Genomic DNA, 144179 nt, shown 5'->3' with positions numbered 1-144179 from the left:
CAACACCGACGACACCCTCACAACCGCCGAACACCTGCACTTCCATATCCACACCGACCCCAAGACCACCCTCAGAGGCACCCTCATCTACAGACCACCAGGACCACGCACACAATTCAGCGAAGACATCGCCGACCTCATCAGCCCACACGCCCTCCCCTCCGCTGACTACATCCTCCTCGGGGACCTCAACTTCCACCTGGAGAACAACAACGACCGCAACACCACCACCCTGCTGGACAACCTCGCCAACCTCGGTCTCAAGCAGCTGGTGACCACCCCCACCCACTACGCGGGACACACACTCGACGCCATCTTCTCATCCAGCAAGGACATCGTCATCAGCCACGCCACCGGACTCCACTGGACGGACCACAGTTGCGTCCACTACAGCTTCAGAAGAACCACGATCCACCACCACCAGCAACAGGTTGCACGCAGAAGCTGGAACAAGATCACAGCCGACCAGCTCGCCGCATCCCTGAGCCAGGAGCCACCTTCCAGCTCAGCGAACCCCAGCCAGGCCGCCAATAACCTCACGAAGTGGATCAGCAACTGCGCAGACGACCTCGCCCCACTGAGGACCCCGCCTAGCAGACCCAGCAGCAGGAGAGCATCCTGGTTCACCGACGAACTCAAGAGCTCCAAGAAGAACTGCTGCGCCCTCGAGAAAGCATGGCGCAGAGACCTGACACCAGTCAACATGACCACCCTCAAGCTTGCCACCCAAAAACACCACCAACTGATCCACGCCACCAAGAAAACTGCATTCAAGGCACGACTGGACAACAATGCACACAACAGCAAGGAACTCTTCAACATCGTCAAAGAGCTCTCCAACCCCAACGCCGGAAACAACGACATCACCCCATCTCAAGACCTCTGCAACTCCCTCGCCTCCTACTTCCACAACAAGATCGCAGACATACACAACAGCTTCAGCACACAACCGACGCACCCCACGACCGCACCAACGCCCCCCACCACCACCGTCCGCGCCTGGACCCCGATCACCACCGAAGACACCATCCGTACGATGAACTCCATCCACTCCGGATCTCCAACCGACCCCTGCCCTCACCACGTCTTCAACAAAGCCGACGCTGTCATCGCACCCCAGTTGCGGGACATCATCAACACCTCCTTTGACACCGCCACCTTCCCGGAGAGCTGGAAGCACGCCGAACTCAGCGCTCTACTGAAGAAACCATTAGCGGACCCCACCGAACTCAAAAACTACCGTCCCATCTCGCTCCTCCCGTTTCCGGCCAAAGTCCTCGAGAAGACCGCCAACAAGCAGCTGGCCGCCTTTCTCGAGACGAACGGATCCCTCGGCCTCTCGCAGTCTGGCTTCCGAGCCAACCACAGCACCGAGACCGCCCTCATCGCAGCCACTGACGACATCCGAGCCCTGCTCCACAACGGAGAAACAGCGGCCCTCATCCTCCTGGACCTCTCCGCGGCGTTCGACACTGTCTGCCACCGCACCCTAGTGCAGCGCCTCAGCAACGTCGGAATCCGGGAGAAGGCACTAGAATGGATCATCTCCTTCCTCGCCGGAAGGACACAGAGAGTCCGCCTACCCCCGTTGAGATCAGAAGCCACCGAAGTCATCTGCGGCGTTCCTCAAGGCTCCTCGCTCAGCCCCACCCTCTTCAATGCCTACATGAGCCCCCTTGCGGCCATCGCACACCAACACAACCTCAACATCATCTCCTACGCCGACGACACCCAGCTGATCCTCTCCCTCACCAACGACCCCGCCACCACCAGAGCCAACCTACACGATGGGATGAAAGACGTCGCTGAGTGGATGATGAACAGCCGCCTGAAGCTGAACGCAGACAAGACGGAAGTTCTCATCCTGGGCTCCTCACCCTCCGCCTGGGACGACTCCTGGTGGCCCCCCGCCCTGGGCAGCGCACCCAAACCAACAGACCACGCACGCAACCTGGGCTTCATCTTGGACTCCTCCCTCTCCATGACCAGACAAGTCAACGCCGTCTCCTCGTCGTGCTTCAACATCCTGCGCATGCTACGTAAGATCTTCCGGTGGATCCCCACCGAGACCAGGAAGACGGTCACCCAGGCCCTCGTCACCAGCCGACTGGACTACGGCAACGCCCTCTACGCCGGAACCACAGCCAAGCTCCAGAAGAGACTCCAGCGGATCCAGAACGCCTCAGCAAGACTCATCCTCGACATCCCCCGACACAGCCACATCTCCGGACACCTGAGAGACCTGCACTGGCTCCCGGTCAACAAGAGAATCTTCTTCCGCCTCCTCACCCACGCACACAAAGCCCTACACAACCAAGGCCCAAGATACCTCAACAGCCGCCTCAACTTCTACACTCCCACTCGTCAGCTTCGATCGACCAGCCACGCCCTAGCCGCCGTCCCCCGCATCCGAAGAGCCACCACAGGAGGAAGGTCCTTCTCCTACCTGGCCGCCAAGACTTGGAACTCCCTCCCGACCCACCTCCGCCTGACCCAAGACCATCTCGCCTTCAGGAAGCAGCTCAAGACTTGGCTGTTCGAGCAGTAGCAGACCCCCCCTCCCCAAGCGCCTTGAGACCCTCCGGGTGAGTAGTGCGCTATATAAATGTCTTGATTGATTGATTGATTGACCCCCTTATCTAGCTCTATCAGTGAGCAATATAAACTGCCTTACTAGATCTCAAGATACCACTTCTCATTGGAAGGCTTGTTGTTCAACATGGACGGTATCTTAGTGTGCATTCACGCGCCATAATTAAAACGTTCTTAATGTCTAGAGGCAAACTGAAGAGTGTGCTCTTTAAAAGTATTATTTATTTTTATGCTAAAACAAAAGTTTGGTTGGTTTCCAGTTCAGTTGGATAATATGACCAATGCTTTAACATGAGGCGTTTTTTAAATCTGATTCAGTGCCTAATTTAAAAACACATTCTCAGTGCACATTTATGTCACATACGTGGCATCATTCTACAGTCAACGATACAACTGGGTGCCGATGAAATTATCAGAGGAATTACTAGTACAATGTGCAGGACAGGTCATTGGAATGGAATCTCGTAAATCAACATTCATTTATTTTCTGCACTGCATTGGTTACGCAAATTTCTCATGATTAATATCTGGAAAAATTTGTGTACTGAAAACACCAGGATCGAGCGTAATTTGTACCGGACTCCAAATATGCAACTGGGTGCAAATGTAATTTCTGCTGATTTCAGATGTCTTGAGTCACAATTAAAAAGGCTGATAGCGCTGCTGAACTTTCATTAAATAGTAAAACAAGACGAAAATGGGAAAATCTCACAGCCCAAAACTGTCCGAAGGCACTTTATAATTGGTCCTATTCTGAGTCAATAGTTACCACAAAATGACTACTTCCTTGTGTTGGAGACGGTGACGTTTCCAGGGATGGGGAACCTAGGAATCAAAGTCGCTTATCCTTTGTGCCTCTAAACACCATAGTCTTTGTGATATAGTGACAGAGCACAGTCGTCCTGACCTTTGTTGGAAGTGGTCCTTGCAGTTTGTCATATGGGTTTGCTTTGTATTTCATTTTACAGGCAGAGATAAACCTGTGAGCTATCTCTATAGTTCTAAAACTATAGCTGGTGGTGTTCATCTACCTCCGCTAATAGGCACACGCATGTATTAGCAGTCGAATATAAAAACTAAAATACCACTTGTTTAAAGTTGATGTTACATACTGTGTATGTGGGTGTTTACAGAGGCTATATTGAGTTTAATGTGATTCCGTTTCATAGTGCAATGTTTCAGGGCCCTCTAAATTCCTGGCAAGGGAACGGCGCAGTAATTCAAAGCCGCCAACAGGGAGTCAAGGGGCTCTAAATGAAATCTATCTGTAAATCCGCCTAGAAGCTTCTAATGCATACTCATAGCAGAAACACAGCAAACCACTCCGATGCAACTCCCATGAGAACTTCATAGTACAATATCTCAGTGCACTGCACCCTCATAGAAACTCGTTGCATAGAATCTCAGTTCACTCCTAAATCAAATTCATGGCACAATATACCAGGAGCTTCCTTGCACAATACAATATCTCAGTTCGCTCCATAGCAGAGTGAAGACTGCAGGTACCAATGAGTTGAAAACAAATACATTTTGTTATATTTTGCTTTTCAGCATCTGGCTGACGAACTTTACCTAATTTTTGGGCAAACCTCCTTTGCTGCTCCTGCGCCTCTACAACATAGTCAACAACCCCAGCGTTTAAGGTAAGGAAACTGCTGCTATATTTTACATTGTAGTTAAGGGCTATGTAATTTGTCTACATGGTGGGTGGGGTCTACTTGCACCAAACCTCATACGTTGTACTTTGATTATTGACACGTAACTTTAATATTGGTAAGACACCATGAATACAGTAGAGCAACTACTTGCAAAGCTGTTCATTTGACTGAAACGTGAAGAGAAAATAATTGTAAAACAATTAGGACCTCACCGGCTAGACCTTATTAACATTCTTACTTTCTGAAATGTCCTTGAAAATGCACCATTTGCCTGCTCTTTTTTAAAAAAAATCTCGGGGGGAGACCCCACCCCGAACCCACCGTAGGTTGTTCGGACTCACTCGCTCGCTGGAGTTTAGTATGACAATTGTACGGCACACCACTTTTAAATGTCACCAGCCGCCACTGCTCGCGACTGCCACACGTCATCAAGATTCCACCATTGTCCCCATCCTCTTCAATGTAGATCCTAGATCATTTCTTGAGCTGATCTACTCCTTCAACCTCAACTGCAGCAATGTCCATGAGACACAATTATACTGAAACTTCATTGTCAACCTGAACTTGTGTCCTGTGCCAGTGCCTCTTATTGGTTGACTGTTGGATGCAAATAAATAACCTTAAACCAAACACATCAAAATGTGAGATACTTCACTGTGGTAAATAGAAAGCCCCACCCAGTCACCATCAGGCCATAAGGGCTAGGCCCAGCTCCTAAACCATCAGTCCAAATAAGGAATACAGATGTGGTCACGTGTACAAAAACTCTGATTAATCAGGAGTATCAAATTACAAGGGCACCCTTTTATATGATAAGATGTCCATGTCAAGTTTCCCTTATCTATGTTTTCACAAAAGGGTACAAGCCACTATCAACCTAGTATTAGGAGCATCCCTCCAAGTGACTGATAAATTACATAAAATCCAAAATGCAGCTTCAAGACAATTTATTAACCTTAAAATCAGTTCTTGAGTTTTACCATTTCTACATTGGCTACCTCTGTCACTTGACGGCTCCGGCCCTCTCTTGCATCAGCAAAACGTCTTTACCTACCACCAGTCTAGAGCATTTCAAGTCGAGGCTGACTCCACTCCTGTCTGTGCCTTCCTTCAATAAATCCCATACTTGTGGAAACACTTTCTGATTTCAAATGCTTAAAGCATGAAATTCACTCGCTACTACAAAAAGAATAATTTAGGACCAGCAGAATCCAGCACACGTAGAAAGAGGAAAAGAACCAGTAGAAATAAAAGTATTTCTCCTCGTTGCACCTCCTTATGCCTCCCCTGGGGAAGCGTTGGATTCTGACGCATTCCCAGGTTTACAAAATGTTGTAAATCTGGAAAGGCGTCAAGTTCCATGGATGTTGCACGGGAACACCCACGGCAACACCCATGGAACGCCCCTTTCATGCAGAGTAATGTGTGAAATGGAAACATATTTACATGGTCATGAAAAGTCACGCAGGATGACTGTGCATGGCCTTGTAAATATAGATAAGCCCATTGCACTGCCAGTGAGTCAATAAAAGTGGTGCACAGGCGGCGCAATGGGCTTGTAAATATGCACCTTGTGCCACCGGTACGTCACTTTTCTCATGTTAAAGGTGATTCACTGGGATATATGGATAGAGTAGGAGGAGTTTAGGGCACATTCACAGATAGGGTGCGGTGCTTAGAGCACAAGGGAGAGCACTGTGGCACCACATTCCCACATTAACGCAACTGTCTTGAAGACACTGTACTGTACCACACCCCAGGTTATAGTGACTGTTACCACAAACTACTTAATTGTATCTTTATCCACCATTTCACATAGTTCTATTAGGACTGACTTCGCTCCCTTGAATGATAATCCAAAGGACAAGCAAGTTCGGGAATTAATAAGAAATTTAGATCCCGCTGGCTGCCAACATGTGAAGGAACCAGTTCACCCACACACATCTACACCTCAAACCTAGTTGTTTTGTAGAATAAGGACAATTTTAGGTGAAAAGAAATCATTCCACAAGTGCATGTTAGTGGACTAGCAAATTCTAAAATTAAATGCTTTGGTTTTTATCGAACAGTGATACGTTCCAACATGGATAAAGTGTGCGTATAGACACAAGAGGACTTGTGACTGCAAATGAGCCAAGCCCTGGAAGCATTGGAGAGGCAGGAGGGGCTGCATGAAGAGGAGCTGTTTAGAATGGCCAGGTTCAGAAAGTGCTCAAACAGTATTTCAGTGAGGGTACTGGGGTGGAGAAATGTGTAGTGCCTGAGAACGAGCCAGGTTGCACCTCCTTGTCACAGTGCTGGTAGGAAAACTGTGCGTTCATAACTTCAAAGTAGGAAAGCTCCTAGGAGCACTGGCAGCCCTCACGGGGCAGAAGTACCTGCAGCACGTGCTTTGAATAGTTTAATGCAGGCGCAGTGGCGGCTGGTGACATTTGAAAGTGGGGCGGCGTAAAAGTTTTGGAGGAGTGGTTGATCGGCATCCGAGTGCTTCAGTGCGTTGGAAGACTGGGGTCAGTGTCTATAATGTAGTACTTTATTTTCATTTGTGACGGGAGGAAACAACATTGCTGTAATTGTGTGTGCACATCTCTGCACCTACCGTATAAGGGGAATTTCTTTGGAAAATGAAGTACTTGGCGAAAGTTGCTATATAAACACCTCCTTTAGTTATTGTGTACATGTATGACAGTTTCCTAAACATGCATAACATAGGGGTAAATTTGCATATTTTTTAATTTGCACAGAAAATAGAGTTTTTATTCAAATACCTGATGCCGTGTGCCAGCCAGATGGCAAGGTAAGTGAAGAAACATGTCGCACCAAACAGCATCATTCAAAACATACTTGGTTGCACCGCAGCCCGCATCTGCATATTCACTGCCCAACCTTTGCAATTTGTATTTTTTTTATATTAGCATTCGGATACCTAATTGAATTAGCTTGAGGCCCCTGCCAACCTCTGCATCTCTCTTCATCTCACGTCGAAAGTGTTATACTTCAAAAGTGTAATTAGCGCTTTAATGCTGAGCTCTTCCTGCTCAAACTGGCGTTTTCATGGCGTCCCCTGGCCCATAAAAAAGCTGCTTTCCTCAGCCTACGTTATGGTAATAGATCTTTGCCAACCCCCAAGGCATCCTAGATTCAGATCTCATAGCATTTGAGTTTAAAACGAACGGACAGACCAAATGACCCAACCAAATATTAGGAGCAAAGGTATCAAAACTTAGACAGATGACGGAAGATGACAGCTGAGTGAATCTACAGGATGCTGTAGCTCTCTGCCATCAAATCGAAATAAAGAACTTGTCTTGAAACCGTAATTAGTCCATGCAAAAAACGTTCGAATCAGCTCAGTGTATGAGGGCATGACGAGAATGTGGCCATGGGGGCTTTTATGGATGGGTCATGGCCGTCCACCCAGCACCTGTGTGCCATTCCGGCCCTGATCAAGAGAATACAAATGTATTATCATATTCTGGAGATCCCAGCCGCTGTGCAAAAAGCTCCTGGAAGCACTCATGCAGTTTAATCCATGAATTAGCTCATGTAAATCTGCTAAACTCCATGTATAAGTGCCTGCCTTGCCTTTTTCCACTGTGAATATTCACATTCGCACACTTACGTTTCTTGTACATTTTACTAAGCGCGCTCAATAAGAGGCTTATCGCTGCACCACTTTAACACCCTATAGCAAACTGTATCTAATTTTAATTTCATACTGCAGCATGTGCAAGGGAGTGCGCAATATTTCATTTGCATTTATTTGTTTTAATTACGAGCATCCTCGGCGGTAAAAGGTCTCTCGGATATACACTTTATGGAGATCGAAAATTGCATATTAAAAATGTCGTAGGTGACATCCAAAGTTCCTGAGAGCCCGAGAAAGAATCCTTTTTAAGAACGCCTGACTGTCGCCTTTCTGCCCCCTCCAGATGAGGGCCCTTTTTTCCTGTGTTTGTTCAGTCCGTCTTCAAAGGTCTGCTAGTGTTTCTGCTGATGATTATCACTGCTTATCCTGCAGGGGACAAGGATTCCTCGAGCCAGGAATGTCTTCTCTTAAACTGATGCTGCCCCACTACTTAGTTGGTAACGCACATCGGTTGAACCAGGGACTACCTAATGTAGAAACCACAAAGCTCAAGGAGAATGAGGCGTTACACTCACTAGATCTGGGTAAAAATAGATTCTCATCCGGATTAACGGACCTTGCCGGAGTACATGCCCCATCAGAAAACGAAACGCAGCACATGAAATCGTCAATAAATGAACCTTAGGTCAGGATTAAAGCACGCTTTACATACAGTTGCGGGCGGCATGACGGGTGGGTGGGGGGATCGCGTGGGGGGTTGCGCGTGATGGGGGTAGGGAAGGAGGTGGGAGGGGTTTAAAAAAATAAAATAAAACGTACCTTCCCCCGGGTCCCGCTTTTTTGTTTTCCTGCTGCCACAGCTCTCGAGGCTCTCTTCAGACAGGCGCCCGCGTCTCGGTCTCAGCCAATCCAGACGCTGCTCCAGCAGCACCAGGATTGGCTTGAGCAGTAGTAGTGCGCATGTTCTGTTTAGGGCTTAAAACATTTTGCTACCAGCCCGAACATGCGCACTAGGCTGCTCATTAGAAGAGCGGCATGGAACAACCCTCGCTCTTCTAATGAGAAGCCTGGTGCGCATGTTCGGGCTGGTGCAAAATTCTTTAAACCCTAAATAGAACATGCGCACACTTGCTGTGCTCTCCGCCGACCGGCACCTGATACATATTATCGATGTCATGATGATGACTCATGACAGACACTTGGACTGAACTCCTGCTGCCCCGCCCCCTTCTGAGATGACTGCCTCCGGCGGCCTGGGATTAAAATAAATGCCAGTGAGAGACTGACGTTACAACAATGTAAATGTCTAAACTGGGGTGGTGTAGTGGGCAAAAGAACGATGGATTTAACCCAGATCTCTTGACTGGGGGAGAATGTCTGCATTGTCAGCATTCCGTCCATCATTTGTTTGTTGTAACGCTTTTCGCCCTAAGTGGGATGGGTATTCCCAGACGTGGGACCCGTGCTCACTACGCCACTGGAGTCAAGCTATCCTGGCTGATGACGGCTGATAGCCAGAAACCGGTCCTAGGATGCTTGATTCCGGTCCAGGGAAGACATGGCTTGGCAGTTCGGGCTGGACTGTTCCCATGAGGCACAGGGTCAAGACTGATTTGCATATGGCCATGTCTAAGCTGGGGTGGTGTAGTGGGCAAAAGAACGATGGATTTAACCCAGATCTCTTGACTTGGGGAGAATGTCTGCATTGTCAGCATTCCGTCCATCATTTGTTTGTTGTAACGCTTTTCGCCCTAAGTGGGATGGGTATTCCCTGACGTGGGACCCGTGCTCACTACGCCACTGGAGTCAAGCTATCCTGGCTGATGACGGCTGATAGCCAGAAACCGGTCCTAGGATGCTTGATTCCGGTCCAGGGAAGACATGGCTTGGCAGTTCGGGCTTGACTGTTCCCATGAGGCACAGGGTCAAGACTGATTTGCATATGGCCATGTCTAAACTGGGGTGGTGTAGTGGGCAAAAGAACGATGGATTTAACCCAGATCTCTTGACTGGGGGAGAATGTATGCATTGTCAGCATTCCGTCCATCATTTGTTTGTTGTAACGCTTTTCGCCCTAAGTGGGATGGGTATTCCCAGACGTGGGACCCGTGCTCACTACGCCACTGGAGTCAAGCTATCCTGGCTGATGACGGCTGATAGCCAGAAACCGGTCCTAGGATGCTTGATTCCGGTCCAGGGAAGACATGGCTTGGCAGTTCGGGCTGGACTGTTCCCATGAGGCACAGGGTCAAGACTGATTTGCATATGGCCATGTCTAAACTGGGATGGTGTAGTGGGCAAAAGAACGATGGATTTAACCCAGATCTCTTGACTGGGGGAGAATGTATGCATTGTCAGCATTCCGTCCATCATTTGTTTGTTGTAACGCTTTTCGCCCTAAGTGGGATGGGTATTCCCAGACGTGGGACCCGTGCTCATTACGCCACTGGAGTCAAGCTATCCTGGCTGATGACGGCTGATAGCCAGAAACCGGTCCTAGGATGCTTGATTCCGGTCCAGGGAAGACATGGCGTGGCAGTTCGGGCTGGACTGTTCCCATGAGGCACAGGGTCAAGACTGATTTGCATATGGCCATGTCTAAACTGGGGTGGTGTAGTGGGCAAAAGAACGATGGATTTAACCCAGATCTCTTGACTGGGGGAGAATGTATGCATTGTCAGCATTCCGTCCATCATTTGTTTGTTGTAACGCTTTTCGCCCTAAGTGGGATGGGTATTCCCAGACGTGGGACCCGTGCTCACTACGCCACTGGAGTCAAGCTATCCTGGCTGATGACGGCTGATAGCCAGAAACCGGTCCTAGGATGCTTGATTCCGGTCCAGGGAAGACATGGCTTGGCAGTTCGGGCTGGACTGTTCCCATGAGGCACAGGGTCAAGACTGATTTGCATATGGCCATGTCTAAACTGGGGTGGTGTAGTGGGCAAAAGAACGATGGATTTAACCCAGATCTCTTAACTGGGGGAGAATGTATGCATTGTCAGCATTCCGTCCATCATTTGTTTGTTGTAACGCAGTGAGAGACTGACGGCAACCCTTGTTAGTTGTTTCTCAACTCGAGTGCCTCAAATTAATTGGTGAGGCAATGCCCAAGAGCCCTAATGGACACACCGCCCCTGATGCAGGGTGCATCCCAGTGTCATGTAGACGCTCCATCTAAGTCACACCACACTTCCTTGAATCAAGGGCACCAGCACATTGTTTTTCCTTTCTCAGTGCTGCTTCCTTTGTTCTGATAAATACCATATTTTTTTAGCATACTGGTTCTCCCAGGGGTAGTAACATCAGCCTATTAGCAGCCATATGCTGATGTTTGCGTTTGAAAGGCTATAGGCCTCATTTACTATATTTTGACGCACAGCAACGCAGCAAGTCTTTCTGCTGCGCTGCCGTGTGTCAAAATAAAGTGGCAGGAATGCACCGTATCTACAAGATACGGCACATTTCTGTCCTTCTTCCCTGCGTCGGTGCAGAAACAGCAGATGCGCGCCAACGCAGACACCCTTGCGTCATGTTGCAAGGATGCCTGCGTTGTGGGGATGATTATTTTTGAGCTGGAAGGGACACCTACAATTACTGATTGCATTTTGCAGCATGCATAAAATGAGGAAAAATCGAGGAGAAATAAAATTATTTCTCCTGGTTGCGCCACTCCTATGTGTCCCCTGGGGAAGCGTAGGATTCTGATGCATTCACAGTTTTACAAAATGTTGTAAAGCTGGGAATGTCAGGTTCCATGGATGTTGCGTGGGGACACCCACAGAAACAACCATGGAACGTCCCTTTCACACAGAGTAATGCGTCAAAGGGGTCCATAGTTACAAGGCCACGTAAAGTCACACAGGGTGATTTACATGGCCTTGTAAATATTGGAAAGCCCATTGTGCTGCCGGTGCATCACAAAAAGTGACACAGGCGGCACAATGGGCTTGTAAATGAGGCCCTATCTCTGCATTTTCGTACCTTGAGGTGTTTATTTCATTATCACCTACAAGAACAAGCATTGGCATAGCCAATAAGTCTCGCCTTTGGGATCTTATACGTTTTTTTGCCAGAGCTATTGGCTTTGACAATGTGTTTAAGCTCTGTTGTACCCACATACTGACCTGTCAGACCAGACCTCTGGGTTGTCCTGTAGGCCAAACTGACCCTGCCAACCACTCTCTAAACTGGGATTTTTGAAACCCATTTGCCTAGTGATAAAAAGATAACCGCACTCCACGGTGGGCAAAAAGGTGTCGGATAAAAAAAAAAAAAGTTGGCTGTGTGACACTTGTCAGCTAGCACCACCTGATGCTGATATTGTCCATGGCCACTGCCAGGGAAGTCTGCCCTCTAATCAATTCCCTCCCTTGAGGTCCGGCGGACCAACGGCAAACCATTTTGCTCCACACAACAAAAGAAGCGCCTACGAGAAGCCCAAACGGCTCACGCGCAAAAAGCAAATATGATGCGCAGCGTCAGAAACCGCCTCATACGTAACTTGCCTTACAAAGTTTGTGTGAGCATAAAGTGGTGGTGTTGGGGTGGAGGAGGGGGGATGAATGGGTCACAGGGAAGCAACCCAGCCAGGGCACTTGTTGAAAATGACAGTGTGCAAAAAGTCCCCTTGGGCGCGCACAGCAAGAATGTCTCGCGCCACACATTCGAGCAAACCCCAGCAGAATCACAAAGGGTAAATAAAACCCGGGCAACTGACGTTTGCCTGTCATTCATAACAAGGGACAAGTAAGCAGCGCCCTCATGACCAAAAGGCGGCACTGGGACCCGAGTGTATCCAGTATTGTGCGTTCTGTCTAGGCGCTTGGTTATATGCATTGCGCTGCACCTTAGACTGGGCTCTTTTGCACCCTCGATTGCTCAGGATGATCCATGCAAAATATCATTATCAGGTGATTCTTTGCTCGGTGCAAATGTTTTGCTCTTGTCGCCCTGTGCAGAATTTCTCACTCACGATGTTACCCCACCCCCCTGCACCGGCAGAGTGTAATAAGCTCTGTTTCCAAAAGCATTTTAATAGTCTGACCAACAGATATTTGCTCACAAAAACAAGGTGAATCGTGCGCAATGTCAACATGCACCCGTACACACTTTTCCTCCCTTACGTTCATATAAATTTCATTAAGTCTCTCGAGCGTTGCGCATGGAAAGCTTCCGAGTCCCCGCCATATCTGTACGCATGTGCAGGACCCCTGTTGCAACATGTGTCCTCCTGAGCAGATCGCGCTGTTGCATGGCTCTGTCCCCTGCCTGCCTAGATCGGCCGCTCTAAGAAGCGTGGTAACGCCCTCTGGGTTGGAAATGTGGGGACTTTAACATTGTAGTGGTAACTCTGTACCCCCTTCCCCGTGAGTAAGAACATTGACGCGCTTACAGAAAGCCGCACGCTCCATCGAATGGGGACACTAAGGTTACGTTATACTCACGACATATCCTGAACCTGGTGACAGGATGAATGATTAAGTGACCAGTAAGGCGGTGAACCATATGGAACCCCCATAAATGCCTCTGGTGCTGTGCGTGTAACATGACGCCAGAGAAGAGGAATGCAGTCTCATCGAGCCTACACCAGTGCGAAAAACCTTAGAACATCTCCCAAAAATGGCCTTTGCTAAACTGCACTCAACCAGAAGGATGGACTGAAGTCAGGGTCAGAAAAATGACAGTACAGAGACCTGGTGCTAAGCGCACTTATCTATTGCCCTACTAGCCGAGCGCCAACAAAACTGACACTGATATCAGTTTTTAATCTCTTTTACATATATAAGAATGGACCTTCCAGCCACAGCATGTGAGTCAAATGAAAAATGCATCCTCATATAGAAAGCGGAGAGCAAAGGGGTCGGGGTGGCGAGGGCGGTAACGGATGAAGAAAGCCTGCGAGTGGTGCGCATGCGCTTGGAAGAGCGAGCAGCCCATTTGTTTTAGAATTATCGCGCCTGCGTCTGGGCATGATAATTGAAAACAGATGTGGCCTGTGAGCGTAACCGCAAGCCTTAGGCCGGGGGCAGTTACATTGGCTGGGAAAGGCGGGACATGCGCCCACCTTTACCCACTTGCGTTCTGTCTTTTAAGGAAGATGCACGCAAAGGCCAATGGAATGTCGGGACTTCGAGCACGAGCTTGCTCTCTCTTACGCGAAATGCTGGTCAGCTCCAAGAGGCCATATCCTTAGTGCAGCGCATGCACGCTGCGCTAAGGCTCGACCTAAAAAGGTCAGGAGCTAAATATAATTTTGCATTTCAGAAGTCTGCCAAGTGACACTATGATATATGAGACTATCAGCCATTTCTTGCCTTTCAGCCCTCGGCATGTTACATTGTGAGGCTTAAGTTTTGCTTTTAACACTTTCATTATGGACTTAGAATCCCAGCATGCAGCTACTGTTGGCTAAAATAGCAGAATTCGCTGAAGGTGTTATACATGGCATTGAGCTACTTGTCAGCTATGTTTTGTTTTTTGTGTAGTTGAAAGTTTTATACCGAGTTTTGCAAAACAGTAAAGGTACAACATGGACAGAAGCAGTGCAACCTTCCCTAGCACAATGAATAAGTAAAGGCAAGTGGAAGTAGCAGAAGAAATATCAGAAGATTCACTCACGCATACAGGACAAGTACAACAAAGGTAGATAACGCACTAATGAAAGACTGAGAGGAGCAAACACACATAAACAAACAAAAACACATTCATGTATTTTTATAGGATGATGAACCCTCCTCACCTGCCTAGTGTGATATACTTTGTCAGTGGGTTCCGGATCTAGCTCTAGGAAGCATCCAAGATTACTATTGTTCACTGGTGCTATAATGTTCGTGCTATGGGTTAACTAGTTTTGGTGAGCTTCTGTCCCTTATGTCGACATTAATGTTCTCTCTTATAACCTATAATTGGAGAAGTGTGGCTCAATGATTAGAGCGGCAGACCCTGATGCAGAGGTCTAGCCCGGGACCAGGGTTCAATTCCCCGCCTCGGCAGGTCTTGGGCTCAAAAAAATTCCACGTACCTGATCATTCTCGCCTCGGTGCCATTCCAATCATGGAGTCCCACTCTGCAACTCTGGGCAATAGCTTGCTTAATCTCCACAATGGCCCCCACAACGCTAAGGATGCCTGGCCTCCACCTTGGGGGTGCCCAGGAGTGGATGCCTTACAGGGAAAGCCAGGATGGGTTCCACAGCGGTATTCGTACAAGCGCCTTGAGACCCTTGCGGGTGAGTAGTGTGCTATACAAGTATCAATTTATAATAAACTTGTATGCGAGTGAGCTAAAATTCTTCTGGTATCTCTCTACCACAAGATTAAAAGAAAGAGGGCCAAGCAACAGGCCCTGCTTCTTTTTTCCATCAACATGTTTCAACACTAAAATATTGCCCCGACGGGGTCAGGTGTCTTCCCTAGGTTTACAGGTATCTCGCATCAAATATTGTGAAATGATCCCAATTTCAGAGGGCATGTTTACCAGAGTCAGAAAGGGAGCAGATAGGGCAAATTTTCAAAGACCCCACTCCTTGAAGAGCTCCTCAACATGCTACTAACAAGGCTGGCAGTGCGTGTTGCATGTTTCTGATGGCATTTGCAGTTTAATTATATACTGCACTATTGGATAGGCCATGCCCACACTGGTAAACCATGCTTACTGCTGATTGTTTGTAGGTGGTGGATTTGTATGGGCCAATAGAGTACAAACCATGTTTTCACCACCCAAGCACCTCTTAAAATGCTACCGGTGCCACTATGGCAGTCGTAGTGAGGTGGTGACAGCTAGGTCCCATAATTCTCCATGGTCCCACTTGCGCTGTGTTGCGTGGATCTCCAGCCCTGCTGTAAGTAACACTGACTGCCTCTTTATTCATAACTGAGGTACACATTTTTCAATTTAAAAAAAGTTTATTTTGGATTGTTTGACTTAAGCACATTAGGTTATATCAGTGCACGGAGTGGTCTTTACCAAATTAAGGGAATCACACCCCATCTGCCCTGATGATTTTAATAAAGACTCAAGAGACAAATCAGTTAACTTGTTTCTCCTATGTAAACCTTTATTGTTATTGATAGAGTAACATTATGGTCTACTAAATCACATACAAGAGGTTTTTGTTCTGTGCACACCCTCAACTAAATTATTTCATAATGCTCTCAAATGTGTTGGTCATGGAAAAAGAGGCACAGAGAAGAAAAATAATTGCATAGGGTCATAAACTTTGGTCAAACTAAGAAACCAGGATTGCAACCAGGTTCCAGATTAGACATTGTACAGTTCAGCTCCTGGATATGTATCGCATTGGATATGTATTGCATTCATTAACCCTTCAACCTTGATGAGAATTTTATTTGTTATCGGCCAATTTCTCGGCTTCCGTTGCCCGCAAAAATCATTGAAAACGCCATGAACATTCAACTTAGCACCTTTTGCAATAACAATAATGTCTTTGATAAGACTCAATATGGCTTTAGAGCTGATCACAGTACGGAACTGGCCCTAATTAAAATCATGCGAAAGGATAAGGGGAGCTCTGGACTGTGGTGGGAAGGCTGTGTTGATAATGTTGGATTTGTCGGCAGCCTTTGACACGGTCCACCACAAGGTGTTGTTGGATCGGTTGTCTGGGGTTGGGGTTCATGGGGTTGCTTGGAAACTCCTTCAATCTTTCCTATCTGATAGAACCCAAACTGTTGACCTGGATAAACATTAATCAAAGTCTTTTAGCCTTCCTTGTGGGGTTCCCCAGGGGTCTTCGCTGAGCCCCACCCTTTTTAATATCTATATGATATCGTTGGCAGTACTGATCAGATCCTTCGGTTTCCAGCTAACCTCGTACGCTGACGATACACAAATTGTTCTATCCCTTAAAAACGGTCAGGAGAAAGAAACCGGAGCTTGTTTTCATGACTGTATGCTAGCCATAGCAGGATGGATGTCAATGAACTGTTGAAAATTAAACTCAAGTAAGACCGAGGTGATTGTATTTGGAAACAATCCTCATATCTGGACCCCGGACTGGTGGCCTACAGAGTTGGGAAATCATCCTACACCAACTTTGAAAGTAAAAAATGTAGGGGTCATAGTGGACAAAAAAGATTGACCTTCATTGACCACATAAGTTCAGTAGTATCTTCCTGCATCCTGACTTTGCGAATTTTGAGGAAAGTTAAACCCTACCTCTCAGAAATGGATTTTAGGATGGTAGTTACAGTATACGTTATGTCACGCTTGGACTACTGTAATAGCATTTATCTGAATGCCCAAAATCAACATGCTAATAGGCTTCAGAGAGCTCAGAATGCAGCCGCGAGGCTATTGACAGGCACACCGAAATTTGTCTCGGTAAAAAGAGAGTTAATTCGGCTACTTTGGCTCCCGGCGAAACAAAGGGTTTGTTTTAAGGCCTTGTGCATAGCCTTTAAGGCTCTCAATGGTATTGGCCCTGACCATTTGAGGCAAAGGTTCAAATGGTATGCCCCCGCCAGGACCCTGTCATCCAAAGGAGCAAAAACTGTCTAAATCCCCACCTCTAAAAAAAACAGTTGGGGAGGCAGGAGCTTCATTACCTGCACGTCCAAGGCATGGAATGAGCTTCCGTTCTATTTGAGAAATGCCGTAGACCTTCTTTCCTTCAGAAAGGGTTCGAAAACCTGGCTTTTTTCTCATTGAGCCACTCCGACTATCGTCACACAGCTTGGTGAAGTGGGAAAGCTGGGAAAGAAACAAGGGTCTTGAGGTCAGGGCCCTGCAACTAATTCTTGACCAGCTCCCACAAAAGCTGCTGGCTGGCCTGGGAAAGTTTTGCACATGCATTCAAAATATTCTTTGTTTTTTGCATGAAATGGGACAACAGCAGTGGAAACACTCTTCTTCATAGAACAGGTATACCTATCGCAGCGACAGTGCAAGCTTCCCTCCTTCAGAGGGCAGGTACGTCTTCGGCAGCAGCGGCACAAGCTTTCCTTTCTTACAGAACAGGTGCAGCATGGCAGTAGCAAAGCAAGTTTCCCTCTCTGACTGAAGGCACCAAGTGCAATGAACCCTGCCCTGTAATTCAGATCCGGCAGGGCAGACTAGCACAAGCTTTCATTGCCCTCAGATGAGAACAAGTAAGGTATGAGTGACATAGGTTACAGATAGATCTCTGGCATGGGTGCTTAGGTCACTGACAGGAATGGATGAATGAGTGAGTGAATATGCATTTTCTAACACCATTCTCACTAATGGGGATATTCCACATCAACATCCTGAAAGTCCTACTGCATTCACTTGCAGTCCCATTTTTTGTGTTGATTCTTTGGTTTTCCACGTTTGAGATGTAGCTGGTGCCTAGTAGGTCATTGTTTTTTGGTGCAGCCGAGCCACAGTCAAAGTAACTAAGTGGCATATTTATGAAAAAGTCATGCAGCGCAGCAAGTCACCTTGCTACTCTGCGTTGCGTGACTGGGAAAGGGCAGGAATGCATTGTATTTAAAAGAATCCGGGGTATTCCTGTCCCTACGCTGGCACCATTTCAGCTGCCTAGCGCCAATGCATGCACCCTTGCACCATGGTGAAAGGGTGCCTGATTTGCATGCAGGATTGGTTTTGTGTAGGAAGGGACACCTTCCTGCACAAAAACAATCCTGAGAGGCATAATCCTTTTTCTATGTGTGCTGCGGAAGTAACGAGGAGAAATAAAGATATTTCTCATCATTGCCCCTCTCCTGGGAAGACTTATTTTTTTGTCACATTCCCAAGTTTAACAGTTCTGGTAAATCTGTGAATGAGTCAAAAATCATTGGAGTTGTGTGGGAACGCCCATGCAATGCTCATGGAACACCTTCCCAGGGCAGAGTAAAGCAACACAGTGATTTGCGCTGCGTTGCATTACTCCAGATTTATGTGGACACATAAAGTGACTATAAGTTGCTTCATAAATCTCATTTTTGGGTTGCTTCGCGCTTCCACCACACTGCATGGTGCAATCATGACGTAACTGGGCTCATACATATGCCCCAAAGTTCTAGACATGCATGCAGTTTTTTTTTAACACAAACTCAGTTTTTTTTAACACAGACTTCATAGACATGAACACAGTTGCTAACCTCTTTGAAAAAGTTTTGAATGGATGGCCGCCAGGCTGTTTGCATTCCCAGCCTTGGTACTGAACCTGATCAAAATGTTGAGGACCGCCACTTTTCTAGCCAGTTCCTAGATGCTTCCAGGGGTTGAGGACAGGTGAAGCTATAGGCAGATTCCTAAGGCTTCATGTGTGAGTGACGCTGGATTCTGCCAGTTGCCAACAACACAGACTAAGCTATTCACTTTCTCTGCAAAACAAAATTCTACGGACCAACCAAATTTCACCATCAAGTAGTCATCTGCAACCTCTTGCATTAGGTAAAATCCTAAATCTCCAGAAAGCGTAATCATTGTGAAGCCCCACTGATCACCAAATAAACTTGGTAATAGCTTCTACGTAAACAACACCACAGTCTCTGATGAGAGAAAAAAGCATGAATCTGACAGGAAAGCATCCGCCCAACTGTTTAATCATGAAAGACACACGGTCAAAAGAGAATTTTGAATGAAGGGGCCACAAATCCCACTCAGAAGGAGGCAAAACACAGTGTAAAGTCCACACGAAAAGCCAGCACAGAGTAGCCAGGATAGCCAAGAGATCCCACGTCACATACAGGCACATGCATCAAAGGAAAAAACGGTCGCAAACGGGCAGATTCTCAGAATCTGCCCCTTTGAGACCGGTATTTTTGCATTTGGGATGCATCATCCCAAATGCAAAAATCGCAATTTAAGGAATCTCTAAATTGCGATTACTTAAATTGCGATTGCATTTAAGGAATCCCAAATTGAGATTCCTTAAATGCAATGCATTAAAGTAAAAAATATTAGCGATAAATAATAGGGGGGGCAAATTACCACGAAGTTGAACTTCATGGTAATTTGCAAAAACTTTGAAAAATGCACTTTTGTGCATATTTCAAAGATCCATGTTGCGCACACACATGCCCTTAGAGCATGTGTGTGTGCAACATATGTGCACAGATCAATTTCAGGGTTGCAATAGGGTGTCATTTTGACACCCTTGCACCCTTGAAATTGCATGAGCAATTTGCGAGTACCTACTGGTACTCGCAAATTGCTCATGCAATCTCCTATTCATTCCTATGGGCCTGGAGGCCATAGGAATGAATGGGACGGCATTCCTTAATTGCGACTCGCAATTTGCGAGTCGCAATTAAGGAATGTGTAGGAATCGCTATTTGTTTTCCGATTCCTACATGCATAGGCTTTTGCAATTCCTTAATTGCGATTCCTTAATAATCGCAATTAAGGAATCGCAAAAGCCTACGTTGATGCATGTGCCAGATAGTGTATTTTTAAGGCAGGCGTCCAACTTAGTAAACCATTCAAGATTTTTCCTGAACAGACCAGCACGGGAGTCCCTACCACGTCATGCAAGCTCTGGTATAATATTCTTCAATTAAAAACAAGAAATAGTCAAAAGTGGCATAACCAGCCATATGGACGTCTTACCTTACCTCCTTTGTTTTGCACTCGAGTTTTAACAATAGTTCGATCTCCCATCTTTGAGCTACATCGAGATTCCAAAGATGGCAGAAGGCTGAAACATTCGAATAAACAGTGAAGCACTGATCAGCACAGTGCACCAAGGACTTGATCAACGTCTCAAGTTCACCGTTCTGCACTGACAAATGTCTCTTGAAAAACACTTCTGACGTCAGGAAACGAGCCAGATGATGACTCACGTCTAACTTCACATTCAGCAACAAAATCACGGACCTTGAACAAGTGGACTTCAGGCCTGTGAAGAAATGCGAGAGGCGTGGAGACGTGCCTGAAGGATCACATTATTTATTTATTTAGCAACAGCACCAATAACAGTTCAAAGAAAAACTTTGCACAAAAGTAACAGTAAAAACAGAACATAGTTTGCTAGTTGAACGGGTAGGATGCTTTACATCAACCAATGTTACCAGTTTTGGTACTCACAGTAGACGCCATTGTATGCATGTTTACTGTCAGGACAGATGGCCATCTAAGTACGAATCTACAACTGAAAGTGATTGCCTGAGTGCTTCATCTGGCCAGGCAGCAGCAAAACAGGAAAGATTCGTAATAAAAGGTGCCTAGTCCAGACATTTGTGTGCCTGAGAGGCAGTCACTTCTGTGTCTTCATTTGTGTCAAGATGGATCATTTGTGCAAATGTTATTGGAGAAAAATCTGGCACCTGTATGAGGACTTTGGGATGAAGGAAAGAAGCTGGTTGGACAACAGGTGGTTTGTTATAGGTGTTTGTAAGTGTTTAAAGGATATTGCATTCCCTTGTCCTTCTTGGGCAACCATTTGTAGGCACCTCTTCTCCTCATTACATATCACCTAATCTTGTAGCCCAAGCCTGATTCACCTTTATGATTCTCGGTTGGCCAGCACGGGGTACCCTTATCCACAGATGAGATTTAGGAGACTCACACGCACAACTCTGAGCTTCGAGGTGGGATATGTTTTGGGTCCCAAAACTGTTTGATATACCACAATCTTTGTGAGCTCACCGAAACATCAGACATTCATAGTGGAATTAGCAGAAAGCAAAAAAGGACTAGTCTTGTTATAGTTAGTAACAATGGCATCCATATTGGAGTGCATGTATATATATATATATATATATATACTCATATTTTTGTAATTGTCTGTCAAGAGTGGCATCCATATTGGAATGGTGAAAAGAAAAGTTTTAACCAATGTGTACTCATGAAACCTATTTGTTTCTACAGTCCGTATTTTACTGATATATAACAGCATTTGATACAAACTAGGAGTAAAAATCCATATATCCGACAAAGTGCCAGTTGCTAGTAGATACCCCTTGATTTGATAAATAGGTCTGCTTTTTGGCATAGTACCCTGAGAGAAATGGGTTATACCAGCACAGTACTTTCCTTACACAAAGTATTCTAATCAGGAGAATCAAAGGTTAACCCCTTCAGTGCCCATGACGAGCTGGACTCGTCATGGGCCGCGGTTGCGCTGTGCCCATGACGAGTCCAGCTCGTCATAGACCCCGCCCGCTAATGCAACGGCCGGCACAGGGCGGGGAAAGGGGCGGGCACTGAAGGGGTTAAATGCAGTAATTTGTGTGTACAAAGTTTTGCTTTCCAAATATGTAACACAGTATGTTGTTGTCCCCTGTCATCAGCCAAATGTTTAACACAAAAAAGAAACCAGGGTACTGTTTTTAACCACCACCACTTACACATCTAGAAAGATCTAACAATTATTAAAGAAATTAAAGAGAAACTCTGCTATGTAATTAAGGACAAAAGGATTCTCTTATCTGTCTACTGCTGTCCTTCACCACTCTTTTTCGTGATGTTGAAGAAAAGGGTAGGGGAAGAGATCGACGGGTCCACTTCTAGAGTCGGCCCCTTCCTTTCCTCCTGTGATTTAAAAGAAAAAACATATATTGTTATTATGGTTAGGGTTAAAAACAACAGATATCAATTATACAACAAACCACAGACATCTTAATTATATTGCAAAAATAGGAAAGACCTAGTTCTCCAACTCAGTCTATGAGGATTCCTGGGAGCAGATCTCTCTCTCATGTTCTAGCGCTTGAGTGAATTAATGCTCATGGAGGTGTATACTTAGTTCTTCGTCTTGATTGTGGCCCCCAGGAGTTTTGGTCTGCAGGTTAATGACGTGCCGGGACTCCTTCTGTCTAAGGTGGAGTACTCTGTTCCCACCCCTGATATTTTGTTCGATTTGCTCAATTGCAAAGTACGTGACCAATGAACTGTTTGATAGGTGATATTCTGCAAAGTGCCTCTTTATGTTAATGGCCCTCATGTGTTCCAAAACTCTTTTCTTCACTGCCAGGGTGGTACTACCTTCATAGCGTAGTTTGCAGGGACACTCTAGAATGTATAAGACAAAAGTGGACCCACATGTAAGAAATTGGTTTATTGTTTTTGTCTGATGTTGAAGTGTGATATTGTTTACACATACAGCTGTTGCGGCATGCCTTGCAATGCCCGCAAGGAAAGAATCCCTTCAGATTCAAATGTGTATTCAAACGTTTATTGGTTAGGCCTCCTTTCACCAATATGTCTTTGAGATTCTTGCCCTTCCTGTATGTAATTTGGGGGCGTTTAGGTATAGTCTCAGCTAAAGTAGGCTCACTTGCTAAAATATTCCAGTTTTGATTTAGGATTTTAGAATTTGTTTTTGACTGTGAGTTCTATGTCAGGATAACTCTCAAACTGTTTCCTTCAACTATAGTCGGTTTCTCCTATAGTGTTTGGTCATCTTGGATAGCCTCTCTCTTTGAATCTTGTGATCATACTTTCTTGTTCCGCCATTAAATCTTCCTGATTGTTACTGTTCCTTCTTGCCCCCAGAAGTTCTCCAAAGGGGATGCTCCACTTCAGGGTCTCTAGGTGGCTGCTGAATGCATGAAGGAGACTGTTACCTGCTGTTATCTTTCTATGCAGTTTGGTACAGATATGGTTATCTCTCACTTTCACCACCACATCCAGAAATTCAATGGATTCTCTGCTTGTGCTGTATGTCAGTTTGAGATTACACAATTGTTAACACTGAGTTTGTTAATAAATCTCTTGGCACTGTTCTCGCTTCCTTTCCATATGATGAATAAGTCATCTATGTATCGGAGCCACTTGATAACTCTTCCTTCTGTGTTATGTGTTTCCAGTTCTTTTAAAACGTCTTCTTCCCAGGCCCCTAGAAAGAGGTTGGCAATAGTAGGGGCAAAGCATGTGCCCATGTCTGCGCCAAGGACTTGCTTGTACAGTGTGCCATTAAACAGAAATATGTTATTGTACAAGCAGAACTTAATAATTTCTAATAACATTGCTGTATGTTCCATATAACAGATTTTCCTTTTCTTCAGAAAATGATGGCAGCATTGTATGCCCGGAGTATGGTCAATAATTGAGTATAGGGAGTTAACGTCCATGGTTACAAGCAGGAAGTCTTCCTCCCAGATAACGTTCTTTATTTTGCCCAGGAAATCTTTTGTGTCTTTAGTGTATGATGGTAATGTCATCACATACTCGCGGAGGAAGTAGTCCACGTATTTTGAGATGTGTTCAGAAACACATACTATCGATGAGACAATAGGTCTCCCTGGTGGTGTTGTGGGATTCTTGCGTACTTTTGGCAGGAGGTAAAAACTGGGTAATCTAGTATAGTCTTTCTTTAGATAAAAGATTCTTCCCACTGCAAAATCCCACAGTCTTTCCAGCTGTTCAGCATGTTCCAGATTGTAACAATGCTTTCGTTGTATTCTTGCATGTTAGTCTCTACATAGTATTTGGGATCATCTAATTGTATGTGTGCTATAAACATGCTTCTATTACAAAGTACAATGATCCCTCCCTTATCTGAAGGGCGAATTACCATACTTTCGACTTTTGACAATGATTTGAAAATTTCCCATTGTGCTTTTGAGAAGTTAGAGGATGCATTGATTTTTTTCCTCTGACGAAATTGCATAAGGTCTTTCATCATGGTGTCATGGAAGGCATCAATGTTATTGTGAGGTATATTTGGGTAAAAGATGGATTTTGGTTTGAAATTAGTCTTGGCTGGTCGATCAGTAGTCATCTCACAGATTTCCCCAGTTATTTGAGAGTCTGTTTCATTGAACAGATCTTACAAGGTTCCGTGAGTGTCAATATCCCCTATATTGAGAAAGGTATCTGTATCTGTGTATTCTCCATTGCACTGATGGTGGTAGTATTTTCTAGGTCCGGCGGTTGTGCTCTTTCTATTTGATGCAATTTTTTGTGTTTTAACTTCCTCACAAATTAGTAGAGATCTATTCTAGTTTCAGGGTAGTTAAAATCATTAACAGGGCAAAAGGAAAGGCATAGACAGAGTGTCCTTTTTTCCATCATAGATAAAGGTCGATGTGAAAGATTGATCATCGTTTTATTTACCATGCTGTCATCCATTAAGTCTACTTCTTTGGGCCAGTTGCTTTGGTTCCCATTGGCCCCTTTCCTGTTCCTCTTCCTTTTCTGGTCCCTCTGTCTGTGTCGCTGTTTTCTCAGCCAGTTCCTTCCAGGCTTCTTCCTCTTCCTCTGCCCCGCTGGCCTCGTCCTCTCCCTCGTGTCTTCAGTGGTTGTCAGGTTCCTGCCACTTTCATAGTCTCTACAGTTGCGATGTAATTTGCACTGTTTGCGTGCTTAGATATCATCTTCGTGTAGTTTCAATCTTACTTTTAGTTCTTCCACAATTTTTTTTATGACTTCCTGTTCTTTATGGTTCTTCAGATTCTCTTTAAGTTACTTGAGCTCTCGCAGAATTCCTTCTCTGTCTTCCCATGCGTATTTCACTAGAATGGTGAGCATTTGCTTGGAGCTTTTGGCGGAATTCTCCGCCCATTCTTCCAACATTTGTGGGATGGGGATTCATATGAGGGAGTTGTGTAGATACGTAGGCCACGTAGCACCATCACTTCATCACCATTTGGATGTCTCTGATGCAAATTGGAATCTACACTAGGGATCAAGAACTTTGTCCACACCATTTCGGTGATACCAACAAGAACGTGAAAAACAGATTACTGCACGCATAGTGCAGAGGGAATAACTGCAGCAGGATCCCCCACATTGTATAGGAGGGGGGGGGGGTAACAGCCTTTTTTCAGCCATTAGTGCATCCCACTATGTTAGAGACAAAGCCACAGACAAACCGAATACATCATACAGTAGAATTAGGTAAGAGGACGTGACTATCATGAATGAAGAAACAGAGAGAAGGGCGGCTGCCCAGAGCCTTTTTGCCTGAGCACCCAACAAAGGCTAACCGTGAAAAGAAACCAGTACCAGAGACATCACTCTACAAGAGAAATTGAAAAGATTAGAAAAACAGAAAAAATGTGAGATCACCAAGTGGTGGGAGGCAGTATCCTTGCAAGATTACATTGATAAAGAGATGGTGCCACGTGGCCTACGTATCTACACAACTCCCTCATATGTATCAGATAATCAAGTACCATGCACCTTATGACTTGGTTTCCATGGGAGCGGAAGAGCTAGTCCCAAATCCAAGACTCCCCTGCCAGCGAATAAATTCACTCGCAGTAAAGGGGGGGAAAGGGGAATGGGAATAAAAAGAGATAGGATTGTCACGAACACCTGTCAAAAATACAAGAACAGTGTTACTTCTTCTACACTACGCCATTTCTGAAAACCCAACCAACCTCCTCCTCCCACTAAACTGAATTACCTTTTAGACACTGTGGTTTAGCTGCTCTCCTTAGCCTTACTTGTGGTTATAAGGCATGCTTATAGTAAGGTCTTTCTTTACATACGCTCTGCCACTTCTGCACAGTCTTTTTGATGAGATAGCTGTTGCCTTTATTTTTCTTGTGAGGCATTTTTTAACTCTTGTCTCTTTCTTTTTCTCTAACAGTTGGATGAATGCTGACAGAGATGGTAAGTACAAATATATGTATATATTTCTATTTACTGTAGAGATGATGAGGTGGAATGATGACTGAATCTCCCTGTGCTGTTAGCTCTATCTGGCAATACATATATATTCTGCTCCAATATGTTCTAGAGATAGCTCATTCTAGCTGTGTGGCTATCTAACTTCCTGAATGAGACTGCCTTGTAGTAGAAAGTTCAAATGGCCTGAAAACTGCACTGATAGCTCTCTTCCAAAATATTCTGATGTCTCACTAAATTCCCTCTGTCTCTTTGCAAGTCCAGCAATAACTTTTCTTTTGAGGCAGAGTGACGAGAAAAGTTCTATCTCCACACAGGAAAATAAACTGGGACATACTTGTAGTTCAAGTGGGGTCTACTCTTCGGATGAAAATACTTGGAACTCTCTTCCCCTTCAGAAAACTCACCCGGTTATGGGCAAATTCAGGCTCTCAAGTATTCCTGATGACGGGACACTGAACAGATAATGATGCCCAAACTCTAAAGATGGTCAGGCAGAGCAGCAAAATTGCAAAACGCTACTCCCCTGAGGAACTCATCAGAATGACTCATGTGTGAAGCCAGAAATGCTCCTCACCACATGAATCCGACGGTTGAAGTGCGCAGCGTGCATAGAGCGCGCGCGCGAAGTACACTACTCAACAACCTCAGGGCAAACACTAGAGCGCTGACTTGGAGTAGAACAGATGGCAGCCGCCATCTTGGAATTCTGCTGTAATCTGGGATCAGAACTCCTAGAAGACGATTGAAAGGACCTCCCAGATGCTAAACGGTGTCTCCAGCTGAATAAGCTACCAAACTCTCTCTTCTTCCTTTGACCAGAGTGGCTGTTTAACCACTAATCGAGTCAAATTGGCCAGTCCTGACAATATGAATACCCCAACCCAAAAATGTTGGAAGAATGGGTGGAAAATTCCGCCAAAAGCTCCAAGCAAATGCTCACGATTCTAGTGAAATACACATGGCAAGACAGGGAAGGAATTCTACTAGAGCACGAAGCTGAGGTGCCCGCATGAGCGGTTGATATATGACGACCGCGGTCATCAGTGGGATGCACGACTAAAGGTGCGGGATCCTCATAATGGTGTGTTGCAGGTACGAGAGATGACAGCAACCACTTGGTTCGGTGTGATGTACTAGTGAGGTGAAGACTGGTCCCCCTAGCCCTGATGAGGTTGCCGTAAATAAATTGGCAACAAAACATGTTGGCCTTTCGTCTTTGAAATGGCCAAATACATGCCATTCTTATAATTTGAGGGTACTCATGGCACCAAATAAAATAAGTCTTTTCACAAGTGAGCTATACCTCATTTTAATTCAGAGAAGTTAACCTCTCTTCACATTGGGGCCCCGCGGGTACTGAAAGACACAAGCACTTGTAGCACATCTGTACACATATCACTGCTTTTCTTTCTTTGCTTTTCTTCACCTCTTGAAAATTTGGACATGTTTTTTTCTTTATGGTCATGAAAGTCACCAATGATGATAACGTGAGCAAACTGGTGAGTACCAACCAGCAGCTCCCTTGGTGATGCTTACGTGAGGTACTTTCTGACCTCTCACTCAACTTTTTCCTTTTTCTTCTTGATACTTGCCAGATGAAATGCAATGTGGTGTATTGACGAATATTGAAAATTTTACATTTGGATCGGAAGGTGAATGGCATTGAGCCCGTCCCGTGAGCAGAGTTAATGTTCTAAACTGCTCCCGTTCTCCAAAAGACAAATGTTCATAATTAATCAGGTTTTGTGGGTTTATAAGTTATTGAGTAGGGCAACCTGATTAATAACCCCCTTATGCTCCTTTTTTGTGGATGACACATGCATTATAAACAAATATTTCTGCCTGTATATTTCACCACTCCAATATGGATGCCATTGTTACTAACTTTAACAAGACAAGTCCTTTTTTGCTTTCTGTAAATTCCACTATGAATGCCAGCTTCTACCACAATTCAGTGTGTGAGCAAGCTTGCTGTGTCAGGCGAAACGCGTAACTGAAAAATAAATCAACTGCTGGTGAGACAACTCCCTGAATGATCCCTTTATTGGAGTATTTGGGGAATTTGACGTCCGGTGCGCTCCGCAGGCAACTAGCGATCCAACTGCCTCGGGCGAGGGGTGACTGAAGGAGCAAAAACAAATTGGTATATATATATATATATATCCTCTCGTGACAATCCAAATAGGTGTGCTCTCAAGATAAGTAGACACACAATCCAGTATACCGGTGAAAACCAAGTTTATTCCACTACGCGTTTCAACTGCATCCGCAGCCTTGATCACGTGATATATAAGCACTCACAGGAATTCAAAAAGGTGATAGTTTAATGTGCAGAACCTCCCCCACACTAACAGACGTGTTTCGGCCTTTTCCGCCTTTTTCAATGTCAGTGAGTACTTTGAAAGAACACCATAATAAAGCGTTTTAGTGATGACGTACAAAACATTTCATTAACAGCGAAGATGGCCAAGCAAGTTCATACTACCATAATGTGTTTCTACAACGGCGGCCATCTTATAGCATGTTTCCGGCAACAATGCATAATACAATTTGAATCTCAATACATTTTATATACATTTTTGGAAGGCAGGTGAGAGCATGATAATACAGCGAAAGATAAATACAACGCAGAAGACATCTATATAGACGTTTGTTACCTTTGTCACCAAATATTTGTAGTTGCTTCTGTACAGAAAATAATTTTTCTTACATGTGGTACAATGCCTTCTAATTTACAAAGAATTAATAAAGCCCTGAATGGGCAAACCATGAATCTGGTGCATGAGCAATAAGAGGCTGCAAGATGGCGGAGAGTTTAAACAGCCTAGTGTGCTAACAGGCAAGTTTCACCAATTAAGGAGAAGAGATAGAGCCCTTAGTGGGCATGCAACTAATAGCTTCTTATAATCAGCAGTTTTTATTACATATCAAGAAAGGAATTAGGATGGTCAAAGGACATACAGCAGTAGTAATTAGATGGTGACATGATATTAATCTGGATGAACCCATAATTCCTCTTCATTATTTAGGCCTGTCGGTGCCATAGTATTCAGATCTATGATATATTTGGATTCCATTATTCGTAAAGTTCTAACTCTATTCCCACCGCTCTAATTTTTGGGGACCTGGTCAATGCAGAAAAACTTAACTAGGTCTTGGTTACTGTTGTGAGCAATTTCGAAGTGACGTGCTACAGGGTATGTAGCGTCTTTCTTCGAGATTGCACGCATGTGTTCTAAGATGTATTTTTACACAGGGTGATGTACATATATTAGGGTGGGTATGGGTTTTTGGGTGGCAGGGGTAATTTTAGAGTTTAGGGTAGGAAGGGGTTTTTGGGTGGCAAGGGTAATATTGGGGTTCAGGTGTCTTCTTTTGAGTGGATAGGGGATTTTTAGGGTTTAGGGTGAGTACGGCTGTTTGGGTGGCAAGAGAATATTTCGTGTTTAGGCTCGGTATGGGTTTTTGTGTGACTAGGGAATTTTAGTGTTTATGATGGGTAAGGATAATTGGGTGACAAGAGTATTTCAAGGTTTAGGGGTTGTGGGTTACTAGATTTATATTTATAACTCACAGCCCCTAAACTCTGAAATACCCTTGCCACCCAATTACCATTACCCATCCTAAACCCTAAAAATGCCCTTGCCACCCAAAAACCTATACCCACCCTAAATCCTAAAACTTCCCTTACCACACAAAAACCCATACACTATATATAGGGTTAACACTTACCTAATATTTTTCTACCACAAATACGCCTTTGCCACGCATGCCTTTGAATTAAAATTTAAGAAATGTAAGTATTTTAAAGGTATGTATAAATTCATTGTGTGTGTGTGTGTGTGTGTGTGCGTGTGCGTGTGTGTGTGTGTGTATATATATATATATATATTCACTGAAAAAACCATAGGTTTCAGGGGTGTTATAGTTAGCTGGACTTTTCACTTGTACAAAACCATTGAAATTCCCCCGTTATAGTTAGTTCAGCTAACTCTAACTCGCGCGCCCGCAATGCACTGCTGATGACGTCACATATTACATCACTCATGACATGGTCAGTGACATCACTAATGACATCTCAAATGACATCACTGATGGCATCACTGATGACATCATCCAGTGAATGTGTGTTTTTCTGAAAATTAAATATGTTTTATATATGTATATCTCAAGGTCGATGGAAGAATAAATGGGTATATAAGTGTCTAAATGGATGATTTGTTTTTGGAAAATTGATTGTGTAACTGACTGATTAAGTGTATCATAGTGAATACATGGCTTAGTGAGTAATGTTTAAATATGTAAATATCTGTATCAGTCTCTCACTTTGTGTATAAGTGGCTGCATGGGTTGGTGAGTAGCTACATGGGTGTCTATATAGGTTATTAGTTGGTTTTTTGAGTATCAGTCTGAGTGTCTGCATGGTTCGGTGGGGGGTATTACGTAGTGCATAGGTGCATGAATGAGTGACTCACTGTTTGTATGTGTTGAAGACAGCATGTGTGCAGGACTGTATGGGTGGATGAGTGTGTGTATGGGTGTGTTAGTGAGTGAATGACTGTCTCAATAGTGTCTTTATGAGTAACTTCATATGTTTTAAACTAATATATGTGACTATTGGTGTATATAAGTGAGTATATGTGAGAGTGAGAGATTGAAAGAGTTCCTGTATGAATAAGTGATTGTTTAAAAGACTAAGTATGTGTAAATTTCCGTAGAAGTAAGTGTGGTGGTGTGTGTATAACTGTATATGCAAGTAAATGTATGTTTGATTCTTTATTAGCATGAGTGACTATGTGTGTGAGTAACTCTATGGATGAGTGGCATTGTGTAACAGGATGTATAGGTGTATGAGTACATATGATGAGTGAGTACATGTATGAGTGACTGTATAGGACTGTTGGTGAATGAGTGGATGTGTATGTGGATCTTAGAATTACTGAAGAGGTTGTTGTAACTGGTAATGGTATGTCCATTGTTTTGAAAATTGTAGTCTCTATTTTTGAATGTGTGTATCAAAGGTTATATTAGGGTGAGAGGAGGTCTGCCACTCTATCACAAGAATGATGTCATCAGTGATGTCATCAGTGATGTCATTTGAGATGTCATCAGTGATGTCATGAGTGATGTCACTGACCATGTCATGAGTGATGTAACATGTGACGTCATCAGCTGTGCATTGCGGGCGCGCGAGTTATAGTTAGCTGAACTAACTATAACGGGGGAATTTCAATGGTTTTGTACAAGTGAAAAGTCCAGCTAACTATAACACCCCTGAAACCTATGGTTTTTTCAGTGAATTTCTGAGGTTTTTTAAATGCTAATTCCTAACTATAACGTGCTTGAAACCTATGTTTTTTTCTGTGAATTTCAAAGGTTTTTTAAATGCTAATTTCTAAGTATGCCTACAGAGATAGGACATGTGAAGAAAGAAGAAAAAATGCACAGAAAGAAAAAAAAGAAGTACAGAAAGAAGCAACAGAAGTCCTCAAAGACGAAGAAAAGTGCAGGAAGAAGGATAACGTGCAGAAAGAACAAAAAGAAGAGCAGAAAGAAGCCTTGTTGCAAAATCATCCTGTACCCTCAACTTTTTCAGACGGATACTGGTGGTAACTGAGTCTGACTAACCAGTCCTAGAGCCAGTGCTATGTTAAAAGACACTTAGAATACAGTGAAAACACCTACATACACTAGGGAACATTATGCGTTGGGGTCCCCCTGTGATTAGCATGACCTCCTCTGTAAGCCCCTAGTATATAATAGGGCAGGGGGATTAAAACTACCTCTTAAAACAGGCCACAGGGCGTTTTTGCACACGTTAACTCAGGCCCCGTCCCCTCCCTTCACCACTGTGTAAACACGCCCTGTGTCCGTTTTTAGTTGGGAGATTAAGTTCATTTGAATCCTGAGGGTCCCTAGGGTCCAACTAGCCCACTAGGTACCTCCAGTAAGTGCCACAGAGCTGCGTTGCAGAGAGGTGTAAAAATTGGCACGGCCTGGACCACCTCTCTGTAATGCAGCTCAGTGGCGCTTACTGGAAGCACTTGGTGGGCTAGTTAGCCCCCAGGGGCCCTCAGTATTGAAGGGAAATTATATCCCCAATTTAAAACGTGCCATAGTGCGTGTTTGCACACGTCACCTCAGGCCCCGTCCCCTCCCTTCACCACTGTGTAAACGCGCCCTGTGGCTGTTCTAAGTTGAGAGATTAAGTCCCCTTGAATCCTAAGGGTCCCTAGGGTCAAACTAGACCACTAGGTACCTCCAGTAAGCGCCACAGAGCTGCGTTGCAGAGAGGTGTAAAAAGGGGCTTGGCCTCAGAACACCTGTCTGCAGCGCAGCTCCCTGGTGCATACTGGAGATGCCTGTTGGGCTAGTTGGCCCTCAGGGACCCTCAGTATTGAAGAGGAATTAATTCCCCAACTTACAATTCGCCAGGGGGCGCGTTTGCAGAGTGCTGCAAGGAGGGGGCGTGGCCTCCAGCACGATGCCAGTCTTTTATTTATATTAATTTTTTAAGAAGGGGGGCTGTGTGGTTCCCCTTCTTATTCTAATTTATTGGCCCTGATGACCCCATCCCCCAGGGCCTGTCTCCTAATTATATTTTTTTGACCCCAATCCCCAGGGCCGGCCACTGTTTTTTATTATTTTAAAAAAATATATATTTATAGACACACCTAGGACATACTGGACAAACCGTACGTACCTATCACCATGACGATTTGCGTGATATTCATTAAAAGGCGACTATGCATACAATGAATCCACGTGGAATGTATTTACACCACTAGTGAAGCTCTGACATGTCTGATGCCCTACCGTGCCTAATCCCGGTAGACACCCTTGTCGTTTATTTATACAAACATGGGTAGCTATTGACGGGCACATTTAATACACATGCACACCAAGCCATTCAAAGGGGATTCGACAAAAATTCGACCAAAACTATGCAAGAAACCCCCCTCACGGTTAATAACACACACATCCACTGCCGGATGTGTAATACTTTTTATTTTACTCTCTGGAAAGGGGACGAACATCACTTGAGAGTCACAGCGCGTTCCTGGCAGAGCCCAATGCTGTGTTACACCCACCATTGCCTGCTGAGTGCCACACACCTCTGTGTTGTATTCCACTAGCTAGTGCATATGCTATGACACTCTCTAGCCCATGTGCACTGTAACACCACCCCGTGAATATGTCATGCCACACTTGTCTTCGCACGGGTTATATTGCCCCATCTAACGTGCCTTCCTCGATGCCTATGTTATAACGCACAGTGCTATTCCATACATATTACAATCTGGGATCCATATCTTTGTCACAGTGCATATGCAACGTTACACTCCCCAGCACATATTTTATATTACAACTTTAGAGACTAGTTAGGTTACACAACACTGCCCTCTGCATATTACACTCCAAGGCGCCTATCGCATAGCACGCGCTAGTGCCTGTGCTATCTCGCGCTCTCCAATGAATCTGTAATTGCGCACAATGTATTGCATATTATATTTCACGCCCGGTTCATCTTATATCACACTTTTTGGTGCATAGTTTATACCATACACTATATCTAGTTTTCATTTTCAATCGTGCTCTCAGGACTATGTTCTATATAACACTGTGTTCACCTACCCTTTTCACGGGCATTACATTTTGTGATAGGGGGTGGAGGGTCAGGGGGTGTTTCTGCCAAGTGAGCCCGGAGTCACAGTCACAAACGTCCTCTTCTTCCTGAATAAAAGTGAGATTATGCTGCATACTTGTTCATATTTTAAGTAGTTCGCACAGACACACGTTTTAAAAACAATAAAGTTCCTAATACCCGCCTTCTCTGAACAGTTAGCTTGCTGCCCCATCCCCCTCCTCCCTATCCTCTGTTGTATGAATCCATGGACTAGCCTCCTCCCTCCTGCCATGCATGGTCTGATGTGCTGCCACTACCCTCAATTTAGTATGATGTACCAGTCCACTCCACCTGCCCTCCATTGCCCAATTCTATGCCCCATCATTGACCTCCTGCTTAAACTCTGTACTTAGCTTGCTGCCCCTATTCTCCTTCCCCCTGCCCTCCGATGTCTTTGTGTATGCCCCTGCTCCATCCTTTTTGCCCACCATGTTCCATGGACCTGCCACTCCTATCTACTCTGAGTGTTCTGTTGAGCTGCCACTCCCCTCCCACCTGCCTAGCATTGTCAGATGACTGTAACCTGTCCCTGCCACCTCCACCCTACCTGTCCACATGCCATGCCCCTATCCTCTTCCTCCTGTCCTACATGGTCCATTGTACTGCCACACCCTTCTGCCCTCCCTGGTCTGTTGTGCTGCAACTGCTCCTCCTGCCTGCCCCGTGCGGTCTGTTGTGAGGCCCCTTCCCCTGAACTTTCTTGTCTGTGCACAGGTCCTGACCCTCCCTTCTATCCTCCATCGTCCTTTGTGCATGCCCCTGCACCCTCCTTCTTGCCCATCATAGCCATTGTGCTGCCACTAACCCTCCCACTTGCCATGCATGGACTTCTGTGCTGCCATGGCCCCTCCCACCTTCCCTGTGTGGTCAGTTAGCTGCCCCTGACCCCCTCCCACCTTCCCTCCATGGTTTGTGTGTATGCCATCACAGTCTCAGTGTTGCTCTTCATGGTGTGTCTTGCTTCTAGTGCCCATCCTGCCTGACCTCCATGGCTATCTTGCTGCTCCTGCCCTGCCCCCTTGCCCCCAGCCCTCTGTTTACATGTGCAGACCCCTACTCCCTCCCTCCTGGCTTGTCTGTTCCATTGTAATGCCCCTGATCCGTCCCCCCTGCCCTTTATGGTCTGTTATGCTGCAGCTTTCTCTCCTGTCTGTCCATTATGGTCAGCTAGCTACCATTGCCTCTTGCTCCTCTGTTCTCTGTTGTCCATGTGCATGGTCCTGTCCCCTCCCTCTTGCTTTCTATGGATTGTTGTGCTGCACTCCCGTCCCGCATGCCCTGTGTGGTGTATTGTGCTGCTGCAAACCCTGATGCCTGCCCTGCAGGGTCAGTTTGGTGCACCTCTCCATGTCCCTCCTGTCCTCTGTTATCCAAGTCCATGTCCCTACCCCATTTCCTTCCATGATCCAATGTACCATACTTGCGAACATTTTGAACTTGGTAAGAGGGAGATTTTGAAAAAAAACTGGGGTATTGATTTTCCCCTTTGAGTTACATTGAAAAAGAGGAGATTGTAGACAGGAGACAGATCAAATAAAGCCCATTTGAGCTTAAAAACATTGGACGTTTCCTGGCTGAATCGGGTCTGTTGGCATGTATGGTTGTACTACCATTGCCTCTTCCTTCTGCCCACAATGGTCTATTACATTGCCACAGCCTCTCTTGCAAGTCTTGTATTGTTGGTTTGTTGCCCCTGCCCCCCTTTCCACTGCCCTCCATAGTCTGTTGTGCTGCCACGGCCCTTCCTGCCTGCTCAGTGTGGTTAAATTGTTGCCTTTGCACCCTCCTACCTGCCTTCAATTTTCAGAGTCCGTGCCCCTGGCCTCTGCCTCTCAACAGTATCCTAATGAACAACTAGATTGCTAACATTCTATATTTATTACAAAAGTGTGGAACGCCTGACGTCATCTTGATGTAATCAAAACTGTAATACCTAGAGCATTTCCTTTAGAAATTACATATATGAGAGGGTCTTATTGGCATCAAAATTATGGTTAGTGCTCTAAAAGACTAAAATAAGGACATATTTTCTGTGTTTTCAAATAGCGACAAAGCACTTTTAAATTATTTGTTATCTTTATGTTTTTTTATCCAGTTGACCACTTGATTACATGTTGCACTTAGGGGAGAGGATGTGGTGTTACTTCCAGAACTGCAGACTTTGCAACTGGGGAACCAGGTTGGAGTTTCTGCTTCAGCTCGACATTCTGTGATTCTGGTCAAATCACTTAGTCTCCCCATGTCTACAACCAAAATGAATTTGTTCTTGTGTGATGTAACCAATGCTCATGTAAAGCACTCCAATACCTGACAAGTCTGCACTATATAACACTGCAAAAACACAAAATAATAAGTGTTTTGCACACTTCTGTCATTGGGCTATATTTGGGCTACATCTGGGTGATTTTGGGCTACATTTGGGCTCTTTTGTCTCCGGTGGCCATCTTGGGAGATTTATTTGTTATGAAGTTTCCTAATTTCCTCATGTACTGCAGTCTCCTCAGTAGGAAATGCTTTCAGTTTTTTACTTTGATTCCATCATGAAGGTATTCAGATATGTCACACATTTGCCATAAATTCTGAATGTTAGCACTCTAGTTGCTCAATAGATCACTGTAGTAAAACTACTGTTCACCATGGAAGTCTGCTCCTGGTATTAAAAGTGCATGTTTCAGTCTGCATGTCAGAATTTTTTAATGAAATAGAAGAGGATTTGAGAAGTCACTCAAAATGTGCCCTCATTTTCTTTCTTCAGCATTAATCATAATTTATATGGCAAAATGAACCCCCTCATTGTGTTCCTTTTTAAATTAAATGTTTTAAGTGTTACCAGTTTTTTTCCAATCAAGATGGCTTCAGGTGTGCCATACTTTTGTCATAATGAAGACAGTAAGCGATCTAGTTGTTTTTAAGAACACTCTGGGACATTCTGTCATTGGGCTATACTTGGGCTACATCTGGGTGATATTTGGGCTACATTTGGGCTCTTTTGTCTCTGGTGGCCATCTTGGGAGACTTATTTGTTATGAAGTTTCCTAATTTCCTCATTTACTGCAGTCTCCTCAGTAGGAAATACTTTCAGTTTTTTACTTTGATTCCATCAAGAAGGCATTCAGATGTGTCACACATTTGCCATAAATTCAGAATGTTAGCACTCTTTTTGCTCATTAGATCAATGTAGTAAAGCTACTGCTCACCAGGGAAAACTGCTGCTGGTATTGAAAGTGCATGTTTCAGTCTGCATGTCAGAATTTTTTAATGAAATAGAAGAGGATTTGAGAAGTCACTCAAAATGTGCCCTAATTTTTTTTTCTGCAGTACTAATCATACTTTTTATGGAAAAATGAACCCCCTCATTTTGTTCCTTTTTAAATTAAATGTTTTAAGAGTTACCACTTTAATCCAAGCAAGATGGCTTCAGGTGTGCCATTAAGTAGGACTGTTAGCGCTCTAGTTGTTCTTTGGAACACTCTGGGAAGCTGCAGTAGAACACAAAGGAATCAACTGACAGTCTCTGCCCTTGTTGGATGTACATGTTTTACTGAGAATGTCAGACTTCATTCTCACATGACTGAGAAAGATAATGTGAATTTACAGAAAATAAGCTCTCAGTTTAGCTTATAGATCACCTTCCAAACCTCTGTGGGAAAAGCATGAGAAAATATTTTTCTCTCAATCATGATATCCCAGAAGAAGGCTTTTTCACATGGTGAAATCACCATAGAACATACCACAATTCCTAAAATGAGTATGGTACCATCAACAAATGATTTATAATGTAACTAAAGTCTTAAAACCTTCTATTAACTGCAATGCTTTTTAATGAGGTGCTATCATGTATATTGGTCCCAAGATGGCTGCCAACACTTCTTGGATGAAGTGCTGACAGCCAATCAGATCTCAGGATGAGATGTGTGGTTAGGCTCCGCCCACATATATATATGATTTTACTTTTGATTTTCTCAGGAACTACTGAACAGATTGACACCAGACCTGCAAAAGGCACTTCCCTGACCTGAGGACTACCTCTCTGCCAAATTTCAAGTAATTCTGTTCAGCCGTTCGGGCTGTACCTTGGACTAAAGGTCCCTATGGAAAATTGCATGGGGAAAACGCGTTTTGGGACCCCCCTTTTTTCCCAACCCTCGCTTGACGAATCCCCCCGAGACTTTCAGGGTAGGAGCGGAGCGCCCCACCTATTTTGAAAATTTCACGAGGATTCGTCAACCGGCGCCAAAGTTATTCCAAATAGAATGTTGCGGATTTCCTATGGAAACACGGTCCTAACTATAACTATCTACTGGCGACCGCCAGTAGATAATATATATATATATATATATATATATATATATATATATATATATATATATATATATATATATATATATATATATATATATATATACAGATGTTAATACTTACTTATAAAATACTCACATTTTCGTGGTAAAGACATATTCATTGTAAAAAAAAGTAGTAGTAAGGACTTTCATTGTAACGACACCTTCATTGTTCCACTGTCATTGTAATGGCATTCTTTGAAAATGCTATCGGGATTTAGTCATACATCCATATAGGAATGGATAGATGACTTGTACTTCATCTGACATTTGCACATGATTATATTTCAACCATACTTAGGGTACTCGACCAATAAAAGGAAAAACCTGAGGGATAGACCCTGAGGTATTTTTAAATATCACATCTGGATCCTTCTCTCTATCCAGTACAATTTTATACTGACTTTGAGGATAACGGTCGGTTTATCTACCTACCTTGGTGTGGATAGGCACCAATGATGAAGCATGCCACAAAGTGTGTGAAATGACCAATCCATATCCCCAGGGAGACCTTTAATAGATGTAGAGGAATAGCAATATATATCCTCTAGTTGACCCTAGCACATTAAAGTCACTATGCATGGCATACCATAATGTAAGTAGGTAACATCCTCAGAGGATCAATCTTTTCATAAAATCATAGTCACAGCCATGACCATGGTTAGATGCTACATGGTGCAGGGGTACAATGACCGATTCTTGCTGGTAAGTAGACTCATGCACTGTGATATTACATTGTGAGTTTCTAGAGTGGGAAATAACATGCGGACCTAGAATTCCCAGGTCTTTTTCTGCATTTGGATTCACTATTCGGTGGACAACTCTTTTCCCATTTACCACCTGCTCTGAACAAGAGGTAAATTGTAGCAGAGGATGTAGTTATTCATACATGTGGTAGTGGGGAGGGTGTCTGTATGCAGGTTGTGGGCATGCAGAGGAAAGCATGCCCAAGCCATACGAGGAAGTTGTGAATGGTTTGATCTGAACTTGTGCCCTTGAACCCTGCAGGAACATTATGCACTTTTACGGGCTGGCTTTGTCCAACCAATAAAATAAATCAAGCCTAGTGTACCCCCAACCAGTAAATCCTGGTACAGGAACCCCGGGCGGGCCCTGTGAGTATATACATTAATAATAATCTCATTGCTCAAGCCGATCATTTCATGGTGCGATAATAATACTCCGAATATTTATCGAACTGAAGATTGAGTTTACATCAGTGACCAAGGATTCTCTAATCAATTGCATTGTATTGTAATGGTGTATATTTAGTGCATCCTACCTTCCTACCCCTGATGAGGCATTAAAGGACTTAAAGTGTGTGTCTGTGTACTGAAGCCATTAGGATGCATTTTGGATGCCCCTGGTTTAGCATTGCACAAGATGGACAGTGGAAGTCTTTATTGCTGTGGCTGGAGGGCGTAGATGAACACACTTAAGTGAGGAAGATGGAGACAGGGCTACTTTTAGAAAGTTTATGAACACTTTGTTAGGAAGAGGTTGGTGATTAGTCCTTCCTGAGGACTGCCGTTTGGTAGATGGTAGGAGTGAGGGGTAAGTCTGCAGTTTCTGTTGTACAGGGTGAGGAGGCTTCTAGGCTAGGCCTGCCCTTAAATGCTGTTGACAGCCATGTGGTGAGATCTCACCCTTCATTGTGCCAATGTTGCGACTACTCATGTTTGCAGTGAGTCTCAGCTGTACCTGCTGTGAGAAGGTTCACTTGACACCAAGGGCGGCACCTCACCCAAGGCGTCCCCATTAAGTGTAAAAAGAAAATGATAATAATGCAATGTTAATAATGTTACATTATTATCATTTTATTCTTTGGTTAGGAGCCAGCCAGGTTGGGGCGGGGTGGGGCTGGGCTTGTCACAGCCGGGGAGAGAGGGGAGGAGTGGTTGCTGCTGCACCTTTGGTGCGCATGACGGTTTGGCCAGCCGTTTTGGGCCAGCCAAACCATCATGCGCACTTTGTATGTTCTCCACCAGCTGTACTGTACAGCCTGGGTGGAGAACATGCACAGCCTCCCAGTTCCCGTCTGAGCGCCGAACTGCAGCACTCAGACTGATCACAACGCTGTAACAAGGCAGATTCGTGATTGGCTAGGGCATCTGGGAGCTTCCTGTTCCTTCGTAAGAGGAGAGGCGGTGGCTGGCGAAAGGCGGTGACAAGGTAAGTCTTTTTTTTGCGAAAACCCCTCTCCCTGCCACCGTTCCCAACCAGCCGCCATTTCTTTTCACAGAGGCTGTGTCAGGAGAGCAGCCTGGGAAGGACACATGAAAGAGATCCAACCCAAAGTAACAAAGAGAAAGAATGAGCAAAACTTGAACGTAATACAGTTCAAAAGCCCATACAAAACTCTTACTAATAGCAGTGGTGCTATAATGCTGCTTTAGAAAATATGCTTGACTGATGAAAATTGATGAAACTACAGTATGGCAGAATAATAATGTTCGTCTCTGAAAAAAGAAGAATTAGAAAGTGATTAGAACTCAGGGCACAACGATTAGTCTACACATTCACACAACCTTAATTTTGTCGCAATAACACAATAAAAGAATGGAAAATCATATTGTAAACTGCAAACAGTGCAAGGTATAAAAGCTAAATAAAAATATGACTTCAAAACAAGCATAAAAGTATAATGGCCTTACCAGATTTGACTTTCTCTTGCTGTTCTTTAAAAATATCAACCTTCTGCGTAAATGGTAGAAACCAACACAAATGGCTTTAAACCTCACTGTCTGCCCTACTAAAATATGGCCAATAAGTGTAAACTAAAGGATAAAACTATTGCCGGGGTTAGATATAGCGAAGCACAAAAGTAAAGTTGTAGGAGAACTGGTAATGTCAATAGGTCTGGCTTATGAAGGAAAGTGCCTTTTGTGTCACTGATGGGTTAAGCCACTCAATAAATCATCATACATGAACTCTGACACCCATGCATCTATTCATTCATCCCCTGACTCACTCCAATATTCACCCTGTGACAAAAAGGCATTAATAATATAATATAATATCCACATTTGTAAAGCGCGAACACTCACCCGTAAGGGTCTCTAGGTGCTGGGGGCCCTCGGGAAGATTAAACAAGCTATTGCCCAGAGTCACATGGTGCTGGGCTAATCTGCCACCGGCACCGGGGTTCGAACTGTGATCCCCAGATTCCGGAGTCAGTCGCGCTGGCCGCGACACCACACCTCTTCCTTATTAAAACACACTTACACTCAACAACATATGAAAAATAAATTGAAATATTGCAATTAGAAAAAAGAAAACATTCTTCCTTCTAAACATGACAGGCATGTGTCTATTGTTGTTTTAAAGTTCCAGCAAGGCCACCACAGCACCACAGTTAGAAGCAATGTGTTGCCCATCTTGGAATGGCAGAAATATAATACACTGTGAACAACACTATTCCATAATGGTCTCCTGGTTCGAGGAAGTGGCCATGTGGGAAGTGGCACACTGCAGATTATTTAAGCGATAGGCAAGCAAGTGAGCGGTTAGCACAGCCAAGAGAACTGCAGTACCCCTTTTAGGATACCAAAGGGGAACTATAAAAGGAGAGCAATGAAAACTAAAAGACTGTCCAACCAGCCCTGAGACTGAAGCACAATCCTTTTCAGGTGGATGTACACATGTGATATAAAAAATGCTGTCATTCAAAGTGCAAGAGAGCCACTGATTGATGTAGACAGAAACATTACCCCATGCAGTACACTGTCATGGATGGAAGCAGATAGTAAATGACACTCAGAAAGACTAGTAGCAGAACAGAGCTCACCCAAAGGCCCTCTATTTGTCTATATGGATATTTAGTTTTAAATGTATGTATAATTTAAGGATTTTGTTATCACAAGATCCTGCCAGGCAGCGAAGAAGACATCCTAGCCTGAATTATTATAGTGCAAATCTTCTACCCATAGGGTTTGTCAGACAATTCATTTCTTTGTAAGGTAATCTGTGAGATTACATGTAACAAAAAAATGTCTGTAAACTTTAATTCAGAGTCATATTTAATACCCCCTTAAATGCCTATTACCTTTAACATTTGCTTTTCAGAATCAATATGCCAGATTTACTGCCTTTATCATAATTTGTCATCATAAATAATCTGACCTATAGCTTTTATCTTTGATTTTGTCACCATAGCCTAACCAAATGACTGTACTGAGCACAAGCATCAGCTTTCCAAAAAGAACCTTAAGGCATACAGTCATAAAAATACAAATGCATACAAAATTACAGTTGGCAAAGCAAAATACTATTTCTCCTACGAGAACCTAAAAAGGATTATTGTAGTGCATATCTTCTATCCCCACTGTTTGTTTAGGTGGATCACCAACACCAAAACCCTTGCCTACTACGGTAACCTGTGAGAGTCCATGTAACAAAACACTTGCCTTCAGGCTTTAGCACAGTAAAAGAGCAATTCATCCTTAACAGCCTAATGCCTTGAACACGTGCTTTTCACAATAAGTAAGTAAAGCCGACTGGCTTTGTCATAAAGTTTCATAAAAAGCAGACCAGACCAATTTATTTTATTTTATTTAGGCAACTTATAAAGCTCGCAAATACCCCTGGGTGTCTCGGCGCTCCGGAGTAGGCAGAGGGAAGGCTGACGCGGATGGTTATTGGTTGAAAAGCCAGGTCTTTAGCTGTTTTCGAAAAGAGAGCAGGGTGGGACTGGTCTTGATATGGAGGGGGATCGTGTTCCATAGTATGGTGGTAGCGACCGTAAATGTTCTGTCACCCCAGGAGGCTTTTTTGGTTCGGGGAACAGTGAGTTGCTGCTGATGAATGTAAGGGTCTGTTGGGCTTGTAGGGGCAGAGAATTTTCCTGAGAAACTCTGGTACGATGTCATGGATTGCCTTGTAGGCAACGCATAGCACCTTGAACTTGGTTCTGCTCCTGATGGGTAGCCAGTGGAGCTGTCGTACCACCCTGGATATTGGTTTGAATTTGGGGGTGGCTGTCAGAAGTCTGGCGGCTGCGTTCTGCACTAATTGCAACTTATTTAGGACTTTTTCTTGGGCATTGATGAGTAAACCGTTGCAATAGTCAACCTTGGACATGACTAATAAAATTAGAAAGATATACGAAATTAAAGTTGGCTAAGCAAAATACTATCTCTTCAAGAGGGCCTAACAAGGATTCTCACTAAGCCAACCTTCAATATCCATAGTTTGTCACACAGGGTAGCCAACACACAAACCCTTGCCTACTGTTGTAGTCTATGAGATTCCATGTAACAAAAACCTATCTGTAGGCTTTAAAATAGAGTAATACCAATTCATCCTAAATGCCTATTAACTTTACCATATGCTTTTCACAATAAATATGTCAAACCTAGTGCCTTTATCATATAATTTCATATTAAATAGATTAAGAGGTAAGAGGTAAAAATTCTTTATGTGCATGATTACTTAAAACCATCGCACAACGAAACTGCTGTGTTAAATTTTCTCCAGACTCGTAAAACCATAATTTAACTCTAAAAGGGGCCCTTGTGTATAAAAACAACAATATACAAATTGTCTATATTAAAACCTTTAGTCATATGCCAGAGGTTGCAGTTGATGTTGTACTTTGTGTATGTAAACCAGCAATATCCGAATTGTCCATATTAAAACATTTAGTCATATGCCAGTATTTTTACTAGATCATTTTGGCGGAAGCAGAGACCAAGGATGTATGTCCAATGAGCCAGCTAGGAGCTAGTGTTTAGCTTTGTTCCTTCAGCGCCCGAGATTGCAGTTCATTTTGTACTTTGTGTATGTAAACAAGCAATATCCAAATTGTCCGTGTTAAAACCTTTAGTCATATGCCAGCATTTGTAGTGCATTTTGGCAGACGCAGAGACCGAGGATTTATGTCCAATGAGTCAGCTAAGTGCTGGTGTTTAGCTTTGTTCCTACTGCTCCCATGAATCGAGCCAGGCAACATGCTAGCTGGATATCTCCTTATTCAAAGCATGCTTTCACTGCATATCTGCATGTTCTTATCTGTATTTTCTTCAGAGCAGGTCTTAGTGTGAGTCTTCGTTCCATGTCTAACCCCTTGCATGTGCAGAATAAGTGTAGCACGTCTTTTTTTGCTTCTCCACATAATCTACACTGTGTTGTTGACTGTGGCTGTTTCTATGGGGGCAGATCCAGCATTGATGGCAGAATTCCCAGCCTCAGATGCAGGTATTTTTCTTTCTGTCCTCTATTGAAGCCTGCACCTAGATATGGTTGGGGTAGCCTCTGGAGAAGCTCTGCAAGACAAACCAGCCGCGTTCCTTCTACTTTAAAGCGGCTGTGTCCTCCGAAAGGGACATCCTTTTTACAAATATTTACCGGTTATTTGAAACTTTTGTGGGACCCAGCAGTCTCCCAAGGGTCCTGTAAGCCCCTACAGTCTATTGAAACTTGTAAATAGGTCATAGCCGCGCTGTCTTTTTTCTGAATAAGCTCGTTCCATAGGTACGCATTAAGAGTCCCTGAATTTGCTCCCTTTATTTTGGGCCAGCATTTAACGTAGGCACCCTTGCCTGCTATTTGTTGCTTTTGTAGACCAAACTCTAATCTTATTTGTGCTGGTGAGGTATACTGCGGGAGGTTAAATATTATTCTCATTGTCCTGGACACCGTGCTGTCCAGAATGCGTGCATCTCTTCATCTTAGGCACTTGCTTCCGCAGGTGATAGTGGGAAGGAGCCTCGCTCTAATCACCTGTAGTAAAGGGGTGAGGCTTGGGCCAGTTATTTTATGTTTAAGGTTTTTTAATGCAACAGCCAAAGCAGTCCCTCTTCCTTCTATGGCTCTTTTTTTATGGGAAAACATGCATTTACTGTCCAGTTTAATGCCCAGGTACTTAAATTCTTCAACAGTATTGAGTCAGAGCCCCCACATTTTCCACCTATGCCAGTGTGCTGTTTTTTTCTGGTTTATTACCATCACTTTAGATTTGTAAAAATGTATATTTATTTTATTTTATTTATTTATTTTGAGAGTTTTATATAGCGCTGGCTAGACCCAGAGGTATCAGAGCGCTTTACATAAGGTTCCACAGAAATTACAAAATTACATCAGTTACACGTTACATCAGTTACTAGAAAAACATTTCAAGAGAGTAGAAGACGAAATAAATGGAGCTTAGAAGGGTAAGCACGAGTGACTGAGCAAAAAGGTTCTAGATCTGTTACCATGACCCCTTGTGGGGCTAGAGGTGTCGTGTTCTGAAGTTGCCCAAACCATTTACTACCTATCTAGGTTTAGGACTACTTATGGTGGCACTAAGAGCTAGCAGGTCTATGGGCCAACATATCTTGAGGGAGTGCATGAAATCAGTCTGGCACCATCCAAACGTTTATGTTGTTCAACAAATGAACAGTTCCTACTGAAAGGTGAAAGCCATACCATGGATTCATTGTGTGAGATACTGAGGTGGAGAATAAACCTGCCACACTCTTCCTGTGTCCTGTCGTTCCTACACCAGCGTCTACTAATTTTGATATACATATCTTTGACATGCATCTAGTTCATGTCTTAAAAGGCATGTTTCATTCGGGTATAAGATTTATCAGAGCTAGCCATTTTCCTTCATCTCTAGTGTTTCTGGGTGCTTGTCTCCCTCTTTCTACTCCACGTCCAACCATCCCTTGGTGCATGAGTCATCGGAGCTCTCCCTCTCTACCCCACTTGCACTCTTCCCGTGGTGCCTGGCTCAACAGAGTTCTTCCTCTCCCCCCACCTTCACCCTTCCAGGGTTGCTTGGCTAACTTGCAGTCTCCCTCATTCCTCCACCTCTACCCTTCCGTTTCTTGTGGGCCTGGCTCACCACTGACTTCTACCCCACATCCATCTTTCCCTGTCCACCTGGCTATCCAGTGGTCCTCTTCTCTGCCCTCTATCTATGGGTTTGCCATTTATGTGCAAGGGTGGAAGGCCGACTTGAGGAGTGTATGCTGTTGTTAACTTCCTTTAAAATTTCCAAGTGACTCCTGTCATCCTTTGAGGAAACCAAAATGTCATCTTGGAATGTCCATTGACGAGAACTGAGACCCATTGTCACTCACAATACAATGAGGTATACCTTCCCTGGCAAAGGTAGTTTTAAAGAAACTTTATAACATTGCTTGTAGTAAGATTATCCATGAACTCTAAATCAATCCATTTACTGTAATAATCAATACACACATGGGCAAATGTAATTTCATTTGGCAATTTGTACATTGGACCAATGAAATCAATCCCGATTTTATGCCATGGTCCTTCAGGTAAAGGTACAGGGGTTAAAGGACATGACTGTGTGCACATAGTTTTATCAACATCTTGACAAACATAACAATTCTGCACCAATCTCTCACAATGTCAAGGTCCATATACGGCCATCAGTAGTCAGACCTTAATCTCTTTTTTGTTTCTGTCATTCCCATATGACCCTCATGGGTAAATATGAGAAGTCTGTCGTTGACATTTGAAGGAAGTACCAGTTTATCATTTCTCATTATGATAGTTCCTATAAGTGTTAATTGGTCTTTAACTTTTCATTATAGTCTCAAAGCCACTTCCATCTTTTCTTTAGGCCATCCTTTAACAATGTAATAAGACACAAGATGATATTCAACACTATCACACAGCTTCTAGTGACTGCATTCATACTTTCCAATTCATCTGACAAGTAAGCAACAGCCAAGTCTTCACTCATCTCATTCATGTCATCTTCATCACTTTCATCACAAGGCAAATGAGACAAGTAGTCAGCTAAAACATTAGACTTTCCTGTTAGAAACTCAACATCAAATACATATTCATGCAGCTTACATGCCAACTTGGTAATACGTGGAGATACCTGATCAGTATGAATTAGGAAACATGGTCAGTAATTCACTCTCAATTACAGGATATCTTGTTTCTGATTCTTTCAGTTTTTGTGAGGCAAAGGCAATCAATTGACTACACTGTTGTTACTGTAGGCTCAAAACAGCTCCAGTCCAACTTCACTTGCATTTACAGTTACTATTGAGCCAAGAGATTTATCAAATGATTTTAATGATGAAGCCTTTTGAATTTCTTCCTTTAACTTGCACATACACCTTTCACATTCATCATCCACCCTGAAGACAAAGAAATCAACCCATTTTGGGGCCCCCACGGACCTCCTGCCCCCACCACATCTACCACAGAGCCGCAGACATCATCGCCCCAAGCATCGGAGAATCATCAACCGCTTTTTCAAGATCGCCTCCTTTCCCGACGACTGGAAACATGCCAAGACCTCTCCTGAAAAAAACATCTGCGGACCCCACTGACTTCAAGAACTTCAGACTGATCTCCTTACTCCCGTACCCGGCGAAAGTCATTGAAAAAGCTGTCAACAGTCAACTCGCCTCCTTCATTGAAGAAAACAACATCCTCGACTCCTCCCAATCAGGTTTCAGGAGGAACCACAGCACCGAAACCTCCCTTCTCGCCACAACAGACAACATCCGCTGCCGCCTCGACAAAGGAGAGACTGTGGCCCTCATCCTCCTGGACCTCTCCACAGCCTTCGACACAGTCTCACACCACACCCTGGCCCGCAGACTCCACAACGCAGGAATCTGGAACAAAGTCCTAGACTGGATCTGCTCATTCCTGTCCGGCAGAACGCAGTGAATCAGACTCTCTCCCTTCCTCTTGAATCTCACACCGATCACCTGCGGAGTCCCCCAAGGATCCTCCATCAGCCTCACCCTGTTCAACGTCTATATGGCCCTGCTCGCATCCATCGTCAGATCACACGGACTCAACGTAGTATCGTACGCAGATGACACCCAACTCATCCTCTCCCAATCCAATGAACCCAACATCTTCAAACTCAACTTTCAAGAAGGAATGGAGGCTGTCGCCAGATGGACGAAAAATAGCTGCCTACAACAAAACATGGACTCATCTTAGGTCCACACCCAGAGGCCTGGAACGACACCTGATGGGCCACGACACCTGGTGGCCCCCTGCCCTTGGAAACCCTTTCTCCCCCACCGACCAAGCATGCAACCTCAGAATCATCCTGGACTCCGAACTCAAAATGGACTGCCAAATCAACGCTGTCACCTCCTCCTGTTTCCACACCCTGTGTCTCCTACGAAAAGACCTTTAACTGGATTCCCCTCGAACACAGAAAAACCGCCACCCACGCCCTCATCAGCAGCAGACTGGACTACGGCAAAGCACTCTACACCGGGGTCAACAAGAAACTCACCCGCAATTTACAGAACGTCCAGAACGCCGCCGCCAGACTAGTCTTCAACCTACCGCGCCACTGCCACATCACCCAAAACACCTGTGGACACTACACTGGCTCCCCGTCGAGAAGAGAATCACCTTCAAACTTCTCACCCACGCCCACAAAGCCCTCCACAACACCGGACCTGCCTACATGAACCACCGCCTCTAGTTCCACGCACCCCAAAGATCCTTTCTCTCAGCCCAACTCTACCTGGCAACGGTACCATACATCAAGAAGACCAGAGCAGGAGGTCGCTCCTTCTCCTTCCTCCTGTCCAGGGCATGGAACACCCTCCCTCTCCACCTCCAACAGACACCAACACTCTCAAAATTCCTGAAGGACCTCAAAATCTGGCTCTTCGATGAATCACCAGGAATATCCAGGAGCTGCGCGTACCCCACCATTGTGCCCCTTAAAGCCTTGAGACACTTCCGGGTGAGTAGTTGTGCTCTACAAACCACTGGTTGATTGATTGATCATTCCAGTAAAAGTCTACTTCTTTTTTACTAAGCCTGCTGGAGTTCATGGAGTTCTGCCACGCGGAACTCCGCGAAGTGCAACAAAAACTCTGCAGCGCTATGTGGAACTCCGCAAGCAGCTGAGTGCATTGGATAAATGCTGTTTGCGGTGATTTTCAGTGCCAGATGGTTGTCTGCACTGTGCAATCCTCGTGAACAGCACCATGCACAGCGCAAACAGGCGCTGCTTCCTTTCTGCCGCTTGCGTAGATTTTTAAATGAGCTGCAGCTTTATCAAAGGAAGCGGACAATTTCTCAGTGCGAGCGGTCACGAGCATACGCGACCACTCACAATAAGAAATTTGACTGCCTGTGTTGAGAAATCTCACCGGGATGTTGATTTTCCATGCTTGCACTTGCCAACTAGATGTTGACGATCGCGAACAAAGAAAAATCTCGCCGGGAGGGGGATTTTCCTCGCTGGTACTCGCCAACTTGATGTTGACGGACGGGAGCGAGGGAAAAAACTCTGCTCCTAACTCTGCGAGCTCCGTGTAACGCTGAGTGCGGGAATCTTCGCAAACTCCACGAGCGGAGCGGAGCGGAGTTCACAGCCCAGACTTATTTTTTACTACATTTTTGCATTGGTTCAATTTTGTCAGAGTAGTTCTGAATGAACTTTGCATAGAATTCGCATAGACCTAAGAATGATCTTAACCCATCCTTGTTTGTAGCCTTTGGAGTATGGACAATTGATGCAACAAGTCTTAGTTTGACACCTTCAACACTTATAGTATGACCCAAATAGGTCACCTCACTTTTGAACAACTTACACTTGTCTTTACGAAGAGTTAGACCACTCGTTTGTATGCTATTGTGCACTTCTTTTAGAATTTCCAAGGGACTCCTGTCATCCTTTGAGGAAACCAAAATGTCATCTTGGAATGCCCTTACCCCTGACATTCCATCAAGCAATGTATTCATTATCTTTTGGAACTGAGCAAATGCTGTACATAATCCAAAGGGCATACGGCGAAACTTAAATGATCCCATTGGTGTCATGAATGAAGTGAGATTACGAGAGTTTGGATGTAATAACACCTGGTGGTATGTCGTTGTGAAGTCTAATGTGGAGAATACTTTAACATCGTCAAGAGTTGCCATTAATTCATAATATTAGGTTATGGTTGGGTTTCCATGACCACTTGCAGTTTCAATTGTCTTAAATAGATGCACAACCTAATTTTATCAGATTTTTTCTTGTCAATGACAACTGGAGACAACCAAGATGATGCATTCACAGGTTCAATTATCTCTTCCTTCTGCCACTTATCTAGACTGACTTTTATTTCTTCTCTAACAGACAGTGCTATGTTGCGTACCTTTTGCTTTACAGGAATAGCACTGTCTTTCAGTTTAATTATGTGCTGGAAACCCTTTTAAATATCCCAATTTCTCACTGAAAACTGACTCGAACTCCTGTAACAATTCTTCTGGATCTACTTCTGTTAATGCAAATACATATGGTGCTTTAAATGGGTTAATCATCATGCGCAACTGTTTTTGTACATACCAACCAAGAATGTTCACTCCTTGATTTACCACATATACTTTTGGTCTAGTTATTCTTCCCTGGAAGTTGTATCTAGCCTAAAATACTCCTTCTAGTTGACTTGTATGTCCTCCCTATGCTCCAGGTACAATTTTACAAGGTTGTAAAGATGTCTTACTTTGTATTTGGTCATAGTCCTTTCTTTATATAATTGTTATTTGTGACCCGGTATCCACAACAATTTCTAACGTATAACCATCTATTAGAGCCATGCATCTCGGCTGATCCTGGTGATCGAACTCATTGATTTGATTCACCATCAGTATCAAGTCATCTAGATGTTTATCCAAATCGTTGAACTCAATATTTACTTCTTGTACTGTCAGCACGTTCTTGAAGTGTGACACCGCCTGACACACTTTGGGGAAAATAATCCTTTCTGTCACACGTTCTACATTCTTTGCCAAGGGCAGGGCAATTCCTATATGAAGCCACAGGGTTATTAGATCCACAGCGGTAACGATCAGCTTTTATGTGTTCATTGAATATTTGCACAGTTGTGTTCATTTTACTTTTTATTCATAGAGTCTTGTCTCCTTCAGGCGTTTGTGCTAAATTGAATTCACTAGACACATCATCTGGTTTGCGTAACATTTTAATCCCTTTTGATGAATGTCATAACTCTTAATTCGCTAATCACTGTATCCAATGTGGGATTTTTATGGCACAACAGGTTTTCCTGTGCCTTGGTGCATGTAGTGCGTGTTACCAATTGATCTCGGATCATTTCATCAGAAATTTTGGATAGCACAATGTGCTGCAAGCATGCATAATGTAGCTGCATGAGCTTCCACTGATTCTCATATGCCTGGTATCTATAATAGAAATTAAGCTTTTCCATTATGATGCTTACACAATAGTTACACATTCTTCTATTTGCTTCTATGTATGTAGCATAGTCTTCTTCTCCTTTAGGCTTTACTGCAGGTCTTGCATTATCAAAAATACAACTGCCCTCCCTTGTATGCTAAGGCACTTTTGTGCTCTGAGCTAAATTCTAGCCAATTAATAGCTACCAAATGCATTTCAAAACTTTTTATCCACTGTCCCCACCAATCTCTGGGTACTCCAGGCACATCCCAAAACTTTCCTGCCGTTGAAATGGCATTCATCATTCCAGTCACTATGATTTGCACAAGCCACTATTTAGCTGGTTCTGACATCATATAGAAGATATAAATATTGCCATACAGAAATATTGGGTCAAAAATATAATTTTTCTATACAAAAATATAGAAAAATATATATTATTTTACATTAACATTGAAAAATATATACAAAAATATTGTTTTTTAATATATAGTTTAAATAAGTAAATCTTAAATATTTTAACATATAAAATTACTATAATGTAAATTAAATGTTTAAATAATATTTAAAAACACATATAAATATATACATATTTAAACAAACAATACACATATATATGTACGTGGGCATGTTTATAGACACATATATTATAAAACTATTATAAAAAATATTAATTTAAATTTAAATTATAATTTTCTTTAAATCTTGCAATATAAAAAGTGTATATATATGTTTATATTTACATACACATGAACAAATAAAAAATGTAACAAACTGAAAAATATTTAAAATATTTCCAATTTAATTAAACATTTAAAGTAAACAATAGATAAAAAATACGTTTTACTAAAAATATCTTTAAAATTATATGAATTAATATATATAAAAAATATAAAATAAAATATACAAACACATCATATTAATATATATTTAAACAATAGTAACAAAACTATAAGACTCTAGGAATAATAAATATACTATTTCCACTCAAAACTATGCAACAGTAGGGAAAGTGTTGAATTCAGGAAGGGGTAAAATTTACTATTCCCACTCCAGTTTGTCCAACAGTAGGGAAAGCATCAATGCTTTCCCTACTGTTTGAGGCCCCCCCTTCGACCCCAAACCAGAGGCCGCGGAAGAAGGGGGGCACTGCCAAGGGTCCCCAAAGTCGCTTTACGATAGGCTTTCAATGCCGGAAAGCTCGACATGGAAAGCTTGTCGGAAACTGGCAGGATAATCCCGACGGCAGGAACACCATCCACACGGGATTATGTGGCGGTTCTGATTGAAAGACAGCTGGATTGGCTGGCCAGTTTAAAATCCGACCACTGTCATTTTAAGACGGTGGATTTTAAACCATGGATGTCGGTCAGAGGCTATCCGACCGACAACCAAATTAGGCCCTGTGTGTCATAATAATAATACCAGTGAATCTTATAAAACAAAGTGGAGCAATTTCAACTGACCCAGAGACTGTCAAGTGTATAAAGCCAAATTCACAGGACAGAAAAAGCTCAACATAAACAGGGTGGCACGGCTTTCCTTGTCATGCAAGGACCTTCGTCTGAATAGTGGTTTTTTGCATGTTGTATGTTTTGTATTGCTCTGCAACATTTGTATTGTGCTTCATATGCCTGATGAGCCATAGATGCACTCTCCTTTCCATCGATTCCTAAGTGCCTTTTTCAGATAGTAAGGTTTGAAAGGAGTTGGATGAAGTTCTCAGCTTCATGTTGAGCAGCTCTTTTGCTCTTGATGTTCCCTGTGGGCTGCTTCAGGCTTTCCTTTTCCCCATACCCAGATAGAGTGGCAGTTCGGGTCAGGGAAAACAAGGATGCCCTCAGGTTGTTTATTCCCTCTTTCTTGCTTGTCTTATTACTCTGAGTCTGACAAACCTGAGGTCTCAGCCTCTATAGTGATTTTGCAGATGGACAATGCAGGTAATAGAGGAAAGAGGGTCTTACCACAAGAGCTTGATGGTGATCCGGGTCTGCCTCCTGGGGCCTTGAGATCACTGGTTGTTGTAGTCCCCAATTAGGGCAGATTACTGCAGTCAAGTGTCCCATGCCGTGGGAGAATTAAATGAGCTTTATAGTGCTTGATGAGCACAGGTGGTGAAATGATCAGGGTCTGCCTCCTGGGGCCCTGGGATCACTGGTTGTTGTAGTTTTCAATTAGGGCAGATTACTACCGTCAAGCGTCCATTTCTGAAGTAATAACAGCAGAACTACAAGAATGTTGCAGTCAAGACGAGACAGCACCATTGTAGTGGTAGCATGGACCTCTTATGGGAACCCAAAATTTGTCAAAGGCATCCTGTCATGGGTAAGCTTTGTTAAGCCACTTGATTTACTTGTAGTCGAAGGGTAAGAGTGAGGTCCATGATTACCTCGAGGTTCTTCACTTGAGCTGAGTGTGGTGGTGATGTTCCTAGTTCATACAGCCAAATGGTTGAAGGCTGATGTTTCTTCCACTTGTCATGTGGAAGAAACACCATGTTTGCATGCTTGAGGGATTTATCAAAAATCCTTGGATCGCTTGCTTGTAAGCCTTTCCCCATGTAACCCGAGTCAGGGTCAGAAGTGCTTTCAATCTTTAAATGATTTACGTATCATCAGTGTTGGACCAGGCACTTTCTACAGGGTCATCCCCAAACATTTTGTGTTCCTCCTTCATTTTTACTGACCTCGTTGCTGGCCTTCACAGGGTCAGACTGATTTGCATATGGCCATGTCTGAACTGGGGTGGCAGAGTGGGCTAAAGAACGGTGATGGATTAAACCCAGATCAGTTGACTGGGGGTGAGTGCTTGCAATGTTCAACACTCCGTCCATCATTTTCTTTGGTTTTGCTTTGTTTGCCATAACTTGGCAGGGTATGCTCAGACGTGAGTCCCTTGCACACTTTGCCACTGGATTCAAGCAAGCCTGGCTGAAGACGGCTGAAATGCCAGAAACCAGTCCTAGGAAGCTTGTTTCCGGTCCAGGGAAGGCATGGCTTGGCAGTTCGGGCTGGACTGTTCCCATGAGGCACAGGGTCAGACTGATTTGCATATGGCCATGTCTGAACTGGGGTGGCAGAGTGGGCTAAAGAACGGTGATGGATTAAACCCAGATCAGTTGACTGGGGGTGAGTGCTTGCAATGTTCAACACTCCGTCCATCATTTCCTTTGGTTTTGCTTTGTTTGCCATAACTTGGCAGGGTATGCTCAGACGTGAGTCCCTTGCTCACTTTGCCACTGGATTCAAGCAAGCCTGGCTGAAGACGGCTGAAATGCCAGAAACCGGTCCTAGGAAGCTTGTTTCCGGTCCAGGGAAGGCATGGCTTGGCAGTTCGGGCTGGACTGTTTCCATGAGGCACAGGGTCAGACTGATTTGCATATGGCCATGTCTGAACTGGGGTGGCAGAGTGGGCTAAAGAACGGTGATGGATTAAACCCAGATCAGTTGACTGGGGGTGAGTGCTTGCAATGTTCAACACTCCGTCCATCATTTCCTTTGGTTTTGCTTTGTTTGCCATAAATTGGCAGGGTATGCTCAGACGTGAGTCCCTTGCTCACTTTGCCACTGGATTCAAGCAAGCCTGGCTGAAGACGGCTGAAATGCCAGAAACCGGTCCTAGGAAGCTTGTTTCCGGTCCAGGGAAGGCATGGCTTGGCAGTTCGGGCTGGACTGTTCCCATGAGGCACAGAGTCAGACTGATTTGCATATGGCCATGTCTGAACTGGGGTGGCAGAGTGGGCTAAGAACGGTGATGGATTAAACCCAGATCAGTTGACTGGGGGTGAGTGCTTGCAATGTTCAACACTCCGTCCATCATTTCCTTTGGTTTTGCTTTGTTTGCCATAAGTTGGCAGGGTATGCTCAGACGTGAGTCCCTTGCTCACTTTGCCACTGGATTCAAGCAAGCCTGGCTGAAGACGGCTGAATGCCAGAAACCGGTCCTAGGAAGCTTGTTTCCGGTCCAGGGAAGGCATGGCTTGGCAGTTCGGGCTGGACTGTTCCCATGAGGCACAGGGTCAGACTGATTTGCATATGGCCATGTCTGAACTGGGGTGAGAGAGTGGGCTAAAGAACGGTGATGGATTAAACCCAGATCAGTTGACTAGGGGTGAGTGCTTGCAATGTTCAACACTCCGTCCATCATTTCCTTTGGTTTTGCTTTGTTTGCCATAAGTTGGCAGGGTATGCTCAGACGTGAGTCCCTTGCTCACTTTGCCACTGGATTCAAGCAAGCCTGGCTGAAGACGGCTGAAATGCCAGAATCCGGTCCTAGGAAGCTTGTTTCCGGTCCAGGGAAGGCATGGCTTGGCAGTTCGGGCTGGACTGTTCCCATGAGGCACAGGGTCAGACTGATTTGCATATGGCCATGTCTGAACTGGGGTGGCAGAGTGGGCTAAAGAATAGTGATGGATTAAACCCAGATCAGTTGACTGGGGGTGAGTGCTTGCAATGTTCAACAGTCCGTCCATCATTTCCTTTGGTTTTGCTTTGTTTGCCATAAGTTGGCAGGGTATGCTCAGACGTGAGTCCCTTGCTCACTTTGCCACTGGATTCAAGCAAGCCTGGCTGAAGACTGCTGAAATGCCAGAAACCGGTCCTAGGAAGCTTGTTTCCGGTCCAGGGAAGGCATGGCTTGGCAGTTCGGGCTGGACTGTTCCCATGAGGCACAGGGTCAGACTGATTTGCATATGGCCATGTCTGAACTGGGGTGGCAGAGTGGGCTAAAGAACGGTGATGGATTAAACCCAGATCCATAAGTTGGCAGGGTATGCTCAGACGTGAGTCCCTTGCTCACTTTGCCACTGGATTCAAGCAAGCCTGGCTGAAGACGGCAGAAATGCCAGAAACCGGTCCCAGGAAGCTTGTTTCCGGTCCAGGGAAGGCATGGCTTGGCAGTTCGGGCTTGACTGTTCCCATGAGGCACAGGGTCAGACTGATTTGCATATGGCCATGTCTGAACTGGGGTGGCAGAGTGGGCTAAAGAACGGTGATGGATTAAACCCAGATCAGTTGACTGGGGGTGAGTGCTTGCAATGTTCAACACTCCGTCCATCATTTCCTTTGGTTTTGCTTTGTTTGCCATAAGTTGGCAGGATATGCCCAGACGTGAGTCCCTTGCTCACTTTGCCACTGGATTCAAGCAAGCCTGGCTGAAGACGGCAGAAATGCCAGAAACCGGTCCTAGGAAGCTTGTTTCCGTTCCAGGGAAGGCATGGTTTGGCAGTTCGGGCTGGACTGGTCCCATGAGGCACAGGGTCAGACTGATTTGCATATGGCCATGTCTGAACTGGGGTGGCAGAGTGGGCTAAAGAACGGTGATGGATTAAACCCAGATAAGTTGACTGGGGGTGAGTGCTTGCAATGTTCAACACTCCGTCCATCATTTCCTTTGGTTTTGCTTAAAGAAATTGCTGCCCTACTGTGCTGACCTATTGCCTGCTACCCTCTTGTCTGAGGAAGAAGAATCGGACTTGCAACTTCATCTTGAACCCAGGACCCCAGAGTGACTCTAAGGGCTAGTCTGCTGGCCTCCTGATCTGAGCCTCAGGGACATAAAAGGCTCTCCACCCAGCTTTTGCACCCAGCTGCATCGTGTTTCTGACTCCCAAGTGGTGCCTGTCAGGTCCAGGATCCTTGGTGTGGCTCAGAAAGCTTAAATCAAGCTTCTGGGCTCTTTGCAACCACAAATGGGACCGGGGACACACCACTGGCACCACAAATCAGCTCAATTCGGCTGCCGGCCCGTCTCTTCTCACAGCAGCATCGACCACCTATAGGGGACTGCTAACACGAAGCTCCAGCCTGCCCATCTGCAACGCCCGCCCTGCTCTTCATGCCATGCCGACAGCCTCCTGCAACGCTCTCCTTGCTCCTCGTGGCCCTCCCCAACGAAAATGGGACTCTTGGCACAAAACTTGAGAAGGTAAACCATCAGCAAGACTAATTTGGGACTGTATCTGACTCACGCTCCATTGCGCTCAGCCTGAACTTTTGACTTTGACCTGGACCAGCATAGCCAGATAGACGCGGTTGACGCTTTATGTTTTTATGTAATAATCAAAGAAGAGGGAAAGAGAAGCTATGGTCCATCCGGCTTCCAATGGTTAGTTATAAATCAAGGGGGGAGAGAGAATGGACCACTTTTCCTGTGTGACCAGGGTCTTTCGGTAGTGTCCGTCATTAAAAAACCCTCATACAAGTACACAGGTCGATGGCGGTATATTTTCATTCTCCGCCTTTTGTGTACTGTTTCAGCGTCATCATTGGGTCTTTTTCTTTGTAAAATGCTGACCTCCGCCTGGAGGGAGACCCGCTGGTACTGTCAGTAGTGGTCAGAAATAGAGGTGAAGATGTGCTCGTGCTCTTGTGAAATGATTAAAATCCCTATGTCACTTGTAACCGCAATAATTTATTCGGGAGGCAGTGAATTGGGAGATTAAAACGAGGTGTTGTGCGTTTCTTAGAACGAGTTACTTATCTTACGCACTGTTTAGGGTCAACATGTTTCAGCCCTCTGTGTCTTCTAGGGGCTTTCGTCAGGACCGAAGTTAAATAGGCAGAGCCCCTTAGGCTCTGCAGAGAGAGGTGTACTCACCACTCTAGAGTTATCAGGTCAGACCAGTAGTATCTGTACCTTGTAGGCGTTTCATTGAAAAGCTTCATGGAGTCACCGGTGGGCCTCAGAATACCGATTATTTTCAGTTACCACACAGTGATTCACTTGTGCTGGCTAATCTCCCAATTCACTGCCTCCCGAATAAATTATTGAGGTTACAAGTGACATAGGGATTTTAATCCTCTCACAAGAGCACAAGCACATCTTCACCTCTATTTCTGACCACTACTGACAGTACCAGCGGCTCTCCCTCCAGGCGGAGGTCAGCATTTTACAAAGAAAAAGACCCAATGATGACGCTGAAACAGTACACAAAAGGCGGAGAATTAAAATATACCGCCATCGACCTGTGTACTTGTATGAGGGTTTGTTAATGACGGACACTACCGAAAGACCCTGGTCACACAGGACAAGTGGTCCATTCTCTCTCCCCCCTTGATTTATAGCTTTATGTTTTTAGTCACTATTGTACACTTTATTCTTTAAAAATGTCAGAACTCGGGTTCTACTGATTGGATTTTTGCCATTTTAGTCTTGTTTTTCTGTAGTATTTTCACTGTTTTATTGTTTGAAGTGTTGCACAAATACTTTGCACACTGCCTCTAAGTTAGGCCTGACTGCTCATGCCAAGCCTCCAGGGGCTTGAGCAAAGGTTAATTTGGGGTTTGTTTGTGCCTTACCTTGACAAGGCTTTGTGGCTGCTGCTTGACCAGGGCTCACACCCCAGTCGACCGGCAATAACCCAGTGTCTTACAATCAGCATAGTTATAGCAGCTGAGGTGAAAGAACGATGCTACAACAGGTAGTGGGTTGAGGTAGATGCTGAAAAGGAGGGGAGCAATGGTTGAGCCATGAGGTAAGCCCACTGAGGAGCATAATGGTTGACAAGTGCAGGGGTAAATTGATATGGTAAGCATTCTATTTGCGAGGTAAATTGGATTCATTTGAGTACAGTTCTTTGCATCCATAAGTCATGAAGCTTCTGTAGGACTACAGGGTGATGATAGATTGAGTAAGAGGACGGCAGCTACTCCGTGTGAGTAAATAGTTGCTTTGATTAATTCCATATCAGTAATGCCTCAACAGGCACATCATAGACATAAATGACTTTGGTAGTCAAGAAGCAGGTTTTTTTAAAAATTGAGTATACATTTCTATTGGCATTTGTATACAACAACCGTCCCACATCAGTATACAGTTTGTGGGAAAAAATAAACAACAAAAAAGAACCATATCCCCCTTCCCTCCCCATTGTGCTCTGTGACAGCACTCATAAAGGACAATATATTTGAACAAATGATACAGGTTTACAAGAGCCCGTCTGTGTAAAGGCCCCTTGACTTCCGCAACAAATACAGTCCTCACCAAGCACAAACTTTCAATTCAATTCCATCATTCTGCCTACCCACCCACCAATGTAACTCACTTCTCACGGGGGCAGGGCATCCGAGGGCTCCATACGCTTGACAATCATTGCCGCAGAGGCCTGAAGATCGTCTGGCAGCATGTTATCTCCAAGTGTTTTCCGCATATGGCACTCCCCTGCTACTGCCCATTCGGTCATATCTTGCCGCCAGTCAGTTACACTCTGGACAGAAGGGGACAACCACCTAATGGCCATCCTACTCTTAGCGAGCAACAAGCCCAAAAGGCGAAATTTTCTACTAAGCCTCTTTTTCCTTCAAGCAGTTATCAGTCGCAACAGACAGTGTCCAACTTAACTTCCCTGGGAATGGACCATCCTGTAACTGCGTTCGAGGCCTCCAAGCCTGTCAGCCAGTAGGTATCAAGCTCTGGCACCCCCAAAACTTGTGTATACATTCTCCACCAATCCTGGACCAGCATGGAAAAGAGGAAAAATGCCCTGGATTAATAGCATGCAGCATGGATGGGGTGAGGCATACCTGGTGGACTACGTTGCACTGAAGCAGTTTGAATCTCGCATTTGTGGAGCTCGTCTTTGCCCCTTTGTGCACACTCTCCAAGTCCTTATCTGAGAGGGGGGTCACCCAATATTTTGTGCCACCTAGAATGCACCCGCAGGATGCTTAATGGGAGGTCCTCCCACAATGCCCTGTACATAAGCGAAATCAGTTTCTGACCCCTAAGCACACTCAGTAGCACTCCTAGTGTCTCCAAGTCTTGATGAGCATCAGGAAATGAAGGCCAAATCTCACGGGCCATCGCCGCTATTTTGGAAAATTGTAAAAACTGTCCTGTCCCCAAGTTAAATGTTACCATTGCATCAGCCATAGTAATAAACCAATCATTAATATACAAGTCCTACAATGTGTCACACCCCGCGGCATGCCAGCTATCAACCGACATCGTCTGCTCTGAGTGCGAACTGGCGAAATACACATGCCTGGCGCATAGGGAGCCCTTAACCATACCTGTCTAACAGTTCTCTCCCATGCTCTGCACACCTGTCTGATCACATACGGCATCGAGTCCTGAACCCCAACCTCCAAAATCAAGAGCTCCGGCAAGGGGATACCTCTGCATGTACCTGGCAGCAACCTTTGCTACCAATTCTCCCCTTCATTGAACCAATGCACCACATGCTGCAATTGAGCCGCAAGGTAATATCGCTCTAGGCACGGCAACTCCAGCCCACCCTTCCTCCAGGGGTACTTGAGTGGGGCCAAGCTAACCCTCTTTCTCCTTTAGGCCCATATTGGTTCCACAATTAATTTGTCCAGTTCTACAAAATATCTTCTAGGGATTTCAAACATGGTGCCCTGAAAGATATACAGGCAGCGAGGCAAGTAATCATTTTCACCAGTGCTAGCTTTCCCGTCAGGGATAGTCAAAGAGTGTTCCAGAACTTCACTGTGGGCTTAAGTTCCTCCAATACCCTTCCAACATTCAAGGCTTCAAACGTTGCTGCCTCCCGCTCAATCCTGATCAGAAGATATCTAACACTAGACAACTCCCACATAAGACCCAGCCGAAGAAGGTCCTGAACTTGTCTTCCTCCCCAGTTCACCCAGCGGGAGCAATTTCGATTTGGTTCAGTTAACATGCAACCATGAAATGTCCCCAAATTCTGACAGAACGACAGGCATAATAGGGGCTGAGTAAGTCAACTGGAGCAGGTATACCAAGGCATCATTCACAAATAAGGAGACACATTTGTATTCTCACAAATCGCCCATCCTCATAACACAAAATGCAGCCTATACGCTAAAGGCTCCATTGCCAGTGTGAAGAGTTGATGGGACAAGGGACAGCCCTGCCGGGTTCCTTGAAACAAGAGAAAGTGCTGTGACACTGTCCTACCCACTAGCACCCTTGCCCTATGGGCACTATATAACAACTGCACCCACAGTATGCATTGCTCCCCGATGCCCACCTTCCACAGGACCTGCCAAAGGAATTCCCAGGACAGGGAATCAAACGCATGTTCTATGTTAAGCAGCATCAAAGAATATTGGTCGTTCGGCGTTGGCATCCCATGTGGCCATGCTGAACATGGTGGACTATGTCATAAGAGGTGATCTGTCATCAATTCCTTAACATCACCATTGCATGGTAAATCGCGGGCATATTTGGAAATGAACACTTGGTCAATCGTTGGGTATATCTGTTGCACTCACTTCCGGCAATATTTGATGTAAGCCCTGTACGGTCTGCCATACTAGTTAACCATGCTGTTGTACCATACCATGTACTTATTCATTTGCTCTCTACTGCATATGCTGTTTATTGAAAAATGGAAAAATAACAAAATGTCAATAAAGATATTTAAAAAAAAAAAATCAAAGAATATTGGTCGTCCTCTAATATTGGGGAATTCATAACCACCGATAGCCTCCTCAGGTTGCACATACTATTCCTGGGCGGGATAAAGCCACACTGGTCCTCATGTAGCAGATGTGGTAGGTGCACCAGAAACCTAGAGGCCAATATCTTGCTGTGTATCTTTATATCCACATTAAGCATCTAGAGAGGACGATAGGAAGACATCTCCTTAACATCCCTCCCCAGCTTAGGCAACATGACTATGGGCACTTCCCTCATGAAGTCGGGTAGATGTTCCCCATGTATGCTTTATTATAGACTTCTAACAAGCAGTCTGCAAAAATGCCCGCCCTGCATTGGTACATCTCAGCTGGTAAGCCATCCTCACTTGGGGCTTTGGCCCTCTTCAATGCCCGAATGGCTAGCATAACCTCTTCCTTAGTAAATAGGAGTATCCAAACTATCCCTGCTTTCTCTAGAAATGTAGGCCATTTGTAAGTCGGCTAGGTAAGCGTCGCCTGTCAAAGGCAGGAACATAGCAGGCACGGTGCATACCTTTTGGAGTAGTGCTTTAAAGACCTTATTGATACCCTGCTGCGTGTGCATCTCCTGCCCCTGTGCATTACGAATCCCCACCACCAGGGAACACTGGGTCTCACTGCTGAAAATCGTGGCAAGCATCCTACAGGCCTTATCCCTCTCGACATGGAGTAGCTGCCGATAACTGGTGCAAACAAGCTTATCCAATCGATCCCATGTCTTCAACAATTCCCACCAGTACTCTTGCCATTCAGCCAGCTGCCACAGCTGCTCAAGTATACACTTCGTGAGGGTGCTAAATCTCTTCTCCTGGACATTGATCATCCAAGACAATTGCTACTTTATGCCATACATCATGTTCATACACCCCCCTGCAGGACCACCTTCATTGCATCTCATTTCTTCGCCCTCGCATTCGCCTCAAAATAGTGATCCAGCACTTCAGCCACAGCATACATAAAGACTGGATCTGCTAGTGCCTCCACTCTCCGTCTCCACAGCGGTATCCTAGGGGCACTCTTGCCCACCCGATAGGGGATCAGAAGGGGGAATGATCGGAGAGATAGCACACCAAATAGGAGACGTCAACCACATTCTGGACCATAGTACTGGTTACCAGGCAATAGTCCAAGTGGCTATGGGTCCCTGTCGCTGGTGTAAAACAGGCGTATGTGCTGCTCTGAGGGTGATACACCCTCCACACATCTTGTAACCCAAGGCCTCCCATAACTTCCTGGAGGGCACTCATCATGGCTGGCTTCATATCCTTTTTAGGGGGTAAGCAGTCCAAATTACCATCCATCATACAGTGCATGTTACCAGCCATCATCACATCCAGACCAATGTGCCCCACCGCTGAACTCAATACCATCCCAATATATCCAGCATCATCCACATTCGGTGCATAAATGTTCACCAAACAAACGTCCCTAGAATTCAAGGTACTGAACACTATCACAAACCTCCCTTCAGAGTTTATGTTCAGACCTTTAGCAACAAAAGGGATCCCAGCTGCCATCCAAATTAACACCTCTCTGGCTTTGCTAGAGTAAGAGGATGCATAGACCTGTTCCCTCCACCTTCTTCTTAGCTCACCAATGCAGTCCCCCCAGGTATGCGTTTCCTATAAAACAGACACTGAAATTCCATAGAGCCTCAGATATAAATGCACTCCCTGTCTCTTATAATGTTGAGTCAATCCACGAACATTCCAAGTTAGGAACTACCAAACAGTGTCCATCCCTCCAAACAAGGTTGTACTCTCATGTCCAATAGCACTCCGCACTCACTTCGTACTTTCGCAACCATTCTCAAGTGATACACAGTTTGTCCAGATCTGCATTGTAGAGCATTTCTAAACTCCCAGCTCGCAGCTCAAACATCAACAATAATTCTGCCAGAAACCCCCCACCCACAGGCAGTGAGTCCAAAGAACACCAACTCTGAACTACCAGGCCAACAATCAGTACCCACCGCCTCATTGACCCCCCTCCCCGCCCCCAGAGGCCAAAGCCTCAACCTCCCCAGCTGCATCAATATGAGTGCCTAACATCCCATCAGGTGGTAAGGCCATAGGCACTCAAAGCACCACTATGGGACAATATCCCTCCATGGTCACCCGCCAGCACATAACGTAAGGGCCAGAAACTTAAAAATGGAATAAAAAGAATGAAATCACATCTTCTCACCCACCCGAACACAGTGATTACCATGAGAAGCACAGGGACTCTCCCAGTTCCACACACATTAGATTAAATTGTTAGAGCTGCAAAGAAAGTTTTTTGTTAGCTTACGCAGGAAAGTAACAAGGCAGTACCATAATGTCATCTCATATCAGTGCTATCACTCAGGGAAACCCGTCACCCCTATGCTCCAAGAATGAATCTCTAGTGTCCAGTACACAGTTGGATTCCTCCAATGTCCCATCTGGTAGAATTTGGATCCTACCTGTCTGCCGCATACCAGCACTTGTCTCCATGTCAACTGAACGCCTCCTAATGCAGGCAGATTGGCAGCTAGGGTCACCACCCACCCGCGAGTCTGATGACTCACCGGTGTCCTCCTTGGCCCCTCGCCAAGGGTGCCTAACCATTCGTGTGCATCAACCGGTGAGATGAAGAAGTAAGCCACACAGTCTCTTTCTGACTGGCAGATATTCTTTATGGAGTTCCTGCACTTTACGGGTGTAGTTGGGAAAAACCATAATGTTCCTACCTACATACTCCGTTGACCCATGGACTCGAATATGTTGGAGGGGTGCATCGTGATCCCTGAAATTAAAAAGGCGGGCAATGGAGGCAGGAGGGGGTGCCCCGGCGTGGGCACTGGTGCTAGCACCCGATGAGCCCGCTCGATGGTGAAAAACTTTGAGGGCTTGGCTTCAGAGTGTTCACAATCCAGTATTTCAGGAACAATTCAGTGGATTGTCCCTCCGCTTGTTCAGAGAATCCCACAAAGTGTGGGTTATTCCTATGTGTGCGACCTTCCGAGTCCTCCATCTGTTCTTCCATATGCACCAAAAGGGACTCAGTGAGCGTAATCCAGGGATCACCGATGCCCCACTCTTTTGTTGATCATGTTGCACTGTCCTCCAGGCCCCCAGCCGCTCCTTCAAACTCCTCTTATCTAGCTGGCCTGGCCTCCACACACCACAGGAACCAGCCCATGGCCATCAAATCACAACTTACGGCAGATCTGTCCCTCATGTTGGAGCTGCCCCACAACAGGGCCACAGCTCCAACACAACTGTTAGCATGCATGGGCCGCTCCCATAGCAACTCTAGTGCCCCAAATAATAACCTTGGCCCCCCCCAAAGCGGACTCCTCCTGCCTCAGGGGGATTCCAGGTGCCAGCCTCTTGCTGCAGTCACAGCGGTGCACTTCTCTGGAGCATCGCCTCATCTCAACCACGGCCTCGCCCCACTGAGCTCTCCAAGGCTGTTACTCCACTCCCTGCAGCCTGGTCCAGGCTGCTGCCAGCTTTCCACTACACAGCCCGTCACTCGCTGGGCTGACCAATTAGCTCCTTGGGCCGCCACTGTTCCCTGGGGCTCTCTCTGCAGCAGCGCCCACAGCTGCAGTCACACACCTCCCAATGAGCTTAGGGGCTGCAGTATTACAAGCCCGGAAATCAGGGGGGTTCCAGAAGACATTCACATCAGGATTTAATTGGTGCCGGCCGGAGCCGGCGGAAACACAGCTAGTTGGCCCTCTTGCGTGCCAAGCAAGAAAGCAGGTTGTTATCGTCAAAGAATGAAGATTTTGGTTTGAATGCAGATCTTGCAATCGCTTTCCCTAAAAAAGGAGTATTCACTATTGGTCAGTAGTTGGTAGGATCACAATAATCCAGACCATGTTATTAGAGAAGGCTTATTCAGAGCCAGTTTGAGCTCTTTTGGGACTTTGTTGCTTTACTTTCTATGTTATACATCCAGAACTACACGTGCCAGAATGCAGAGAAAATACAGGATTAAATGGCTTACTCCACTGTGAGATCTCTTGTGGTGTAGTATAATATATGAATATACCCCTGATGCCTGTGAGGGGGTACTTAACTATTCACAAGCCGTCCACTATCAGAGCCCTAAGCAGGAAGGGAAGTGTCTCTAACATGCTCTGTGCCTGAAAAAGAGTTGGATTATCCTGCAGCGTGGGACACCTGAACTCGGTGTGGGGCACTTCATTGCCCACAAGCCATCCACTTTTAGAGCCCTCAGCAGGAGGAGGAGGGGCTCGAATGCACTCTGTACTTGAAAAGTGTTTGAATTATTCTGCAGCGCTGGATGCCGGCAGCATGTGTTGGGGGGACTACATTGCCCTCAAGCCATCCACTCTTGGAGCCCTCGGGAGGAGGAGGGGCTCTAATGAGCACTGCACTTGAAAAGTGTTTAGATTATCCGTAGAGTGGGATGCCTGCAGCCTGTGTGGAAGAGCTTCATTGCCCAAAAGCCATCCACTCTCAGAGTCCTCAGCAGGAGGAGAAGGGGCTCTAACATGCTCTGTGCTTAAAAAAAAGCAGCATGGATTATCCTGCGGTGTTGGACGCCTATAGCCTGTGTGGGGGGACTTAATTGTTTACAAGCCATCCACTCTCAGAGCCGTCAGATGGAGGAGGAGGGACTCTAATTGCTCTGTGATTGAAAATCACTTGGATTATCACACAGTGCAGGATGTGCACGGTGTCATGGTGAAGCGTAGGTGTCTCAAAGCCCACAGAGGCCTACCGGACAAGGACACACTGCACACAGATTATGGTTGTGACGTGCTCTGCCCTCGAGCGGTCAGAGCACCTTTATTTGTGCCCTTTGGCTGTGCCCGGCCCTCGGGATGCCTTTTGGCAACATTGTAGGGTAGCTGCCGGGTGGCACACTACATCCCTCATAACCTTTAATAAAAGGAAACAAAATATGATAACGCAGATATCAGTAAATCAGAATACTTGGAGATCAGCATGCAAAATCTCTCAGCCACTGACTGGGCTGAGGATTGGCTCTCAGATGGTACGGAGAACCTCACTAGCCATCAGTTGCTCGCAGCGTCATTGGAGCCTCTCCTTCTACCGGCGACCAGATCAATTCTCAAGGACCACCTGAGCATCTGCCTTAGGAGTATCTTCACTCGGGCTCCCCGGCTCTCCTTCAGAAACCCCCTCCTCGGGCTCTTCCAAGCCGGGCTCTTCGACAGCCCCAGTCTCCATCTCTGTGATATTCTTGAGACTTCCACGTTTCCTCTCACAGCGATGATCATGGTACCCCACACTCTCATGACCTCCTAGGTCTCTTTCTCAAATGGTGTGCGATACTTCCATCCTGGATGGTGACCATGCATGACCACTTTATCTCCCATGCCAATGCAGGGTTCTGATGCTCTCCTTCTACAACTGGCCTTGTCATTGTTGGTCCTTCTCCTTGCTTAATCGGCCATTACATCCACTACCGCCAGTTTCCACTACGGTCCCGCTGTCACTATATCCCAGCCGGACCTCTTCATGAGGAGAACACTGGGCGCACACCCTGTTGTGCAGTGCCGCGTCTGGTGATATTCCCTTAGAAACTGCTGCAGGCAGGTTTTAAGATCTTCACCTTTTTCAAATCCAATAATGAGTACTTTGTCGTTGTAAACCTCTCTACTTCACCATTGGCCTGATGCCTTTGCGGAGTGATCCTCCTAAGTCGTATCTTGAGGCTGTACAGGTAGTCCTTGAAGTCTTGACCTTGAAAATAGGGAGCATTGCCTGTCTTGACCTCATCCAGTAGCCATAGTAATGCGAAGATACGGTTCAATGCTGGCTTCACACACTCAAAGAAGGTCGACCTGACCAGGTCCACCACAGTAAACTTAGAGTGACTGTCCATCAGTACCAACTAAAGTCGATGGTCTAGAAAACTCCTAAAATCCATGCTTTTGTCTGCCCATGGTGTGGTGCTGGGCGGTTCCTTGGTCACTGGTGCTACTGGAGGTTCTCCATTAGTTAGAATACAGGATCAACAGCTCTTCACCCACTCTTCCACTTGCTGGTCCATTCCCGGGAACCATACTTTGCTTCAAAAACAGCTTTCATTTTGGCCACACCCAGATGCCTTTGATGAATTAGTTCAATGGTGCGGGCCCACAGCGTGCAAGGAATAATGATCAGTTCAGAAACCACCCTCTTGGGCGTTTACCGAGTGCTTAAGGCAGCGCCTTTATGAGGGCGGTATGGCTGCGCTCATTCTGTTGGATCTTCGCCCAGACTTCTATATAGTGTCTCACTCCAATCTGAAGGAAAGACTGATTGCCCTGGGCCTTGAGGGCTCAGCCTTGGCGTGACTTAGATCATTTTTGACAGATCATACATTTTAAGCTATTTCCTCCAATGCTCTGAGATCAAGAGTCCCCCAGTGTTCATTATTGAGCCCTTTACCGTTTAATATCTACGTTCGCCCTTTGGCGGATAAAGTGGAGAGGTGTGTTCTGACAACTCAGATGACACACAGATCATCTTTACATTGTTGTCTGAACAGAATCATGGTTCCTCAGATTCACATCTCCTTATGGATGAACAAAAACTCTCTCAGTCTCTTATCACTGGCCCGAGTCTCTAGGGGCTCTGCCCACTCCATCTCACAAAGTCAAGAATCTGGGATTCCTTTTGGATGACAAATTGTCTATGAAGCCTCAAGTGGCTAAGGTGACCGGCACTTGTTTTGTGGTTCTTAAAAGACTCAAAAAGATCATTTGGATGATCCCAGCACCCATTCAAAGGACTGTGATCCGGGCTTTGATGATAGCCAGATTCAACTACAGCAATGGGTTGCATTTGGGAGCTGATAAGGCTACAACCCACCAGCTGCAATTTGTTTAGAATGCAGCTGACAAGTTGTTCTACCGACTTCCAAAGAAGTCCTCAGTCTCCAATCTTCTTTGTGAGCTTCCCTGGTAGACAATTCCTAACTGTATCAAGTTCAAAGCCTAATGCTGTATGTTCAAGGCTAAAGCAGGATCTGGACCACGGTACATTCAGGACTTGGTGTCGCTTTATCATCCTTCTAGATCCTTGCAATCTATGAATCACTCCCTGTTTAGTGTGCCTAGGTTCAGCTTGACTCATATGAAAGGGCGTTGCTTTTCATTTTTGGGCCTGAAGTTCTGAAACTCTCTCCCAGAGTCACTGATAAGCTACACATCTCTCTGTGTTTTCCGTAAAGGTTTGAAGACTTGGCTCTTTAATCCAAAAATTTCTCCCCTACCTGCTTTGCGCTGGGAAGTCCTTCGGGGTAGCTGTGCGCATTATAAATTCATATAAGAAAAATAATAATAATGATCTGGTGCCCTCAAATGATGAACCCTTCTTCGCTCTCGTTCAGTTCTTCCCAACACCTCAATAGATGTGCCCGAGCCTCTCGCTCCTCATTGGTCAACCCTCGACTGCTGTCAAGTAAATTCTTCCATTGTTCCCTTTTCAATGCCTCCTTGGCCCTCGCGAAGTCTGCATCTGACAGCGTGGCATCCACTATTTCTTCTAGGGATAGGACCCGGTGGCACGACACCATGGTAATCAACTGTATGAACTCCTTTGTTCCGGGGTCATCATTACACTCGCACCCATGGCAACAGGGTGGCGGGAAAAGTAATCAACCAGGTTGTTCACCCCCAGCCAGTATACAGTGTTAAAGAAGTATTGCTGAAGCTTGACTGCCCGTCTTTCTATCCTTGGTGGTCCATTTCGAGTCATACCCATGAACAGTGGTACCAGGCGTTTGTGATCGTGATCACCTTGAACTTCTGGCCGCAGAGTTAGAGCTGAAAATGCTTGCATGCCTATCAAATGGTCAATGCCTCTCTCTATATTTGAGCATATCTGGTCTCCACCAGTGAGCGCCCTGCTTGCGTATGCTATGGGTACCCATTTGCCTCTCAGTTTCCTGCAGGAGTATTGCTCCTAGCCCCATTGAGCTACAGTCCACGATCACTTCAGTGGGTAGAGTGGGACTGAAGTATGCCATAGTGGCGTCATGGAGTAGGGCCTTCTTGATCTCCTGAGAAGCATGCTTCCCTGCTATCCAATTTCCATGGAGAGTCCATAAACGTCATCGCTCGGTGAGGGTCAGACAGGGTGGCCGGTTGGGGATAAACCGGCTGCAATAGTTAGCCATCCCCAGGAAGCTGGTTCCTCAGCACTGCTGTCGATCCGATGGTCTCAACTATCTCGGGATCTACCTGGAGACCCTGCTGAGAGAACCTGCATCCAAAAAACTCCACCTCGTTGCGGTAGAATGTAAATTTCTGCCAGTGTAGGGTCAGTCCTCTCTCCACCAACCATCTTAAGGCGGCACGTAATCGGGTGGGATGTTTCTCAATAGTGTTGGAGAATATGAGTATATCATCACTCACACAGATAACACCTATTAAACATGACAACGTTTCTCGTATTGCTTCTTGAAAAACCTTGACTGCTTTGGAAACTGAGTCTTTTAAACCGGCCGAGCCCCACATGAGTGGAGAATGTTGTGATGTAGCGGGAGGATTCTTCCAACACCAACTGATGATACCTGAAGTTCAGGTCAATTTCTTGAAAACCAATGGGCTCCATTCATGTCAGCTACAATTTAGGCGATCATTGGAGTTATGTGCCTCTCCCTTCGAATCACTTGACTCAGTATTCACATGTCCACACATAGTCTTATTGCCCCAGACTGCCTGGGTTTCGGGGCAATCAAAAATGGTGAGATGAAAGGAGTGGACCCAGTCATCTTTTTAAATACTCCAGCTTGTTCCCATGACTCTAACTCGTTCTTGACTAGTGGTCTGAGGTGAAACTGTGCTCTTCTGTGCTGTAATGCCACATGGTGGACAGACTCATCAATATGAAGTTTGACTTGCACTTCCTTCAGGCACCCCAGCCCCTGGAATAGCTCTGGAAAAGACTTCAAAAATGTTCTCGGCAGGGGATTGGTGTATTTATTTTGTGGAGACCAGATCGAGGTCCTCCGCTGTGTGGCAGCCCATAGCATTCCTAACTCACTGGTGGACATGTGGAATCTGGTGCGTATCTTTCAGCACCATGAGCCAACTCTACCTCTATGACTCCCCGCTGCGGAATGGCATCAGTACCTCCATTAGGGTATATTTTGGCTTTCGTGTTAAGACCCGTGGTGAATCAATTTCCCTTATTTGCTCCTCATCGATAACATTCACAGATACCCCTGTGTCAATGAGGGCAGCGATCTGGGCCCCATTAATGTCCACTTGGCACATGGGCAGAGACCTTCTTCTTTGATTGTTTCTCCCCGTAAAATATATGGTGAACCCTTCTTCTTCATCCCCTTTCCCTCTGGTTGGTTGGCGCCTGCACTTCTCTTCCACATCGGGACACTCTCTTCCCCTAACGACAGCGGCCGGAGTTCCATGCTTCTCCTCCCCCCTGCATTTGCCCTTGACGAAACATCAGAGCTGGGGCGCACCCTCCTGAAGTGGTAAAGACAGCCGCACTTGAGGCATGGCTTGCCGTCCACTGGGCACCCTCTGGGTGGCTAGTGTACAGACCCACAGTTTCCACAACTCTTGTTGCGGGGTCCAGGTCCAGATGCTCTGTGTGATCTCACTGGGCGCCTCTGTTTGGCCTTCACCTGCTCCACCTTGATTTCTACAGGCGTCGTGGGCAGCGACCCTCTGGACTGGCAGGCCAGAGACTCCTCCATGTCCCCGGCTCCGCTGTCAGACCATTTGTGTTAGTGGGAGAGTATCAGATGGCATCCAGTGAGATCCCAGGCTGCTGCAGAATGAGCTGGCGAAGGTTCGACGACCGCACCCCTGACACAGCCGGGCCCTAATTAATTTAGTTTGTCAATGCCCGAGCACGTGCTAGCCAGTTTGCGCAGCTGCGCGAAGAAAATGTCCACTGACTACCTCCCAGCTTGTTGCGACTGCTATAGTTTAAACCTTTCATAATCAGGATTCAACTGGGAGTCTAAATGTCTTTATAAGAGCTGCGACAGCGGCATAAAAATTGTGGTCAGCACATGTGTTAGGTAAGTTCTTGAAGAGATGGTACAACTCATTACCCCCCATGTGCAGCATCATTGATATCTTGACTGCTCTGTCAGTCTCTTGGGTGAGGCGAAGGTAATGCTACAAATGACTAACAAACAACACAGTTCAAGGGGAGAGTCCAAGGGAATGAGTTTAAAGACCACTAAGGATTATATCCCCAAACAACTAGTATTATCAAACAATGAAAATCCTAGGGTCTAAACAATTACCGGAGGTACCAGTAAACGAAAAAGCAAAAGAACGAAAAGAAGCAAAACAACACCACCTCCAAGTTGTAACTAAACCGGTGCGGTAATGGTCAACCTATTTGGTAAGAATTGGCAAACAGAGTGCGTCTAAGGGCAAATCCCTTTTAGGACGTAATCCCTCACTCACCAATGGTGACATGCTTCATCATAGGGACTCTCCTCCCAAAGGAAAATCCTAGTTCCTTTGGGGGCTACAACCCCCTCACTGAGAGGGAGGAGCTCAGGGATGTTTTGTTTATAGTTTTAGAGGATCGACTAAATCCACATATGATGAGCCAGGATGTATGAGTGAAGATGCAGCGCAAACAATATAGAAGAATTAGTGAATATGTGAAAACAAGTGATGGTTAAAACTGGCTAGGAGGCATCAAAACTATACTTTAATCAGGAAATGCCCACTGTCAGGATTAAAAAAGCAGTGAGTGCACCTGCGGTATGGATTTAAACCGCTATGGTGTAAATTTAGATGGTCAACATGTTGCCAATGACAGTGCTCTGGCCCCATATCCTTTTCAGTTTTTTTTCACTTCACTCTTGGCAGTAGCTTGTTTGCAAGGTCCTGACGAAAGCTTGATCCAGTTTGGGTCTTCTAGGGCTGAAACATGTTGACCATCTAAATTTACACCATAGCGGTTTAAATCCATTAAAGTATAGTTTTGTGGCCTCCTAGCCAGTTTTAACCATCACTTGTTTTCACATATTCACTAATTCTTCTATATTGTTTGCGCTGCATCCTCACTCATACATCCTGGCTCATCATATGTGGATTTAGTTGATCCTCTAAAACTATAAACAAAACATCCCTGAGCTCCTCCCTTTCAGTGAGGGGGTTATAGCCCCCAAAGGAACTAGGATTTTCTTTTGGGAGGAGAGTCCCTATGATGAAGCATGTCACCATTGGTGAGTGAGGGATTACGTCCTAAAAGGTATTTGCCCTTAGACGCACTCTGTTTGCCAATTCTTACCAAATAGGTTGACCATCACCGCACCGGTTTAGGTTACAACTTGGAGGTGGTGTTGTTTTGCTTCTTTTCGTTCTTTTGCTTTTTCGTTTACTGGTACCTCCGGTAATTGTATAGACCCTAGGATTTTCATTGTTTGATAATGCTACAAATGACCCATCCACTGGCGCCATTGTGGCACAGCTGTTGCTGGGTCCGCCAGTTGACTGAACGGCGGTGATGCATTGATGGGGGGTTGACTCCCCACTCACTGCCTGCCACCAGCCCTCCACGTGGGCCCTGCAGGGATCTTCCTCCCTGGGGCGTATAACAGATGCCAGCTCTTGATCGGAGCATAGGCATCCTTGGGTGGTTTCAAACTGCCGCCAGCTCCAGACTGGAGCTTGAGTACGCGGCCTCCCTAGGCAAGGTACACAAGGTCACAGGGTCTGCAGGAGGGGCTAGCAGCCATGTTTGCAGCAATGCACTTCCGAGGCAGTAGGTGGCATAGTGCTCAGTCCAGCGCCCACCGCTTACCTCGTGGTCGCCACACACTGGGCGGCCGAGCACCACAGCATACAGTGCGAAGCTCCGGCAGCGTCCCGACATAGTCGCACCGAGGCCCCAAAACAGCAGGGCAGCTGATGCATGTGGGCAACCACTGCACACTCCGGGAGACGGCCGCCTCATCGCTAGTGTCGTGGTGGAGCCTAGGTGGGTGAGGCCCCGCAGAAGCCTACGGGTCGATGCCAGTAAGAACATACTGCACACAGATTATGGTTGTGACCTGCTCTACCCTTGAGAAGTCCGATCACCTTCATATATGCTCTCAGGCCACACCCGGCCCTTGGAGTGCCTCTTGGCAACATATTAGGGTAGCGTCCGGATAACTCACTACACACGGGACGCGCCTGGGTGAGTTACCAGAGGAAGACCAGTCCAACAGTGGGCCAGTCTTCGCCCTTCATCGCCCATAAGAGGCTGGCCTGGGCAATCCATCATTGAGGTGTAATCTTTTGTTGCGACAAGGTACCATTGTTTTTGCAGTCATTACTATCTATCTTGTGGATTATGTGTCCCCTGTCTACCTTGCCTCATTTGCTAAGATATCGTATGTGTGTTTAAGTGCAGAATAGTCATTAGCTGTTATGGGGAAACAATATTTGGGACTCACAAAAACCAATATTGTGGAATCTCCATCTAGTAATATGACTTTGGAGGGGTTCTTTAGGGCGGCTGTGGGGATCATTGACAAGGAGATCCAGTTGGCCGAGTGATGCCTCTCTCTGCTGACTTTCTGGCCCAAGAACTACCATCTGTCAGCTGGTTCATTTCTCTGGCAGTCAATGAACCACCTAATACAGAGATTGAGAAGCCTTGTGGTTCTATTCTCAATTCAGCTTCTAAATATATTCCCACTACTATTTGGATCCCAGTTGATCTGGCCATATTTGCCAAAAGCAAAAAAGGGAACATGGTCAGAAGAGATGTGACCCTCCCGCAGCTTTGGCTCCCCCCCATCCATTTTGCAGAAATGCCATGGAACGGTTTAAGTCAAATATGGTCATGCGTGTTAATGAACATTTAATAACCACCTTGGAGACCTGCCTTCGGACCTTATTTGCAAGCCTAGTTGTTGTAAACAAAGCTCCATGTTGTGGGTTGGGATGATGGTAACACTGTGCTACCTGGGGCACTGCAGGATACAATTGTAATCGCTGAGCCGCCTAATTCAGTTGAGCATGCGGCTCAAACGAGTAACAATAGGAACTCCAAGGGGCCTAGCACGCATGCAAACCTCCCTATTAATGATTACCTGCTTGTACCACTACAATCACATATGAGTGCCACCGGATCCACCCTGTCGACTCTGAACCCTCAAGAGCATTCACTGGGACCAACTGTTTTCACTGCTGCCAGAGAGAGTTTGGATAGGAACAAGAGCATCTCAGTCTGCCATCTGTCTCTAGTAGCTTGTCCCTATCTTTTATTTCCAGTTGATGTGCCTAAGTGGTCCAATAACAAATGTGAAACTACGAGGCAGCTGGTGAATAAAGTGGCCCATTGGCTGAATAAGAATACTGATTAAAAGATTGTGGGTGTTTGCTGACATCCTGTTTGCACACAGGGTGGGGTGGGTGGGTATTGGTGTCAAGGAATTTATGGGTGATTGCATTAATGTTAATTTCAGAAAGCCACAGGTAGTTGGTGACTTGTTGCAGATGTTTACTTTTGGACAGGCTTCGACTGGGAGTATTACCTACCCCTGGACTTTTTCTACAGGGTTTAAGAACTGCTGCGGAACCCCTGAAATTCAAGAGAAATATGCTAGCTTTATTCCTAGGGATGTAACAATACCAACCTTTAATCAGTATTCAGCACTTTTAAACCTGCAGGAATTAGATTGACTAGGTAATTCATGTGACGTGGGGGAAATCCCCGCACTGGGGAGCTCATTGACATCTACTTCTCAGTCTGTCTGTGGTATATGGGGTTGTACTCGGTGTGGTTCAGCATGCGAGCCCTCTGGAGATGGTGCCTTATCTTGGCCTCAAGTTTTGTGTTCCACCCGGGAGGAGTCAACGAAAATAAGTGGAGGGCTTAGTGAGATCAAACTCCAGAACTGGAATATCGCAGGGACTGCAGGAAAATTGAGCATTGAAAGTGGGGTGGAATTTGTTAGGTCATATGATATAGTTCTATTCCAGAAAATCTGGGCTATTAACTAGATGTTTTGTAGGGGTTTATACCTGCTTTACAGTCCCAGCAACTCTATCGCCAACAGGGCGAGACAGAGCAGTGTTAACTGCATAGTTTGAGGCAAATTTCGCATGTTCCATGACCTCAAATCTTACTGACTCTGATTTATTTCAGGCTTTTTATGTGGCATGGGAAGATACTTTTAATCTGTTTATTATTCATTTTTACAATGATAATTGTTCATGAAATGCCAACCCAAATATATCCAGCTCTTTGATTTTATAGACCGCCACATCTACGCTCCTGTTACTCAGAATCTGTTGCCCACTGTGGTACCAGTGGGTGGTTTATATGCCAAGTTAGGAAAGCAGCCCAACATTCCCACTGAGTTTATTTCACAGTAGAGAGTGGGGACCTTAAGGCCAGGGGCAGTATCACCAGGGAAGCGTGCTGTTTCTGTGCCTTCTTGAGTTTAACCTCTGTAGTGCCATCTATTTCTGGACATCTCCCCCGGCTAGAATTCCTACCTATATTTCCAAATGAGACAGCCACCTCCTGAATCTTCTGATGGAGGGGGGTACAGAGTCCAGCATTTATAGTGATCACCTAACCATCACTATGGCAGTCCCTATGATGGACAAAAGTAGCCATGATGGCGAGTGCTAGTGAGCTCACCATCAAAGATAATAGGCACCAGTTGGCCTGGATTGCTGCAGATCTGCCATGGATTTTGCCCAGACTTTGTGTTGCCCATTTGCCTCCGGTGATCGGTGCCTTACATTTGAGCCCTGTCCCCTGAAGTCAGTCAAGGACTGTGACGAGTTGGGCAAAATTATTAGAGATTATCTGATTAAGCCGAGTAGGGCCTGTGTAGAAAGGCCCCAGCCCTGGTTTGATAGGGAATGTAGATTAGCCTGTACCCAATTACACCAAGCTCTTTAGGCCATCCCCAGAGGTAATACTGCCGTCGCAAGCTGTGGGAACGAATAGAAGCTACAGCGTAAGAAATTTATTTGCCCTATTTTTAAGAATTGCTACTTTGAGCAAGTAAGGCCCGCATTGGTCTATCTACAAATGCTAGGTTCATCATTGGTATGCTTCGGAGTGGCCAGCTATCTCACTGGGGCTATTAGATGTAGAAATCAAATGTAGTTCTGTGGATCTCCCCCATTTCTAAGTTTGCTTGATATTTGGAGAATGTGGTCCTTTTTAGTTTTGTTTTTCTTTTCTTTTTGATAATGTAATAATTTTTAAATATCTGGGCTGACATACTTTTTAATGTGATTGTTCGCCAATTATTTGCTTAATTATGTATTTATGAAATATTGTTTATTGTATGTTTGTCTGAAAAGATTTTGTAGTTTATTTTGATTGTAACTATTTGCAAATGAATTTTTGCTGTATGCTTTGATGGTTTTAACTTTTAACCGAATAAAGCTATTGTTGACTGACTGACTGACTGAATAGAAGCTAGCCTTAAGGAAAAGGAAAGAAGAGTCCAGTGTGAAGTGTGGGAAATGTTACTTACCGCTTGTAATGTAAAATATGCCAGGTTGTTCTGTCATGCTAAGTACAGCAAACTAATTATTAGAGGTCATTCAAGCTTAAACACTCATATAAGTGCTGGCCAATGGTTTGTTTTAATGATTCCAAGTGGCGCGTGCACAGCCCGCATGACTAAGAATTCGAAAGGTACCTTCATGCCATCGGTGGCCTATGATAGTCTCGGTTGCCTATGATAGTCTCGGTTGCCTTATCAGTCTCCCCCCTCTCTCGTAAGGTACATTCCAAGCACCTGAGTGAGCCACGTCCTGAGTAACGAGTCCTTGGTTCATCAGATTTCAGGAGTGCGTCGAGGGTGGCGCGTGGCGGCGGCTCCTAGCCCTGCTCGCTTCCTCTTCCGTGGACAGATATCCTTGCGCAAGTCATCAGGCAGAAAGTGTGGGTGGGGCCTGGGTCATACTCACAGCCTTCTGCTCCCCCTCCCAGTTTCTACACCCGGGAACATTTCACAACCCAACCCGGAATCCCAAGAAACGTCAGTAGGTCAAAGGTGGCTTTCGTAGTCACACACTGTTTTCTTTTTTGTGTTGTTGCCTAACCCGTCTGTACTTATATCCCCATCAGATAAAACGAATAAAGGAACAAGGAGGCACCCGGCGTCAGGATTCTGCTCATATAGGATTACGCCTAAAATAAATTCGAAGGAGATGCCTGCAGTTTGCCCTGTTTAGCATTTCACAAAGGATTATTATGCATAACGTTTACAAATGCCGATTCGGATACATAATTTGAGATGCAAATGCGCGTTGCAGCACATGTAAAAAAAATTCCATCAGAAAATATTTTTTCTCATGCACAAACCCTTTTTTTTCGACCCTAACAGGTATGGTAATGTTTTGTTTCTGTTCACACCCTGGGAAAGACTTAATCCTGGACTTGGCAGGAGTAAATTTGCTTCTGGTTCCAGTTTGGAAAATTACCTGCTAGAGTTCAGCGAAACGCCATAAATGAATGTGTAGGTGTTTACCTATTTCTGCTGAGAGACTCGTCCAGAAATCCCAAAACCCCACTACCTTTGAAATTGGGATTGAAGCAATTACTCCCCTATGATGTAATTTCATAATTTCTAAGTAAAATTTTTGAAGATAACATTTCACCAGTTCTAAGAATGTGAATCTGACACTAGAATTCTGGGTTGAAAGTCCTGTTTTTGCACACGTTGAACAAAAGCAGAAACGTTTGTTAATAGTCTACTTTGTGACAATTCAGTTTCAGGAACTATATTAGTGTGTCATTTATTTAAAACCTGAGCCTAAATCTGGGATAATAACCTGCAACTTGTATGTTTCTCATAAATCCCTGCAGTAGGAGCATTTACCTACCAAACTATCTTATTGCAGGGCTCCCCACAGAAGCCCATTGGCATATGGCAAAATGCCATTGGGGCATCACAATGGTATTGTTTTGTATATGTTTACAAATGGGTGATATTTTAAAATAAAATACATTGTAATAAGGTGAATTTTTAATACTGTTTAGGTATCATGATTATACATTTTCATATAATGCAGCTTACATTCTTAAATTCGCCCCTTCCTAATGGGAATCAGCCAAATATAATAGAGCGTGTGAATCCCAGAGTAGGCTATGTTCTCCCACGTGTAAGTGAAATGCATTTTCCCTGTCCTAATCTACATGTTCCCCATCTCTAGTGTCATGGGCTCCTATACCCCATTGTGACTGCTTCCCTGTTCCATGGTCAGTGTGTTCTCTGGCCTAATCCCATTGTCAGTCCCTTTGCCAATTATGGTTATCTTCTCCTTTGTTTCAACACTGCAGAAGTGATTGGTTGTTCTATGTTTACATCTGACTGTTCCATGTATTCCTGTCCTGATTTAGGTGAGTTCCTGATGCTCAGTCAGTGTGTTTCATGGCCCAGTCTGTGAATTCCTGATTTGACGTAGGTGCTTCCCTGCCTCAGTATATATGTTACATTTGTAGGTGTCTACCTGACTAGTGGCGGATGATGATATTTGTACGTGGTGAGTTTTCATACTTTCCAGGAATGCACCCCAGCAATATGCCATGGCTGCCCTCTCTAAGATAAAGAATTGCCTCCAGTATGGCACCACCAGTATTTGCATTTGCAATTTTTTCTTTTCTTTTTCAAACCATTTTACTCCTGTATACTCCAAACATTCTCCACTCTTTCGCTTGTTAGAAACTTTAGGAAATTGCTTTCCTTACATGAAGGTTTGAAGAGTTCCACGAGCGAAAGAGTGGAGAATGTTTCGAGTATGCAGGAGTAAAATGGTTTGAAAAAGAAATGAAAAAATTGCAAATGCAGTATTGGCAGTGCCATTGGTCCTGGGGTAAAAAGTTGCCCCTACAAGATGTGGTTAAGTTTTAAACGTGCAGTTTGGGCTAAGCACGTCACCAGTGAGCAGAACACGCAACAATGAATCATAGGTTAAACAAGGAGAAAAATAATGTCAATTTAAAGTTGTGCAATCCGCCCCAGATATGATGACCACCAGTATTTGGCCATAGGTGTCCCCTTATGTCAAGTATTTCTTCAAGTATTTCATGGTCTGCATTTTGCCTTGACCGCCCGCTCCCATGCCAAGAATTACCTCCAATGTCTAAGTGCCAGCATTATGCCAATGGTGCCCCATGTCAAGAATGTCCTCCAGTATGCACTACCAGCATTTTTGCACAGGGGCACCATGCCAAGAATTACTTCTAGTTGTTCAGGGATTGCATTTTGCCATGCGTGCCCTGCCTTATGCCAAAAATTATCAACAATTTGTCAGCGGCAGCATATTACCTTGGGTGCTGCCATAAGCCCAGAATTACATTGAGTATGTCATGACCAGTGGCAGGACTCACAATCATAAAACACACAAACAAATAAATCTTAATCACTCACACTGTCTCATCATACTCACTCCCTCTCACATTCACTCTCTTCCCCTCACTCACTGTTACTCATACTCTCTCACTTACTCATTCTCACCCATTCTTACTCCCACTCACTATTACTCATACACAAACTTACTAGTACTCACTGATTCTCACTCTCACTGATAGCTACAATCCGTCTCACCTTCAGGCCCTCTCACAATCTCCAATCACTGTTTGTTTCTAACACACTCACACTCCTTCATCACTACCTCAAACTCCCTTTCGCTTATTCATATACTCTCTCAAAATCAGATTCTCACTTTTAATCTAATTGATACTCTAAATCACAGTCACACCGACTACCGCTCAATCTCATTCACTCACAAACACATACTCACACGATTGCACAGGTAAACAACATTTTTGTTTAACTTACCTTGCTTCCTTAACTGGCAACTTAAGGCTCCTTGGCCGAGTCAGAGAAATAATCTGGCACCAGACATTAGAACTAGCAGGCCATGATTCCCAGGGAGGATCCAGTTAGAGCAGCAAGGTTAGGTTGGAAAAGAAGAACACCCGCCTCAATCCCTCTCCCAGCTTCTTGATAGGACTGGAAGCACAGCCCTATCAGAACCTGGGACAAGGCTTGGGATACTGCCCTTGCTGCACTTTTGACTCCTCAATGGCCTCAGGTATGCAATGATGTGTGCCCTAACAGCCACATTTTAGCAGATATTCTGTGCTGCTTGAGGCATGAACATAATATCTGCTAAATGAAATATATGGTCCCTGTGTGAGGGGGTCATAGCTGAACTACGACACTCCCATGCACAATCCCGACATCCACCTCCAGAGTGCTGCGCTTATAAACAATACTCTGTAGCTGGATCAAGTTCACCCTGCTCGGCCCCCTCATGTTCCTATCATCAGGAACCTGGAGACAAGGCTGAGAGAGTTGACCTGCACACTGGCAGTGTTCATAAAAACACAGAAGTCGCATTTTTATGAACTCTGCAGAGTTGAATCATTAGCACCAGAGACAAGGGACAGTAAGAAGTGCCTCCCTGAGGGCGACTCCCTGAAGCCCTAATAAGGAGCTGTCACTGCACCTGACCCAATCTCAGGTACTCTTTGTCTCTATGTATCGCGCTGCCGCCAATTGGTTTTTTCCCCGACCTCAAACCTGAGACTCCACAGTCCCAGTGCAAGTGTCTCCCTGTATCAGTATTCATGTATTCACCTTTCCAATATAGTTTAGGTTTGCTCCCCAGCCTCCTTGTCTGCATGTCACAGTGCCAGTATATTTGCGATCCCACCTAAGGGGTGTTCATTACCCCAGTGTCAATATATTTTGTGTGCCTGTCTCTTTCCATGTCCAGTGCAGGGGTGAAAACCTTACTTTGGTATGAGTTTATTTTGTCTCCACGATAGGGTGCTTTCTTGGTCCCAATGATGTCTGTGGTGTATTCATGCTCCCCTGTCATGGTGTGTTTGTTCAGTGATGAAAAGACTATAAAATGTTTGCAACTTTTAGGATTTGACAAGTGAAGAAGTACAATCTTGATCCCATCTGGAGATAATGTAGAAGCGTGTCATATTCACGCATAGTCAGCACTCAAATGTACTCTGGTGTGACTAATATACTAAAAAGGGTAGGTTATTTTGTATCAAAGGGCATTTTGTTTGAAATACATGTTTAGAATGTGATTAATAAAGTTATTTAACAATTTATGTAGTAATGTGACAGGAGAAAATAACCTGAAATGTCGTATTTTTTAAATACTTAATTAGGATGTGCGCAACTAATGTTTACCGTTATTCGCGTAATTAGAATTAATCATGTGCAAGTGCATTTACACAGAGACGTGTTTATGATTCATTGTATTTATTTGTGCCTTAAACTGTTGCATTTATTTTATGTGTAGAAAGAGAAAGGTGCACATATTCTTTAACCCCATGCACACGTTAACTTAGCAAAACTAGGCCTCAAGTAGAAGTGTGTTCAGTTGCTGGTCACATTAGGACTTGAAATTCACGTTGGACCTTTAAGTATGGAATGTATGCTGCTGAATTGTTTCTATTGCAGGTATGGATAAGCCTCATTATTTAGCATAAAGGAGTTTTGTGTTAATAGATAGCAAAGCATGAGATGGAGGAAACAACCAAGGGAATCACAGTAAAATGTGAGGAGAGGACTTCTCACGAGAAAGGAATGGCCAAGGACAAGAAGAGACTGAGAAAAGGTGATGAAGTATCTAGTTGTATCAGAGCTATGGAAATTTCCAAGGAGGAGCCACATGAGAGTGTTACTTTGACGGCAGATTATATTATGTGCTGTGTCTAGTTAGGGAGAGAGTCCATTTTAGGTTTCCTTAGGGACCAGACTTTTGCTACTGCTTGAGTGGCTTTGAGCTACTTGACCCATCGTCAGAGTGCTTCTACTGAAGACTCTGATGGCTGACACCGTTCTTCTTTCCTTATTTGATTATGTCTTTACTCAATGTTAAGATTTAAGGTTGCCCTTATTAAAGTAGTGTAGGGAAAGTTAGCTTACTTGTTGCTCATTAAAGAGAATGATCAGATGCAATTTAACCTTCATTTTTTCTTTCTCATAACCCGGGTCATTTTCTTAGAATTAGTTATTTGCTTTGTACTATATAAGGGTACATCTCTGCAGGAGATTTGGACTTACTCTGATCTTTTTGTACTTTTATACTATTTTATTGGGAATGAACTACTAAAATCAGATCAAATAGTCAAGTGGATTAATGTGTAGCCACATTGGTTGTACTGTATTGAAATGATAACCAGTGATCTGTTTCTGTCACCACTCACTTTACTAGAAAGACCAATCTTCTCTGGGGAGAAATTGAATAGATAGGCCTAGACGTTAACGCCAGTCAATTGCAGATAACAGGAGAGGTGGTGTTACATGCAGTTGTTAAGTGAAGGTACCACTAGATTCAACACCTTTATAAGAGAAAAGCTTTTCATTTACATCGTATCTGACAAACCTGCTTATCTTCGCTTGACAGAACAAACAGTCTCAGATTTCCTAAAATTGGTCAGCTGTCTCCCAGACTGGAAAACCATAGAGGAGGACATGATCTGAATAGTTTTGCCCAGTTTCAAACCTACCCTTGAATGCAAAAGTCTTGGAAAGCTGCACAGACTCTCAACTCAAATCTTTCATAGCTGAAAATGACCTCCGCGACAAGCTACAGTCTGTCCTCAGTTCAGATCAGAATGCAGAGTGGAAATGCGTTCACCATTTTAGCTAAAAGGCGACTCTTGCCTTCTAATCTTATTAGGCCCGTCAGCAGCCTTTTACACAGTAAATCATCCAATACTAGGAAACATTCTGTAAAGTAGAGTGGAGCTGATTGGAGCAGTTTTGAGATGGTTCTCATCATACCCCATTAACCTATTGACATGATAAAATTACCAACTTCACCTACAGCATCTCGACACTGCAGCAAGGTGATGCAACTGGTTCCATTCTTTCTCTCACTGTGTTCAATCTGTGTGTGGTACCACTCACCTCTTACCTAAATGTTCAGATCCCAAATACTCAGCTAAAGACATTAATGTTGGTTTCTGAGTGCTAATGGACTTCCATGCTTGGATAATCAGGAACCACCTCAAAATCAGTCCACTTAAAGCAGAGTTAACTCTGATTCCCCAAACTAGACTGTCCCAGTTAAACTATATCCTGTGTCCTGACTCATGATCAACTGCCATCCCGTCACTGAATAATGGCCAAATTCCAATGAAAAAGAAGCTCCCATCCCTTTGATCGAAGAGACTTCGGAATGCATGAACATTTGTGTTTCTATAAGCCTGAGACCCCAATCACAGCCAACCCAAGCAAATTACAATTCAGGAGCAAATTGCAAGAGCACTCTGCACCAATGCAATTAGCAGGTACACATTTTACACCCACATTTTCAGTTCCATCTTGACCGTGGCCTATATGGGAAAATTGAGTTTCTCCTCAACCACAATTTTATAACTTTATTACCCAGAGGTCTTCTTTTTAGTCATGTCGCTGGTGGCTCGCATACTAATTGCCCACTGGCTTTCCATCTAGCACGAATATAGGGTTGAGAGCTGTCTGCAAGGAACTGAGTGAAACATGGAGGTCAGTTTCAAATTTCGTCAGAGCCAGTGCTTAGTATGAGCCAGTGGTTGCAGGTGATGCCAACTGGAACTTCTTTTCCTCAATTGTTTATTTAACATCAGCCTTTGACAGAGGACAAGGGAGAGAAAGGCAAAAAAGGAGAAAAAAGAAGGAAGAGAATGATGGAAAACCAAGCAAAGAAGTAGGGAATGTATGTTGGTTTGATGAAAAACACATGAGGTGGAATCAAGGGTAAACAACGGAGGCGTATAACAACCTGTGAGAAAAACTTTAGGCCTGGCAATAATTCTTTTACAAATTAAGCACAGGGCCGAGCAGTTTCGATTGTTTAGCTGGTCTACAAACACCTTGAGTTGGATAAGAGTTGTATCTTATGGTATTTTTGTATGGTGCTCATGTAGGTTCTTGACTATTTCTAGCAACTTTTTGGGCAGAGGGTGGGATATTCCAAAAAAGAACATGGCCGGAAGAGTGAGCAGTTCACAGCTGGACAGCGATTGTGTGGCCAATCCATACACCAAGCATTATGTGTCATTTTTATTCTTGTCTATAGCAACATGAAAATTGGCTTCAAGGCTAAGATGATATAGGAGTAAAAGACACACAAAGGATGGACGGAATACGGAATACATTAAAATATTCCCCCCATTAAGAGATCTGGGTTAAATCCATTGTTTTTTTGCTCATCATGCCACCCCAGTTTAGACCCAGCCATATGCAAATTAGTCTTGACCCTGCTCCACATGGAAACAGTCCAGCCTGAACTGCCAAGGCAGGTCCTCCATGGCTTAAAATACCCCCCCCCCCCATCAAGAGATCTGGGTTAAATCCATTGTTCTTTTGCTCATTGTGCGACCCCAGTTTAGACCCAGCCATATGCAAATCAGTTTTGACCCTGCTCCACATGGAAACAGTCCAGCCTGAACTGCCAAGCCAGGTCCTGCCTGGACCAGAAAAAAGAATCCTGGGACCGATTTTGGGTTTTCACCCCTTATCAGCCAGGCTAGCATGAATCCAGTGGCACACTGAGCCAAGGATCCACGTTTGGGCATACCAGGCGCATTTAGGGTGAGAAAGCAAAAGAGATGCAAAATATGTATTGAGTGCAAAACAAATAAAAAAATGTACCCCCAGTCAAGAGATCTGGGTTATATCCATCATTCTTTTGCTCACCATGCCACCCCAGTTTAGACCCAGCCATATGCAAATCTGTCTTGACCCTGCTCCACATGGGAACAGTCCAGCCAGAACTGCCAAGCCAGGTTCTCCATGGATTAGAAACAAGCATCCTGGGACCTGTTTATGGGTTTCATCGCTCATAAGCTAGGCTAGCTTGAATCCAGTGGCACACGGAGTCTGGGACCCACGTCTGGACATATCCGGTGCACATTGGGCGAGAAAGCAAAAGACACAGAAATTATGTCACTGGAGTCAAGCTAGCCTGGCCGATGAGGGGTGAAACCCCCAAACCGATCCCAGGATGCTCGTTTCCTATCCAGGAAGGACCTGGCCTGGCAGTTCGGGCTGGACTGTTCCCATGGAGAACAGGGTCAAGACTGATATGCACATGGCTGGGTTTAAACAAGAATGGAGTAGGGAGCAAAACACACAATGGATTTACTCCCAGATCTCTGTATTGGGGTGAATGATATTGTTCAACATTCTGTCCATCAACTGTTCTTTTTGCATTTGTCACCCCGAGTGCAACTGGTATGCCCAGACTTGGGTCACATGCACTCCAATGCCACTGGAGTCAAGCTAGCCTGGCTGATGAGGGGTGAAACCCTGAAACCGATCCCAGGATGCTTGTTTCCGGTGCACGGAGGACCTGACCTGGCAGTTCGAGCTGGGCTGTTCCCATGGGAAACAGGGTCAAGACTGATTTGCTTATGGCTGGGTTTAAGCTGAAATGGCATGGGGAGCAAAAACCCTGGGTTTAGGCGAGATCCCTGTACTGGATTTAATGTTTGACATTGTTCAACATTCTGTTCATCAATTGTTCTTTTTGAAATGGTATTGGAGAGCACCGCAAATTAAATGGACTTGTAATTGGTTCAGCTTCTGGCAAGGAGCCTAGCACAGAATCGGTTGCATTGGTTGAGGAGGGACATTACCACAAAGGGTGATATGGGATGTGCCGGAACAGTAGTTGGAGGGGCCAGTGCAATAGATGCAGATGATTGAACACAATTTTCACAGAGAAAGCAACCCTTACAACTTTGCTGAGAGATCTAGGAGAATGAAGCAATAAGCGGTTCCTAGATTCCTCAAAGACCGGAGCCAGCGAGGAGCCATGGGATGTGTACCAGTCTCCCAAAGCAGAGGGATGAAGATTTTCTCAGAAAGCTACAATAACTTCAGTGATTGGTGGGAGTTCTCCATGGTGCCTGTTCCATGCCCACATTTAATCAGCGCAAGGCAGGAGGCCCACAAGACTACATAAGAGGAGTCCAGCACTACCCAAGGGCTTAAAAGAACAAAGATCACCACAGCTCCATACTACTATAAGTGTGGACTAGATGGATACATCAATGCCCCATCATTGTGAATATCCCACTGCTCACCAAACTCCATCAATCAATCAATCAGTGTTTTATAAAGCGCACTACTCACCCATGAGGTCTTAAGGCACTTGGGGGGGGGTGCGGGGGTGTAACTCAGGTTCAGTCGGAGAGCCAGGTCTTGAGGTTCTTCCTGAAGGTGTGCAGGGTGGGTGAGTGTCTGATGTTGACCGGTAGCTCGTTCCAGGCTTTGGCTGCGACTTAGGAGAAGACTCTTCTGCCTGCTCTGTTTGTGCACATGCATGGGGGTTCTGCCAGGGCAAGGTCGGCAGAGCTCACAAGGAAATTATAGAGAGGTCCACAGTCACAGTGTTTGGGAGCTCTGAGGTGTGATAGCTACAAGAATTGCAAGAAAAGCACAGAGATCTAAAAGTGTCTGCCCTGGAGCAATCTGCCAAATCCGCCACGCAGGCAGTAACTGCGAGGTATGCTGAGCTTAGTGGGTTTCAGGGTGCGCTTCTCAATTGTAACAGGACACCTGTGCATGGCCACCTTGGGCTCTATTATATCATATATATTATTATGCATGTATAAGAAGTACTTTAGTCAGTAGAATACTATAAAGGCCAACTTCCAGCAAGTTAGATTCTCCACTCCCCCCATTTCAAGCCCCAACATAGTTCACCATAACCTAAAAGGGATACAAAATAAAATATCCAGATCATTACATTTCACATTCAAGATCCCAAAAGGAAGGATGCTTCCATACTTTATGGAATTGCCAACTGGCTTGCTAGGACAATGAATTGGATGAGTGCTTATCATATTGCCCTGCTCGACATCTGGACGAGGAGCATACACAGGAATTGCAAGGGAAAATAAAAAAGGTTAGGACTGCACTTGGACAACTGCAATCTTGCAAACAAAAAAAAAACAGGTCCCGAATGGAATGCCCATAGAATACCATAAGGAAATGACTTACATGACAACCAAATCGATTTTAAATATGGTCTTGGTCTCTAAAAATGAAATAATGTTATTAGTAAACCTCAGAACTGCAATGCTAGTTTTCATTCATAAGGAAGGGAATCCCAGGGAAGACAGTGTAAACATACGTATAGTTTTACACCCACTAGATCACGACTTTTATATGAACCATGTTCTTTTAAATTTAAATTCATAATGCACTCCTGTGTTATATCAGGATGTGCAGGACGTCTTGTCTGTAAGTACCCTCTGAGAAGTTGGAAGCCAGGTGAGGAGTTCCCCATGCCCTTTAGAGTGGAACACCAACACTTTAAATATCTGGTTCTGATGTGCACATGTTTAAATTGGTAACCATGAACTGCTAGTATGCAACAGAGGTTGATATTTCATTCTGGCAATGGCTCCCCAACACCGTATTATGCCAAACTGCTAACCAGTGGTAAAGTGCTTGTGCTCCTTCCTTAAAACATGTTAGTTTGGTTTATACCCAATTGGCATATTACATTTACTTGCTTGTCACTAGTGAAGTGGCACTTCCTGTGCCCAGGGCCTGTAAAGTAAATGCTACAACTGGGCCTGCACCATTGTTTGGACCATCCACTTAAGTAGCACTTTAAACATGCCTCAGGCCTGCCATTGCAGTCGGTGTGTGTGCAGTTTTAAACTGCCATTTTGGCCTGGCAAAGAAAACCTTTAGCTGGGCCCCAATCTTCCTTTTTACTACATATAGGTTACCCCAGTGTAGGCCCTGGACAGCCCAGAGTGCAGGGTGCAATTTATTAAAAAGAATAGGACATGCGCTTTTAAGTTTATGTGTCCTGGTAGTGAAAAACACTTAAATAAATGTTTTAATACAGCAATGCCTACCTCTCCCATAGGATAACATTGGAGTTATCTTATTACATTTTATAAGTGTAAATTCCAAATTGGAACAGGTGATTTAGTCATGTTTGGGGTCTCTGGCATTGTATTGAAAAATCCTAACTTATGATGACTAACTTGGATTTTAAATTACAATTCTGAGAATGCCACTTTTAGAAAATTAGCATTTTCTTGTGTTAGCCATTTGGTGCCTGAAGCCTATCTCTGGATCACCTCACTGGCTGTCATTGACTGTTGGGCTTTGTGTATTTCTCCTACACAGCCACACACAATGGGGAGCTTAGGTGTGACTGGATGGACCATAGCTAGCAGGATGGGAGGGAGGGACTAGATTCAGCTCCACTTACACTTGAACACGCTGTGTCCTGTCTCCACACAAAGGGCTGCATACTCCCTGTAGTTAGTCTAGAGCCAGGACAGTAATGCAGGATTCCTGGGGTCTACAAAGGGAAACCTCTAGAAGCTTCTCCCCCACTTGAAAGGTGCAACTGTATATACATACTGGACCTAAGACACCAACTCTTCAGTACACTTCTGGACCTGTGGATGCTCTGTCAGTAGGAAGCACAGCTGAAAGACTGACACTCTACTGAACTGCTGCTCTGAAGAACTGCTGCCCTGTGCTGACCTGCTGCCCTTTTGCCTAGGTCAGAAGGACTGGACTTGCATCTCTTGAACCCAGAACTCAGAATGAGTCCAAGGGCTAGTTAGGTGGCCTGCTGATCTGAAGCCTCAGGGACACAACAGGCTTCCAACAACCTTGCCCTGCATCTGGCCTTTGCTACCTTTGAGTCTACCCTGCCAACTGGTTCCACTCCAATCTTGGAATGGTGTCATTGGGCTTAAGGTGCTCTGCCAACCTCTGTGTTTCAAGCGGCACTACTGCATCTCCTCTGCGGCGCAGGCCTGAGCAGAACCAATGCATTGCTGCTGCTGCGTGGATTTGACCCATTGCAAAGACCCGTATTGCAACTCTCTGCCACTGAAGCATCGCCCCAACTGTGCAATGCATCCTCAGCGAAGAACCTTGCATCCCTCGGGGGCGGCAGCCTTGACGACGATGCCTGACTCTACATAGCAGCCTCACAGCTAATTGTAACTAAGGCTCCCAGTTTTCCATTTTTACTGATTTTTACAGATAAATATAGACAGAAAACAATATGTTTTCTGTCTGTATTTTTATTTAAAAGCGGAAAAATACAGAAAAGTGTGCTCCTTGTGAGTGACTTTCCATGCTGTACTTCATGAATTCCAGGCCAACAACTGAGCAGGTAGAAAGCATGCCAAGTTAAAAAACAGGATTAGATTTCCTTAAATACGGGTATTAGTAACGCTGTCCTTCATGAATTCCAGGCCAACAATTGAGCAGGTAGAAAGCATTCCAAGTTAAAAAACAGGATGAGATTTCCTTAAATACGGACATTAGTAAACTTTTATTTGTATATGATTAGGCTTTCCTGTTTTCAGTTTCTATTTTTGGTAAATTCTGGTGTTTTTTTTCAGTGTTTTCCAGTGATTTCAATACCTTAAAAAACAGTGCTTTTCAGTGGTTACTCATTTGCGCGCCATAAAAAACAGAAGAAACAGTGTTTTACCGGTGTTTATGGAATGCATCGCTTTTATTATTGCTCGCTTTCTTCACCGATGCATGGTATATAGACAGTGTACCTCTGGTTTATGCTCTAATAATAATTATATGTGTGCCAGTGCCATGAACAGGAACATGTGGTTTTGATATATAGTAATAAAGACGTGTCATGTCATCCCCATATAAGATCTAGTAGTAACATTAATACTAGGCACTTCACAAAACCGTTTTTGCAAAGTCGCATCCTACCAACGTACAAGAAATGATTTCTAAAATCTGTGCTTACTCCAAATGTGCGGTTATCTGGCCAGCGTGGGAGCAAGACATGGCTGGCCCAGGAAGTGGTGTAATGAGCCCCAAAGCAGGGGGTGCTGGAGGAATGGGGCTACGAGTTATTACCTCCTTTTAATCAAAGGTGAGATGGGACCAGAGTAAGGACAAGGCACATGTGTTTCAGAAATAAAAGTTAGATGCCGCACCTGGAGCATTACATGTTTTCTACACTTAAAAGAAACACATTAATTGACACACATTTTTATGCTCTCAGATGTGCGATTCTAATGTACCTTTCCAAAACACAGATCTGTGATTGAGAAACACTATAAATGCAGGTATTTATGGTAGGAAACCGCAGCGAGAACCTTCTATTCAGGGGGCATCAAGGGAGGACACATTTCGTTTAAAATTTATTTGAGCTCAAAAAGTCTATTACAAAAACAATTTTACTGGAAAGTATTTTCTGTGCACAATTTAGTTCACAGGATTAATGAGACGTTAATCCCGCCACATGGCTGCCCTCCCACCCCCATGGAGTCTGTTACTGGTCTCCTACATTTATTGTTTTAAGGTGCTTCCTTTTCTCTCCATGTTCCAGAAACATATATTTTTCCTAAAACTCTGCCTTCGCTTACTTAGTAAACAAAAGTTGTTAATATCTTTTCTGGCAGGCAGCACACCTGTGGTGACCGGGATTCCAATGTTTGTTAAAAAAGCAAGCAATTTTTATATTCTCTTGCTAGTCATCAGGGTTGTTAGGCAGAATGTTTGTGTAACAATACTGAGCATCACGAAGTTTTATGACCCCCAATTCATTATATCACCTCATGTAAAATGAAACAATTCTATAACACAAAGCCCTCATATCTCATGCCCACAAGCTGATAAATGATCACATGTTGCTGGGGGCCAGGTGTTGCTCCGTCTCTCGAACCATTCACACCTCGGCCCCCTTGTATCGGACTGGGCCAGCAGCAGTGTTTTCTAAACCCCCCCTCAGGCCTCTGCATGCAGGCAATAGTGGGTGGGGGAGGAAGAAGTATGCAGGGCCTCGATGTGTTGTCACCTCAGCCCTAGTTTCTTAGGCTTCGGTGGAGGGGGTGTGCCTTTGCTTGGGCCTCCCTTTGACGCAACAGAATCCCAGCACCTGCTCAGCATCCTGTGATTCTGGGCAACTCGCCTAATCTTTAAAGGCCTACAATAAAACTAAACTTTATCTTGTATGTAATCGGCACACATGTAAATCACTCTAGTGCCCTTGGGACGAGATCACACTATATAAAACTACACAAAATATCTAGTTAGATATGCTACTTTGACATTTGAGAATGCTCTCCAGATTTTATTTCCTTGCTATTAACGGTCAATAAAAATATATATGCTTTTTTGTGCAATTTTTATAGCGCAAACTCCACCCGAATGTAGTGGAGTGCTTTACATGAGCGCCTTTTTTTTTTGTTGCAATCTTGCTCTTTGAATCTGTGTTCTGTTAATTTCTAGTGTGCCCATCTGTGATGTAAACTACTGTGTGCCAGTCAAGTTCAGTGGTTCCCTAGCTTCCTTGGTGTCAGGCATGGCTATGTCATCCTTATTCGATATTAAACTCGCTTTATGTAATAGTTAATCACCATCAGCTTGCCATTAGCTATTTGCCACCACGAACAGCAGTGTTTAAAATATTGGTTTTTATAAAAATCTTTTTTTGGGGGAAAAGTGCGCTCTGTAAAATGGAGAATGCAGCAGTATCCTACTGCCACACCCAGGCTGTAGTTGTTATTTACTGAGACTTGGACTGCCAGCTGTGCACCAGCCCCAAAGAGACAGATATCAGACACAGGACTATGGGATATTGAGAAAGACTTAAGTTGTGCATCCAGTCCTTTGAGAAGTAGCTGTACTTGCAAGCACAGGCCCATGACCCGGACAAAGGGGCCCAATGCCATGGAGGCAGTCTCAAGTGCTTGACGTGCAAAGGCCTAGACATGATAATTAAAGAGGACTCCTATAAACCTCCATATTCATTTTAACTTCGCTTTTCTGCCCGCAAGCCGATAATGATCACATGTTGGCTAATTGTTTGATGTTTTTAGGACCTTAGTGAACCAGCCCACAGAACCCTCCCTGCTGTCCCACTCCCCTGCCGTACTGACAAACTGAAGCGAGACAGTGGGGAGGGGGGGGTACAGCAGCGTCGTCTGTTGGGCCATCGTCACCTCAGTGACCCCCTCCCCCTGAGCCAGGCTGGGGGCCAGGTGTTGCTCCGGCTCTTGAGCCATTCACACCTCAGCACCTCAAGTGTCAGACCGGCCCAGCAGCAGTGTTTTCCAACCCACCCCTCCCCGTCAGGCTGCCGCATGTAGGCCATAGTGGGTGGGAGAGGAAGAAGTATGCAGGGCCTCGCTGGGGCCCAGGTATTGTCACCTCGGTCCCAGTGTATACTTCGGTGAAGTGACAGAATCCCAGCGTCTGCTCAGCATTCTGGGATTCTGGGCAACTCGCTTAATCTTTAAAGGCCTACAATAAAATGAAACTTTGTCTTGTATGTATTCGGCACACATGTAAATCTATCTAGTGCCTGTGGGCCGAGATCACACTATATAAAACTACACAAAATATCTAGCCAGGTTTAGTACACAGTTTCATGTTAGTCAGGGCATTCTAACGCTGATCAATCTGGTAAAAAAACAGCGATCCATAAAGGCACGATCTGGGAATGCAGGAAATTTTTTCTGAAGTGCCCGGCTCTAACTGTGATCCCAATCCAACCCTTACCCCATCTCGGAATTTGCCATTGCAGCCTGCTAAGATGTTGCTGTGCGAGGCGCTCTGAAGATTTTGGAGCAGATGGGACGTGCAGAGAGAGGGTGGGAGTGAGGGTTTGCTTCATATTACTGTTTGCAGTACAGTTCTGTTTGTACTGCTTTGGCTCTCTCAAGTGGTCGCGCTGTGCAATAAATTTGAAAAATCAGTGAGACTCGGTTTAAACCAGGTCAGCTGATTTTCCGTCGGTAGGGTATTGTCGAGCACAGTCGGTTTTAACTGAATTCCGGACAGCCTATATATAATGCTATATTTACATGAAGGTGTAGTGTTTTGTTATATTTGGCTGCCTAATTTGCTAAAACTCGACACGCATCGAAGTATGAGTGCATGTTTATCAGTTAAATAAATGTGGATATATACCATTTTGCAACTCTGCTTATTCTCAAGACACCAAATAAATATGGATAAATACAGACGGAAATGTTAAAAAAATAAATACCATAAAACAGGGAGCCCTAATTGTAACCCACACTGACTGTGCGCTGCATCCTTGACACAAGACTTCACATCAGAAGCTCCATCAACGGGGTCCTCGACGATGACATAGGCCATCGCATTGCAGCCTCGCCACGTCTCGGAACCAACGCATTGCTTTAGCTGCGCAACTCATCTTCGGCGTGGATCCTCGCAATGCTTCACAAGCCAAGATTTGAGGTACTTTGTTCAGTGGGCCTAACTGGGACTTTGTAGCCAGCCCACGCTCCATAGCGGTCAGCCTGAACTTGTGACTTTGTCACAATTCAGGTTAGGTCTAAGGCTTATGGCAATCTTCTGAGGGGCGTCGCTGCTTTTTCATAGCAGCCTGCTGACCCTTTGCTTACCGATGTGGTATATCCTGCCTTGGCCCCCCCCAGTTGGTATTTGGTAGTACTCGGCATGACCGGACGCTGGAGCGTCTGATGATTTGCATCACTGCGAGCACTGTTGTGCGCTTCCGCTCACCTGCAAAACCGCAATTTATGTTTCTGTGCCTTGTATGTTGCAAGAAGGCTCCTTGAGCCTTTATTCCATTTTGTGGGCCCCTTGCCCCCAATACGTTCTACAAAATGGCAGCCTGCTCCTCAGTCAATTAAAATCAACAAAGGACTCTACCCACTTTGATGCGTAGAAGGTAAAGAAGGACTTATAACCTAATCGCCCTGCTACAATGTTATGGAAGAAGGACTCTTCGCCTCTGCTCATCTAATGATGGCCATCTTGTAGTGGTTTTGGTTCTTGCTGTCTCCTATTAACTTTTGCTCTCCCTAAGCTGAAAACCTCTTCTCCTTTTTGATATTGCCTTTCTCCTATGAGCTGCATTGAATCTGTTCGCCCTAAGTTGGATACCTCTTCGTTACCACTAATAACACTACCATTTTAAGCTTAGCCTCCCAATCTCCCTCACTCTCTAATAAATAAATTAAAGTATCTGGATATATCGCCTACGTAATATAAGTTTTAAGATCCTACGCCTCAGAGCTTCTATTAAACTGTGATCTTCTTATGGTTTCCTCAGGTGAAACTCATCTCCCTCACACTCACCAGACCTTCCCTGCCTGCACCTTTCACTGACTTCAACTCCATATGACTCCAACTCCACCTGTTCTAGCACCCTGTCTGTAACCTGTTTACAGCCCGCAGTAGGTCAACTTTATCCCTGCAATGACACCCACCTGCAGCTCATTCATCCAATCCTGCCTACACCCTCCACTCTTCCTTTAGCTTACTTGCAGCTTTTTTTCAACATAGACCCACTAATAATAATCAACACCAAACTGGAGCCATCGGGCCACTATGTTTATAAAATTAGGTACCCCCACCCCTCCAAAATCTAACAAAAAAGAATCCAAGAGCATACATAGACTCCTCAAATCCCACCTAGAAACCCTGCTTTCTGGCCCCTACTTCTATGTGAATAAAGGAGTTACAATAAGTGACCTTATCCTTCATACGAATAGACAAGTACAATGGAGGAAAGCTCATTTCCATTGTTCTTGATCTCTATATCCAGGAAAACTCATGGTCTAAGAGTCTTGGTAGCCCTCTCATCAGTTTTCAGAGCAGATGCAACCATCACCATTTACACCAACGGGATTATCCTCATCCAGTCATCAGATCGCAACCTAGAAATATTGGAGGACATTTTCCCTCTCTTCAAAAAGCTGCAATGAGTACTGAATCTACCCCCACTTAAGGCCTTCCTTACTGTACATGCAACACTAACTCATCATCATCACCTGATAGGTCTGAGCCCCCCTCCATCAATCTCCATATCAGACTGTAACCTCACCCCACACCCAGAGCAGCTATTTCAGAGCTACATAGCCATGGAGTTCACACCCTTACCCTGACTAAACCTCTTACCCCTCCCCATGCCTCAACCAATGCTACTTCCGAAGTCTGAACCCCCAACTATACCCAGCAACTTATTCCCAGCACTCCCACTCTTCCATCTCTTGAGCTCTTCACCACCTAACTTCGAACTTACCTCTACCTCCAACCCACCTTCCCCTCTGCTGGCTCCCCAAGGCCAACAGTATTCGAACACCATAGACATCAACACCCCCTTACCTCCTCGCCCCCTGCTCCAAGGCCCGACAACCTGTCCCACACCTCACTAGAATCCAGACTAGATGAGATCACACAAACCTACATCAACTTAAAGCAAACTTACAAATCCTTATTTGCATCACTATAGAGATGACCAAGAATTGGTGGACTAATACAAATGTGAGGATGAACAATCTTATTCATGATGACCAATCTACCAACCATCTCTTCATGTCTAAAGCACACCTCCCAACCAACTTGATTGCACCTTCTTTGAGGCCCACGCACCTGAGATGGAGAACGGTACCCTACTCCAATGTGCCCACTCTTCAATTAGATTAAAAGATCCTCTACCCGACAAATATCCACTCCCTCCTCCTATCATACAACTCATCACACCCTGATAACATTGAAAATCAGGTTCTGATCCAATGCATTCCATATAACCCACACAGAGAACCAAGGGTCAACCACAGAGTGGTAAACAAGCACAGCCTGTGCACTTATCCTTGACATACTAGTTCCACCTAACCATGGCATTACTAGACTAGATAGATCTAGCAGACCAAGTGGAGACATTGCCTGCATACACCATAACAGTCTATCAGTTTAACAGTCACAATCCCCTGTTCTATCCTCATGCAAATACATATGCACCTGTCGTGTAGGTCCTATATTACCTATACAGGATCTGTGCATTTCGGAGAACATAAACTGTGGGTTTGGTGGCAGACTAGTTCTGACCACCCCCACCGGATACGTTAGCCTGTTTGCATTAGCTAGCTCACAGTGCCACTAGAATTTCCTCTTATCGGGGAGAGAATAGTTTCTGGCAACCTCAGAACATGACAACCCTGATCGTTCAGGATCATGGAAACAATATACTACTTTTTGCTCAGTCACTCATGCTCACTCAGTTTGTCTCAGAGATACACAGAATAAACAGTCTGGGCGTTTCAATAAAGATTTATTGAACAGTTGTTATTTTAGTGTAGAATATATGAGCTGTAACAACCATTAAACACCAGCAGAGATATATGGTTAGCAGTACTACAAAAGTAAAGGGATGGTACTGTTCTACCATTTTGCAGTAATCATGAATATATACACATATATTAAACATATGATAAAAAGTGCATACTTCTACAATGCCTCCCTAACTAGATTACCTAAATGTACCTAGCATCTGTGTAGGTGTTATGCCAAGAATCCCTCTAAGGTCTAGTCAACCCCATTACCTGAGTAAGGAGAGAATATGGGAACCCGTCCTGGTCTTGAGTACGACACCCCGTGAGGGATGTTAGACCACGGCTAGCTGGAGCGTCTGCATGCAGGAACCTCAGCGTCTCTGGTCAGTGTGTCAGCCGAGAAGTCACAGACTCCTCTATTTGTCTAAGCAAGATATGATGTATATATACCCACAGGTCACCCCAGGGGTCCTACCTCGCTATGTTACTGTGTCGGCCTAAAGGATGATGTTGGACTTGAACTTTAACATAGATAATATACAGGAGATGTTCGTCCTGCTGTGAGTTCTGCTGTGCTTCCAGGAAGCCTCATGCATAATGTATGAGAATCGAACCAGGGAAAAACCCGTGTTCTGAATGCAGTGTCGTATCTAGGTAAAAGGTCAGTCCCTATGAACCGTTATGTATGTAATGTATGGAAAGATATAGGTGAAAGGTTGCAGTGTTACCTGCGCCTATATAGGGTACCTATATAAAATATAACACACCAATATCGCATGTAACAGAAGGCCACAATGCCAACAGGAGAAAAACTTTCTTTCATATAACACATTAGAAATCATTGTAACAAACAAATGGGACAACACAGTACCCAAATCTTCCTTGGTGACTTCAACCTCCACTGGAATTATTTGAATGACCCTAAAGGTAACAAGCCCTAAAACCTTTTTTTGCTGACCTCAACCTGATCCAAATCTGTGACAGCCCCACACAGAACAAGGGAGCAACCTTAGATTTTATCATTGTGATGGCAAACTCCATTCAACTTGAATCTACCCTCCTGTGAGACTGGTCTGACCACCACCACATCACATTCCTCATCACGGAATCTATGAGAACAAATACAGCTCAACTAACGAAACCCAAACTCTGGAAAAGGAGCATGCAAAACATTAACCGTAATGAATTGACATCCTGCCTCCTCATGGAGACATGTCAGACATACCAAACCACTCTACAAGTTTCATGAAGAATATTCTAGACTCGGTCGCCCTGTTACAGCTAAAAAGAAAGACGTAACCTGAGACTAGCCAAATTACGGTGGGAATCCTCACTGCCCCTTGAACACCTAAAGCATTTGAGAACACTGAGTAACACATATTATGAGAGCATCAGAAGTTTGAAAGCAAATGTTGTTAGAAACCACCCAGATCTAGCTAGAAACCAACCAAAAAACTATTTGACCTTGTTAAACTACAATAAAATGACCTACCCCAATCTTCCCTAGCTGGATCCAGTCTGCTACCAAACTGCGTGGAATTTGCCTCTTTCTTCCTTGAGAAGACTGAAAACATGAGAAATGATTTGCAGATGGCTTTAGAGCATCGTCCTCTCTTACCTCATTCCAGCCGTTCCCATTTTCAGATTGTTGTGCCCTCATGTCTACCTGGGCACATCCTCAAAAACAGCACCTCATAGATTTCTTTCAAAACTTTTGAGAGAAGTTTGAAAGCAAATTTTGTTAGAAACCACCCAGATCTAGCTAGAAAACAACCAAAAAACTATTTGACCTCGTTCAACTACAATACAATGGCCTACCCAAATATTCCCTAGCTGGATCCAGTCTGCTACCAAATTACGTGGAATTTGCCTCCTTCTTCCTTGAGAAGACTGAAAACATGAGAAATGATTTGCAGATGCTTTAGAGCATCTCTCTTACCTCATTCCAGCCGTTCCCATTTTCAGATTGTTGTGCCCTCATGTCTACCTGGGCACATCCTCAAAAACAGCACCTCATGGATTTCTTTCAAAACTTTTGAGAGCGCCGTTCTCAAAATTCTAGCAGCGCTGAAACCCTCAACCACTTCAACGACCCTCTAAGCCCCAGTTTTTTTTAATAAGATCAAACCGTTGATACTTCCACTTTGGACCAAAATTGTAAATGCCTCTCTACTTCAAGGCACTATCCCTGACTGCCTAAAGTCTGGGCAGGTTTCCCCCAGCCTAATAAAACCAACAGCGGATCACAGTGACCTAAACAACTTCTCCAATATCTCCAACATTCCAACTCTGGTCAAGCTCCTTGAAAAATGTGTACACATCTATCTCTATACCACATTGAACAATTCTACCCTTTTAGACCAATTCCAATCTGGCTTCCGTCTGGGGCATAGCACTGAATTGGTTCTTACACACATAGTTGATGATGCGCTACAAATGTTGGATCAGAACATATCTTGCCTTCTAACCCTCGTTGACCTCTCTTCGGCATCTGATATGGTTAAGCTACTAGACTTACTGGAACATATTGCCTTTTAATCCTCCTTGACCTCTCTTCGGCATTTGATATGGTTAAGCACGACAACCTACTAAACGTACTGGAACAGAGAATGGGGTTATCAGGGTCCATCCTAAACTGGGTCACCTCATTTCTCCAAAACAGAACTTAAAGATTCAAGGTAAATCAGTCTTTAAGACCACTCTGGTCACACTTGGGGTGCCACAGGGTTCCTCCCTCTCACCCAGTCTCTAACAGAATTTCTGAGTTCCTCCAACTTCCACTATCACATGCACTCTGATGACACACAATTATTACTGAATGTCTCCTCCCCCAAAGACATCAGATCTTTCAACTTAACTCTGCAGAAAACCCAAAGTTGGCTGGCATGCAACTACCTCAAACTAAACCCTCTTACAACCGAATTCCTCCTAATATCTCCACCCAACTAATTACCCATCATTGAGGAATGGATAAAACAACTAACAGCCCTGAACTGTTTGCCACAACAAGATCACTGGGAATACCTCTCAACAAGAACCTTAACATGCAGAAGTACCTCAGTGCTGCCATTAAAAGAGAAAACCTCCAAATGAACAGCTTAACAAAATTAAAACCCTTCTTTCCCCTCAATGACTTTAAGTCTGCAGTGCAAGCCCTAGTGATTCCCAGGTTAGACTATGGAGGTGCAACCCCTTGTGACCTGCCCAGATCCAAGATGGCTCCTCTAAGGGCCTCCCGTAACTCTGCCTCAAGACACATCACAGCATCAAAAAGAAACAACCACATCACCCCCAATTTGAAATTCCTCAATTGACTCTCTTGCAAAGCAAGAACTAGGTTAAACGTTGCCTGCATGAGCCATGTAGCCCTACACTTCAATACCCCGATATAGCTTGCTCAGAAGCTGGAACTTTTGACAGCTGCAGATCTTCCGGAAGCTCCAGCACCGTACTGCTGAAACCACAGATTCTATTAAAAGAAAACCTACAGCCAAGCTTTCTCTGGGATCGCCCAGAGAATTTGGAACTCCTTGACCTCTGAAATCAGACTGAATCCCTCAACTGCATCTTTCAAGAAATAAGTTACTACTTATGAACACATTTCTGCCCTGCATCCTAGATCTCCTCTCTCTGTAGCTTTCTTGCCATGCCAATTACACTCATGACTACTGCTCGCTGTTATTGTTTTGGTTTTATCTCTCCTGACATTGAAGTGGTCTCACTCTTATCTGGGGATATGCCCTATCCTGTATTGTTCTCAACTTTGATATTATTGACTCTATTTGCCTCTGCTCCCTGAACATTTGTAAAGCGCTCTGATAACAGCAAGGGCCATGTACATGCTATATAAAACTGCTTAAATAAAAAAAGAAATCCTTTGTGACTAGATATCCACAGTTGGTGCTTTGTGTTTTTGGTGCTATTTTCACAAAACAAAATGTAATTTGAATATCTCCAGTTCTACTGACTGGATTATTGTTGTTTTGGTCTTATATTATTTATTAAACAAAGTACTCGTTTTCTAACTTGGTGTGGGATCCTTTTTGTGCGGTATTTTCACTTTATTACTATTTGAAGTGTTGCACAAATACTCTACACATTGCCTCTATGTTAAGCCGAACTGCTCTGTGCCAAGCTATCAAGGGGTTAAGCACAGGTTGGTTTAGGGGTTGAAGTGTGCCTCACCCTGGCAAAGATTGTGGCTGTTGATTGACCAGGGCTCACATTCCAGTCAGTCAACCAACAACCCAATTTCTCACACTGCCAAACTCAGCACAGTGCATGAATGGGCACTTGGATCCTTAAATGTACCAACCTTTAGAATGAATGGGTATGTACCACTCAATAAATGTTACCTACATGTGCTTGAAGGAGGCATAATGCCTAGCAACATGCCATCAGCAACAACCACAGTGGTTGATACATGGGATATGATACATGTAAATGCTCAACAGGGAAATTGATTGGAAAAAAAGATTGACCATTAAAACGCCACTGTGAGTTGGAGCTAGACTCAAAGCAGTAAATATGTTAGCAGTGGTCAGACTATTCAATGGTGAAGACAGGTTATAATAACTATTAAGGAAAAGTACCTTTTAAAATGTCACCTTTTCCATGCTTGACGTTTCTGGAGGCTAATTTGCATTAGCTCTCCAGCTTCTCTCAACCTGTGCTCAGCCTTGAAAAGGTGTGAACGAGGTGTTAAATGCATCCCGAGAATAAACAATAAGCTGACCCAGCTCTGCAGAGATGACTCCTATGAACTCCACAGAATATTCAGAGAGGGAGCTGTGGGCATACTCTGACACATGGGTACTCACAAATTTTCTCTCAGGGGCCAAATTTACAGTGTGGTTTGTGGCAGAGGGTCGCACCGGTGGGGGTGGGGTCAGTGGGGGAGGGGGGCAGGGCTAGGGCAACAAAAAAAACAACTGTGACCATGAGGTTGAACACAGGCCCCTGCAGCGGACGCCTTTGTCCATTGAGCCATCAGACCCGGCATACACACATCTCTCTCTCTCTCTCTCTCTCTCTCTCTCTCTCTCTCTCTCTCTCTCTCTCTCTCTCTCTATCTCTCTCTCTCTCCCTCCCTCTATCTCTCCCTCCCACTCTCTGTCTCCCTCCCTCTCTCTCTGTCTCTCTCCCTCTCGCTCTCTCTGTCTCCCTCTCTCTGTCTCCCTCCCTTTGTCTGTCTCCGTCTCCCTTCCTCTGTCTGTCTCCCTTCCTCTTTCTCCCTCTATCTATCTCCCTCCCTCTGTCTCCCTCTGTCTGTCGCCCTCCTCCATCTGTCTGTCGCCCTCTGTCTGTCCCCCTCCCTCTGTCTGTCTCCCTCTGTCTCCCTCTGTCTGTAGCCCTCTGTCTCCCTCCCACTCTCTGTCTCCCTTTGTATCCCTCCCTCCCTCTGTCTCCCTCCCTCTATCTCCTTCTGTCTGTCTCCCTCTGTCTGTCTCCCTCTGTCTGTCTCCCTCTCCCTCCCTCTGTCTCCCCCTGACTCCCTCCCTCTGCCTCCCTCTGTGTCCCTCTCTCTGTCTCCCTCTCTCTCTATCTCCCTCCCTCTGTCACCCTCTGTCTCCCTCCCTCTCCCTTCCTCTCTCTCCCTCTGTCTCCCTCTCCGTCTCCCTCTCTCTGCCTCTTTGTCTCTGTCTGTGCCTCTGTCAGTCTGTCCCTGTCTCTGCCTCTATCTGTCTCTGTCTGTCCCTGTCTCTGTCTGTCTCTGTCTCTGTCTCTATCTCTGTCTCTGTCTCTGCTTCTTTCTGTCTCTGCCTCTATCTGTCTCTGTCTCTATATGTCTCTGCCTCTATCTGTCTCGATCTCTATCTGTCTCTGTCTGTTTCTGTCTCTGTGCCTCGGGCAGTGCACACATACTGTGTCTACACGTACCCCTCGCCAGCCCAGCGACAGCCCCCATACTCCCCCCTCTCCCTGTGTAATGTAAAAGCCAGCTTGTTTTCTCTCTGAATTTGCTGCTTTGCGGGGTTTGTGTCCCACAACTGGGGTCACATCTGTCGCTGGCTTTAATTCTAACTCTCACCCCCGAGCTGTCAGATCAAAGCCCCCCTTTGGCGCCAGTCACCCGTCCTTGTAGGTATGCATGCATCAATTATATATAGCGCCAACCTGGTGGCGAGCATTCGTGCACTGTGCTGCGAGAGCGGAGACCAGGCCTGAGCTCCCTGGCCTCGGCTCAACCCTCTGACTACACGCTGGTGGTAAATATCACATCACAGGCTCCTAATGCACACCTCACCCTGCTCTCACTCCCTACTGCCCTCTGTCACCCTCTATCACCTCACCCGGTCCTCACTCCCTGCAACCCTCTGTCACCTCACCCGGCTCTCACTCCCTGCTGCCCTCTGTCACCTCACCCGGCTCTCACTCCCTGCTGCCCTCTGTCACCTCACCCGGCTCTCACTCCCTGCTGCCCTCTGTCACCTCACCCGGCTCTCACTCCCTGCTGCCCTCTGTCACCTCACCCGGCTCTCACTCCCTGCTGCCCTCTGTCACCTCACCCGGCTCTCACTCCCTGCTGCCCTCTGTCACCTCACCTGGCTCTCACTCCCCGCTGCCCTCTGTCATCTCACCCGGCTCTCACTCCCTGCTGCCCTCTGCCACCTCACCCAGCTCTCACTCCCTGCAGCCCTTCACACCCTGCTGTCCTCTGTCACCTCGCCCCGTGTGATTCGTTTTTATCTGGGGAGGGAAAGTTTGTGGTTTTTGATGTGTCCCCTGTTGTCTCCTTGGTTTGAGGGGTATTTCTCATTGTTTTGATCTATTATTGTTGAAGACCCTTGAGAGGCATCTGTATATCCACATCACATTTAAATGGATAATTTGTATATCCCTTACGACATTGTCATCGATTTGTTTTTTCTAAAAAAAAACAGGCGTTGGTTATTAAAATATTGCAAAAATCAATGATAGGCAAGGTGTAATAATTCTATTAGAAATATCTCGAAAAGCAAGAGCTCTTTGCTGCACACATCGAACCACCTTCCCCAGCCTTCCCAAAATCTGCAGCACGTTATTAATGACACCCTAATGTAGAGGGAGCACGAGAGCTGGCTGGACCGCCGCGGCAGAGAGCAGGTGTAATCCGGAGGGCAGAAATTCCAAGTAAGGCTGGGCCGACTCAGACTTTCATCCCTTCAGTGTCAATAAAACAAATGCCACTCGGGGGAACACGAGCTGCGCAGAGTGATTTTCGAGTTCACGCTTAGTTCAATCAGTCATGGGGTTTGTCTTTGAGTCCTGGTCACTGTAATTGTGCAACAATTCCCGGATTACAAGAGAGCAGAGAAAGAAGCGAAGTGGGAGGACTGTTTCAAGCAACTGCAGGGGTGGCCCCTGAGTCACAGAGCCAAAGGGGCTCCGGGTCAGATGCTTCCCAAGGCCCGGCTCCAGCCATGAGCTGGGTGTAAAGTGAAGATTTGGACACTGTTATTAAGAGTAGGCTGTGAAGGACAGCCCTGCCATCAGTCAGGAGCAAGAAAGCTTATGTATGTGACCACCAGAAACCTGCGTGCCAGGCCAAAGCCCTGCAGGAAATATATGTGCCACATACAGGCGCGCAACGCCCATTGAGTTCAAAGGGCTTGGCCCCCGCCTTGTGTGTGTCAGCCGGGCTGAGACAGCTTCCCAGGCACACACAGCCTCACCCGAGTACTTCACAGGTCTTTAAAAGACCATTTGCTTGTTAATGAGGCTATAGTTTTATTTCACCTCTTCTTAGCGCCCCTGCGTCTCCATTCTGACTATCGCTGGAATCGCCCAGCTCCCATAGAGCAGAGTCTCTCGGAGTCCACAGCGCTGCAACCGGCAGTGTTCGCTGACACTCTTTAAAAAAAAACCACACACACACACAGGTACGATGTCTGTAAGGTCCGCGGGCCGCCAAGGAAGGCTTGCTGGGCCGCTGGCGGCCCGCGGGCCGTACTATGAGTACCCGTGCTCTGACACCATGCCGTCAATTCCTGCTTGACTAGTCTTTTCAGCCATATGCAAAACTTGGGGCACACTTGAAAGGGAAAGAGCAGGATGCCAAGACAATACTTGTAGATCCACTGGCTGGTTGCTGAAAGGCTCAGCTTTTGTCTTACCAGACTTCTGTTTATCTGTCTTTGGGTTTTTGTTGTCGGTGCAATACCTGCTTCATCCTGGGGATTAGTGTTAGATGCAGGAAAATACTGGCGATTTCCCTATGACACTCACACGCACACACTCTAGCCCGCAGAGCCCATGTTTAGTGTGGCTGAACACTTTCGATATCTTGGAAATGCCCTGGCGCATGGCATTTGGAGCCTGTTTGCAGTAAGACAAAAAGAACCACTGAAAAAGTGGTTAGGCTGACACCAGGATCATTTACCTTGGTTTGGGTGATCAGGAGTCACCCCCACCCACAAGCCGGGGCCAGACATAAATGTAGTATTGCTGGAGCGGGTTATGAAAATTTTTGTATAGCCACCCCATTTTGCATGTCATTTTATTAATTAGATTAATTAATTAATTATAATCGTACTAATGGTTTGGAGTGATGTGGAAATAACTAATCAACCTTATTAATGACTGAAACACACGTGGGATTTGCATCTGCAGGGCCTAATTAATGACATGAACTAAATTTCGTACGCATATTAATGATAGATAAATAGAACATTGCATGACATATGTTGCTTTAGTGATGTAATTGTGATTCGTACTTTATTTAGTAAATATAAACCGCATTGAGTGTTGCTTTTGGCTAGGTAAATACACACACCTATGGGTATTAGCAAGGGAATAACATTTAATTAGTTATTTCTATGTATTAATTACGTTTTATGTTTCTTTGCTTAAGTTGTCCATTTTGGCCTGCCATAAGATGGCTGACTTTGGTGCCTAACCCGACGCTGTACAAGGCTTGGGTGAAGTGCGCCTGTGCTAAAAGATGAGCAACAATGGCCCTGTCCTGACCCCAGGCAAGCTGTACTTATCAAGGACACTGGGAAAAGTGCCAGCGCTACAGACAAAAGACTTTATTAAAGAACCGGAACCAGCAAGTATGCTGACAACATGGACTAAACCTTATGGGAACGGAGAGGTCGACCCCTGATCAGTCAATCAGAACAGTTTAAAACTCAATATTGTTACATTTTGCTATTGAAATTATTATAAAACCCATAGAATAGAGAGGTCGGGAGCGCGCTTTTCGATTTCCTGATGATATGCTGACTGAGAGGACGGTGACACTGCAGGACAGCTGTTAGCCTGAATCTTTGACGGACAGAATTAATGCCCATTTTCCTGATGAACTGAATAATTGCTTTCCATGGGCATAGAAAGACAAAAGATCTAAATTTGACTTATCGGACGACATTTAGCCAGAATAGGTAAATATGATGACCAACTGCTTAATTGATTAATGAATTTGCTCGCATTATTTAGATAAATTTCATTATTAATTACAGAATTGTGTTGGGTTGTTTATTTCAAGAAAATGTATTGATGTAAAGTAGTTATAGAATTGGAAATCACTCAAACCTACAACTAGCAGATCCATGGCCTATCCATGGAAGGAATATTAAAGGTGATGTTCAGGTCTTAATGAGGGAGAGAAGGTTAGGTGGATCTATCGCTCATTGGATACAAACAGGTATTTCCTTCTATTTACAGCGAATGGAATAATCACCTCCTTAGAAATACTGACCAATAGAGAATGAATGTTGGTATTATGGGCCCCACCAGCGAAAGTAGTGAATGAGTGTGTCTATATGATTTGCGGTCTGTGACGGAGGGAGGGATTTTGCATTCCACGCTGCATCAGTTTTTCTGGTAGCAGAATGATGGTTTGTTATTGTTTGGTTTAGTGATTATTGCTTGTACATTACTTATTGATTTTGGTTATTGATTGGTATTGATTTATGTACTAACACTCTATGTTGAGTCGCATTGAGTTTAATGTTGTTGGCACGGCTTCTGGGATGTAGGAAGTCGGAAGTTTGTAAAGGTTCCATAGAAGGGCAGAGGTAAGCGCTGCTCTTGGGAAAGACGGAATTGTTGTTGCCCTGTAGGTACACAGGGGAAATGTGTGACAATTGAAGTTGCACGGCGCATTGTCTGGGTTCGATTTGGTGACATCGTCGTGTGTTGGCATTAGAGACATTTTTCTGTGTGAGAGAAGTGTGCATGATAGCGAAGGTTACCTGTGAAGTTCTGGTCTTAGGTACCAGGGATCCAACTGACATTCCGATAACGCTTATCACTGGAAAGGTAATAGGTACTCTCTGAGCTTGTTAGAAGGACAAAGGAGAGGTAAGCGCTGCTTTGTTAACATATGTCATAATTCTGTAGTAGGACAGACTGTTCGCTGTTCTCGGGAAAGACAGGATTCTGTGTGAATGTACTACATTTTTCGTTGTGTGAATGTGTGTGAATGCAAAGGCATTTGGGTTGATTGAGAAACTCTAGGTTTCTTTCTCAGGAGCATTGGGTCTCCAACTATGTGTCTTAAATACTAGAGAAACAATTTGCTAATGCTTGTTAGAAGGGTGAAGTAGAGGGATGTGCTACTTTATCAACGGAAGTAATGATTCCGTAGTAGAGCAGAGGTAAGCGCTGCTCTCGGGAAAGACGGAATTCTTGTGAGAAAGGTCTTTTTGCTGTTCTTTGGTTAGCGAAGCGGACAATGGAGATGTTTCTATGTTGTTACTAACAGAAGTATAGAGGTGATGTTCAGGTCTTAATGAGGGAGAGAAGGTTAGGTGGATCTATCGCTCATTGGAGACAAACAGGTATTTCCTTCTATTTACAGCGAATGGAATAATCACCTCCTTAGAAATACTGACCAATAGAGAATGAATGTTGGTATTATGGGCCCCACCAGCGAAAGTAGTGAATGAATGTGTCTATATGATTTGCGGTCTGTGACGGAGGGAGGGATTTTGCATTCCACGCTGCATCAGTTTTTCTGGTAGCAGAATGATGGTTTGTTATTGTTTGGTTTAGTGATTATTGCTTGTACATTGCTTATTGATTTTGGTTATTGATTGGTATTGATTTATGTACTAACACTCTATGTTGAGTCGCGTTGAGTTTAATGTTGTTGGCACGGCTTCTGGGATGTAGGAAGTCGGAAGTTTGTAAAGGTTCCATAGAAGGGCAGAGGTAAGCGCTGCTCTTGGGAAAGACGGAATTGTTGTTGCCCTGTAGGTACACAGGGGAAATGTGTGACAATTGAAGTTGCACGGCGCATTGTCTGGGTTCGATTTGGTGACATCGTCGTGTGTTGCCATTAGAGACATTTTTCTGTGTGAGAGAAGTGTGCATGATAGCGAAGGTTACCTGTGAAGTTCTGGTCTTAGGTACCAGGGATCCAACTGACATTCCGATAACGCTTATCACTGGAAAGGTAATAGGTACTCTCTGAGCTTGTTAGAAGGACAAAGGAGAGGTAAGCGCTGCTTTGTTAACATATGTCATAATTCTGTAGTAGGACAGACTGTTCGCTGTTCTCGGGAAAGACAGGATTCTGTGTGAATGTACTACATTTTTCCTTGTGTGAATGTGTGTGAATGCAAAGGCATTTGGGTTGATTGAGAAACTCTAGGTTTCTTTCTCAGGAGCATTGGGTCTCCAACTATGTGTCTTAAATACTAGAGAAACAATTTGCTAATGCTTGTTAGAAGGGTGAAGTAGAGGGATGTGCTACTTTATCAACGGAAGTAATGATTCCGTAGTAGGGCAGAGGTAAGCGCTGCTCTCGGGAAAGACGGAATTCTTGTGAGAAAGGTCTTTTTGCTGTTCTTTGGTTAGCGAAGCGGACAATGGAGATGTTTCTATGTTGTTACTAACAGAAGTATAGAAATTGAAACAAAAACTTACTGAGCGGATTTGTAAAGGAGGGGTAGCAGGAGCAGGAGCTGCCGCAGCGGCTGCTGACGTCAGAACAACCACGCTGGGATTGGACAGTCAGTCAGAACTGTGAAACGCCCTGGATTGGTGCGTTAGTGTACGCCGCGCTAGGATTGGAGGAAAAACAGGGTGACACAGACGCTCCTTATTGGTGCGTTAGTGTGAGTCGCGCTAGGATTCGAGGACTGTGACAGTGACATGGATGCTCTGAATAGGCGCGTTAGTGTGAAATCGTGCTGTGATTGGATAGATTAGCGATACAGTTGTAAAGGGGGACCAGCGTTGCGCGAAAGACAAGAAAATGTATTACGACCCACCAGAGAAGGAGAAGAAGACCTGGTTAGGGAGAATTAAGAAGTGGTTTAAGAAAGACAAACCAGTTAAGACTAGGGAAGGACAGTTACTTCCTCCACCGAAAACCCCTGCATCCTTTATGATTGCGAAATATGGATATCATACTTGTATATGGTTAGATAACTGGGTGAGATACACCAAGGACGACGGAGTATTGGATTTTCCAGAGCATGGTTCATTTAATTTGGCTGTTTTAAAAAACTTAAGGGAAAGAATGATGAATTTGGAACCAAGACCTAGACCGACACAGTTTGAGGCTTTGACAGAATGGGAAGACGAAATGTATGAACGAGAAAGACAAAGAAGTGGTAGAGGATATAGGTACTGGTTTGGAAGGCCATACGGACACGAAACGCATAGTGATCGAATGAAGAGATGGCGAGATGCGAGCATGACTGAGGGTGTGTTCCCTATAAGAACTGTAGGAGAGAATGAAGGTCGAAAGTGTGCAGAAAAGAGGCATAATTTAGAGTCGAGAGGGTATGGAGCGAATGAGTCTGAGGATGATGTTCTTGATGATATGTTCTATAAAAATCCACCACTGTATCGATCAGAACCAGAAATGTTAACTCCAAGTGCCCCAATGAGAGAAACGATGCGAATTATAAAATCGGAACCAGAATCCCTAAGTTTGAGTAAAAACAGTGGTACCAGGGAAGTAGAAAAGAGATCAGAAGGAAGAACAGATGGAGAAAATTCTGTAGAATTAGCAAAAACAACCCTGGAATTAACTGAGAAAATAAGAAAATTGACCAAGAATCTAGAAGCTGTAACTGTTCCAGTAACGATAGGTCCAGTAATGCCTATTTTTGAAAAACAGAAGGACAGTGAGCATTGTTTGACAGTCCCTTACAGAAATAGTAACCCTGTAGAACAACCAAGAGTGAGTCAGAATGAGAATCCATGGAGGCAAACTATGAGTGTAATGGAACCCAATTTTACAAATAATCCATTTGTAGATCAGAATTGTGCAGAAAAACGTATGACGATGATAGAGACAGTGTCAGAAACACAAAATGATTTTGGACACGGAAGTGTAGAAAAACCAGTAGGACCATCAACAGACGAGTTAAGTGAATGGTTAAGAAGCTTGCAGAGGAAGGACAAAGAATCCCAATCAATTGATGTGGCCAAGTTACGAATGGTATTGGAAGAATTAATCGTAGGGACTATCCCGACAGAAAAATTGAAAACCTATCAGGATGAAGAATTGTTATTTTTGTGCAAAAGTGTGACCTGGAGATCGAAAAACTTGCATGAAAGGTTAGAAGAAGTAGCAAGTGAAATGGGTATTGATATTGAAAAGGTAAAAGCCTTACAGAAACCATATTGAGTAGAATTCACTGAAAAGGACATTGAGAACATGAACACCACAGGACGAAAAGGTCAAATTAAGGACATAATCATTTTGCTGAGAAAATGGGGAGACGTGGATAAATGGAGAAGCAGGTGGTATAGAAAACGGGATGATGCCTCGGATAAGACATTTTCAGCCTTTCCTGTAAGAGAAAAAGAGAAGGTAGTGACAGAGTGCCCTATGAGAGAGATTCCAGGAGGAGGATATGTACATGTTCCATGGACGAGACAGGATATTTTGTCATTTACGAATGATTTCCCTCGACTACGCGAAAAGCCCGTCGAGTGGTACAGACAGGTAGACAGATTTGTAAAATTGTCTAAAGTACTATGGATTGATTTGAATAGTCTATTTGACATAATCGTACCAGCAGATCTATGGTCAGAGTGTAAGCTGATGATAAATTGGCCAACCAAGGAATATCCTAGGGATCCTAAAACAGGAGCACCAGACCCCGAGGTAATGAAGAAATATGAGCAGGTTATGGTATTTTTGAAAAATAAAGTGCCCCCTAAAGAAACAGACTGGGTAAAAATTGATCGAACACACCAGGAAAGTAAAGAGTCAGTACATGCATATTACGAGAGGCTAATACAAGCTTTTAAGCAGTTCAGCGGAGACGAGAATCTGAGTGAAAAGGATTTGAGCCATTTTGTATACAGATTTGTATATGGTTTACGACCTGAAATTGGTGATATGATTAAACAGCATACGGTAGATTGGCAAAACAAGAAAATAAATGAAGTATTGAGACATGCTAAATACTTCAGTGATGAAATTGAAGCAAAACAGCGGAAGTTAAAGGAGAAGGCAATGTGGGCACAGGTAAAGGTAGCGGAGAGACAGGAAGCACAATTGGTGGAACAAGCGGGGACCAAGCCGAAATTTAATAATGGGAAGTACAAAGGGAACCTTGAAGAAGCTAAGAAGAAATTTCCGTGTCATAATTGCGGCAGGATAGGGCATTGGAAATCCGAGTGTAAGTTTCCTCCGAGTACTAATAGTGAAAATTCATCATAGAACCCACAGGTGCAGCATGAGGTGAGTGGTCAACTGCAGCAACAGCAGCAAGCTGTTCCCCCACAGAATCAGGTGCCAAAGCCGCCTTTTCCACAGAGCAGAAACACACAGAAGTATAGTAGTGAATCTGGATTCTACAATGAAGAACAGGCAAATAAGCTGCCGCGCGCTCGCGCTGTCTCGCAGTATTGGCTGCAACGTGATGAAAGTGATGCAGAAGAGAGTTATTGACGGTGCCGAAGGGAGGAAGAAGAGTGCGTACTTGGCGCAACTCTAGAAGTAGACCAGACAGGACCTTTTGTCGATGGGAGGGTTAATGATGAAAATATTACTTTCCTAGTAGATACTGGTGCTACTCGATCAACTGTTAGATCAGCTGATGGTAAGAATCTTCCTCTCTTGGATGAAACGATCCAAGTAGTTGGTGTGTCCAACAGGCAAATTAAGACCTATCTTACAGAATCAGTGAAAGTTAGCATAGGGACATTTTCAGAAATGCACCGCTTTGTGGTGTGTGACTCCAGTCCGGTGAATTTATTAGGTAGGGACCTGTTGTGCAAAATGAATTGCACTATATTTTGTACTCCAGATGGAATAGCTTTTGAAACACCAGATGATGATGTATTGTATAAAATGACCCTAGCCAACAGAGAAAGTGAAGTTACTGAAACATATGCTGTATTCAACCCTGATGAATTACCAAAAGAACTGAGAAACTCTGTAAAGGCAGAGGTTTGGGATTTCACTGTAGAAGATGTAGGATTAATGAGAAACGTAGATCCAGTTAAAATAACTGTAAAAGAAGGAGTAACGTATCCAAATGTTCCACAGTACAGATTGACACCTGAAATAATTGAAGGTGTAACTCCTATAATAGAGAAAATGATCAGACAAGGAATCTTGAGAGAAATAATGAGTAGTCCATGTAATTCACCGATAATGGGACTGAAAAAGCCTAATGGGAAATTCAGGATAGTGCAAGATTTGAGAAAGGTAAACAAAATTGTGGTATCATGTTGTCCCATTGTACCAAATCCATCAGTGATTTTATATCAGATTCCCCATGATGCAGAATGGTACACAGTAATTGATCTGTGTCATGCTTTCTTTTCCATCCCATTGCACCATGACAGTCAGCAAATTTTTGTATTTCGTTTTGGTGAGCGTATTTTGGCATGGTGCCGAATCCCACAGGGGTATACAGAGAGCCCCTCAATATTCAATCAGTTGTTAAAGAGGTCTTTGGAGAGTCTAGAAATGCCAGAAAATTCTGTACTAGTACAATATATTGACGACCTTTTGGTGGCGTCAAAAACACGTGAAGCCTGTGAGGTAGATACAATAGCCTTACTGAATCATTTGGCAGATGGAGGACTTAAAGTGTTACCCGCAAAACTACAGTTTTGCAAGAAGGAAGTGCAGTATCTGGGACACAACATAGAGAAAGGACTGAGGAAAATAACCATAGACAGAATCAGAATAATAAAAGGAATGAGAGCTCCCATGACTCAAAGAGAAGTAAGAATGTTTTTGGGAATGGTAGGGTACTGACGTCAGTGGATAGGGAACTTTTCCTTGATTGCAAAGCCTTTGGTGCGATTGACGAGAAGTGATGTAAAAGACCCCCTTGTATTAAGCAGAGAAGAATTGGCAGCATTTAGACAATTGAGAGATGGTTTGTGTGAAGCACCTGCATTAGGCATGCCTGACTATGAGAAAGAATTTGAGTTGTATTGCAGTGAGAGAAATGGATGTGCACTTTCAGTGTTGACCCAGAAACATGGAAAAAACAAGCATTTGCAATGCAATAGGTCTCGCATTTGCAAAAGTTTCAGCTATTGTCATTGTTCATGACAATGCCTTTTTTATCTATTTTATAAAACAAACACATAAATAAAATGGTATTATCATTAACAATGCCAATAGCTAGTGTTGCATTATTATTAGCAATGCCAACTGCTCACACTTTTATAATGTGAGACCTATTGCATTGCAAATGCTTGTTACGGTTGGTTTCTCCGATATTACCCACTGCATTGGCTTCAGCAAGCACAAATGCATGCAGTCGCCCAGACCTTGAAAAACACCTATACAGTGTGTCTCTTTACAAGTTCAAAACTGCTTTGCAAATGTGGCCACTTTTTTTTAGGTATATGATTCGGTAATGGGGCCACTTTAATTTTGGTGCCCGGGCCGATTTTATGTCTTAGCCTGACTCTAGTAACTTGCAGAAGAATAGTGAAAGCTTAAAAAGTAAGTTTTTTTAAAACAGTGACTGATCGTGGTTTCTGAATTCATTGTTGCTGTTCCCAGCTACTCATTAAAAAGGGGTGCAGCCAAACATGTATACCATCTACCTGTAACCATGGCAAAAACAGCCAAGTTGGGCTGATACCCTGTAAGGAAAAGCATTCTTACCTGTCTGTAAAATTTAATAAAATATTGACTGACTGACTGACTTTCAAATTAAAAAAAAGAAAAATGCTTTCTCTACATGACTTTGCATTTTTGGCGCACTTTGGAGAGTAAGGGTTGTAATCTTGTGTTGCCAGCGAATAAAAGCTGGCTTCAGTGACGTTTCCGGGCCTGTTGGCATGTCTTAATCAGACATGTCCACGACCTATGAATTTATTGCATTTTCGAGGAATCTTTGCACGTAACATATTTGTCGCGAACATAATGTCCCCTTGTTGCTTACTTGCTTCCCACAAAGTAAGGGGCTGGCCTGTTGACCTATGGTTCTTTAAACTATCCAACCGACCCAAGTGTCAGACGTGAGTTCCGCTTGCAACAGACAAAATCGCGTGACCCTGGTTTATCTACCACGTCAGTTGCACGCTATTGGGGGTTAGCTTTGTAATAGCCTCGCTTTTATTTGGCAGTCTACCCGAGTCTTGCGTCAGCCTGAAGACGCGTACTTAAAAAATGCCCTTCATTCGAAAACGAAGTTTAAATTCATATAAGACCCTGTTTAGCAGAATCGGGTCCCACGCTACGAAGGGATTTACTATTCATTTTGAAGATGACATCCTTGTCAGGCTAAGTCCGGTTTCGTACATGTGTCTGTATTGTTTGCATTCTCCAAGAAGAGTTATTTATTCCTGTAGGATTCCCTGGGGTTGCTGACATCAGAGAGAAAGAGAATGAAATATATAAAGACACTTAAGGACATAGTTTTTGCCTCCCTGACGTAGAATGCATTTCATAGCTGTTTTACTGAGCATTAAACAAACAAGACAAGCCCGGCGGAGCGTGGCACGTGCGCGCTTGGGGGCGGGGGAGCGCATTCCAGGCGGGGGAGCGAACCCTTTGAAGTGCGATGTCCCCTTGTTGCTTACTTGCTTCCCACAAAGTAAGGGGCTGGCCTGTTGACCTATGGTTCTTTAACCTATCCAACCGACCCAAGTGTCAGACGTGAGTTCCGCTTGCAACAGACAAAATCGCGTGACCCTGGTTTATCTACCACGTCAGTTGCACGCTATTGGGGGTTAGCTTTGTAATAGCCCGGCTTTTATTTGGCAGTCTACCCGAGACTTGCGTCAGCCTGAAGACGCGTACTTAAAAAATGCCCTTCATTCGAAAACTAAGTTTACATTCATATAAGACCCTGTTTAGCAGAATCGGGTCCCACGCTACGAAGGGATTTACTATTCATTTTGAAGATGACATCCTTGTCAGGCTAAGTCCGGTTTCGTACTTGTGTCTGTATTGTTTGCATTCTCCAAGAAGAGTTATTTATTCCCGTAGGATTCCCTGGGGTTGCTGACATCAGAGAGAAAGAGAATGAAATATATAAAGACACTTCTGGACGTAGTTTTTGCCTCCCTGACGTAGGATGCATTTCATAGCTGTTTTACTGAGCGTTAAACAAACAAGACAAGCCCGGCGGAGCGTGGCGCGCGCGCGCTTGGGGGCGGGTGAGCGCATTCCAGGCGGGGGAGCAGACCCTTTGAAGTGCGATGCCAAACGGATTGCATGGCGGCACGATGCGCGTGATTGTGCGCGTGCTAGCCATGCAATCCGCTTTTTGGGAGCACTTTTAAAACCCCCTTAAAATAGTCTTGCATTGCGATCGCTTACGCGATAGCAAGGCGAGACCTAAAAATGAGAAGACCAATTGCATATTTTTCATCAATGCTAGATCCAGTAGCTGTAGGTTTACCTGGATGTTTGAAAACGGTGGCTGCAATATGTCAAAGTTTGGAGCAGAGTGAAGGAATTGTGATGGGATATCCATTGAAAGTGTTTGTACCTCATGATGTAGCGATTCTGTTGACAAGGAGTCGTACTCAGTATATGACACACAGTCGGTTGACTAAGTATGAAAAGGTCATTTTGGGTGCCACAAATGTGAGTCTTGCGAGATGTGTGAATGTGAATCCGGCAACTTTGTTGCCTGACGCTGAGATTGTGGAAGTAAGAGATGAAGTTGATCATGATTGTCTGGATGTACTTGATTTTTGTACCAAACCACGACCAGACATAAAAGATGTACCTTTGCCAGAAAGTGATTTTGTGATGTTCGATGATGGGTCATGTTTGAGAACAGATGAAGGAATGCTGAGTGCAGCGTATGCAGTATGCACAGTCGCAGCAGTAATTGAAGCCTCATATTTGAAAGGAGTGAAATCAGCCCAGGTAGCTGAACTTGTGGCTTTGACTAGAGCATGCAAGATTGGGAAGAGTGTGAGAGTGACTGTGATAACTGACAGCCAGTATGGCTTTGGAGTCGTCCACGACTTTGGCCAACTATGGCTACAAAGAGGTTTCCTGACCTCGAGTGGAACTCCCATTAAGAATGCAGAAGTGGTTGGAAAATTGCTTGAGACGATACAGCTGCCTAAACAATTGGCTGTTGTAAAATGTCCTGCACATAGTCAAGGTGGTGATTATATTGCCATCGGGAACAGGTACGCCAATGACATGGCACAGTATTGTGCACAAAATCAGAATTCGGTCAATCGGGCTAAGGAAAGAGAAATGTCTTCTTGCTCATTGATGTTCACTTACATTGTGGGAACTTGGGAAGAAGTAAAACAATTTCAGGATGAGGCAGGAGATGAGGAAATGAGACAGTGGTTAAAGCAGGATGTGCCCCAAGGGAAAAGGATCATGTGTGGGTTTATCGAGATGGAAGACCAGTTATGCCTGATAGCATGATGTCTACCATGGCACGGATGTATCATGGCCAGGGACATATTGGACGAGATGCTATGATCAGGTCATTTAAGCAGACCTGGTACAATGCAAAATTCAGACTTGTGGCAGAGAGTCTTTGTCAGAGATGCTTAATATGTCAGCAGTACAATCCTGGCAGGAAGACAGTAGTGAGTCTGGGAACAATAGGTCGAGAAGGAGGGCCTTTCACCAGAATGCAAGTAGATTTCATTGAGATGCCTCCCTGTAACAGATTGAGGTATGTTTTGGTAGTGGTCTGCCTATTCTCCAGGTGGGTGGAAGCATTCCCAACAAGAAGAAATGATGGGTTGACAGTAGCCAAGCTACTGTTGAGAGAATTCATCCCCAGGTTCGGGTTCCCAGTGATAATTGAGTCAGACCGAGGAGGACATTTTCATAATGAAATTGTAGGATTAATTTGTGAAGCATTGAATGTACAACAAAAACTACATTGTGCCTACTGACCAGAGGCTTCTGGTGTGGTTGAACAGATGAATGGTACTATCAAAAATAGAATAGGGAAAATGTGTTTGGCCACAGGTATGAAATGGCCTGATGTCTTGCCTCTAGTACTCATGACAATCAGGGCAATTCCAGACAGAACTACAGGATTAAGTCCTCATGAAATAATCATGGGACGTGCAATGAGACATCTGTTTATACCAGTCAACAAGCTGATGACAATTTCTGATGACATGGTGTTGGAATACTGTAAAGGCCTGGCTGACGCAGTTCATTCTGTGTTTCATCAGGTTGGACCAGATGCCACCACACTTGAAAAGAAGCAAGCCCATGATCTGAGCCCAGGTGATTGGGAAAGGATAAAGGTCCACAGAAGAAGAAATTGTCTGGTTCCAAGGTGGGGAAAACCACGACAAGTCATTTTGACCACAACTACAGCTGTGAAGTGTGCTGGACTGAAAAACTGGATCCATGCCAGTCATACATTGAGAATTCCAAATCCGGTGGACAGCACAGGAAAAGAATACTTTGATGAATCAGAATCAAGCACTGAATCAGATGACGAAGGGTCAAAGACACAAGGAAACTCTGAAAGGGGGGAAACAGAACAAAGATCAGCTTTAGTCCCCAAAAGTATCGCTCTGAGAAGAAGATTGCAGATTTCCGAATCCAGCGATTCTGGAAACGAGCAAGAAGCGCAGGGTTCCAAGAAGGAACACAGGAAGAAAAGAGGAAAAAGTACTGAAGACGCAACAAAAGTAATTCGTGAAAAGGAAGTACCAGATGAGAGACTGAGAGAAATTCCACCTGAAGTAACAAATCTAAGCGAACAAGGGACAGGTACAGAGAGAGAGGGACAGATTTCTGCGGAAGACCCCCGAGGAGGTGTAGGGAACTGCAACATCGAGTTAGGTGAAGGGACAAGTAGCCAGCAGGAAGATTGCGTGCCGGAGACCCGAGGAGGGACAGAAGTAGGGAAAACAAAACAAGTGGTGGAAGAAGAAGTTGCTGAAAAGACAAAGCAAGTTGAGACAGAGTCTGAAGAGAGTGAAAATGAAATACCTGAAGGTCGAGTTCTAAGAAAGAGAGCTTGGAGGAATGAAAAGAATGACAAAGGAAGTAAAGTAAAAAGGGTTGCAAGAGATGATGTTTGGCCCAATAAAATAAGGAAACTGAGATATCGATTGACAAGAGTGAATTCACCAAGAGCTGAACAGGTGAATGAAGTGACAAGTCAAGAAAAATCAAAAGAAGACGAATTAACTGAAGACAAAGAAAGTAGACGAACAAGGAAACCTAACCAGAAGTATAAGTCACCAGAATGGACGTACGTGGCTCTGCCTGAACAGGGAGAAGAGGCAGATAGTCAAGGAAATCCAGAGGAGACTGTACAGAAAGTGGTTGAGGATGAAATAGAATCGGAAATCCTGAGAGTTCTCCAATCCGACATTGGAGAAGAAGAAACGGAAGTTCAGGAAAATCCATATTTTCAAGAGGAGAGTGAAGAAGGATGAGATGCCAAACTGAATAAGTTAAGAAAATTATTGATGAAGAAAACAAGCTATTGAATTAGAGATAGTGACTGGTAGAACCAAATAGGTGTTAGAACCTTAGGTTAGAAAAACTAGTTGTGAAGTAAAAGAGGCTAAGCCAAAAGACACGGTCCATTTTAACAAGATGGCTAACATAGAAAGTAGTAAAGGTAGATGTACCTTCATGAAAAGATGGTGTGAAATGTGTTGTTGTTGTACAGGATTATTAATGCTTTTATGGAGCATCCTTGCTCTTGTCATTTCCTTTAAGGCTACTATAGATACATTAGAAGGACATAGTGAGAATAAAACTAATATAGGGAAAATTCCAAAGGTAGTTCCAACTAGAATAGATAAAAATTATTTGCATAAAGACAGGTCAATAACAGATTTTTCTAATAATGTGTTTTCAAAATTATTGTATGAATATGTAAAGACAATGGACGTACGGGACTGCTACGTATGCATGCAGTTACCTGCATCTGTTTCTGAGGGAGTAACATATCATCACCTTCCAGCAACGTATGGTATAACATGTAGTGTAATAGCTAGTTTGTTTTATGAGACAGAGAAATTAGAATATTATTTTTCAGATGTAGATAACATTTTTGCACAAGTGCCTTCTTATAATAAATTGAACAAAGTGAAGCCTGCTAAGGTGAATTCCTTTTAGAAACTAAGGAACTAACATTAGAGTATATTTTTAGAAACAATTTAACATGCAGTTTGAAGAAGGAGGAAAAGACATTCCTAGACATGGTTGAGGAAAGGAGATTGAAAATGCAAAGAAAAGCAGCAGAAGGGAAAGTGGAGAAAACAATCTGGGATATAGCGAAAGAAAAACATTTGAAAGGAGAAGCTAGTCCAACTATAGCTTTAGATTGGCCTCAGAAAGGGAAATTTTGCATTCGAAGGAATCAAACTGCATATGATAATTATTTTCTAGGTAATAGTGAGTGCCATGATACATATCGAATCATGGGTGGATGGGGATTCAAAGGTGGAAGAGATCCAGTCTTTCCTGGATTATATTTTATTTGTGGGAACAGGGCATATTATCGTTTGCCAGACCATTGGTATGGCACATGTTACGTAGGCCTGGTCTTTCCAAAAATCTTTCATATGGATAGAGGAGAAGATGGTGTACATAGTTTAAGTAATCATTTAGCTAGGACCAAGAGAGAATCTTGGGCAGAAATTGTAGGTGATAATTTTCAGGCATTGATACCAGCAGTGGGAATAACTCTGAATGCAAACAAAATTAGAAAATTGTCAACAGTAGTGGATCGCTGTCAACCTGCTCACCCCATATTTTTAGGAGTTCGATCTCCGCAACTTCTTCTTCTCCCATCATAGCCCAGTACCAAAATGCCAGCTCTCTTTTCCAGGTCCCTTTCCTATTTACTAGGTCGAAACTTGGATTAGATGCACAGGACACCGGCGCGAGAGTAGCCCACCAACCTGATAGTTGATAATACTTAAACCTGGTAAGTGAACCCTCCGTCAAAGTATAGAGAGAATCCCAGTCAATAAGCTGTGTATCCTTTAGAAGATCTCCCCAGTGTGTAATACCGGCCAACCTCAAAGGGCGAGCTAACTGATCCTTTAAACACTCGGGGGTCCCTGGTGAGTCCCAGATCGGGGCCTGAGGAGCATAATAGGGAATTCCCAGCTTTTTCCTGAAAAAAACCCAATTTGTTTGGGGCAGCTATCAGAATCTTTAATCTGACTTTTTTTAAAAACCTGGGATCTCCAAATTTAAACAGAAAATATTCCTGGCCCTGGGGTAGACTATGTAACAAAGCCTGAAATAGGGAGCCTAAAACAGTAGTGTCTGCCTTATCTGCCATTCGTCTGAAGTTTTTTAGTTGGAACGAATGACAGTAGATAAGTAAATCTGGAAGGACAAGACCCCCAATTTTTTATTTCCTCGTCAATTTTTTCCATGATATTCTCGGCGACTTAGTGTTCCAAATAAATGAACCTATTTTTCCCTGCAATTTAGCTATGTCTTTTGGGTCAAAAATTAACGGAATAGAGTTAAATAAAAAGGTGATTTTCGGTAAAATAGTCATTTTTATGAGGTTCACTCTGCCGAATATGTTAAGCGGAAGACCAGACCAACGTTGTAGGAGATGGCAAATTTCCTTATAGACTCTATCAAAATTTATTTTAGTTGTCTGATTTATATCTTGAACTAGATGGATTCCCAAATATCTCATCTTAGGTTTAACAGCCGGATATTCCTTAACCGGGTTCCACTGCATAAACTCGGTTTTATCTCTATTTATTTTATAGCCAGAGATTGCCCCAAAGTCTTCTGCCCACGCAAAGAGTCTAGGGACGGCCTCTTCTGGGTTCAACGTAAACATTAAGAGATCGTCCGCATAAAGAGCAAACTTCAGCTCCAAACTCGCGATCTTAAAAGGTTTGAAGGTCGAATCTGATCTCAACTTAATAACAAAAGGCTCGATATACAAATTAAACAAAAGAGGAGAAAGGGGACATCCCTGTCTAGTGCCACGAAATATGTGTAGCCAATCGGTAAGAAAACCATTTACTAAGATTTTGGCTTTGGGACTAGAGTATAAGGATCGAATAGAGGCTATGAAGTTCGTTGGCATACCAAATGCGGCTAATGTTTCCCAGAGATAGGACCAACTGACTTGGTCGAAAGCCTTTGCGGCATCAATGGCCACAATGGTCAGGGGAGACTTTTCATTAGTCGCTACATCTATGGCAGCAATGGCCTAAAATGTAAGTTCGTTCAGCTGCCTACCCGGCATAAAGCCTCTTTGATCACTGTGGACCACTGATTTAATGACCTTGGCCAATCTCGCTGCCAATACGCCTGCGAAAATTTTATAGTCAGTATTCAACAGCGAGATTGGCCGATAGGATTCTACGGTCTGAGGGTCCTTATTAGGTTTTAATATTAGAGTCACTGTTGCTTCAGACCATGTTTGTGGCACAGCCTCACCAGAGAGATGTATTTTATTGAATAAAGTTGAAAGGATTGGTACAATTGATTCTGGATTAATTTGATATACCTCTACTGGGAGGCCGTCAGGTCCCGCTGCTTTGCCTTTTGCCATGCTCTTTAGTTGGTTGTAAACTTCACCCTCTTTAATTGGTGAGCTTAAAAGGACCCTATCTGCTTCTGTGAGATGTGGTAAGACTAGTTGGTTAAGCCACTTTTCAGCATTCTCCGAAGAGAAATCCCCTCGCTCTGCATACATCCTCGACATATAATTGTAGACTTCTTTTGATATCTCATGGTTGTTATAGGTCAGGATCCCTGTGTCTTGTAGAATCAAACTCACAATTTGGTTCTTAGCTCGATCTGTTCTGGCCTTCCAAGCCAAGAAACGACCACACTTCTCCCCATAAGAGAAATTACGTAATCTGCTCGCGTTCCATCTTTCCTTAATGGCTTTATCAAGGAGAGCCTGATATTCTGCCTTTAAGGAGTTTAACTCGTTCAATAATATATCAGCATTAGGATATTGCTTTAGGGAAGCGAGTTGAAATTGTTGTTCTTTCAACTTAATTTTTATAAGAAAATCTGCTTCAGCTTTCCTTTTATCCCTGTTTCTCTTAATCGTGAGTGTAGTTACTATTGCCCTCAAGAAGGGCTTAAAGGCCTCCCATACAGTCTGGGCACCCGCTGAACCACAGTTGAACCTAAAATATTCTTCCAACTGTGTGGATAATTGTGATTTTACTTCATCTATTTGTAATAGTGACCTATCAAGGGTCCACCTTCTCGATTGTATTTCTTTTACGAGATTGACTGTTAATTCTACTGACGAGTGATCAGAGAGCAGAGCAGGAATGTAAGTGAAAGAAACTACTTGGGGAAGAAGCATCTGATCTATCAGAAAAAAATCAATCCGGGAATGATGTCTGTATCTATGGCTATAGAAAGAATAATCTCTACCATTAGTATTTCTAGTCCTCCAAATATCAAGTAGATTGAAGTCTTTCATTACGTTCTTAAGTTCTAATTTCGTTTTGGGTAGGGAGGCGAGAGTGGCTCTAGAGGTCCTATCCAAGATTTTGTCGAAAACCAAGTTGAAGTCATCCCCCAAAATAATGGGGGCATTTAGATTGAGAAGAGATGTTTTTAAGTTGGCCAAATGTTCCGGACAATCCTGATTAGGACCATAATAGACGGCACATGACAGGGGAAGACTATCTCCTTTTAACAGAGCGGACAGCCATCTGCCTGACGTATCCGTAACATGATTCTCTATTCTAATTTTACTATTTACCCGAATTAATATCGCGACCCCTCTTGTGCTTCCACTTTGGCGAGAGCACATGAGATCCTGAACCCAGCTTTGTTTCTCAAAGGCAATCTTGCATTCTTGAAACTCCAGGTGGGTCTCTTGTAGAAGGCATATATGGGCGCCTGATTTTTTCAAGAATTCACAGACTCTGTTAAGTTTCCTCCCATCTCTCAATCCATTCACATTCCAGCTGATTATTTTAGTTTTATTTAGGGAATTCATCATACCAGGGAATAGGTTTTTCTATACACCAAACGATATCCATTGAGGAACCTATCCAGGTCCAACTTATATACTAAGGGTGTATTGAATGGTTTGCTACAACTCATACTGCTGGCTCTATGAGAAAAAGTTTTTTTTTTTCCTCCCACCTTTACCCCCCCTCCACCACCACCACCACCCACCACCCACCCTGAGGAACCCCCCCCCACAAAAACCTTGGCGATTAAAAACCGCCTATTTGAAAGGCCCCGTTCTCCATACGGAACCCACCACTCACAATTGTGTATATTTTACGTAGCCAGTGACCCAATAACCTTGTTACCATTTATGTAATCCCTTATATCTACACACACATTTTTTTTTTTGTTTATATTATATTGTTTTAATTTTTTTTTTCTTCTTCCTTTAATTTATTTTGTGTTTTATCTTTTTTTTCCCCACAGACTCTGCGTGTGTCTTAAGTTAGTGTTTTTATGTTGTATCGCTATTGTCACTGTTAGTAGGATAGTCTCTATTAAGCCTCCTTCATGTGAGATATAAAAGTGTCAACGTCCTGAACGGAGGAGAAGTTGTGCGTCTTATTTCTCCATACCACTCTTAAAGCAGCGGCGAATTTCATCATCACCTGTGCTCCCAGACTTCTTAAGTCGGACATCCGAGAGCCCAATTCCCACTGTCTTTGGGCCGTAGCGCTGCCCACATCAGAACGTATTAAATATTTAATGGAGTTGATGTGCAATGATGTATCTTTCAAAGCTCGCCCTAAAATCAACTCCTTTATTGAGAACGAGAGGAAATTAACCAGAATCTTCCTTGGAGCCTTCCTGTCCGGATGTTGTCTAAATGGATCTCTGTGGGCTCGCTGGATCTCTTTTTCCAGGTCGATATCCGGTCTATCTTTTAGCACCCCCTCTCTCAACAATTTACATATCAGGGACTTCACATCACCATTCTCTATTCCTTCTGGGATTTTCAAAAATTTCAGATTATTCCTTCTGGCATGAATCTCTAATCTTTCGATGTCGGCTTGTAGAGCCCGATTCTGCGTCTGTAAGACAGAGATGGTATCCGAGTGACTTTGAGAGCTTTTTGCTAAATTGTCAACTTTATTTTCGAGTACCTCTGTTCTAGCGCAAATGTCATCCAATTTTGACTTTAGGGCTGTACATTTCTCTGAGATTACCTTCTGATTCCCTTCGGAAATTTCAAACCTAGGGAGCAATTTCGCAAATAGGGGGTGAGCAGGTTGACTTAGATCACAATAATCTTCAGAAGTTGTGGGTGGATTCCTTCACAATGCTACATACTGTGGTTAAGCCAGCTACACTCAAAAGGAATCATCTGTTTACCCTGTATAGAGTATATATCTCGCCCAAGAAACTTGTAAGAATCACCAACCTAGAACATCGATGCCCTCGTTGTAGGTTTCTCGCCGCTGATGACATACATATGTTTGTGGATTGTCCTTTTTTGGCGCGCTATTGGGCTAGACTAGGCGAATTTATTGCAGCAGTATTAAATGTACAATTCACCATAACTACAAAGACAATTCTGTTTGGGTTAGTTAACGATTATCAACTTTGTGCCATCGATTCTAAATTTATTTTCTATGTAATGTTGTTAGCTAGGCGAGAAATATGTAGGGCGTGGAAAAACGAGAAGGCACCTACTTTTTCAGATTGCTTGAAACACATTATTTTTACATGTGAGTCAGATATCGCCTGTGATCCCTCAAGTGAAGTAAAGGTATGGGCACCCTTAATGGCCTGGCGGAACAGATGATGAAAGTATTCCGATGATTTCACCTGGGCACTGTCGGGGCTCAATCTCTAACATCGTCAAGGGACCTATCAGTGAGTAAACGTTGGAGTGGACAGAGCAAACAGTAAAATGCTAGAGGGGTTAGACTCTTCTCTCTCTCCCCCAGGGTCTTAACATCGGAATCACATCTTATCTATTGGGGGTAGAGAGGAGGGGACTTCCTCATCTAGATCGCCCTTCCCATCTGGTGGCATATGAGGAATAAAAAAAACAAAAAAATAAATAAAAAAAAAACAAAAAAACAGTAGTGGATCGCTTATCAACAAGCACCGCTGGAGGATTTTTATTGGTTAACACTGAAATGGTTGCCATGCGTCCTATGGTAATGCAAAATCGACTTGCCCTTGATATTTTATTGGCAAAAGAGGGTGGAGTCTGTGGAATGCTGAAAGTTCAACATTGTTGTACTTACATTCCTGACGAAAGCAAAGATCTGAAAACTTATACTAAGAAAATTACTGAATTGCATGATGAACTTGCACCACTGGAGGTTGAAAGTGTTTGGGATAGAATTGGAAAGAAAATAGCTGCTATTAAGAATTTCTTAGTAAAAATAGGTAGTACTCTTATAGGTAAAATATTGTTTCCATTAACATGTGTAATCTGCATAGTTTTAATGATAAGATTATGTTGTATCTGCTGTAGAAACAAGAAAAATAAGAAAAGAATAAAAAGAGAAAAATTAAAAAGAAAGGACAAGGATCAAGATAGGGATTTGGAAGAGATAACATTAGAGGAATGGAAGGAGAGTATGTATAAAACAGTAAAAAGAGAAGAAATAGGTGAAACTGAATTATGATTAAGAGCAAGAAAACATTTTAAAGATTCCGTAAAGACGGAATAACGTTTTGGGTGGTGTGGTGATAAAATCACCAAAGGGGGGATTGCTGGAGCGGGGGATGAAAAATGTTGTATACCCACCCCATTTTCCATGTCATTTTATTAATTAGATTAATTAATTAATTATAATCGTACTAATGGTTTGGAGTGATGTGGAAATAACTAATCAACCTTATTAATGACTGAAACACACGTGGGATTTGCATTTGCATGGCCTAATTAATGACGTGAACTAAATTTCGTACGCATATTAATGATAGATAAATAGAACATTGCATGATATATGTTGCTTTGGTGATGTAATTGTGATTCGTGCTTTATTTAGTAAGTATAAACCGCATTGAGTGTTGCTTTTGGCTAGATAAATACACACACATATGGGTATTAGCAAGGGAATAACATTTAATTAGTTATTTCTATGTATTAATTACGTTTTATGTTTCTTTGCTTAAGTTTTCCATTTTGAACTGCCATAAGATGGCTGACTTTGGTGCCTAACCCGACTGCCGACGCTGAACACGGCTTGGGTGAAGTGCGCCTGCGCTAAAAGATGAGCAACAATGGCCCTGTCCTGACCCCAGGCAAGCTGTACTTATCAAGGACACTGGGAAAGGTGCCAGCACTACAGACAAAAGACTTTATTAAAGAACCGGAACCAGCAAGTATGCTGACAACATGGACTAAACCTTATGGGAACGGAGAGGTCGACCCCTGATCAGCCAGTCAGAACAGTTTAAAACTCAATATTGTTAAATTTTTCTATTGAAATTATTATAAAACCCATAGAATAGAGAGGTCGGGAGCGCGCTTTTCGATTTCCTGATGATATACTGATGGAGAGGACGGTGACACTGCAGGACAGCTGTTAGCCTGAATCTTTGACGGACAGAATTAATGCCCATTTTCCTGATGAACTAAATAATTGCTTTCCATGGGCATAGAAAGACAAAAGATCTAAATTTGACTTAGAGGACGACATTTAGCCAGAATAGGTAAATATGATGACCAACTGCTTAATTGATTAATGAATTTGCTCGCATTATTTAGATAAATTTCATTATTAATTACAGAATTGTGTTGGGTTGTTTATTTCAAGAAAATGTATTGATGTAAAGTAGTTATAGAATTGGAAATCACTCAAACCTACAACTAGCAGATCCATGGCCTATCCATGGAAGGAATACTAAAGGTGATGTTCAGGTCTTAATGAGGGAGAGAAGGTTAGGTGGATCTATCGCTCATTGGAGACAAACAGGTATTTCCTTCTATTTACAGCGAATGGAATAATCACCTCCTTAGAAATACCGACCAATAGAGAATGAATGTTGGTGTTATGGGCCCCACCAGCGAAAGTAGTGAATGAATGTGTCTATATGATTTGCGGTCTGTGACGGAGGGAGGGATTTTGCATTCCACGCTCCATCAGTATCTCTAGGCACCCATGTCAGAACACTTTTTGGGCATGTGGACAATCAGAAAAGGACTGGACCTGCAGTCTTTGACCTAAGAAGAGTAATGAATAACTGGACCTGTTCTGTGTTGTACTTAGGACAAAGAGGCAGGCTCCAGTGGTCATTCAGTGGACCTCCTGTGTGGCTACAGGGAGACAACAGGCTGCAAGAGGCCAGTTGCAGCTGGTCCAGCGAATCAGTAGTGGGGTGGGGGCAGTGAGGGCGGGTGGGTAGTGGTGGTGAAAAAGAAAAACACTTACCTGTCAGCCAGCCAGTTGGCTGGCCGCCCCCCCTCTTTAGTCCTCTTCCTGGCTTCAGCTGGAACAGGAATCTGGATAGGCTCCCCTGAGCCAATCAACACACTGCAATGCAGCATTGTGATTGGTCTGAGCGCTGTCGTTCAGCTCTCAGATGGGGAACAGAAGCCTGTGCATGTTCTCCACCCAGGCTGTAATGCAGCCTAGATGCAGAACATGCTAAGTGTGCATGAATGTTTGGCCAGCCCCAGAGGGCCCGACAAACATTCATGCGCACTAAGGAGGGTGTCACCACTCCTCCCCCCTGCGCAGCCCAGCCCTGCCCCACAAAACTGCCCTAGCACAATAAAATAAAATGATAATTACATTGCGTTATTATCATTTTATTTTTCCTTTTATGCCATGCTGAAAGGCAGTGTGGTGACGCTCCTCCGCCTTAGCTGAAGAGCCGCCCCTGCAAGAGGCCTTTTCCCTGAAGGGCTTAGTTGATTAGTGGCTTCTGGACTTTACTGTTGGCTCCTGCCTGATACCCTTGGAGTCTCTATGTGCCCTCTCCTGATATCCAGGCTGCCTTAGAGGTCAGTTCCTGTGGTTAGGTAGGATCTTAAAGACTAAGAGCCTGATTTAGAGTTTGGTGGATGAGTTACACTATCACAAACGTAACGGATATCCCATCCGCCATATTACAAGTGTCATTGGATATAATATACACATAATGTTGTGGATGAGATATCCATCGCGTATTGATGGAGTAACTTATCCGCAGAATACTAAATCATGCCCTAGGTCAAAAGGAAAAATCTTTGACCAGGACTAACGTGGTTGGTGTATCCAACTCGCCCTCCATCGCGGTGGGCCTTTAATCATGCCTAGGTCCCACTTACTGTGACCATTCACTATCGTTGGCATTTTTTTGTTTTTTAGCGCTATTTTTACTTCACACTTTTAAAATTCGCGCTATTAGCGCTATTTTTACTTCAAGCTTTTAAAATTCATATCTCCAGTTTCCCTTATTTAAGTTTTTATCATTTTGGTGTAATATTGTTTATTGCATTTTACTCTATTTTTCTCATTCAATTTGGGATTTCCATTGTTTTGCATTTTAACTTTATTGCTGGCCGGTACTTCATAAATACGTTGTACATTGCCCTCAAGCTTGTCTGCTGGGGTTGAGCTCCGATTAATTTAGTGAGTTTGAGGGTTTCCCCTGACAAGAGGTGTGATTTTTTTTTAGATGGGCAGTTGCCCGCCCCAAATAATAATCCAATATCTTCACAGACTGAAGTCGATCTAAATCTTTCTCAGATTTTTAGGTACTTACAACTCAAGCATGCAGTGCTCAAGCTGTGGGGTAGAAGAGCAAACTCACATTTATAGAGAAGGTTTTTGGAAGCTACCAAGTCAGAGATGCAGTGCCTACCTTATGCCACCTTCATGCTTAACATGCACAAAGAGTTGATGGAGCTATAACTCAAGTGGGCACAAGCCAGTGGAATGGTCGAGGGTGACAAGTGGATGAAACACCTTGGATTTCCCAGAGAAGTATCCATGAAAGCTAGATGGCCAGTTCAAGATCATTCACAGACTGTATTATACAAAGGAACAACTCTTCAAATTTGGGTGAGCAAAGGGCAAATTATGTATCGTGAGATGTAGAGAGTGAGGCAACTTTTTTCTTCCACTGTCAAGTTGCACTGTGATACAGCCCTACTCACAGGGAGCACACCAAGCACTTGAAACAACCGTGGGGCTAACTTTAAATATAAACGCATCAGCTGTACTCCAGGGGATCTGGAAAGCAATGGACGTGTCTGTATCCCAGAGACAGTTTGTGAATTAAGGCTTTTTTTCCCCTAGCAAAAATGGACAGCACTAAAAAATGGGGGACTCTCATATGTAATATGTACTGCTTTATTGTTGCTGAAAAGGTGATTTAGAAACGCCATCATTGTCTCAAAAATGTCGAAGACGTCAGGGGAGGAGGCTTGTTCGAATATATTGGCAATGGTAAAAATGTGTGATTATGAATTGGTTCATTATAATAACGATTCCTTTGCGGGGCCATAATGACTCCATACAAAAGAATATGTTGGAACACGTAATATCAATTTAGTATTAGGGGCTTTGCTTTCCGCACAAAATTGCGACGGAGAGAAGATGACGACAATGTTATTTCTATCCCATTTGTTTGAAGTTTGAACTACTGTACTATTGACGCACAGGCACTCTATCTGATATTCGCAATTACCATTGTTGTAATACTAACGGACCTTTGTGAATAACAGAACATTACAGTAAAACGTTATCCCCAAAAAATGTCAGAAACCTTTTCCCTGACGCTCATTATACAAATGCCATAATTTGCCCATCACATTTTCAGTTGCCATCACTGGTCCCATAATTCTGTTCGTTTCTGCTTTTTGTCCAGTAACCAATCAAGACTTGGGCGGGGCGGGCCTTAACTGTACACACATAAATGTGTTTGTTGTAGTCCCTGATGATTCTCAGCTTCACTGGCTCTTAACATAAAACCTGAGCACAGGTTAGTAGGTGGGGTTTGATCACTTGTGAGCAGCACCATCGGTGCTCCACCGGCATGAGTAAGAAATTCGATGGTACAAAGAAGGAAAAACAAGGTCTTCCGTATTCACGCACAGTTCGGGCGCGATTGTGACGCTGAAGGAAGTGCCTGATGCGCGCGAGAGAGACCTGGGCTGAGTTCTGATGGCCTTGATTACTCACCTGACTCTTTATCTTTATTGCTGCGTTGGATCCGTGTCACAGAGGACATATCCGGAACCAACCTGTGAAACAGCTGACACACTGTCTGTGATTAGACCATTTGGCTTCATGCGTAACACATAGGACACAGTGGCGGCTGGTGACAATTGAAAGTGGTAGGGCGTAAAAGTTGGGCATGACTTATGTAGCAAGCGAAGCGAGCAAACTTAATGAACAAACATGGTGTCCAGGAATGTATAAATATTGCTATATTATGAGAACTCATAAAATAAAATAGAAATACTTGAAAAGAGAATAGAATGACATGAATTAATAATAAACCATAAAATAAGAATGAATGTCACATGGAATTCACCACAGCACCAAACCGTGTAATCCACCCATGGGGTTAGGGTGGGAGCAGTGCATTGGCAATCAATAGTGTAGCACATACAATAGGATCAGGGCCCAAGATTGTAATGGGTGGGGGGGCATTATATCCCAGTTATGTCTGTCCATTACTACCCAGTTGAGGGGAGGGAGGCCAGTTTACCTGTACTGCCTTAAGGCTCACATCTTTCTTTCTGTGCAAAGGTGAGCAGCTGATGATACTTCCTCCCTTCTAGAGTTGAGTGCAGACTGCAGAGCTCAGCTCCTGATGGAATAAACTTGTGCAGGCAGAGGCCTGAAACTGAATTTAATGGACTACGCTACTGTTTGCCAGCACACAAACAATCACATTGTCAGAAATGATTTGTCTCGTAGCATATGACATGTAAAGATAAACAAAGCCCCCCTCCTGCCCTCAGAATAGCAGAACCTGCCTAGAAGCACGGAGGGAGGGAGTTTTGGAGAGTGAAGAGGCCAGGGTACACAATCTGGAGAGCATGAGAGAGTCCAGGCATTTGCTCCTCTTACAAATGCTGATGTGAAACCCAACAAAATGCTTTAAACAGCTTTGGAAATTGTGAAACTTGACACCACAGATACATTCCACGCAAAGCTTAAAACAGCAGTTTACACAGGCATGCCTTCCATTTCGGAGTGCAATCACTTCAGATAGAGCGCTACATTAAAGTACTCCCGTACTTCGTGACGGTTCTACTGTTATCCTAATACCCATCTTGTAACCTTTTAGACTCTCAGGCATCATCTGTTCTTTCTGTAAATGTAGAAGTTCATGTACTAGAATAAATTCAGCATGCAAAGCCCACGGTGCTCTTTGCCTTCGGAATTTATTAGGCGCTTTCCTGCCCGTCTTTCCCCTACATCTAAATGTTGGAGCCCAGTTAACCAGGGCTCCAACAGTTCAGTCAAAAATAGACAGATTTCCAAGACTGGCAAAAAACACGCTCTAGATTATATTGTAAATGCGACCCGTACAACTCATTCCGCTGTCTCCGCTTCCATGGATATCTGACTGGCACTGCTGTGGCAGCAGATAAACGCGGCAAGTTCTATTTTTATTTCTTTTGCCCAGCACTCCAGAGCCTAAGACCTGCACGTATTATAAAACACAGCAATGAACCTCCTGGATTGGAAGTAGCCCCTTTGGAAAGAAAGTCAGGAGTGACACCTTGTTTAAATGGATGTGGATCAAAGTGTGGCTGTTATGTTGTCTGAGGCAGCCAAGGGCAGTTGGGATTACAAAGGGTGGGGAGGGACACCGGCAGTTCCTTTCCATCCCATGCTTATTTTATATAGTTCACATGTAGCGCCACATTCTCACTCATTCTCGGTTAAAACACGCACACGACTGGGCACCGTCAGAGTGACCCATACCTTCTGTATATGTCATTCGTGCCGTTTGAAAGCTTATCATCTCTCTGCTCTCAGCCCTGAGGTGGGGAGCAATCCATTATGGAACACCGGCCGCACCAACTAACTGCGCAACGCATATCAGCACACAGGCCTAGGAAGTACACCTGCCACCACCCTCCTTTAAAGCACAGACGTGCAACTGCTCCCACTCAACTTTACAAGCCGGGTACGAATAAATGATGTCAGTCACCTGCACGGTTGAAAAACTGCAAGTATCAGTCACGGGCACGACCACCCACTTTCGGTTTACAGGCTCGCGGGGGGGGGGGGTCGTGCACGGGGGAATGAAATATTAAAACAAAAAACTTACCTTACAGCCGGTCCACGCCACCTCTCCGACCTCTGCTCCCCTTGGCGCCTTCACGAACGGCACTGGAGGGGCCTTCCAACCCCTCTCAGCCAATCCTGGCGCTGCCAGCAGCGCCAGGATTGGCTCAGGGCACAGCTTACGCTCCGCCCGCCGCCTGCCCATTAGGAGACCGAGGGGCTCCTAATGCGCATGCGCAAGCCAGTGCAAACAAAAGTACGCATGACTGGGCACGGGTGAAAATTCGCTCACCTTCCCCACTCATGCGCACTTGTGCTGCTGCCTGTTGCCCCTGGTCTGGCAATCATGTCAGTCAACATGACGCCGGACCGCCCACCCACTTCAGACTCTGAAGGGGGTGGGCGGTCTGACGTCATGCTGACTGACATGATTGTCAGTTGGTTCTCCCTCGGCGTCTTTGAACTTAAGTAAACTGATTCAGTTTACTTAAGTTTAGAAACGCCGAGGGAGCTACGGGCGGGGGGGCTACGCCCCAACGCCCCCAATGGACGCACCGCCACTGATAGGACACGAAGAGACGGTTACAACACTGGCATTCCTCAAAGTCATCCACTTTGGACAGAATGCTCCCTAGCTGGCTTACCTGACCATGGAGACTGTTTACTTTAAACTTTGGGGTATATTTACAAGTCCCTTGCGCCGTCGGAGCATTACTTTTTTTGATGCTCTGATGGTGCACAGTGCAGGCCTGTGAGAAGTTGGCCTGGCATATGCTGGTCACTAGTTATAGTGGCCACCTTGCACCAGTCCAATCGACTCTTATGGTAGATGAGTTTAAGACAACCTTTTAAAGAAAGTTATCCTAGTGGTAGCTGTGGAGAGCAGCCTTCAGGCTAAGTCTCTGAGGAATGTAAAGCAGCTTGTTTTACCTTATAATCTCTTGAATTACCAAATGAAAGGACACCACACAGGTATATATATCAAATATATATTTATTTATTTCTAGACACACTCTACTAATCTCTTTATGAGATTATAAGCCAGGAACACATTCAAATGTCAACGTTTCACAATAAGTTAAGCACAAATATGGCTGGGACCCTAGGGGCGTACCAGACCATATACTAAAAAAGAGGGTTAAGAAAGTCGAGTTGCAAAATGACAATGCCTAGGGCCTGTAGAATCGCTGGGGCTTCACCACTGCAGTGAAAGCAGGTAAGTAATCGACCCACGGGAGACGCATGCAGTGTGTGAACACAGCCGCGGGTTCCCTATTGATTATAAAGGAGCAAGTCGTGGTTGGATTTTTAAAGTTTTAGGGTACTTCGAGGAAGTCTACAAGCAAGCCACTTACAAGGTAAGTAATTGGAGGGCCAACACACACTAGGGCACTGGAGTGCACGAGTTACCTCAACCAGGGAAGCTGGGTGCATAGGTGTCTTTTGGTGTCGGGTCGCGTCGCTGTTTTCTATGGAGACCAAAGAAGACTTGCTCCTTGCGTCAACTGAAGATGTGTCCGGTGGAATCCAAAGGTGGATTCGAGATGCAGATGACCTGAAAATTGAAGGGACAGTGTTCAAAGTCACTTGCCAGTGACAGGTGGCCAGGAAGATGGCAGACCACGGAAGTCGGGTGATTTCAGGTCGTCGATTGTGTTTTGACTGTTCGCTCGCGAGGTCCAGGAGAGATCGACGATGACCAACAGCAGGACTTGGAGTGTCCCACGACGTCTGCAGCTGACTGAGGTGTCGGCAACCGGATTGGGGCTAACAAGCCTTGGCAACAGCAAGTCTTGTGGAAATCAAAGAAGGTCAGCATTGCAGACCAGCAAGGTCTGAGGGACTCACCGAGTGAGGGTGAGTGAGGGCAGGCCTGGAGCAACAAGGGGAGCCCTTTTAGTTGATAAGAAAGTCTTCAGGGGACCCACAAGCCAACAGGCAAGGGATCGCGAAGACGCCTCTTGAGGAAATGCTTCACAGGAGCCCACGGTCACTCAGGATGGGGCAGGCCTCTGATTTTCGCTGTAAAACCTGCTAGAGGCTTGGGCCACAAATGGTCCAATGCACAAGTTCGTAGAACGTTGTGAAGGGGTTGCACTCGACAATAGTGCACGGTACCCGGGTATTGCTGTTCCTCGTCACTCGTGGGGTCCACTCGCCTCAGCTCTGCTGGAGACTCAAAATGGCCGTCGAGAAGTCAGGAAATCCACTTCCGGGGCTGCAGGGACTTCGAACTCCGGCGGGAGCGGGAAAGTTTGCGACCGTTGATTAAGGTTTTTGGTGCCTGCCAAGCAGGGGAGTCACTCCTTGACTCCAAGGGAGATTCTTCTGTCTTCCAAAGGTAGTAGAACGTCGAAGGGCCAGGATTCTTCTTTGTAAAGCGTCGTCCAGGGTTATCTGCTTTGCAATGTCAAAGTTTGCTATCTTATACTGAAGATAGGGGAGGGACTAGCTCTATGACCACTCCTCTAGGAGGGTCAGGGTAGGGGGTGGTTACACCCACTTCCTTTTGTCCAGTTTCGCGCCAGAGCAGGGACAGGTAGCCCCTGAACCGGTTTGAGCTGGCATATGCACAGAGGAGCCTACTGCTCCCCCAGTGCAGGACTTCAAAGCACTCTAGAAGTGCACCCACCCAGCTCCAATACACTAAATCCTGTCTGGAAGGTGGTGACACCTTCCTGTGACAGGATACCTTTTATTGGGCTTCCTCCACTGCGAGTTTCAGTCAGCAGCAGGATGGCAGCTCAGTGTCTGTGCTGGTGGCATCCATTTTGGATAATTTGATGGAGTGTTCTGAATTGGAGTAAGCCCTGTGCAAAATGTGGGGCCGAATGGACAGGCCTAAATGTCCATCTACAAGAGCAGATCAGGAATTTTGTATTAATGATGCTTGAATTGCAACTGTTCATGCAAATAATTTCAGGTCCTAGGGGTATTTTTGTGTGAAAATGGTGCATCATTTTAACATAGTAATATTACCAGCATCTGCTTTTATCGTTGATCTATTTATAATATATATATATATATATATATATATATATATATATATATATATATATATATATATATATATATATATGGTCCAGTTGAAGGCATCTGCCGAAACGCGTCGACCGTCCTCTTTGTTTTGCACATGGTGTTAAAAGAATAAAAAAAAGTACCTTAATTGAATTGCTGTGGACTCCCTCTGTGCCGTGGATACTCTAGTGTGGACCTTGCCGAGTTGTCTTGAAGATATATATATATATATCTGTGTGTGTAAATATATATATGTGTGTGTGTGTGTGTGTGTATATATATATATTCACTGAAATTGATGTTATATGAGTCAAATGTTCAACTAACTATAACGTCCCTGAAACTTATGTTTTTTTTAGTGAATTTCAAAGGTTTTTTAAATGCTAATTCCTAACTATAACGTCTGTAAAACCTATGTTTTTTTCAGTGAATGTCAAAGGTTTTTTAAATATTAATTTCATATTTTAATATTTATAAAACCAATATTTTTTCTATTATATTTTTAAATATTTTGGAACTCTATTATACTTCTTGTTTTTAACTTTAAAAATCATGTAATGTTTTATATCTTCCCCCAAAAATATGTATATTTGTTTTGGGGGGGTCGAAAACTGCACTCCCATACCGGTAGTGTACCAAGCTCCATCACCACACAAATCCTATCCGCCATATTGCTAAACTCGTAAATGATGCGCATTTCGTATCCGACGAGTTCGTGGCACCTCGTCCCGCGTAACATCATATACGCATGAAGTCACCCCAGGTACTACTTTGGTATCTGACGGGTACGCAGTACCAAGCCATGCGTTACGTCATGTACGTATGGGATCGCGCCTGCTGCATGTTGCGTATTCGACGATTACACACTGCCAGGCCCTGTGTTACGTCATAGACATATAGTATCGCGCCTGGTACGCCATTCCCTTTTTTTTTGTCTCAAAGTATATCTAAATAACTTTAAACAGTATATGAGAGCACGCGAAAATCTAAATTATTTTAAACATTTATATATTTCTAACTGTAATAAACTTATATTATGATAAATATATTTTGTCAAAATCGCGTCGGGTGCGGCATCCTTGCACGCTCGGTGTGTGATTGCCACGTGACCTTAAAAAAAAGCATTTGATTGGTTCATAACATTTCCTATTGTAACAGCTGTTCGACCCCACCCATTTTACTCATTCTCTCTACAGTATTTGATGAGAGACACCTCTTCTGCTTAGAAAGCTTTTTTGAAAAGTGTTTTCCTGTATACACATATCTAATACTACACACAACATGCAACGATCATCTTGATCAATATTCATGCTCTGTACATTAGCCTTCCACGTGTGATTGCCATGCATCTCAAACGTTCCATCAAAAAACAAATATATGTTACACGATGCCCCTGGTGTGTGTGTCTGCACATTATTGCGCTGCCTTTCGGCCTTGGTATTGCTAGCTCTAAGGAGCATTATCAGCCACGGGCAGACTGCACATCCTAGATCACATGCCATCTCATTAACGATAGTTTCCGCCCTCCCGACACATGCTACGCTAATCTAAATTGCACACTCTGCGAGTTCAAAACAACAAAAGAAACACACATAAGTACACTTCCTGGCCAGGCAAGAACTGCACAACGCCCATGTCCCCGGAATAATTATTCACACCCCTACGCTGGCCTGGTGTACACAAGCCCAGCCCACTTTGTGTACGTATAAATAGAATAACCACGACGCCACACGTCCCTCTTCTTCCACACTACCTCAAATAATTTGCCGCATCCACCTCGCATATCACAATGCACAATAATAAAAAAGAATGTGGATCCATGAGGTGTACTCCATCCTGCCAATCAACACAGGCTCTAAATTGTGAGGCTTACTGCCCGTCGTCTACGAAAGGGATCCATGAGGTGTACACTCTCCTGCAATCAACACTCCATCTGAATTGTGAGCACTGCTGCCTGTAGTGTTTGCTCACACAACAATGACAGCAGGTAAGCAGAGCGGCCTGGGTGCGCAGGGCCTCCAATTGGGCGCGCTGCAACAAGAGGGGTGGGGTGCTTCAGCCTAGCTGCGCAGGTCCAAACAAACGATATTGCCATGTGTTATGATGTGATCTTTGACCTTATTCAGTCACATCTCTGTCTCATTTTAAAGACCTGCTGGACTGTACTGTAGGCCTGAGCCAGCGGGCAGCACTGCCCTACAGACACCTCTTCAGCGCGGTACTGCAGGAGGGATAGGATGCATCAGCCAGACTGCGCATGTGCGAATAAGCGATAGTGCCATGTGTTATGATGTGATCTTTGACCTCATTCAATCACATCTCTGTCTCATTTTAAAGAGCTGCTATACCATAAGGTAGGCCTGAACCTCATTCAGTCACATCGGTCTAATTTAAAGGACCTGCTGGACCGTACTGTAGGCCTGAGCCAGCGGGCAGCGCTGCCCTACAGACACGTGGCGTTGGCTTTTAGGACACTGTAGTGAGCTCCTTACTAAGTGTACATGCACACAGGCTCCTGCCACTGCACTACACACACATTATGCTTCTAGCATGCGCTCTGTTCCTTTGTATGGGAACGTTGGTATAACATATTATTATTTAACCTTGTGTATTCTCGTGCACTCCAACTCCTCTTTGAACCTCGATTACCACTAACAGTTGGTAGATCGTACTTCAAAAACGAAGGATGCACTCAACTCCTATTTTCTATCAAGTTTGAAATAAACCTTCATTTACCTCCAGACGTTTCCACCATTAAATTATTTCTCCCTTTTCAGACATTCCATTGATTGCCACAAGAAGGGCGGAGCGGGAGCTGACCCCGCAATGATACCCTGGCATTCTGACACCTTCCATCGTGGTATCAAGACACCGTCTCCGACCGGAGACCTGGTCTATCGGACAAACATACCCCAGACTAGGAGCATGCACCAACACGTCGTGGGACACACCAGGTGAGCAGTGAAGCCTCGGTGCGCAAGACCTACAATTGAGCACAGTGCTGGGGAAGGGGTTGGGGTGCAGCACCCTGGGTACACAGGTGCCTGCAAGCGATTTTCCCGTAGCTAATAATGTAGGACTATATTATCAAACAACGGCGATAACATTATCACCACTTTACCAACAGGAAACTGCTGCTAAAGTGACGATAAGGGGTTGATAATATGCCCTTGTAAATTCCCATAGAAGCCCAGGTTCACACCAGAACCTGGGCTTCTAAGGGAATTCACAAGGGCATATTATCAACCCCGTATCGCCGCTTTAGCGGCAGTTTCCTGCCGCTGAAGCGGCAATAATGTTATTGCCCTTCCTTCATAATATGGCCCATAATCTCTGGCCTCATGTATTTAATTTTAAGGACTTGCTGAACCACACTCTTTCTCGCAGACCCCAGCGTCCTAGACAAACGGGTGAGGGAGGGTAAACACTAAGGGCTGGGTGCAATAGGCCAACGCTCTGTCTCTTCCTCCCTCTCTTCTTTTGACTCTTCCTCCCCTTCTCCCTTCCACCCACTACCCCTCCCTTCCTTTCTCACTATGGTCCTTTCATTCGGACTACCTTGCTTTACCTCTTCCACATAGCACACATACTTATGTTTCATTTTTGTCTTGCAGCTTTCCTACGCTGCTTCCACTGGAGTCCAACCCACGTTTTTTTATTATACTGTACTATTAAAGTTACATTTCTATTTATTTCTGTTTTAATAAAGGTTACTTATTTTTTCAAATAAATAACTGAGTGCATAGGTCTTCTTTTTCTGACGACACTTGTCTATTGTTTATTGTGAAAATCATCTGTTTATAGGAGATTTTAAGGACAACATTATTTAATATTAGAGTGCACCTACCAAACATAACCTAACTGACTATTAGACAAATGAAGCCAGGGTAATTGTAGAACTGCAAGAGTTCTATGAGTGTATCACTTTATAACACCATAAGTACTGCCCGTGTGATTACAGAACAAATAGGGCACTGCCTAGGACCACCGAAGCTTCAGGGACTGCCGAGGCCCACCCTGCATATTTAAATAAAGACCCGGAGTGTGGCGATCCCCGGACTTCAGTTGGTCTCGAACCCCCCGAACAATTAGTAAACAATACCCGGGAAGGTGGCGCTTCCCTAGGCTGCAAAACGTCTCTATGCCTTTCCGCGCCTAATTTACATGTGACAGTAAGATCCCCAGTCCTACAGAGACCCCGCAATATAATAATTGGATTGGCCACGGAACATTACCCACCCACCAGGGGCCTCATTTAAAAGAACGGGTGAGACCCTGCTTTTTTGTTGTTGTTCTTTTCTCTCCATTTTTACCATCCGCATCCCCTCTATTACAGCGATACGAGGTTTTCCTATTTTCGCTTCAAGTAGTCGAACAAGTATTTGCTATCACAGGGTGGAAGCCATGCACCACCCTCTAATAGCAAACACAAATGTCCAGCAAATGCACACCCCGGGACATTGTATGAGCTGCGCCTGAGAGGTCGCCCTCCCTACTACCATGATGCATTTGTTAGTATAAACGCATACTAACACTACTTACACATGTGTAGTACAGCGACCAGAATGTAGTGAAAAAGCAGAGGAAGTGCAAAACCTAAAAATATAAATCCTACCAGAAGTTGGATGACATAGTTCAATGAGCCGACGACACTGGCATGAGTAGAAACAGCTACACGAACAAAACGGGTCTTCAGCACAACGCAAGCAATTTTGAAAAATTGCTGAGTGGTGCCTTCTATTTGCCTTCTCCCACTCGTCGCCAAATTTATGTAGTGAAGAGGCAGACAGCAGTGAATCCAATAAGTTGATTTATTACAAGAAAACAAGACACCTGAAACAACCACCAACAGGAGCAGACAGCAAAGCAACCATCTAATCCAGCACCGTGTACAAACTCCGCAAGGTTCCCCTCATGACAGCCCTACATTCTAACATTACATACTGAGGGCCATATTATCAAGGAACGGCGTTAAAATTATCGCCGCTTAAGCTGCAGGAAACTGCCGCTAAAACGGCGATAATGGGCTTGATAATATGCCGTAGAGACTTAAAACGCGCCACAGGGCGAGTTTGGAGACATGTCACCTCAGGCCACGCCCCCTTCCTTCACCATTGTGTAAACGCGCCCGTGCCGAGTTGTAAGATGTCACTGACCATGCCATGAGTGATGTAATATGTGACGTCATCAGCAGTGCTTTGCGGGCGCGAGAGTTATAGTTAGCTGAACTAACTATAACGGGGGAATTTCAATGGTTTTGTACGAGCGAAATGTCCAACTAACTATAATGCCCCTGAAACCTATGGTTTTTTCAGTGACTATATATATATATATATATATATCCATTAACACAGGTAGCCCCAAGGAGAGAAGCCGCAGACAGATGGTAAGTTCTTTAATTTATTCGACAGCTTGCAAACAGGCTCAGAACAGAAGCTGTCGAATAAATCAAAGAACGTACTATCTGTCTGCGGCTTCTCTCCTTGGGGCTACCTGTGTTGATGGATATATATATATATATATATATATATATATATATATTACACACACACCTTTTCGAAAGTCACGAAAAGAAATCCAGGACACCCAAGGCTGCTGTTCGACAAGTTTTTAATCCAGGCCTGGATTAAAAACTTGTCGAACAGCAGCCTTGGGTGTCCTGGATTTCTTTTCGTGACTTTCGAAAAGGTGTGTGTGTAATGTTGAGGGCCTCCGGAGCCCATCCAGGACCGCCGTAACTTGAAGCTCCGCACTTCCGGGATTTGCGTATATATATATATATATATATATATATATATATATATATATATATATATATATATATATATATATATATATATATATATATATATATATATATATATATATATATATATATATATATATATATATATATATATATATATATATATATATATATATATATATTCCCGACAGAAATGCCCATGCATTCGGACACGCACTCCTCCAGCTGGTGATTTAACAAAATCATTTTATTCAAAAGGAACAGGCATCCTTACTCTGATAGTTTTGTCCTGTTGCCTGACGCGTTTCAGAGCTAACGAGCTCTTTCTTCAGAGGCAGTTCGAAAAGGCACATTTTACTCTCCCACAGTTCCCTGCATTTCATTTAATTCAATGAGCCACCGGTGTGCTCTTCTTAGTGAAATAATTGTGATGCATGCCGGAACTTGTGGTCACATTTAAAGTTATTTACATCCTCCAGTGGATTCGTGCAATTTCAAACCTTTACCAGGATGCCAAAAGAAAACCCTCCAGTGGGCCTCAGAGTTAAAATCCTGTTCCTGCAGTACAAGGAACCAGCTGCGCCGTATTTCTTCCCCAAAGATTCAGGTAAGACGGGCCCCTCATGATATTTCTGAAGGGTGGTGCGACCTTCCCACGGCTTGGACTTGCCGTGATTAATATTCCCAACAGAAATGCCCATGCATTCGGACACGCACTCTTCCAGCTGGTGATTTAACAAAATCATTTTATTCAAAAGGAACAGGCATCCTTACTCTGATAGTTTTGTCCTGTTGCCTGACGCGTTTCAGAGCTAACGAGCTCTTTCTTCAGAGGCAGTTCGAAAAGGCACATTTTACTCTCCCACAGTTCCCTACATTTCATTTAGTTCAATGAGCCACCGGTGTGCTCTTCTTAGTGAAATAATTGTGATGCATGCCGGAACTTGTGGTCACATTTAAAGTTATTTACATCCTCCAGTGGATTCGTGCAATTTCAAACCTTTACCAGGATGCCAAAAGAAAACCCTCCAGTGGGCCTCAGAGTTAAAATCCTGTTCCTGCAGTACAAGGAACCAGCTGCGCCGTATTTCTTCCCCAAAGATTCAGGTATGACGGGCCCCTCATGATATTTCTGAAGGGTGGTGCGACCTTCCCACGGCTTGGACTTGCCGTGATTAATATTCCCAACAGAAATGCCCATGCATTCGGACACGCACTCCTCCAGCTGGTGATTTAACAAAATCATTTTATTCAAAAGGAACAGGCATCCTTACTCTGATAGTTTTGTCCTGTTGCCTGACGCGTTTCAGAGCTAACAAGCTCTTTCTTCAGAGGCAGTTCGAAAAGGCACATTTTACTCTCCCACAGTTCCCTGCATTTCATTTAGTTCAATGAGCCACCGGTGTGCTCTTCTTAGTGAAATAATTGTGATGCATGCCGGAACTTGTGGTCACATTTAAAGTTATTTACATCCTCCAGTGGATTCGTGCAATTTCAAACCTTTACCAGGATGCCAAAAGAAAACCCTCCAGTGGGCCTCAGAGTTAAAATCCTGTTCCTGCAGTACAAGGAACCAGCTGCGCCGTATTTCTTCCCCAAAGATTCAGGTAAGACGGGCCTCTCATGATATTTCTGAAGGGTGGTGCGACCTTCCCACGGCTTGGACTTGCCGTGATTAATATTCCCAACAGAAATGCCCATGCATTCGGACACGCACTCCTCCAGCTGGTGATTTAACAAAATCCTGGTAAAGGTTTGAATTTGCACTAATCCACTGGAGGATGTAATTAACTCTGAATGTGAACCACAAGTTCCGGCATGCATTGCAATTTTTTCACCAAGAAGAGCACACCGGAGGCTCATTAAACTAAATGAAATGCAGGGAACTGTGGGAGAGGAAAATGTGCTCATTCGAACTGCCTCTGAGGAAAGAGCTTGTAAGCTTTGAAACGCGTCAGGCAGCAGGAAGAAATAATCGGAGAGAAAATGCCTGTTCCTTTTGAATAAATGATTTTGTTTAAATCACCAGCTGGAGGAGTGCGTGTCCAAATGCATGGGCATCTTTGTTGGGTATACAAATCACGGCAGGTCCAAGCCGTGGGAAGGTCGCACCACCCCTCAGAAATGTCACGAGGGGCCCGTCTTACCTGAATCTTTGGGGAAGAAATACGGCGCAGCTGGTTCCTTGTACTGCAGGAACAGGATTTTAACTCTGAGGCCCACTGGAGGGTGTTTTTGTGATCCTGGTAAAGGTTTGAATTTGCACTAATCCACTGGAGGATGTAATTAACTCTGAATGTGAACCACAAGTTCCGGCATGCATTGCAATTTTTTCACCAAGAAGAGCACACCGGAGGCTCATTAAACTAAATGAAATGCAGGGAACTGTGGGAGAGGAAAATGTGCTCATTCAAACTGCCTCTGAGGAAAAAGCTTGTAAGCTTTGAAACACGTCAGGCAGCAGGAAGAAATAATCGGAGAGAAAATGCCTGTTCCTTTTGAATAAATGATTTTGTTTAAATCACCAGCTGGAGGAGTGCGTGTCCAAATGCATGGGCATCTTTGTTGGGAATATATATATATATATATATATATATATATATATATATATATATATATATATTCACTAAAAAAAACATAGGTTTCAGGGGCGTTATAGTTAGCTGGACATTTCCCTCGTACAAAACCCTAGAAATTCCCCTGTTAGAGTTAGTTCAGCTAACTATAACTCGCGCCCCCGCAATGCACTGCTGATGACGTCACATATTACATCACTCATGACATGGTCAGTAACATCACTGATGACATCACTGATGACATCTCAAATGACATCACTGATGACATCACTGATGACATCATCCAGTGAATGTTTGTTTTTCTGAAAAGTTTAAATACGTTTTATTTATTTATAGTGAAAGGCCTATGGAAGAATGAGTGGGTGTATACGTGTGTGAATGGGTGATTTTCTATGTGGGTAACTGACTCTATAAG

Source organism: Triturus cristatus, chromosome 7 (genome assembly GCF_964204655.1).
Source record: "Triturus cristatus chromosome 7, aTriCri1.1, whole genome shotgun sequence".
Taxonomy (NCBI): domain Eukaryota; kingdom Metazoa; phylum Chordata; class Amphibia; order Caudata; family Salamandridae; genus Triturus; species Triturus cristatus.
Note: the sequence above shows the minus strand (reverse complement) of the source record.